Source organism: Brachionichthys hirsutus, chromosome 3, assembly GCF_040956055.1.
Source record: "Brachionichthys hirsutus isolate HB-005 chromosome 3, CSIRO-AGI_Bhir_v1, whole genome shotgun sequence".
Lineage (NCBI taxonomy): Eukaryota > Metazoa > Chordata > Actinopteri > Lophiiformes > Brachionichthyidae > Brachionichthys > Brachionichthys hirsutus.
The window spans coordinates 2,008,905-2,149,801 of record NC_090899.1 but is presented as its reverse complement, the minus strand read 5'-3'; the positions used below and the strand labels follow the sequence as shown (position 1 = coordinate 2,149,801).

At 47.2% G+C, this 140,897-nt stretch overlaps 10 protein-coding genes across 11 annotated transcripts in view; 1 reads left to right on the top strand and 9 right to left on the bottom strand.

Annotated features, from left to right (window-relative positions):
- The window catches only part of rpz (rapunzel), a 5,833-nt gene extending 5,351 nt beyond the window's left edge, over positions 1-482 (bottom strand). The window contains exon 1 of the mRNA XM_068759492.1: positions 56-482. The gene's annotated coding sequence lies outside the window, so the exon portion shown is untranslated. The remainder of the gene's footprint in view (positions 1-55) is intronic.
- A 577-nt stretch (positions 483-1,059) lies between these two features.
- On the bottom strand, positions 1,060-2,751 carry LOC137917817 (uncharacterized). The gene is made up of 3 exons (XM_068760552.1): positions 2,633-2,751; positions 2,137-2,227; positions 1,060-1,949 (listed from the first exon to the last, which is right to left on the bottom strand). The coding sequence occupies exons 1-3, from the start codon at positions 2,736-2,738 to the stop codon at positions 1,544-1,546; spliced, it is 603 nt and encodes a 200-aa protein (XP_068616653.1). The 5' UTR covers positions 2,739-2,751; the 3' UTR covers positions 1,060-1,543.
- Positions 2,752-5,040: 2,289 nt separating this feature from the next.
- LOC137917747 (interleukin-21 receptor-like) lies at positions 5,041-10,408 on the bottom strand. The gene is made up of 8 exons (XM_068760473.1): positions 10,348-10,408; positions 10,088-10,196; positions 9,382-9,569; positions 9,094-9,227; positions 8,814-9,000; positions 8,636-8,720; positions 7,483-7,570; positions 5,041-6,617 (listed from the first exon to the last, which is right to left on the bottom strand). Exons 1-8 carry the CDS (start codon positions 10,406-10,408, stop codon positions 5,895-5,897), a joined length of 1,575 nt encoding a protein of 524 aa, XP_068616574.1. The 3' UTR covers positions 5,041-5,894.
- Positions 10,409-34,326: 23,918 nt separating this feature from the next.
- nr2f5 (nuclear receptor subfamily 2, group F, member 5) lies at positions 34,327-47,816 on the bottom strand. The gene is made up of 4 exons (XM_068755829.1): positions 47,450-47,816; positions 38,465-38,745; positions 37,416-37,662; positions 34,327-34,745 (listed from the first exon to the last, which is right to left on the bottom strand). Exons 1-4 carry the CDS (start codon positions 47,814-47,816, stop codon positions 34,426-34,428), a joined length of 1,215 nt encoding a protein of 404 aa, XP_068611930.1. The 3' UTR covers positions 34,327-34,425.
- Positions 47,817-70,108: 22,292 nt separating this feature from the next.
- Positions 70,109-71,404, bottom strand: bola1 (bolA family member 1). The gene is made up of 2 exons (XM_068760380.1): positions 71,370-71,404; positions 70,109-70,735 (listed from the first exon to the last, which is right to left on the bottom strand). The coding sequence occupies exon 2, from the start codon at positions 70,718-70,720 to the stop codon at positions 70,268-70,270; it is 453 nt and encodes a 150-aa protein (XP_068616481.1). The 5' UTR covers positions 70,721-70,735; positions 71,370-71,404; the 3' UTR covers positions 70,109-70,267.
- A 3,413-nt stretch (positions 71,405-74,817) lies between these two features.
- sv2a (synaptic vesicle glycoprotein 2A) lies at positions 74,818-84,280 on the bottom strand. Its single transcript, XM_068756446.1, has 12 exons — positions 83,671-84,280; positions 79,937-80,117; positions 78,675-78,826; positions 78,283-78,416; positions 77,852-77,941; positions 77,202-77,309; positions 76,967-77,055; positions 76,716-76,880; positions 76,387-76,520; positions 76,001-76,207; positions 75,682-75,841; positions 74,818-75,001 (listed from the first exon to the last, which is right to left on the bottom strand). The coding sequence occupies exons 1-12, from the start codon at positions 84,278-84,280 to the stop codon at positions 74,818-74,820; spliced, it is 2,214 nt and encodes a 737-aa protein (XP_068612547.1).
- An 11,448-nt stretch (positions 84,281-95,728) lies between these two features.
- On the bottom strand, positions 95,729-112,392 carry mtmr11 (myotubularin related protein 11). Its single transcript, XM_068755709.1, has 17 exons — positions 112,336-112,392; positions 107,562-107,631; positions 104,622-104,758; positions 104,483-104,552; positions 104,247-104,386; positions 103,739-103,823; positions 102,345-102,492; positions 102,072-102,159; positions 101,512-101,600; positions 101,214-101,341; positions 100,332-100,410; positions 100,152-100,222; positions 99,222-99,394; positions 98,934-99,104; positions 98,642-98,860; positions 98,077-98,394; positions 95,729-97,544 (listed from the first exon to the last, which is right to left on the bottom strand). Exons 1-17 carry the CDS (start codon positions 112,390-112,392, stop codon positions 97,086-97,088), a joined length of 2,502 nt encoding a protein of 833 aa, XP_068611810.1. The 3' UTR covers positions 95,729-97,085.
- Positions 112,393-117,174: 4,782 nt separating this feature from the next.
- On the bottom strand, positions 117,175-130,639 carry otud7b (OTU deubiquitinase 7B). The gene is made up of 12 exons (XM_068755697.1): positions 130,507-130,639; positions 124,141-124,382; positions 123,413-123,583; positions 123,105-123,332; positions 122,911-123,012; positions 122,599-122,726; positions 122,019-122,125; positions 121,690-121,817; positions 121,028-121,177; positions 119,910-120,024; positions 119,223-119,301; positions 117,175-118,727 (listed from the first exon to the last, which is right to left on the bottom strand). Exons 2-12 carry the CDS (start codon positions 124,223-124,225, stop codon positions 117,267-117,269), a joined length of 2,754 nt encoding a protein of 917 aa, XP_068611798.1. The 5' UTR covers positions 124,226-124,382; positions 130,507-130,639; the 3' UTR covers positions 117,175-117,266.
- Positions 130,640-131,061: 422 nt separating this feature from the next.
- On the bottom strand, positions 131,062-133,225 carry rbm8a (RNA binding motif protein 8A). Of its 2 annotated transcripts, none has more exons than XM_068758981.1 (6): positions 133,138-133,225; positions 132,535-132,594; positions 132,378-132,455; positions 132,028-132,164; positions 131,523-131,659; positions 131,062-131,420 (listed from the first exon to the last, which is right to left on the bottom strand). In XM_068758981.1, the coding sequence occupies exons 1-6, from the start codon at positions 133,202-133,204 to the stop codon at positions 131,372-131,374; spliced, it is 528 nt and encodes a 175-aa protein (XP_068615082.1). In that variant the 5' UTR covers positions 133,205-133,225; the 3' UTR covers positions 131,062-131,371. The 2 variants fall into 2 exon arrangements, with proteins under 2 accessions (XP_068615082.1, XP_068615089.1); XM_068758988.1 differs by having other exon boundaries at positions 133,144-133,225.
- Positions 133,226-135,778: 2,553 nt separating this feature from the next.
- On the top strand, positions 135,779-136,751 carry afp4 (antifreeze protein type IV). The gene is made up of 3 exons (XM_068757439.1): positions 135,779-135,880; positions 135,995-136,145; positions 136,517-136,751. Exons 1-3 carry the CDS (start codon positions 135,838-135,840, stop codon positions 136,749-136,751), a joined length of 429 nt encoding a protein of 142 aa, XP_068613540.1. The 5' UTR covers positions 135,779-135,837.
- The last annotated feature ends 4,146 nt before the right edge of the window (positions 136,752-140,897 follow it).

Genomic DNA, 140,897 nt, shown 5'->3' with positions numbered 1-140,897 from the left:
ATTACAAAGAATTATTGTACGACAATCCGTTGAGACCAGTCAAATGGATTCTTACGCGGAGGGATTCCTACGATGGCGGTTGAATCTGTTTTCCCCAAAACAAGCCCCTAATATGCAAATGCGTTGGCAGCTGCTGGCAAAAAGCGCTGAAAGACAAGTCCTTGTTCTCTACAAATGCCTTCCCGTCCGATATTACACAAGCACGTCATGACAAATAGGCAGGGCGTTTGGTTTTCCTCTCTGCGTGTCTCCAGGCTTCAGTCTCCAGCTGCTTCTGGGAGCCCTCATCCCTTCTTGGAGACACCTGGCCTCGGGCAGCAGCAGCACAAAGGACGCCTGTGATGGAAGATCGTTAAAAATCGCCTTTTAAAAATGACAACGCCTCCGTTATCTGCTCAGAACCGACTGTCGGTATCAACGATTAGACCCCCCCACGGTGAGATCAGGCGCGCAGCCGGAGCTCCACCCGGACGCACCGCCTGTCCTCTTTGCACATTTGCCCGCAGCAGCTGTCGAGCGGATCACATTTCACATCGGAGTCTGAACACATGCAGTTCTATATGTTTCTGTAATAACCACAATTGAGCAAGCTCAGCTGTGACTGGCGGCGGCCACGTATACGCGGCGCGTAATATTCCGGCTTCGGGCCGGCTTGTGCAAGACGTTCTTGTTTTTAATTGTGGCTCAAGGGCATCCGGCGCTCTGTTGACGGTTTGAAACCCACAATCATCATGTCTGGAGGCAAAACAGGTCGCACAAGCCGCAGGGTACAAATGAGCCTTTCAAGTATGGATCTCTTTGCACTTTGTTTCCGCATTTATATTATTCCCAAAGTAAAGATCTTATATTTATTAAGAACACTGGCTTCATTGTGACACCTCCTCATGTGACACCGAACAATTCGTCGTGATATTTTTGCTTTTCTGATTTCATTTCAGTTTGTGAATATTTAAAAATAAATTGAAAGAAAAGGAAATCTTGTGTTTTTGTTTTTATTGTGCATCATTTCCAGAAGAAACCGAAGCGTTGTGGAGCAGAGTTTCATCTTTCAACGGTCGTTAGATTGAGTTTGTTTCCTGTTAAAAAACTCTTTCAAGCTTAAAACAAGATTTTTGGTGCAAGAAATTGAAAGGAGAGAGCAGAGTCTTCAATCATGATTTACACGAATGCATTCAATGTATCTGTTTATTTAAAATTCAACATGTTACACAACGTGAATTCTAAGAACCAACCAACAATCCGTCCATCCTTTTTGTTTGAAAGTTCGACCAACATTGGTTGTAGTTACAAATCCTAAGCTCCAGGGGCGCTGTTGCGAAGCTAGGAAAAAAAATAATTAAACCTGTGAGAAATGAAAAGCAAACTGATAAGGCCACAACGACGGAATAAACAAATGTCTGTTTCAAATTAAAGTTATTTTAGACAACAGACCTGGAACAAACCTGAATATGATAGAATACAAGCATTAATGGAGACTGAGGCTCAAACAGAATAACATCAGCTAATGGCTACGTAGCACAAACATCGACGGCGCGACTTCCTATCAGCTGCACATTATTCCTCCAGCGTTGTGGGATCCTCCGAGTTCTTCAGACGGCTCCGCCTTCTGCAGCAGGTGAGCGTACTGCGTGCCCTCGTTCTGGAGGCGAGAGGTCTTTCTAGCGTAGTACCGCCGGGACGCGGCTCGCCACGCCTCCCTCTGCATCAACTGAGACTCATCGGGCAAATCCGAGATCAGCAGCCTCCTCCTCCTCCTGTCCCCCGCAGAGTTGGGCCGCGAGCACTGGGGGTCTGCGGCGGGGGGGAAGGGAACCGAGTGCGAGGCGGCGCCTTGTTGGCGGGCTACTTTTCGGGCGTAGTATCGCCTGGAAGCCGCTCGCCAGGCCGCCCTCTTCAGCCTCTGGGTCTCCTCTGGCAGCTCGGACATCGGCACGTTCTTCTTCTTGTTCCTGAGAAGGGTGAGAAGGGACAGCGCAGATAAGAACAGAGTCGTTGATGCTCTCAATCGCAGATCAACGTTAAGGCGCACACTAAAGACTAAAACGAGTGAAACAGACTGTTCGCACCCGGCGCCAGCCTCAAACGGCAGCGAGTTACCTGGAGGCCAGCTGCACCTGCACCTACGAAGGAACCCACCTGAGCTGGTCTCCTTCAGACGCGCCGCAGCCCACAGGCTCGGCGTGGGAACTCTCCCCAAACTTCCTCCTCTCTCTGTCCTCCCGTCTTCCTGAAGGAGCGAAAGGGATGAATATTTTATTCGGCACACAAACACATGCTAGGACGCGTTTTGATGACAGCTTTTTAGCCGCACAGTTTATCTGGCGTTATTTTATACTAGTGACAAAAACAAAAAAGCATTTTTTGGCTTGAATCCTCCAAACCTGATCGACTTTAATCGTATACTGCGACAGCGATCAGTCGCCTCTACCAGCGCATGCAGAGCAGCCGTGATGAAAATCTGACTATCTGTGCAATGAAATGAACAAAAGTAGGTTTTAAAGTATTAATTAAAGTAAAAAAAAAAAAGATTCTGGTTCAGGATTAAGTCGTATTTGATGCCCCCAGCTTTACTTTTACAAGACATCACATTACTGCCCCCCCCCCCCATCCCGAGGTATACTTTGTGCATTACTTCTTTCACAGGGGGGCTCTCTGTTCTCAGACGGACTGCTCGTGCTCTCCGTCTGCTCCTTGAACCCCTCTTCACTCATTTCCCACTTGATGAAAAACGCCTCCATGTCACACGGCTCCTCTTTGACGACGAAGCTGCTGGGAGACGGAGGCAGATTCCTCGCCGCGTCCGACATGGACAGGGACTCCGGGGAGTGGGAGGTGCAGCTCTGCTCCGGGTCATCTCTGTTGGGCGATGACGGAAGAGCCGACTCGTGGCTTCGGCTGGAGACGTGCGACGGGGGCCCCGCAAAAAGTCCCACTGGAGAGAAAACGGGAGTCACGTTTGGGTCGGAGGTCACGGGTCACATTTTCCCTCATTTTGGTGCCCTTATAATTGTGTTCCATTTATTTAGATATGCTTGGAAACAGTAGAAATACATAAATGAAGATTAAATTGTGGAATCAATGCTTGATCGTAAAGAGAACAAACAGGTTTATGTCATTCCTCTGTTTCCAGCGTCTTTAAAACGCTGGCGTGGATTCGAACCGATGCTGACTCACAGGATAAACTCATCTCACACTCCTGCTGCGCTGCGGCCATCTCCGCGTCCGTGTAGCCCGGCCCGAAGTCGCTCTGCGGGTCACCGGCGGCCTGCGGTCCGGCGAGGCTGTGGGAGGGGGTCGCATTCTCAAACGCCCCGGACGAGCACCCGCGACCGCGCTGCACCTGCAGCTCGCGTTCGATCCCCTCCAGCCTGCTCTCCAGCCGCTGGATCTCTTTGTCCCTGTCGGCCACCATCCGCTGGAACTCGCGAGTCCTGGAACTGTTCACGCCGTACAGGACGTTAATTATCGAGTCTATCGCCAACCGGATGGCGTTTTCCACCACGAGGGCCTCGTCGTCCCGCAGGTGGGCGTGTAAAGTCCCGTTCTTCACCAAATTCATCGTTCAGATCGATCTGCTTATTAAACGATCGCTCCTTATGTTCGAGAACGCGATGCAGCTAGCTTCCAAGGGGGGGTAGGCTGAGACTCACTGAGGCATAATCCGGTCACAGGACGATACATTCATAATAAACAGACACATTTATCGCCGTACATGATTTATAACCATGTAAAACAGCGACGTTAGCCACTTAATACAGACTTTGATTCAGCTAGCAGCGGTAACGCAGGCTAAAGTCTGTTCACGTCCTTCCTCGTTTTCTTCTTCGGCTCTGATAAGTATGGTTTTGTTTCCGCAGCGCCGTCCAGTGGCGGACACAGGCATTACAACAACAACAACATGCATTACAACAGACATTACATTACTGTACTGTTTTGTTTTTTGTTTTTTAATTTTTTTTTTTTTGCACTTTTGTTTTTTTTGCTTTCTGTTGTTGCTGGTTGTTTTTACATTACAATGATTGAATGCACCATACTCAACTAAGGAAATGGGCATATAACTAATACAGATTTATTTTGTAAAGATTTATATAGGAATTATATATATTTTGTTTATTTTGTATGTTACTATGTAAGTTGGGTGTTTTCATTCAAGATGTAATAAGGGTTTGGCATAAATAAGTGTTTCACTTCCGCCAATACCTTTTCAGTCATTATGTTGATTTTCTTTTTTTTTTTTAATTCCTTGTTCTCATTTAAGATACTGACTGAAATAAAATTACTACTACTATTACTACTGTACTGTATAACCAAAACACACACAGTCTCGACAAGGGGTGTGAATTAATAAATTTTCTAAGAAAATAAAAGACTATTATATAGTGCTGAGGCTGACTTATCGAGGGTTCCCTCACAGGAAGTCAAGCCTTTCCGTTTTCCTCAACCTTTTGTGAATTGCTTTTTGAACAATAAAAAATGTAGATCTAAAGATTTCGGTTTCCTTTGCAGCAACTCGATGTGTGGTATTGTTATACTGATTTGTATTTTTTATTGTAGTGACGGGTTATGAAAGTTTATATTTATGCTATTATAGAGGCAAGATTCTCTTGTTCTTGTCAGATGATCTTGTAAAAGGGAAGTCGAGCTTAAATAGAATATAGCGACAATACAATGAGCTAGCATGAAGCAAGACTCAATGCAAACTTCCTTAACCTATTCCTTTAATCGGTTACGATGTGAGACGTTGAACCTCACACCTTCCAGGCTCAGGGTTCCCCGACAATGACTAAATGAGAATATTTGAATCATGACTCACACGCAAGAGCCGGAAATAACATTTCACAGCTGTCTTTACATCGAAAGTTGACATTATGTCAAAAGACCGGCAAACAAAGTGCAATCTTTCTCTTTGACTGAATGGAGCTGACGGACATCGGATTTTCTCACAGCTAGTTGGTGTTTGTTGCTTTGGACACAAAAAAATTATAAAATGCAAGATGTTAAACTACAAAAAAACAAAAACAAAGAAACATGATATTAATCCTGCTAAGGAGAGCTGCACCTCAGCGCTGTTTGTGTCTTTGTTTGATTTCGGTCTGATGCAGTCCAGGTAAATAACATCAACCATAACAAACAAGCTCCAAGGGAACAGAGACTTTAATAGAATCAAATTAAAGAAATGTTTCAGTCGTGTCAGAACATTGTGGGTTCAAGAAGCAGACGGCAAGATAATTAGTCATGAACCCTCGCCTGCACTGATGCTCGCCATGACGGATCCTTTGTGGCATCAAAAAGTAAAACCCATGTAAAAGAATTACTTTGCGTGTTTTCTCAGTCGAAAACGACACTTTCACAGTCGAGTATGGAAATACGACGGCAAACAGAACGCTGCATAGATCTCCACAGTGACTTCTGAATCAGGCCGCACGGATCGACGCTTGCAGTGGTTTACGAACAAAAATCCTTGCGCAAGTAAAAAAAAAAAATCAACATTATCAGACATCTTGATAAGGAACACGCTTGCTGGTGCTACAGGACGAGCTAGCAAAGGACATAACATGAAGCTGTGGACAATGACAAGCATGCAGCAAATGAATAACTGTCCTCCTGCGCTGTGTGTGGCCCAAACTGTCCCACCGGGGCAGTGGGGTAGCGCTAGAGCGTCCTGGTGTCAAATCCACCGGAGGACCGGGATGTTCTGCCTGCGTCTGTGTGGCGTCCCCTCATTGTTCTAAAACACGCACGCCACATGTCTTTGGTGACTTTAAACTGTCTGTGCATGTGAATCTGTGTCTCGCTCTCCGCGTGTTGGCCTTTGGAAGAACCGCCGACCTGTCCACGGTTTGGCCCCGCCTCTCACCCAACGATCAACTGGGATGGCCTCCAGCGTCAGATCACTAATCAGCCTGTTTGTTGGAGTTCTCGGAGTCGCCGGCGGCTTCCTGGTCAACGCTACACGCCATCCACTGCTTGACGTAGTTCGAGTTTGAGTTGCTGTATTCAACCATGCTTGAGACGCCGGGGCTGCTGCACTCTCCGAACCCGCTGTCGATGGTGTCCAAGTCCACGTGGGGGTAGCCGTCCTCTGACTGCTCGTTGGACTCAAATGACTCAAGCGACACCATCTCGGGTTCGACGAGCTGGACATGCAACTGAAAGTTTATATTTTCCTCTGCTGAGTCATCAGATATCTGGTTGTCATGACGTGGCGATGCTCCACTTTGTCTCTCCGGCCTGGACGGCTGAGGTTCGCACTCGGCTCGTCCTCCGTCGTCGTCTCCTGAAGACCCAAAGCTTTGTCCATCTTGGTAACTTCTGAAGGTGTTATCAGAGCTCTGCAACTCAACCTCCGCCTCAAACTCTTCTTCCCCAGACAGCGTCACAGTTTGGATGGAGATGTGGCCGCTGGAGTGACCGGTGCCCGACGAGCCGCCGCCGCCGTCCTGGAAGAACAGCAGCGAGTTGCTGTGAGGCTGCGGCATACGCTGATGATGAGCGCAGGGATTCAACTCGTGCTCCCTGTAGCTCTGCTTCTCGATGCTCCACTGGGGGACGTCGTACTGCTCCACACTTTTCACCTGGAGGTAGTCGTCCTCGTTGAATGCGGACTTCACCCACTCCTGCAGCGGAGGAAGCACAAAGCATGGTCTGAGTTGTTTTTAAGAGCTGTGATTTATTTCCCGAGGAGTAAAAGAAAAAAAGCCCAATGGCATCTGGCATGATAACAAAAGTTTAAAAAAAGGTCTGCACCCCTTGAAGGACAAAGTATTCAGGATGTAATCTAATTATAACAATTAATATTTCGCATTTAGTCCAGTTCAGATTATTTAATATCATGAAGGGAAGTGAGAAAATTCACATACTGAAAATAGCGCCCTCTGGTGACTAGTGTTTGTAACTTCGCAGAAAGAAAGGGTTTGATTGATTTTCGCGCAGGTTTAATTTATCTCCTGAAGCAATTTATATTTATCCTTAAATCACGACGTCACAGCATAAAAAATGTGTTATATTGTGAAACATCATCCAAGCCAGCAGCTCCCAAAGCTTTATTCTTTTTTTATGGCTATGGTTATTAATCATTTTTTTTAAATAGTATATTAGCAGAAAAATAGAAAAGGTGATTGAAAATAAATACAATGAAAATAATGAAAATGTTTTTCATTTGTGGTGAGAACAAATGAAAAACGTGTGCAAATACGTATTTATCACATGCTGTATGTGTCAGGGGTATTTTCCAGTTTGGTGGGAGAGATGGGGCTGTTATATACAAATATCTACCCACAGCATGTGCAGGCAGATCAAAGACAAAAGCCTCTTGAAGCCCCTGCACCTTCACCGTCATTCATACCGAAAAGCCCTCACATGTGACGTAAGGGGACTGCCCCACCGAACGCCCCAGATGCGCTGAACAATCCCTTCCGGGACGACACCTGTTGGCTCAACTCGAAAACTACACCCAAAACCCAATGAGCCGTTTTCGCTTACCTTGACGTTCCCTCCGGGCATGTAGAAGAACGCATCTGGTTTGGGGATGTACGTCATCAGCTGGATCTTCTTCTGCACACACCTGAAACTAATATAAAGTTTCTCTCAGAGAATGAAAGGAAATATAGACAATACGATGTTTGTTACCTCCGCGGCGTTGGTTTCTCTGTCTTGATGAAAATTTCAGGAAATGTTGGGAATGTTACCAGAAACAGATTATAAAATTTTTGGTGATCCAGAAAAGATCCTGGATTCTGGATCACATTTTGTTAACATTGCAGTCAATGGAGCTTCAACATTTGTTCCTCAAACTCTTGATTATTGATTATTGACCGATATTTATGGTATTTGACACGGTCATGTAGGGTGGGGATTTCTAACCTACCACCGAATTTCATCTGGATCAGATACAGATTGAGGCCAGGATTTTCTTTCCTCCCCCCCCCCCCCCAATTTTAACATTAAAAACTCCATTTATGGATTCAAAAATCAGCTAAAAAATATACATCTACTCTGCGTCTCTTTTATTTTTATTGGTTGGTGTATAAAGATACCAAGAACAATTTAGAACCCACAGGAAATCATGCTAAAAGTGGTCTAAACCTGCGTTGATGTGAATGGAGGAGATTTTAGAGTCGGTATAAAATGCCCTATTATTGAATCGTTACAGCTCGCTCAGACGCCACCGATAAACAGTGGAAGCGGCGACTTCATTTTCTGTTTTGAATGTAGCTTGTTTCTTGTAAGCGTGCGTCCTGAATACGAGCGTTGTTCTCATGATGCTCAGCGTGACTTCTTATATCCGTCAGCCATTTCAGGGCGTCGCTGCGCATCGGGCACAGCAGTGGTTTCTCCATACGTGGGAGGCGATACCAGGAAGGAGCAGTGAGAACCTTGACTCATCATCATTTACTGGAAGACAGTGTTGCTGACCTTTTGACTGCATCTTCATTCACTTTGTCAGTTTTTTTTAAATACATTTTATTTTTGATTTATTTTTTATTATATTGTGAGGTAATGGAACCTGCAGGTTCAGTCCAAGCGTATTAGTTTCTGCAATAATTCTAGCGGTAATTCTTATGGGTTTAGAATTTCCAGTTTAAATACGGATACACTTTTAAGAACGAGGTTGAATCCTCATTGCTGTACTTACGGTTTTCGTAAACAGCGTAGGAGCACCAGGAAACCGACGACAGAGAGGACGGACGTGGAGACGTACAACAAACGCCAATTGTTTTCTGTGAAAGAGATTCAGCTTTCAAAAGATGCACAAAAACACCAAAATAGCACCGATGACTTGCCAATAAAAAGTTCATCACAACCTCTTTTACCTTTAATGCCAGCTTTTCCTTCGCTCGTCCATTCTGCCGCGGCGCTCCACTCGCTCCACGGACCCTCATAGAGACCCCCGGGACAGAATCTGGCCCTAACCGCCACAGTATAGTTGATATTTGGTTGCAGTTTCTTCTTGTCCAACAGAAATCGCTTTTGCTCCAATGAAAGGGAGTAAACCGGCTCCTGTCAGGAGGGAAGACCAGGGAGTCGTCAGCGTAGAGGTCAGTTTACAGCAACAGCCTCGCAGACCCGTGTCACTGTTGTAGCTCCCTTTACCTCGGATGAGCCTTTGCTGCGTCTTATGAGCACCGTGTACGTGAGGCAGCTCTTCTGTTCCTCGTGGTTCCAGGTGACGTTGTAGAAACCCTCGCTGTTTCTCACTTTAACATCGAAGGGAGGCACAACTTTCACTGTGGAAATCCCAAAGGAAGCAGGTTATATTATGCGAAACGTGTTCACGCCACAAGCGGCAGTTGAGCAATTCTTTTGAGCTTTCGTCTTCATCCCGAGAGGGTGAACAGATGCCGAGACATCAAATTGCACATTGTTGTCAGTTGAACTTACCCACATTGCTCAGGGCCCATTCGGACGCCTCGCCGCTAACCCTCGTTCGCTTGTCACCTCTTCGGCCGGATGTCGCGGTACAGCTGGTTCCAATTGATGCAACGTCGAAAAACATTTCTGGAGTCATCTGGCACCAAGATTGAGGCGGTTCGATTTCACATTCGCCGAGAACATCAAGTTCTCCATCACTAGAAGATAAAAAACAAGTTGATTGATTTCGAGGAAAAGTCAAGAAAATGTAACCACATTGATAAAAAAAAAAAAGAGGACACAAAAGCGTGACCTAGTGTATACTATTTGACTATCAGCTAATTAAATTAAAAACTAGAAAAGCACTCGGAGAGCACAGACCTCCACCAAGCAGCTCATTCCCCTCATAATTGGATTTAGACCATCCACATGGTAATTATTTTCCCCTGACCTCATTCTGGATCAGATCTGGATGAATTTCGGTGGTGAGATAGAGGTCTCCACCCTACATGATTGTGTCAAATTCCATAAACATCAGCCAATAATCAACCGAGAGATTGAGGAACAAATGTTGAAGTTCCATGGACTGCAATTTTAAAGAAAATTTAAAACTGATCCAAAATCCAGGATCTCTTCTGGATCATCGCCAAAATTAAATGAAGTTTGATGCCGGTGATGACATAAGCCCCGCCTCGGCGGAGGTAATTACTGTTTTCACAATGCACACAAGCCTTACCTGCAGTTAACTTGAAGGAAGACAGGATATTTGGGTGCAGAGTCCGAACAGGAACAGTTCAGAGATTCCTCATAATCGGTAGAGCAGATAACGTCGCATGAAAACGTGACTGCGAAAGAAAAGTGCAACAAATGCTGAATTCAACACTGATGCTCCGCAGAATTCTAACCGTCTGCAAAAGAAATGGCTGAAAAAGATAATCAATCACGATTCACTCCTTATCCATACCAGAAGAAGACGATCGGAAAAAGCCGACTCACCTCCAGGGAGAAAGAAAGCGAGATCCAACAGCAGCAATAAGTACACAGGCGGAAGAGCCATGAGGACAACCCGCCCGCATCCAGCAGCTGAAACGACAGACACGGACCAGATTCGTTTATTTGGTGACAAAAGAGAAAAAAACACGCTTTCATTTAGCAGCTGAGGGTAAATCCCACATTGGCTTAAACACCTACATTTATCAAATTTACATTTACTTTATGAGTCAGAATAAATAAAATGATGGAATTAATAACAATTCATCTCTCGTACCGACTTCAAAAGGAAACCTTAAAGCAGCGGCTTCTGTTCTCATTTTCAATATGATTGTGAAATCGATAATTTAATGTAATTTCTTTTTTACCTTTTTAAGATTTCAATTCGGCCACTGGATCGGGCAGAAAGCTGTCATCGAAGGCGCTGGTGTCTTTATGAGAAGTGGAACAACGTTCTGGCGAGTCATAGCGAAGACGCCGTCATCATCGCAGGAGTGATGAAGAGGATGTGGTTTCAGGGCCCACTGAGCGGCGTCTGAGAGGTGCCTTCCACACAGCCGAGTATGAATATGCAACAGTCGACCGGATGACAACACATCAACAGGAAACTGCAATTATCTTCACAATGCTTTGGTCATATTTACGGTAGGCGAACATAAAGTGGAATAGAAACCCTAACAATAAGATCTGTGCAGATTTTCAACCGTGGCATTGAAAGAAACTTTTCATTACCACTAGATGTCGCTGTAAACGAGGTTTAACTTGGACTTCCCGCACTGTGTAATTATTTATTATTTCAAAGCACTTTTGTTAACACCATCACGGAGTAGACTGCGTCTGAACTTACCTTTATAGTAACATGCATTAATTCCTCTTGATTCTGTGTTGAAAATTAAGGTTGCTTTGTCTTTTTGCTGTTTTGAGGAGCTTTTGATGCAGCTTTATACTCATTATATAGATATTTAATATATTGGAGTTTTCTTTAGCCCTAATTATAATGTTACTAACATTCCACATTAGACCACATCTTACTTCTCTTTGTTGTCCCTTGGTAAAAGTGGCACATTTTGTGCAAGTTTGCAAATGCAGAATGAAATCGTTGTGATAAGCGAGATGACGCGCTACTACGACTAAACATTTAGCTGTGTGGTAGATTTCGTACCTGCTGCTGTGGGATTCTGCAATCGTCTTTTCAATGAAGACAGTCTCAACAGCTCTTTCACCACAGGGCTGATGACATCGCTGGTCTACAAGTCCTTACAGTGTTTCTAAGAGCTGAGAGTGATGAACGCTAAAAAGGACTTTAAAAAAGAAGCTGAAATACATCAAGTTATCTCTGAAAGCATCTATATCTGAGCTGTATCGCTCAACACACGGCTGCCCTGTTTAACATTTAACTCATTTGTTTTGAGTGTCAGTATGACCAGTTCTGTGACTGGCATTTAAAATAGTTAAATCTAGATGAACACAGGGGGAACACTGTAGAACACTATTCATGCACAGGGGAACTCCGCATCCTCGCCATTGTTTCATTTTCACCTTGTGATCAGACCGTATAAATAAATTGTGACTTGGTTTCTACGTTTCTCTCTCCTGTCAACGAGCCACAGGAGGCCAAAAAAAGTTCATTTTACTCCAATTTTAAATCCTCTTGTCCAGCGCGTAATTTACACTATCCAGTGATCTTAATGAAGTTTATCTTCGTCAACACGATTCATGATACTTTTAATGACGTTTATACTTTTACAGAATAACTTTACATTTGTAACCTAAACATTATGGAATTTCTGTAATTTCCGATCCGTCATGTTTTCTAACATTATAGCTTAAATTAACAATTTTAAAACCACTTTTGCACGTCATACGAGAGCATTAATACAGGGTTTACAGTTTGAGATAAATAATGTGAGCTAACGTTCTAAATACCGCTAACTGGGCAATGCAAATGACATCTAAGGAGATGCTTGCACCCTGACCAACATGTCAGTTTTTGAATCGGTTTCTCTGCAACACTTGAAAGTGAAAGGCTCCTCAGCCTTCCTGCTGACATTCATTGCTTTTGACAATGACTCCTTTAAGTAAAAATGTTTTTTTTTGCAGACACCGTAAGCCAAAAAACACCAACATGTAGTACAATACAATCACGCTAATGCAACAATTTTTCAAGCCCGTCATACTTTAAGAGAGGAGATGTAAAACAATAATTCTGAGGCTACATTAGACATGCTGTGAAATTTGACACAGGAAACTCATAAAATATAATTTCTCCACAGTATCATATCATATATTATATGTAGTACCAGTAGTCAGGCCTCTTAAATCATGAGAGTACTTACAGTTTGGAGCCGCACACACAGGAAGCAGCGTTCTTCTGTCTGAAGCTTTTTGTTGCTCAGACTGGGAAGCTGATGGAGGAACTGATCCTGTACGGAGGGTGTAGTTACGAGTTCATCTTTTTTCTGTTTAACACCGAATATTTGTGTAAAGAAACTCGTCCTAAAGGCACTTTTACTCTTATTTCTGCATCATCTCAGCTCTGTGACCTGTGGCACATTTCCTCCCTCCAAATAAATATTTTAATCTCCGGGATCTGGATTATGATCCAGATCGAGATCCAATTACGCGCAGTAGAGGAACATCATAAGTCCTCAATGCCTGACTATTTTTACCTCCACAAAGGAGGCTAGATTTTTTGCTGATGTTCATTTCTCTTCCAGCAGAGCAAAAACTTCCATTTCCATTAAAAAAAACCAAAAAAACCCCCAATAAAACATGGGCGATGACGAGTTCTTTGTATAGCGCTGCTACCGTCTGACCTTTAAGAAGACTTCTGCATGCATGTAGCTGCAGGCGGATGCACAGCCCTCCTCCAATTGAAGTGACATATCGTCAGTGTTATGTTGTGTGTCTCTACCTACAGTTGGTAAAAAGAAATTTAATGAAACAAATCTCTGTCAGCTATATAAAGGATTGAGTGATGTTAAATAACAACGAGTATCTTTCCTCTTTGACCTAGGAATCTGAACGTCTTTATTTGTTTTTGAAAGCTTTCAGGGTTTTTTTGGATTTCTTCAAGAATGACCAGAAAATCTGAATCTTGAGCTCCTTCAAACTCCTAGATTTCAGGATGTTTTATGTAAATAGTGTAATAGTGCAAACATGCTCAAAGAATGAAATGATCCTGCTTCTGTTCATGAGAGGCTGCACTGAAGCAGATTATCCCCCACTCACCGCTAGAGGGCAGTATAGATGGTTTATTTTATTTTTTTAAAGCAGTCGTCGGCCTGGTGTGTGTTGTGTTATTTAGTTTTGTGTATTTATGAGCCCGACATGAAACTTCCTTTACTTCAAGTCACACGTATTATCGTTTATTTATCTAAACTTAAGCCAGGATTATTCTTTCACTTTGGTACCTTCATAATAAAATATACAGAATGTGTTAAAATTAAAAGATGAACAAAACCAAATAAAAAGCAAGGACTACTTTTTAAAATGACTTCACTCTATATAATTCTATAAATGTAGTGGGATATTATTCTAGTGGATTTCTACAGCATTCAGCTCCTCCTACTTGTACTACTTGGACAGAATAAGACGCACAGACAGCAACACATGCGTTTGTGACCCTTTGTCATTTTTTGCCATCTCTCAGAGGGCATTCTTGGGTGGGGGGGGTTGTTCTATAGTAGAGGTGTCTGAAACAGCTCTCCTTGGGTTGAGAAGAGGGTTATCCCTCTCAGACTCTCGTCGAGTTGCTCCGTCAAGTGACCCGCACGCTGAAGAAAAGTGGTTGAGGTGTCTTAACTGTGAGGTTGGCGAGGGCGGAGGTGTGGTCACATGCTCAGAGGCGGTGTGTGTGTGTGTGTGCGTGCTGCAGCCTTGCAGCTGTGCGTGTGCTTGTCCATGTCTGAGTGAATAAGAGGAGGAAGGGGCAGCGAGGGGAGAGGGGCGATTCAGGTTCAGAAGTGTTGAAGCATAAAATTTCTCTCTCTCTTTCTCTGTCTGTGTCCCCCCCCCCTTCGTTTGCCAGGCCAGACGCAAAGCAACAGCAATTTGTGCGATTTCACAGCTCGCCGGATCCCTAAAACTCTTGACAGCCTTGTGCTGAGGTTGGGAGGGGTGGAAAAGGATGGGAGGGAGAGATGGAATGAGGATGAATGTAGACAGACGGATCGGAGGATGTAAGAGAGACGGGAAGCTGACGGCCGATGAGGTGGAGGAGATGTTTCAGAGACCAGAAAGGGTCTCAAAGCAGACAGGAATCCACCTCATCTTTATTTGGATGACTACTAAAAAGAAAAACGTGTAGGAATGATTGATCTCTACGTTTTAATAAAGGATTAGAGCATTTAGAGCAATGGTAGGGAAACAGCCCAATTTATATATTCATTCAAATGTTAAAATCAAACTTTGGGGATTTTAGAGACATGTTAAACATTAAATCACGTCGATAAATGAGCCTCTGGTGTTTTCAGCTTGATGAAAGACGAAGACAAATGAGCTGGTGAAAAGGCGATCCCTGAGAAACAGACCGGGGAAACTGGAAGCCCGGATAATTTGACTAAATTGCCGGTTTGCTTTTACTTACCGTAATTGTCGTTGCTATCCAAATAACTCGTCTCCTTGAGGAAACACGAGGCTTTAGCCCACCAAAGGAGGCACTGATACAAAAAATAATTACCCAAACATCTAATCTCACTTTTGGATTATTCTCTGATCTGTGTGGGTCTTTGCTGATTGAAAGTAATCTTGGATTTTGCCCCCTAGAGTGATTTAATCCACTCATTGTTCATCGTGCTCTTCTAATCCTTAAGTAGAACCCAAATTGGGTGGTCATTACGTTGACCAAGACTTTTTCTATAACCCCAACCTCAATGGACAACCACAAACCTCAGAGGGCCTCTTATCAATCGCTGCATAAAGTGTTTGTTTCCTGTTTTTATTGAGACGTGAGATTTAAAATCGCTGGATCAGCATCTTTACCGGTGCCATCTTGACCTTAGTTTCCTTTTTGAAAACACACCAGAACCAAACGGCACCGGACTATTGAGAGTGACGGGCTCATTTCCATGCTAAGGGCATTCAGAAATCAGCCCATGCCTCGTGTCAAAGGGCCGATGCCATGAGTTAGCCCCCACAGGACCAGAGACAAGACAGAGGGATGAAGAAGAAGAAGAAGAAAGAAAGCTAGATGCACTGCAGAGAAGATGAGATACCACAGACACCAATTCAAAGAGCGGCTGAGTGATAAGGAATGTCACCTGAGTGCTTTGTTTTGGTTGTGGGGTCAAGAGAGAGTTCGGGGAGGGGGGGTATTTGAGTGTGAGTGGAGGTGTTTGGTGGGTGTGTGAAGGGGGATCAGGACATCTGCGCAGGCTTTGAAGAGGTCAGCCACGGGACAGGAACCATTCTTAATCCCCCCAGCTGGGTCTGCAAGATAGGATTTGGACCTCTGCTGGTCCTCTACTACCCCCCCCCCCCCCCCCCCACCCACAACAGTAGCTAATCGAGCTCCAGTTCTCTGATCGCGGCACTTCCATGTGAAGCCCCGCGCGCTTTCACAAAGTCTTTAGTCTGAACGGGAAATCCCTTTACTGTCTGCCGAACTAGCATGAAAGATACCCGTTTGGGGATTACCAAAAGGGCTAACACATGTAGCATGTAGCACGAGATAGATCAGACCGTGTCTGTTTGGCTAATGTTGCGTTCCAACGTCAGATCAGTCCATTTCTACAGAGGGTTTAGCGGCTAGCATGTCATAGCTAGCTTTTCTTCAAGAGCCGATTCACCCAGTATATCCTAAACTGGGTGAATCGCCATTAATCTGGGACCCTCCCCCTATTAAATGGCATCACCCTACAGACCTGAGGGGGGGGGGGGGGGGGGGGGTCAAGTGAAGGTTCTCGCCCCGATCAGCCAACTGGAAAACTCACCGTTTCAGAGGTCACAGTTAAGCCGCACTATTGGGCGACTGGTCAGACAAATCAAATTAGCATTCCGTTGGCGATCCCCTCCTGAACCGCCACCCATGAAGACTCAGAGGTGGCTGCACGTTTAATCGCAGGCAGATTAGGTTCATCAGTGAGTCTGAATTGTCTGTCTCTGTCACCAGGACACTCCCCGTCCACGCCAGACAGAAATGTCCCCCGTTGTTCAGATCTGCCTGCCTTCTGTGACTGTTGCGCTAAATAAAACTAATTGTCGACCCGAAGCTGGGGCTCCGAGGTTGTTACTGAACGGACCAATATATTGTTTTGTTTGTTATCTTCCTGCTTACTAGAGACACAGTCTCAAATGTCTATTCAAATTGCACGTAAGCACCAGTTCATCGGCCATTGGTGATATCCCTTTTATCCCCTTGCATTGCGTTGACCTTGCATACTTGCAGCATTTGGTATAAGCAATGATTTATCTACCAAATAAATGTGTTGGCCCCATTGGAATGTGTTTAAGCTGAGGGTCACTTACTGGGTCAAAAGTGGCAGCTCATAAATTGAAACCAAGCATGACTAGAAAGGACGAGCAAAGAAGCAGTGATTTTGAGGGAAAGGGCTTCAAGATGAAAAATTAGATGTGTTAAAAAAAAAAAAAGTATAAACAATCTAGAGAAGAATATGGTGCAATTTTGAAATGCATAAAACCAAGACACATAAGGCGGCATCATTGGACACCTTACCTTGAGTGTGATCCAGCGGGAAGATGGCGCATCAGTCATTTTGACAGCGTAAGGTTAGAGGGCTCATTTAGGAAGTGAAGGCCGGCGTCCCTCTCGCTGAAGTGAGATCATGAAGCTTTACTTGCAGCTCACCTGCCTGGAAAATCTCCTCACCTGTCTCACAAGTATTGCTGAGGCTAGTATGTGTGACATTAGGTGTCACTCAGTTGAATAATAAGTGGCTGTCATCTCTGAGCAAACGATGCAAAGTAGTGTTTGTGGAACTTTGTTCGAGGCTCAAATCCCTTATTTCAAAACCGGTTTCTGAATCAAACATGAAGAGCAACGGTCCAGTGTTTCATCCTTTCATCCAGTTGGGGATTGCGTAGGAGGAGGCCAGGCTACGGCTAACATTTGTGTTAAATGCAGTCTGAATGGGGTTGAGTTTCATCTGAATGTTGCATAAAATCTGGCCCAGGTCCGAATATCTCCATCTTCAAAGGTTTACTAAATACTTTGCTTTGTTGTACACAAAACACAAAACCACGCCTTAGTTGTAACAATCGGTTAAAATAAGGAGTGCAACTCGAACAATTAAAAAGGTCAGTGGGATCAATACAAGACGCGGCGTTTCTTTAAGTTTGCATTTTTAATTTTGCATGCGTTGCACATGACAATTTCTTCTGCACGCGTCCCTCCATCCACCAATGAGCCAGTTTTCCAAGGTAAGCACAAAAGTGCACGAGGTATGATGACTATAGGCCGACAAGAATGTTTTTGTACCTCTTTGTGTGTACTTCTCGTCAAATATACTGCATGTCCATTTAATCTCTTTGTATTTTACAGGGATGACTCATCAACTACTGGACTGACTCACTTTTAATGATGCCATGTTTATGCTTCAACCTGTTATCATAATGAGCTTGTTATCATGGTGACATTTTCAAAGAGCGCTCTTTGCCTGACTTGAAACAAAATGCGTCACCCAGACCCTCATAGAGAGACACACGAGTCAATCGCTCCAACTGCAACTTTATCAAGTGGCAAAAGGACAAGCTGAAAAGGGCAGCGCAATAACGGCCACGTCTGCACAGCGAAACCTCGACTACCAAACAAGTCGTAAACAAAACAAAAAACTACCCGCCTCAGACAAGCTATTAAAGGATTTGTAAGTTATCAACAGCCAGACCAGTTGATGCACCTTTTAAAACACGAATGATACAGCGTGTCCACATTCTGAAATGCTTGTTTCCCGACTCGGCAGCGGCAGTAAAGCCGCTTGAACCTCTAATGGCATGAAAGATGAAGCATTTACAATGCGCGACGCCTGTCGGCAAGAGCTCGGAGCCGCGCTGCCTGCAATCAGTCCTTTGGTGTAATTTGCCACCTGCAGCCAGGCCACGACTCAGGTGGTTCGCACCGGTGCCGGGGTCTGTTCACACCAGCTTACCGTGGGAGAAGATGTGAAGCGGCCAGTCCACACAGCAGATGTTGGGCGCCTGACTTTAACGATGCCTAATCGCTAATTAGGGCAGGATTCTGATGAGGCCCTAACAAGAACAGTGAAGCTCCGAGCTGGGCCGCAGAACGGCTGTAATCATGCAGAGCTATAAAGGGAATTCATGGGTGCAGTTGTGCATAAATACGTGCACGCATACATTATTGCCTGATGTTAAATCTAACAAAGCAATACACACTGAGGCTCTAGTAGATGGGAGGAAGGCGAAGGAAAGGAAAGAAAACAAAGCTAATGCGCTCCGTTGTTGTCTTTGGGTCGAGTCGTGGGTGCAGTGGCTGCTGGGGATTTGAACTGTACACAACCCGAGGGTCAATCTCAGTGTTTGTTTGTGTTGGAATATGACTGGCTTGGTCTGATGATGCATTTGCCCTGTGGACCATTCGCAATGAGGAAATCAAAAGTGGGGGAGAGCGGGAGAGAGAGGGCCAGATGGGAGACTGAGATGGATTGGGCGGGCTAACAGGCAGATGTTTATGGGCCATTATTTACAAGCTCTTTAATCTGGGCTATTTCCTCGCCCTTGGCAATGGATAGGTCTGTAGGTCATGCTGCCTGAACCCCTCCACCAGTGGTCATCCATCTCCTGCTCTAAACGACACGGAGTGTGAGAAAGAGGCTGGGAGAATGAGCCGTTGGGAACATTTAATGGATTGCTTTTTTTTTTTTTCCTCTATTGAATCATCGGATGTTTTTAACTTCATATTATGAACTGGAACATTGTGAAAATAGGGAACGCATATTTATTCCTAAATTATATTCGGTCGTGGGTACCCTAAGTCTAAAGTTATTGTTTAATTCTCGTCGCTCATGAAAGGAATAAAAACTAGAAGAAGGTTCCAGCATCCATTCAGTCAGAGGCGTCTGAGTGATGCTATGACCATTAGGCCAATGGCGTAGCTCCGCTTTCTCCCGCTGGCAGACTTGAGCCTAATTTTCCCATCTGCTCAATGAATATTAGCCCAATTGCTGTCTATATCGATTTGTGCTAAGGTTAAAAGCTTGCAAGACCTTGGTTTGAATATGCGTTGCCTGGCAACTGCTCCATTCGACCCCTTAAACCCCACCCTGCTCCAGCGTACATGGACAGCTTCATGTGGGGGCGTGGGATGATGGGGGGGGGGGGGGGGGGGTTTGGCTGGTGTCCGGCCCAGCCAGAGGGCAGAACGACGGACGTTGATTTCCAGCCCCATCACTGATTATGCGCTCCCTCCTCCACCTGACATTGTGACCTTAACCCCCGGACCGCCGCGCTCTAGGGTCACTTAACCTTGAACCCAATTACAAGATAAGGTTACTTAAGTGTGACCCTCACTTTGCTCCTCACTCCCTTAATAGGAATAGAGAAAAGGCCGGCGTAGCCGATACGACTCTAGGTTAATTCACTGGGTTGACAAAGGTCGCAGGCAGCAGCCATAAAGAACAGGATTGCAATTCGATTTTTCATGCAAAGTGAGACTCAGCAATACGATATCACGGCGGCAGCCAAAGCAGCGCCGGCGTCCTGATGAAACGGTCTCATCGGCAGGTGCCATCGCGGAACCCACAGATCGGGCCAAGCGTGCAAAGAAGCAGCTTCTGCATGGAAGCTTATTTACCTGTGGGTAAGCTGCTTGAGTGTGCCGTTTAGAAATTATACAAGTCCATTTTTAATTGATATAACATGAAATGAATTCATCATTTAATCTTCTCACAGTCCCTGAACCTTTACTGTTGACCCCCGATGTACTAAAGGTGCCTTTTTGAGTCAAATCAACCATTAATCACCTGGTTTTCAATGATGAATGTGATTAAATGTACTTCACATTCACTTTTGTACTATGTAAAGGTATTGTTCATGGACGACATCATCATTTGAACTCACAGTAAGGCGTCTAGGAATGTGCATCACCCGTTTATATGACCAGCTAGTCAGACGGTGCGACGTACACAGCAACACATCTCGCATTAACTAAGCCAATAATGCAGGAGTAGTTTGTTTTGTCTTGTGTCACATCCTGGATATATCATGTGGTAAACTCCTACGCCGCTTCCAACCACTCCAATCTGGCTTTATCCCTCTTGGATGAAAGCCAATGGGCCGGCTTAGCGAGCCGGGCCACATCAGAGCCGGACCGGGAGGCGAGGGGGTTGAGGTTTGAGCACAGAAGCTAAAAGCATTGTACTCTATACCATGAAAGCGGTCACTGTTACTATTTCATTTAACGTTTCTCTCTTACTTTGTCTCCAGCCGCAAATTTGGTCATAAAAGACGCGTGAAATTAATCGTCTCTATAAACGCTACGAATTCCAAAATAATTGATTTAAATCCAAATCGAGCGCGTCGACCATGTTTACGTATTTTAATAAAATAAAATCCTCTTGTTCACTATGTAATTTCATCGTGATCGTTTCGTTCTCAGCGAGGGTTCGGCGGAAATGTCAAGTCAGACAGGAAACAGCTGCAGAGGAATAATGAAGCCGGTCTTTGTGCAAAAAGCAGACGTGGCGCGGATGAACTGAGATCTGATCCGAGATCTGATCTGAGCCTGCATTTAAGGAATGACTCAATATTTGATCAATGGATGAGGGAAACCCTCCACCGGGGTGTGATTTTTATGACTACTGCTAATGATTCGGATGGAATCAGAGTCGTAGACGCTCAACTCATAGATTGTAATGCTTTCCAGAATTCGAATGTGATTTGCGGTATTTAGTTTTAATCTCGTCAGTCAGGTCAGGTCGGCCACCTTCCGCTAATAAAGCTCTCAAATCGAGTCCCAACACCGTTGGCACCACTTTGTTTGAGGTCAGCTGCTGAAATAGGTCATCGTTTTCCTGTAATGGGAGACAAAGGGCTTTCTGATTAAATTTTGCAGCCGTAACGGTCATCAGCCTGATGGCACGCGCTAGTCAAGCAGAAAAGGGCTGTACGTCCTCATCAAAATTCCAATCGTAAAACCAAAACAAAAGCTTTCGGGTTCATTTATATGATGTGGATAAATGACGAATGATTAAAGTTTGGTCAATTCAAGCCAACAAATCAAAGCTTCTGGCTTTCAGTGATGAGCTGTTTGCCTTTTGCACTGAAAAAGGGCAAATCCGAAGAGAGCCGATACACCTAGAGTCGGCTCAACCAACCCGAAAGACAGCGAAGGACACACACCTGCTGCGTCCTGCAGGGACAGATGTAACAAATCTGCTTGAACCTTAAAAATACGACTGTTTTTAAAATCACTAAATAAAGTGTTTATATATTCCATAAACTGTAATCAGTCCGACACAGATCTAGATTATTAGCTGCATTTGAATCACACTCTACTCAAAAAGGAAAGAAATGCTGCAATTAAATCTGGAAGGTTGTAAGAATATATAACTCCTCTTCCCAAGCTTTGATCCAGATCATCACTGAAAGTTAACGGGGATTTATTTCCTGCATAAAATTATGTTTAAATCTTTCCTGGAGTTTCTGTTTAAATCAAACAAATTGAAGATTTCCCGGCTACCTGGGTCAAACATAAGCAGAGAGAGCAAGAGAGAGAGAGAGAGAGAGATGCTGTTCTAACAGCGGCCCGCTGACCGGCGGATGAACTTCTCTCTGAACTGAAGATGAACCTTAAACTTGAGTGTCTTTGGTCACGGGTCGCCCGATGGGAAGCTTTCCTATAGAACGATGCTGACACACAAACACACAACACAAAACACGCACCCACCACACATAAATCACACTCAGATCAGTCCATCATCATCATCATCATCACTACAAAAGCCCACTCAAAACAACTGCCCTGGTGTGAAACCTGCACAGACACACACATTGATCCTCTTCACGGTGACCTTGCCCTTCGCCTCGCGTGTGTCTTCCGTCGGCACACGCTAATCCACGGATCTTTGCAGTCACGTAAGGAAGTGAAAGGTGTGTACGAACCGAACATCACGCTGTTAACCTTTAGACGCGTCAGAGGCCGTGGTGACGTAGTCCCCAAGCGTGGAACGCCCGGGAGGACACAGGAGAAAGCACCGCGGGGTCACGGAACGGTCATCACAGCACATAATGATCCCGCTCCTGTTATGGGCCCAGCTGACAGACAGGCAGAGAGGGCGGCCATGACGGCCGAGGTTAGAGCAGAAATAAAAGCACATCACCCCCCCCCCCCCCTTCAAAATGCTCGTTTAAGATCACATTAGACGAAAATAGCCCCCCCGAGGATTTCTGACAAAACTCTGCCGTGGTGCTCTCGGGTCATTCCTACCTGTCAGGTCGAGTTTAGAATGTCAGCAAAGCGGCGACTCGAACCAGAGTCACGCCGCTCTGTGCTTAAACACAACTTTATTAACAAATCAGGAGAGCGCAGACCTCCGCCAAGCAGCTCATTCCCCTCGTAACTGGATTCACACCGTCCACATGGTGATCTGGATCATCACCAAAAGGTTCTAGATTGTTCTTGGTATCTTTATACACCAACCATGAACAGTCAAAGTGAATCAGACAGCTGATGAAGACAGAAAAGAGGATCCCTTGTTTCATAAATCTGTGTTCCCACTGTTCTGTAAGGTCACACACAGAGATCACAGAGGTGTGTGTGTGTGTGTGCGTCACACATGGGCCGAATGCTGGTGTCCTAGCCTGGAGGGCGTCGCAGAGTTCTGCCAGAACAAGTCACGCTTGCTTTTGCTACCACACACATTATATGTGAAAAGGTCACGGCGCTGTCCCTGGAGGACTGGACGTGTTCACAGACTGACACGGTGACCCAGTTCCATAATATTCCCTAAAATATATACATTACTTCATTCTGTATGAAGCCTGATTAAAACGTAGCCGTGTCTGCTTGTAAAGACAGGCAGGTACTCACAAATTGGTGCGGGAGGTCAGGAGGAGTCTAAACACAAGAGGAGGCCGGGAAAAGGAGACACAGGTGATAGCGGTTAGGTTGGGGACAGGAAGTCTGAAACGAGAGAGGAAACAGAATGCAGAGCCTTTCAAAATAAAAACATGACTTAGTTCACAGTCTCTTTAATGGACTTTAATGTGAAAATAATTTCAGACTTAAAAGCTTACCTTTTTCTTTTGCTTTGTACGTTCAGTTTATTCTTTGACTGGTCTGTTGTCCCGCGATCCTTCGGGCACATTTCAGTTATCTTTGCCCGAGTTTGCAGCGTCCCGATTTGCCACGCTAAGACATTAAGCCGCCCCATTGTGCATGACGGTATTTCCACATATGCAACAACACCTTCCAATTAATGATGATTAACTGAAATTTGAAGATCAAATAATCTGCTTTAATGAACTCGCTGCAGTTTTCCGCGACCTTTTTTTGTGACCCATCTTTGACCGTGTGAGGTAATAATAATTATCAGGTGAATTTATCTTTCATGCTGGAAGAAAAAAAAGAAAACGTTCCGGGTCTTTTCACCCTTTTACAACAAAAGATATGTTCCTTTTCTCTCTGCCTATTAGATTACCCTTTATTTGACAAAAGCACAGCAAATTAAACTGTAATCTCACAGAGCCGTGCTTTACAGGTATTTAATATGATGTACATATTTCTGCACAGATGGAAGTATCTTTCCTCGGGACATGACGTGAAAAGCTCGACCGTTGAGAGTTATTTTTATTATATTTACCTCATTCATGCATCCCCAAACCGCTGCTGCATTGCTTCAGCTTTACATTCACCGAGTCGTGTTCTGCCAGGCGATATCACCACCATAATACGATTGAATTTCTCTTTGCTCCTTCACACGGAATCTCGGCCTCTTGTCGGTGGCAGTGACCTGAGCCTGAACTTAGTTGATAGCTCAAAGTAAATTGTTCCAGACTTGAGTCAAATCCTTGTCAATATCCTTTGTAATGTCCAGGCCTGTAATGTAAAGAGGATTATCTTGTGTCTGGGAATCATGTCTCTGTGTCTCGATGGAGCGTTTCAGACCAGTCGAGCTGAAACCGCTAGAATATCAGTGTGAAATGTTAAACGTCTAAACCCTCTCAGGCGCCATGCTCCTTCACCACAAGTGTCTGTTATTACATTAATGAGGAAAAGAGAACCGGAAATAAAATACGTTCATGTCTGAGTTCGCACAGAGTCGCGACAGGTGGCGGCGCCCCGGGGCCGAGACGGGAGCAACAACTGCCACAGAGACTGAATGGTGGACTCCCGGGCCAGGTGTGGACTGACAGGTGGTCGGTTGGGGGGGGGGCAGGCATCAGCCCCACCGACCAGACCACGACCTGGGATGGGGTTACAACTCTGAGGTGACTCACAGGTCGCTTTCCAGGTCAAAGAAGTTTCCATATTAATATGTGTCATTTGTTTTTAAACTTAAATCAGCCGCATTGGCTATTAAGAGTGTTTTCAAAAATTACTTTTAAAATAATTTTCAGTATTGTAATACTGTTTATGCTTATTTCAATCTTAGAAAATGATTCCCCAATGGCGTCTTTTTTCAGGATTTTGCTCAGAAACTTATAAACATATTTCAAATTTGACACCAAAGTGAATCAAAGCTACAATTTGATCTTGGAGCTGTTTTTTTTTTTTTAAATGTTCTGTCATAATAGTGAAATCTTAGATCCAGATGTTGATCGCCATCAAAACCTAATGTTCTTGCCTTGCGGCCTATCCTGTCATGAAAGTTCATTAAAATCCATTCAGAACTTTTTGACTAATCCTGCTAACAGACAGACAAACAAACCTTTAGCCAGCAACAACAATTCCTCCTCTGCAGAGGTAAGACACACAAACACTGGCCTGTAGCAAGAATCCACACACAACTTGTTTAAAAAAAAATAATAATCAGAGATTGCACTGTATGCACACACACACACACACACACACACACACACACACAAGCCAACACACACATCTGCTTCGCCCAGCAACAATTACTACAGCTGTGACCTCACATGTCTGGGTCAACGATTCCCACAAAATGGACAAAAAGAAACATGTCCTGGAATCTCTGCTCCCAATTATTCCGCTTTGAGCTCTCTGGGCCAACAATGCTGCAGGTGAGACGTCGGGCAGGCTTCTATCGCAGCACAATCGAGCCCTGCGGCATCGAGCCCTGCGGCATCAACTGCAGGCGTGAACGCCACAACCAGAACTGTTTAAATGGTACAAATATGAAAAAACTTGATCCTCTATTTGGTCTCTGTGCTGTGTTAGCATTTAATAGTCACAGTGAGCTTCGTGGCTAGTTTTCAAGATTAACTCATCCAGTGCCAGCGCTGAACAGAGCTGGAAAGAAGCGAGGGATGAGCAGCAAAGCTGCAGGGGCGGCGTCTTTAGGAAACACAGCGCTGGTGTGTTTGTCAGGGAACAAGCGAGGTCAACAACAGAGCCCTGCATTGATTCCACTTATGTGCTAAGGTCAAAACCTATCATGGGACCTTTGCCCCTGGGCAGTTTCCAATCAGCTTCCTCCTACACTCTGGAAACTTCTCTGCTTTTCACAGTTTAATGGCGGCTCACTTTCTGCAGCGGTTATAACGCCCTGACATTTCAATGCAACTGTAATGCGCCTTCGTTTCTACCATTTCTTTAAGCGTAATAGACGATTGCACTCACTTTATATGATTAGACTCAAAATTAGACAAATTCAATGCGGTGATTAATGTGCCTTTTATACTCAGATGGCTCCCTGAGGAACAACATCATATTTTAACAGTGTGAATAACGTATCGATTTGCGAACGGGAGCAACAAGAAAAGCTTTTCTGATCGTAGCACAGAGAAACAACCCCCTCGTGGTGCAAGAATAAATTCATTTTAATGCTAAAACAGCCGATTCATGGCCTGATGTGATCCGTGACTGCGTTAACAGTGAGTCGGCAACCAATTACGATGGCCTCCTTCTGCACGCAACACTCAACTGATAGACCCCGGGGGCCACGTGAAGATGACTTAGTGGGTCAAATGCAGCCTGCAGCTACGGCAGATAGCGAGATGCAGTAACACACACACACACACACACACACACGCACGCATGGAGCATACGCAAACTAGAAACAGACGGCTCTAAAAATAAACCGTCTGAAATATTTAACTTACTGACCCAGAAAACAGCCTCGGTGTAATGTTTGCGCAGCAGAGGACACGACGACGACCAGCACCATGATATCATGAGGTTCTCGACATGAAACCCGAGCGCCATACGCTTCAGTCTGCCTCGCATTAATTAATGCGAGAGAATTGCATTCCAATTAGGCGTGTGTCATTGCTGTTTAATCAGTTATATAAGGCTCATTAAATTGTGCAGAAAATAATATTTGGTTACTTTACATTACCCTGAACAATCAGCTGCAGAAAAAAACCACTCGTCCACAAGCTAATGGGGATGAAGGCCAGAGGAATCTTTTGCACCGCCGGATGATGAACCCACACGATGCCGAGCTATCGGACCATCGGCGACTTGGTCAGAAGAATAAGAATTAAATAAAGTGGAGCTAAAGTTCCTCAGTGACCCTCAGACATGCCCTTTCGAAGTTGGCAAGATTGACAAAGTGGACATGCTGATTACCGAGGCCCCCCCCCCCCTGTCCTGCGTTGAGCTAAACAGCCATGTCCATATTCAGTGCTGATATTGGCCTCTAACCCCCCCGGTCCAGATGCCATTAGCATTTTGGAGTCGCACCGAGCGTCCCGGCCGGTGCACAACACTATCAATATTAATGTTCTGTGACTGAGGCGGCTTTGGAAGAACGTTCTCCCACATCAATATTGATGGTGTTGCTATACATTGGAGTTGGGGCCCTCTTTAAGGATTTATAAGAGGCGCGCTTGTGGGGTGGGGGGGGGGGGGGTTCTTATGCGAAGGAGGCAATGCCATTTTTTTTGGTCGGCACCTCAATGATGTGCATTTTCCTGCTGTAGAGCAATTTCCGTGGGAGACGGGGTCACTCCAACACACGCTTGATGAGATCTGAGTGGAGAAGGCTTGCGCAGGGACAGATCCAATTCCCCCCGCAATGCTTTGCTGGAAATGACAGTTATGGAAAAATGAGCATTTCATTTCAGGGGGATCTGGGAATGCGAAATGGGGGGGGGGGGGGTGTTGATTCTGGAAATGTTGGTATTGCTTTTGGGACATCTTTGCAAACAGCCCAATGTGGGGGCCACACAGAGAGACACAGATCCGCCCCATTACAATATTAGCTTTGGAGATGCATTGGCTCCATATATCAAGTGTCAAGAGGGCGTGCTCGCTAAAGAGCTTCAGGTCCTTTGTCATGCATTCAGATATAAATCATAGAGAGAGAGCGAAGCCCCAACGAGGATATTAATGACACGCGGAGTGAACTTTGGCTTTTTCTTGTTTTCGTAAGACGTTTTGAAAAGCCTCCACTGGTAGTTGAGATTTTCAGCTTCATTCGTCACGCTGCATAAAATATCATTATAGATGCTTTTGACAGGTGAAGAGGGATTCCGTTGGTTTAGCAAAGCAGTGACAGCAGAAAACAATGAAGACTCCGAAAACAGAAGCACCTACGACCTGCATTTCTGTTCAATGGTCAGCAGGAGGCGACACCACCGGTTTCACAAGGAAAGCAGGTTGTTTATATGCTTATGAAAACCCTGCTGTAATTCTCATTTGATTTATGATGTCAGAAAACAGAGTCCGGTTTGGTTTATGGCCTTAGGATGTTTAGTTTGTAAATGAAAGTCTCCTTCAGAGTCGAGGCGACGCTTCAGCTCTTTACCTCGGCTAACTATTGGCAGGTTGCTACCACAGCCAGCGCGTTAGATCCAGTCAATAGATCCACCCTCCTTTCCAAATAAGGTTTTTACTGCCTCAAAATAAATAAGATATACTGGCCATAATGCAAAAGTACTTGTTGGAGTACTGGAAAATCACAACTCGAAAAATCATGTAAAATATGCCAACGGTCCCGCCTCCTCTCCTCCGCCCGGCCACCTGCCGCCATATTCTCTCTGGCAGATGTGTTTTAATTGGGATGAGCGGCGGCGCTCCATATTCAGTCTGTTTAACATTTAGATAGAAAAACAGCCTCATCACATCTCATCGGGTTATTGATCGTGCGTACAGCAGACGGTCAGTGTCGTGACTACCTACACCATCTCTCAGGACAGCTGAGAATAAACATGTCGCAGAACAGAAAGCGCCGCTACGGCGACAAGACAAGGTCACCGACGCATCTGTCCGGCCTCCTCCCCAAATACACCCTCCAATTCACTTAAAACCCCGCTACGTTTTGAAAGCGGGACCTCTTTGGCGAGACAAAGAGTGACCTCAATTCAATCTGACATCGCGGCTATCGATCCGAGCCTCCGAACCCCCCCCCCCCCCCAGGAGATGGACGGACAAGCAGCTTGTGCCGCTGCACGTTCGCATTTGACATCAAGACAAAACATCCCTTTTTATGAAACAAAAAATCCCTCCGCATGCACCTACCTCTCGCTACCTGAGTCAAAATGACGCTCATGGCGACCTGCTGTCAGAGCCCCCCCCCTCATGTAAGTCATTGTTCATCTTCGGTGGAGCCCTTGGGCTAAATGGAAAGTGCTTCATAACGAATGGAGGAGGCGTCTGGCTTAAACGCATGTGACTGCCGACGTCGCCGTCCCTGTCAAAGGGGCAGCCATTGTGTTTTTAACACGGGGACGGCGACACGGACCCTGGACAATTACTGTCCTACGGGTGATGCATCTGCTGGCTTATTGCGTTTGTCATGCCGACCTCATGTCTGGGACCTGAGAGGTGTGGCCGCCTATCCACGGGCGGCTCACGTGGATGCAGCGTAGCTTTATGCAGCAACCCAACCGACTCTCCTCTGGCTTGGTGATCACCTCTTGTGTCAGGCGGTGAAGCGTGGACGCCAAAATGATTCGCCCATTTAGGGAACTGCATGCGGACGCTTGCAGGACAATCAGCAGCATTTATTTGACGTATAATAGAGATTTAAACTGCCGTGTTTTCTGGTGCGGTGTCGCTCATCGTGTTTTAGAGCGTAGCGCATCGGACTCCCATTAAATAAGATCAAAAGCCGGCACATGAGTCATTGCGGTTTCGCTGCAAATGATACCCTGATAAAACCATTTCCCCAAAGCGTGCACGTCTTATTTTTCCAATGCTTCGCCATTCTTCAGGATTCAAAGATAAACACAAGTTGTTCCAACATAGCGATAAAGCCGTACTAACCCCCCCCCCCCACACACACACACACATGTTAGCCTGCAATAATAACCACATGATTGCAATATGCAAAGTAATTTACCCGCAAAGAAATGCCGTCTAATTGCTGCACCTGGTTCTGATATTTACGGCTCAGATCTGCACCTCCAGGCAGCGTATATTGCGTTTTACGGTTTGTGCCGAGCCAAGCGTTCGCCATAAATGGCAGGTGTGCAAAATTGAAGTGCAAAAGTAATTCAGCTCCTGCCATTCAAAGGAGCAATGTCAGTTTGATTTACTTCTACACATAAACACGGTCAGCCACACACACACACACACCTTTGGGCCACATGTGTTTTTTACATTCAAATGGTAGAGCAAAGGGGGGGGGGGGGGGGAGGGGGAATGCGCCTCCAAAATGGAGGTTGTGGGGTCATGGTTTTTGGCCAGGAGTGACAGCTCTGAAATGAAGGCATAAGTCAATTGGCTACTCTTCGTAAAGACTCACACACACACACACACACACACACACACACACACCCCTACACACGCACACACACACACACTCGTTGGTTAGAGCAGGAGGCGGGGTGGCGGTGGGCGGTCAGGACAGGAGGTCGGGATTGAGGGATTGGGGGAGGTAGTTAGAGGAGGGGAGTTTGAGTCTAAGGGGTAGAAGGTTACTCTCTCTCTCTCTCTCTCTCTCTCTCTCTCTGTGTGTGTGTGTGTGTGTTCTGAGTGGGAGGGAACGTGACATCCTGACTCGATCATGTTTTAGAGCGTTAATCTGCAAACTCGTTCTTGTCCGCAGCGTTTCTGTCCTCGGGTCGATGTCCGACTGGTAACGCCGAGGGGTACCAGCGGTTATATTTAACCAACACACAACCTCGTGACACGCTTTGAGTCCAAGGTTCAAAGAGCATGTGTGTTCTCTCTCTGTTTCCCAACACACACACACACACACACACACACACAAGGTCACGGTGTTTGTTTACTTTGCCACACACCACGCAGGCCTGCATCGACATTTAGGCTGCATCCCAGCATGAAGGTGGGGAAACCGCCACTTGGTTTCAAACCATTGATCGACTCACATTATTGATTGACAGATACTTTTTTCCAAAGTACTGGGATTGTTTTATCCTTCATGATCTGTGGTGGAAGCGCTTCTTGTTGCTGCGAGTGGAATAAACTATAAAATGACCTGCTTCTACGGACAGATTGATTGAATATTTAGTGCAGATTTAAACCCAATCAGCCAGAGGAAGAATACCAGCTGCTTCTGGACCGGGTTCAGCGGCCTGAACGTGCTTGCAGGCATCGAGCTGCAGCTGCCTCCATTGTTTGCAGTGCAAACAGAGCGGGATTGGAGCAGAGGCGAGGAGGCGTGTCTCCTGACGTGGGTATTCCCCCACTCTATTCAAAGTTAATGAAGATCAAACTTATCCAACTTACAGCTCGTCACTTATTCTGCTGCAAGCACGGACGCCGCAGCCGGGGAAATGAGACGAGAACTCATCTTGAAGGGTTTCCCTGAAGTCAAGAGAGGCAAGCCGGACAAATGTTCGCGGCCCCAGAATGAGATTGGCAAAGAGGAGACCCCCAGAATGCCATTCCTATTGGCAGATTCTGCCATGACAACTATATATAGCCGCCCCCCACCCTCTCAAACCTCCCATGAAGAGGCCATACAATGCCCCGCCAACACGCCATAGCTACCTGGCCAACAGCGGGGTGCTGTCGGTTTGGACACCTGCACAAATGGAATGTCAGTCACACAATGATATTCAGTCAATTCAAGTGTTCATCCGAAACAAATGAATGGGAGGGATAGCTTGGATAGTAAAAATGAGGAGCTTGTTTTAAGGTGTGATAAATGTTCCATTTATTTTCCCATCGACAATATTATTTTAGTCCCTGTTGGAGAATTTCCAGTTTCAGAGCGCATGAAAAGCTCCTCATCAGTATAAAATTTGAGCATCTGGCTTTAGAAACATTTGATTGAAGGTCAAAGGTCCATACGCAAAAGCACACACAATTATTGTAGTTCATACCATCTCTTGAGAATATCAGTCTATTTAGAGCCTGATTTCTCACAAAGAAAGATGAAGTTAATGAAACAGATGGCAATAACAGATTTACAGGAACGCAACGTGTCTGGGAGGCTTTCTTGTGCAACACTGATAAATGTTAATGCAAAACAGAAGACAAAGATGGCTTCTCCCATAAGCTGCTAAATTACACGTTTGCGATCCAGCACTTTAATAATGTTCTAGGAACCAAAATCCAATACATCTGGCCAGTATATATTTGAGTGCATAACACAAGGGGAACATTTTTAACTCTGTTGGAACAGATCTGGATTCAGGATTGATTTCCTGACTTTTTTTTACACAATACCGTTTTCTCTTAAACCGATTCTGTTATATGCTTTAACTACGTGACAGACAATGTAACTCGGTGAAGGAGTAGATGTCCGAATTACAAAACAATTTAAAAATAAAATAGGATTTGGGACCTGGAACGAGACATTTCTGAAAAAAATATGGATCCATTTCTTTTTCCACTTTCTTTACCATTGCTAGAACCCGAACGTCGGCCATTTATCTTCTATCTAGGCAAAATACACCCAGCAGAAAAGGGAATGCAGACTCTTCTAGAAGGATGGATCCAGGTTTTAGGTGTATGGCGTGATGAGAATGAGACTAACGCGGGACGAGGTCAATACGGAGGGAATCCTTGGCCTTGAAGGAGGTCTGTGGTCTCTGAACAGGCTGGCTCTTTCTGCAAGTGGTCAAAAAGAACGTGTAAAACTGCAAATATTAAAAATACCAAAGACAGTTTTGTAATAGAATCTGACTATGCAGACTGAAGTATAGCGAAGCAAAAAAAGAAACATTTGTGTAGTGCTCAAATACATTAGAAGACAATGGAAAAGCATTCTGTGAACAACAGAATTTTATTTCAATAATGGAGAATCCATAATTCAAACAAAAGTAGAGGGGATAAAATCAAACTCATCGAAACATTGTGTGAATTCCGTTATCAACAGGCAGCTTTCGACGGTACCGGATGACGTTTCAACAACCGGTACTCAATGTTGATGCCACAGCGCCACGCTGGAAATGTGAGACAGGCTGCCAAAACGACCTTAATTCCAACAAGGGGAAGAACCAAAAACAAAACAACTTAAAAGAGTCCTAAACTACGTCACAGTCGTAAGTCCAACTGGGATAATATCGTAACATAGACTGAGGTTTCATAGGTTAGTGATACTTTGTCTATGGTATCAGTACAATGAGCTCAAACGACACGAGTCCAGGGGGCGTGTCCCTACGTGACGGTATCAACAGGAAACTGGAAAAGAACTCGCAATAGTTAGAAAAATGTAATTGCAGATGATGAATCAGAAATGATTATTATCTATGGGTATTGTCTTCTTCTGCGTAAAAAAAGAAAATTCTCAGAATGTCAATCATTTTTAGCTACGCGAGTTCATTTCCCCTCCTGACAGGACATAATACCTGTTATAACAGGTAACGAGAGATTATGGCACAGTCATAAGATCAATGCTCAGTGACAAAATCTTTGTTCTAAGGCAAGTACAGCTATAGTTTCGTAAAATAACCCCAACCCGAGTCGAAAGGTCTGGTGTTAACAGCCGTGACAAGAAAACAAGGACGAGGGGGAAGTTGGATCCCTCCTGGGATAACGACATTTAAAATTCCCAATGGGTGACGCGTAAAAAAGATCAAATGGCATTAAAATAGCAAGAATATGCCAGTGCTGTGATTTCACAGGAGTGAGTAATACGTGAAGGTTCTTATGCCTGTACAATGCAAGTGCCTATGCTCTCAAAAAAATTCCTTTTTGTCCCCCTGAGACCCAAAAACAAGTACATAGTCAAATTATAGACAAACTAAACATTAAATTTTCATCACCAACACTGCCACAAAAAGTATCCGAGCAATATGCATTTTCAAACTTTGGCACAAGTCGCTGTAATAACTGTCAAACTTACTGGGCTCGCCTTTTTTGCTCTTGCGCTAATATCGGCGAGGCCCGCCTTTCTTCCCGCCCGTTGAACCTGAGCTTGTCCCGTTGAACCCTAGTATGCTATAGATGCCTATGAATCAACAATATACTGTACATATGGACACAATCGTGGGGGTTTTCGCCGCATATCAACAGTGCTAGTACAAACACACACATTAAAACGTATGATCTGCAAAGGTCCAAGACATTTTGGCATTTGTCTTTTGTTTTTGTTTTTTTAAATGGCTTGTGGTTTTCTTTTCGACAGTTGCTGAATCAACAATGGGCCTTGAGCTCTTGGTTGTAGAGTCCCATTGGCAAAGCCCTTGCTCGGTATTTGCTGTAGTAGGATGCCGTCTAAGATGTAGGCATAGCTCCAACAAGGAAGCAAACGCTTCGCCTTTTGCTGCCCCCCCTCTTTTTAATGGGGCTTCAGACAGCATCTGTCGTGAGTCCAACAGACCTGCTGGTGAACTGCGCAATACCTGTTCGGCCAACCCGTCTGTCTCGCGCCACATCTCAAATGTAGACTGGAACCATCAGCAACGGGCCCCCGAGTTTCTGAAGCGGCCGTGGTGAATGAGCCGGGGCGGCGGAGGATAGTTTTTGTCAGTAGGAATTTCAGGGAGGTGCTTCTGGAATAGCTGAGAAGTTGAACTCAGAGGACGAATGAAGGATAGGATGCTGGATGGTTGGATGAGCAGTCAGGTGGACGTTCAGCCCGATTCTCTTCTGCAGCTTTGCCTTCCGCTGCCCCCCCCCCATCAGGGCCCGTTCTCGTTGTAATGGAGGGAGATGGGACGCTCACGCTGCACCGTGGGCATGTAGGGCCAGTTGTAGCTGGAGCCTGACAGCAGCATGTCGCGAAGCAGCGTCTCGATGGGCGTCTTACCGACCAGGCGGACAAAGAAAAGCTGCTCGATGACTGGAGAGGAGACGATGCGCAGGGAGGGGAGGCGGAGGAGGAGACGGCCGAAGCGGTTTGGCTGGCTGGGGTACTGGTTCCTTACGTACTCCTCTAGGGCGCACTGGGACTTCTCTTGGATGCTCTCCACATGGGCGACATCCGACAGCCCCATAGCATCTAGGAGAGGAGACAGATTACATTTATCTCACCAAAGGTCAGACAACTATACTACTACTGTACAAAAAGGTGTTTTGTTAATCCCTTTAACAACTGGGCCCAAAAGCTGATTATCCTTTCTTTCAGGCCCTGTGCAGCATCATAAACTTTACATGTTTTTCAGACTAGACAAAAAAAAATCCCTCTCTGCTCCCATCAAACTGACATCTGGCTTTTGTCTTCAGAGTGAAATCGTTTCTGGGTCAAAAGGCTGCAGCAGTGAAAGAAACACGACGCCCAGGTGGACAATTTTTGCACCTTTTCTGGCGCGACGGCGCGTCCTGTACTAAAGCTCCAGACATCGGCACATAATTTTCATCCATCACTGTTCATGCGGCTCTTTAATATCATTCAAGTGGCCCCGAGTTTAAAAGAGTGAGGTAAAAGATCAAATAAAGCAACCGGCACGCTGCCGCTGGCCGCCATGCTGCGTCCAAATTGACAGATCAGAGAAAAGAATGCGCCAACATATTTTAAACAGGTTTACCCACATTTATTAAGCATGCAGGTTTGTGTTTATTGTGCTGTAAAAAAAAAAAGAAAAAGGAGGGCTGGGTGAGCTGGGAAAAGCGACAATCAGAGGATTAGACTGAGCAAGAATTCACTTCAGACAAAGACATAAAGTCGATTGAAATACGAAAACATAGACACCATATACTGAACAAATACGACAGTTTCCGCCTCTAAAATGACAGCGATTACAGGACTGTTCTCGCTTTGCCTGCAGCTGGAGGTCATCCTCTGCCTCCTCCTCTCTCCTCGCACCTCCCCTCCTGCCAGCCCCAGCCTCGGTGAGAGTCTCGCGCAAACCGGAGTGTGTGATGCTGTGCGAGATATTTTTCGCACCCAACGTGGAGGGGTGAGCACGGGGGGATTTAGCGAAGGTGGTCATGGATGTGTGAACTCAAAACAAAGACACATTTTACTGTGCTCCTCCACAAACTGTACGTTCTACGGCCGCGCTCAAACCTTCATTCGACTGATGCTTTTTTTCAAATCGGGGTAATATCTTGTCGAGCATGATCTTTGGGTCTAAAAGTGCCAGCTTGTACACTTTAGTCTTGTCATGTGGCACTTTGATCCGCCCCTGGTGTAAACCCCGCCCTGTTGGGCCTCAGAAGACCCCACTAGTGGCCACTAGTCTCCCAACGAGCCATTGCGCCTTCTTCCAACCGCGTTTCACTCCACCCGACGTGCTTTTTTGTGTCAGGCTGCCATTTTGGTCGTTGCGTGACAAGGCAGGCATTGCCTGTTAGGGATTAGCAAATCTGTCTACACGACTGAAACCGCTTTGCGTGCCTTTAGCGACAGCGCTGTGGGTTGCCCTTCCACGCCAAGCGCCGTGCTCTTTTGTCTGATCCTTGGGCACACACTGGGTCCGTGGGGGGGGGGGGGGGGGGGGGTATCTGGGTGGCAGGACTGAAATGCCCATTCTCTTGGCTTTGCATGGGGAGGAGACTCCGAGGGAGGTTGAGGGATGATGGGAGTTTGTCCGAGCGCGTTAGCTCGTCTACCGGATCGGAAGGAGTTGGTTTCAATAGCTGGTCTGTCTAGCGTGTGTGCTAACGTCTAAACATATCAGTAAACGTATCGTCTTTTGGCGTCACGTGCACTTTTCACGTGCACGCATGCGGGTACATCTGCCTGCACGTGGAGAAGTCACATGGGATGCTCAGGGCTACAGGGGTTATGTAGGTCACAATTTGGGGCTGTGGCGAATCGTCCGACTCACTGGATCCCACCATACATAATTCAGCTCCCTGGGTGGGGGCAGGGGTCTCGGAGCCTGGATGGGCTTGGAATTGGTTAGGAAAAATGTAAGGAGGAGGGGGGGGGGGGGGCTGGTTTCAATAATAAATGGGATCTGGAGGTGGATCTGCAGCCACCCATGAACATGGAGGAGAGACGCTGAAAACGCAGCGCAAAACGGGAAATACAATAAAATAAAAAAAGACGGACAAAAGACACGGCAGCGTCGCCTTCTAAGCTCGCCGTCTCCTCAAGGGTCAACAAGCATGATCTCTCTATGAAGCATCCCAGATGTGACAGTATTCCGGGGAACGCCGGAGCGCAGTGACGACTGGGATAACCCTCAACGGGGTTCGTATGGATGTTGTTGGGAAGACTGCAGCATCATTTACATCGGTGGGGGGGGGGGGGCAATGAGATAATACCTACTGCAGCATTTGGTCAGGAGTTTATGGCCGTGTTTCAAGGTGCACAGAACGACCTACCCAACAGCTAGTTTTAAGCTGTTTACATGCACTTTGACAGCCTGTGATTAAATGCCCTTGACATGAATAAACCAATTAACGAGATGTTCCCGAGCCAAAGGAAGTCGGCTCAGTGGCCCTCTAATTCCCCCCCCCCCCCCTTTCTGCCAGGACGGCTGGAAGGAGGGTAAGGTAATGTTTTTGTTTACAAGGATCTCCCCTTAATCCGCTTGGAGTTGTGCAGAAGGCAAAGAGGGAGTGGAATGAAAGTTTCTAATTGGAAACATTAACAGTCTTCTGTTCCATTACACAAGACACGGAACACCGGGTTCCCGCTATGACCACAAACTCGACACAAGCATCCTTTTGGGGGGGGGGTCAACCTTCTCCGCGACCAATGGCGTTCGCTGGAACTCACCAGAAGTGAAGAGCACGATAGACTTGAGGCAGGAATACTCGGCCGTGTCGACCTGCAGGGCCTTCAGCTTCTCCACCTGCTCCTGGAAAACCCGGATGTGGTCCATGAAGGCCACCACGCGCTCCGCCGACATGGGCGACGCGTGAAGGCCCGCCGCCGCCAACAGAGGGGCCACGTGAAGCGGCATGGAGCACTGGGCGGCGTTGAGGACAAAGAGCTCGCTCCATGACATGCGCAGCAGCGCCACCTAGGATTGCAGGCAGGCATTACGGCGGTCGAAAAGAAATTAGGTGCGTCTTAAATTAAATTGATCAACATACTTATATCTAACAGGAATTATGTCGAGGATGTTAGCGAACGCTGATCCAATAAGAATTAAAGTCATTGAATAACATATATGTTACATGACAGGAGCTTCTTTCATGCACAAATGTACTCTAAGAAGTTGTTCCTTCATGAACGAAGGACGAGGGAGCCGGCACAAAGTAGGCTAAAAGCTCACAGAGTGCCTTAAAAAAAACGATTTGTAGTTTGAAAAGGTCAATAAGATGAAACGAGGAGGTGACAAACTGTTTCATGAGATTGGATTTAAACTGATTTTAAACAGTCAACATCAAAACACGGAGAGAAGAGACAGATAACATGTTGATGTAACATTAATGACACGTCTGCACAAGGTGCTTGTGAATATTTATAGGTCAAACGATCAACTCCGTGCCAAGACTTTACAGCTGGCAACAACCTGCATGTGCAGGATTGATGTCAAGTCTCTTCGTATTGAGTGTCAGCAGCGCCTGTTTGCGCCTCGGGTGAAGGATAACGGCGCAGATTAACTCTCACCGAGTGATCATTAACGGAAAAGACAAGGAGAGAAACTGTGTCAACGGACGCCCGACGCCTCCCTCCACTGAATCCTAACAAATGTAGAGCTGAAGCAGCTGCAAGGTTGAAAAGAGCATATTTCCCTGAATGCTATTTATTTATTTTTTTACACTGGGTGTCAAAATGCATTGAAATTCATGTCAGTCGTAAAAATGTAATGGACTCACCTGATCCATGAGCTGCAGGTCAGGGAAGAAGGGGATGTTCTTGGCCCATTCCACAGCGCTGAAGAGCAGCCTGGCCGCCAGCTCGCAAATGTTCTCGATGCCCATCAGGTTGTTTCCCTGCATGCACTGCGCCCCGTAGCGGGATGTGGGGTAGGGCTCGGCGCGGAGCAGGAGGGAGATGAAGCCGGATAAGTAGGGCTGGCCGTTGTACGGGTCGGTGCCGTTGGTCAGGTACTGTCCCGGGCTGGTCTGGGAGTTGGACGTCCGCCCCCGTTGTACAGCTGACAGAAAAACAAAACGGACGAAGATGAGAATTCGCCTGCATAACTCTGAACTTTTATGGAGCTGTGATTGCCCATCGCTCGTCGTCTTCATCCCAGATGCATATCTGTCACCGGCTTGTAAATTCACTTTAATGATTGTAGAGGAGCCGCTTTAACAGGAGGCTGAAGCACCTAAATCTAGTCTCCAACAAGCGTCGAAGCGGCAGCCCACTCAGAGGGGAGACAAAAAACAGAAAAGAAAGCGTGAAATTAGGCATGTAATAATGAGCAGACGGGGGGGGGGGGGGGGGGGTCAAAGGCGATGAAAAGCGTGGAGACGGGAACATTTCTCCGACTCTTAAATACGTCGGCGCTCGTCCTTTGGGCGCAGCGGCGGAAAATGGTCAAGGCCGTCCTGCATTGCTGTTATGCATCAGTGAGTCATGACAAGCAGCAGCTGGTAAAGCCATTACACCTCTTCACACCTACATATGTTACACGCCCGCAAATGCACGCACGCACACACACACACACGCACACACACACACACCCCCCCCCTTTACTGGCAAATGGCTCAGCCTGAGGCAAAAAAGGGCACACAGAGGCCAAGCACACATATATGCCCCCCCTCCCTCACCCATGAAGCGATGATGATGATGATGCAGATTCCCATTTGGAAAACACCTGTTCAGTCATCCCCAATGTCTGACTAATGACTTCATCTACTGTTACAGAGGAGCGAGAGACGCAATGGAAACGAAGGGAGTGCAACCTGTGACGGGGAAAAGGAGGTAAAAGGGAGATACGGCAAATGAGGGGAGATCGGAGGTTAATTCGTTGCATATAGCCTGTAAGCTTCAGACAGGTGGAGGAAGGAGGTGGGAGACGGGTGAGAGAAAAGGGAGAGGGAGGGGTTTGGAAAATGCTTTTGAACTCTGCGTCACCTGTCGCATCGCACGCAGCGGCAGCTGTGTCAATTGAGCGCATCGTGAAAAACGAGAGGTCAAATCACTCAGGAGCGTTATGAGTTCTAGCCCAGCCTGCGAGCAGGAGAGAAAAATGAAAAGGTGCTGACCTCAAACTACCGGCGTTCCCCACAAACTTGTGTCAACGCGCGTTGCCGGAAAAGAATGCGATCTCCCTCGGCAAACAGCACAGTCTCGCTCGGCCGAGCCGAGCAGGGGTGTTGCGTGTTGCACAATGGGACATTCCTCGTCACTCACGCTAAAGCAACTCTTGCCTTGCCTCGCAAAGGATGGCTGTCAGATTACCAATGTGTGTGTGTGTTGAGGGGGGGGGGGGGGGCTGTGAAGGTAAAAGTATTCCCAGGTCTGGACATCACAATTCTGGCAATGATTACCTGTTCCAACATGTTTTTCAGGTCACTCTGAGGTGCTTTAAATAAATAAAAGAATCTCAGTCAGGTTTTGTGATGGTCTCCATTCCTCCTAATTAAAGGCTTTTAAGACTTAAATGGTTTTAACTCTCCCTTAGCATACCAGAAACAAACCTTACCGAGACAATGTTAGCTTCAAGGCCCAAATTACTTTTATAAGCAAATCTTAATTTCTTTATTTTATTCGCTGCAAAATAAATGACTAATATTTTTAGGATGTGTTTTGTCTTTTCGTTGAGCATTCAATGTTGTTAGAAATTAATTATTCCGCCTAATTCTAGTCTTTTTTTTTTATTATAATAGTCTATAACACTCCTGCTTATAAATGCAGGACATGAACATAGCCAATATACTAGACAGATGTGAGCCTTTATTAGCATTTAAAAGTATCGTAAAGAAGGAATATCGAGTCATCTGAACAATCGTCGCTCAGGAAAATCCGAAGGAGCTGTAAAACCAGACAGGGCTGATCAATTTCAAACGGATCAGATGTTTTCTGAAGCCATTATTTAGCTCTGAAAGGAGAAAAGGGACACATGGAGGACAGGGACAACGTCACACGACATCCTCTTTCGCTCTACAGTCATAATTCCTCCTCCTGCCACAGGCGTTTGATGCAAGCATGCGTCGTTTCGAGGGTCTTGCTGAAATGACTGATTCTCGGAAGACTGTCCCCGACTGTCCACGTCTCAGCCGGAGCCCTCGCACGACCTCAAACTGTCACCCTGCCCTGGCTTGTTCACGTGATTCATCTTTGTTAAAAATAAATACAAAAAATCAGCTCAACAGTGATGAAGAAATTCATTTTTGCTACTTAAACCCGTCATAAAAGACCTTCTTTGACTGGGAATTTAGCAAATTAATCAAAAATTCAACGCTGATTTTCAAGTCTCTTATATGAAAACAGCAAAAAACAAAATCCTGCCATCAATCAGCTCATCCCGAGGATAGGGGGCGATCTACTCAATGTTTTTGACTTTCCAAAAGCCTCATTGTTGGGGTCAGAGTACTCGAATGCTTCTGACGGAGACGCATCACCCCCTGGGTTTGATCGCCTGCAGCCGGCCGATGGGAAAGAAGGACAGAGTGCAGGGAGGGGGACATTATGGAAAGATCCAAAGACAGAGAGAAAGAAGATGGACTGTCCTGACATGGGGGAGGGCAGCGAGGGAGACGGAAAGGACAGAAAGAAACAGACGCCTGGGGATAAAATAAGGAAACTGGGATCGGGGGGGGGGGCAGGTTTGGGTATCTGCCATAAGCGGTTTCCTGCTTTTTAATTGACGCTCTGTGGATTAGGTTAATGTAATTGACTGAGCTTATCATCTGACAGTAGGAGGAAACGACAACAACAAAAAAAAGAGCTCGGAAAAGAGCCTGCAAATCCCTAAAACCAGCATCCGGTCTAGGTGGGGGGGCGTGAAATGAGGACACGAGAACGACGAAGGAGGGGAGGAAAGTGCATGCGAACCCGAGGTACCATGGGACGTTTCAGCTGTGACTTTCAAAATGCCACTTCAGCAAATGGCAGCTGGCAGGGAGCGCAGCAGCTCGCTGCCTGGCTGCCCTGGATTAGCCTCTGGGTCAGACCGTTAGCGGAATTACAGCCGCTAAATACAATTAAGGCCTATCAACATTTGGACTGCGAGGTCGCGGCGCAGGGGCAACACAGATGGGCCGAGGACTCGGATCCGTCCAGCAGTCGCATTTCATAAGGAGCTTTTCCATTTCGAAGCTTCCAGCAACGCATGAAATACAAACACGCTACCCTGAGTGACCCCCCCCCCCCCACGTCCACGTCATGTACTGCCACAGCTGAGCATGTGTGTGTGTGTGTATGTTTAGGCTGCCACACAGATGAAAAGCTGGAATCTCATCTGCCGGAATGCAAAAAGAGTCTTGAGTTTATACGCTGCGCCGTCTGTCGCTGTGTGAACGAACACGGGCGTGATCCAGATCAGACGCAGCCTACGCTGTGACACAATACCCACTCGGCTCTCGTGATGTTTTTCTTTTTGCCCTGCACTTTGACCCGCAGGTCAGAGAGAGAGAGAGACGAGTGGGGAGGTGAGGGGAGCTAATGTGTAAACCAGGAGTTAAAGATAAATAGGGAGAGACCATTGTTTGAATACCAGATTTAAAATAAATGAATGAGTAAATAAAGCCAGTGATGCTAAGATAAAGCTAATGCTGAAGTGCTGCTGTGTAATGAGTGAAACAAACCGCAGACGTCCCTCTTATCGTCTCATGTCTAATCCTATCCAACCTGGTCACCCCCAAGGAGAACCTCAGCATCTTCACCTCCGCCACTTCTAGCTCCGCCTCCTGTCTTTTCCGTCCATCATGGCCGACCTCACCACTGTCCTCCAGCACGCTCTTATAAATTACAACTGCTGTGGACTTCAAGTGACCCTCTGGTTAATATCTAAGGGTCGCTGTGTTCAGCGCTTCTCACACGTTTCACATCTATTCGACATTAAAGCTGCATTAATCAACGCTTTTACATTAACGGTGGCCCACGTGACCATCTTTCAGTCCATTGTTTTGTTTTTCCGGTGAACAACATGAACACGATTAGCAACACGCTAACATGCAATTAAAAGCAAGTGATTTTTTATTTTATTTGATGGATCTTTGGATGTAAAACTAAAGGAGGGTGAACGTGCCGTTAGAAAGTCAGACGATATTTATTCCCCATCTTCACATCTGATGAGAAATTATTGAGAGCAAGCCATCTGCAGGCCTGCGTCTGAAAGCGGACGGAGAATCGGAGGCCCCGCAGGGGGGGGGGGGGGGGGGGGCACGGTGACACAGACCGACAGAGACGTGAAGGCAGAGGAGCGTCGCGTGAGAACGTTCCTTTGCCTTGCTGCAGTCGCTCCAGCCTCTCAAACTATGAGGCATTTCTTGCATCAATTAGTAAACCTGATTCCCCTCAACCACGCTATCCTTATTTACACCCCACCCCCCCCCCCCCCAGCTCTCAGCTGCCCGATCTGACATTTGTCAGCTTGCGTTACGATCATCCCACAGTGAAAATGGGGCCGTGGATTTGAAGCTGATGGACCTTTTCTTGAGAGATTTTTACATTTTGCACAGCTGCTCCATCTGAGATTTACATCCCCACACGCATCTGTGGTGCCGTTAAGCCGCATGCTTTTAATTTCTGGGTTGAAAGTATCCGCCACCGTTATTCAGCACACCCAAGTGGATTTTAGTTTGAGGATACACGCATTAATATTTACTCCAAACGTGACTCAGCCATGCGTCCTGCTGTACCACAGTGGAAGATCTGAGCACATCAGAGCAATATGGGCATGGCAAATAAAAGGTCAAAGGTCAAAAAGACAAAGACGAAATGTTTTATGGGGAGGAATCTGATGGAATTACTTTCATACAACTGGTCAGAGGGAAATTATCACATTAGATAAAGACAGGATCCTAAAATGGCAAAATAAAACTTCCGATTCCAAACATTGCTCTTGTGACTGGTGGAATTTGTCCTTTTTTTAAAGCCACTGTTATCATAACTAATGCTACATCCACTCAGCGACCAAAGACAAACAGTGGTGTTAGCGAGTGGATGTGCGGCAGACAGAAAAAGGAGCCTTGCTCGGGGGTGGGGGGGGTAAAAAGCTCCTGACCAACTGAAATCCTCTGTGTGGTATTATTCTAAGTGACCCGAATGACACCAAAAACAGGTTGAGCTGCTTGAGTCACAAGCAAAGACAGCCCAGAGTCAGTCAGAGCGGTGGAAGGGGGGAACTGGGTCCACCTGAGAAGGTCACATTTTGTTTGCTTTTTTTTTTGGTGTGTCACGTTAGAGATACTGTGCGACACTTCCTCCTCACGCAGAATGGGTCATTGTGCGTCGGATTACGACACGAAGCGCCCTCTCGCCTTGATGTCTGAGGCATTGAGATGGTATCTTTCATCTTTTTATGCATTTTTTTTCTTTTAAAGCTACACTTTAGAGAGCTTTAATGGAGGCCGGCCATGAAGTGAGCGACGCGTCAACGGGAAGCGTTTCCCTCCCGAGTGCCGCCTGATAATGACTTCGCCTGCCAGCTCGCTGACAGGGGTTAAGTATTTGAATTTGTCAATAGCAGGAATTACCAGGAACAGAAAAAGGTTTTCAAAGCCAAATGAGGCCAGACCGGTGCCAAATTGTCCTCTGTGGAGTATGGATTAGTCAGTGCACGCTGTCTGTCGGACTCTAGAGCACCCTGGGGTGTCGACTCGCTGCAGCGTCCCCCCCGGTCGGTGCTCATATATACGGACTCGATCCCATGTCTGTTATTAATGCTTTAGGTTTGTTTGGCCTATATTTTCTGCAGCTGTTGGAGCTTCGTCAAGGGAACAAATATGGGTCAGAGGAAGCTGCAGCCTTCCTCCTGCGTGTGTTACATTCTGGCTCTCATGTGCTACAAATAGAAGTTTAGCCTTAAGATTTCTACTCTGCAAGATTTTTTGTTTTCTGCACTCCACAAGTCCTCAAGTCATCTTTTTGGCCGATTCTGTTCGCCTGTCCTCTTTCTACTCGGCACAGAGACGAGACATGGGACATGGACACCAACGCTGCCAAGGATTTTAGGCTCTTGCCTCCCTCCAAGGACAGAAATGTTTGCCATCTCGGTGGCGGACGGCACTCTGGATAAAAGTCTGTAACGAATGATATTATGTTCTTTATGCGGCGATCTGCGGAAGAAGGTCAAACATCCCCCCGTGGGGTAGAAAGAAACACCCGCTCAACGTTGGGAGTAAAGCAGGCCCAAAAAAGTCCCACTCGCTAAAAAAAGGGAAAACCGATTGCACGAATTAGGAGGAGATTCCCACTCAGGCTTGGAAAGCCAAAAACATAATCTTCACTAAGCCTGACAGGTTCATGCTAAACTTGTTCCACTCCACATTGGAGGTGACCTCTAGGCTCTAATAGAGTACATTTCATAGTAATACAAGCTTTCTAAATAATTCACATTGCGCCCGACGCTTTCAGTTCAGCGCCGTCGCATCGCTTCCGCTTATACATTCGACACAAACGTTTCTTCTAACTAGCTGGGAAACTGGGCAGGAAAGGCGGAGATATCAAAATACACATTTCACCGGATCATAACTGAAAAAAGCCCCCCCCCTTGACAGCCTCATGTGAACCTGCTGAATAATGCAGGTTAAAGCATGACTTATGTATGACCGCTGGGGGAGGACATCCTCTTCAAGAGTCACTGTCCCGATCACACCAGCAGTGTTTACGCGGCAGAGATTCATTTACCGGAGGTGTTAAATTATGCGCTCATGTTTGGACGAGTAAACATTTATCCATTTTAATTTATGGCCAAATAAAAATCAGAGTGAACTCTTGTTACATAACTTAAAGCAAAAGCATGAAAATGCGTGTTACAAAGTATTTTTCGAGGTTTTATATCGTGAATCGTTGCCGCTCCCCGTCTCACCCTGTCCTGTCCTGTAATGAATACGCCATATACCCTTTTCCGAATTGTTAGGAAGTTACCGGACAAAAACTTCCCAAAGTAGACAAATGATCAGATAAAGGAGAAGTCAGCCAACAAAGAGGATTTAAGGACACATTTAATCCCGTCGACCTCAAACGCACCAGCAGATGAGCTCAGCCCTGTAAGATGACCTGCTTCACATTTAAGCCTTTTGTGCAAAACCAGAAACCAACACTGCAAAAAACAAAAAAACAAAAAACCAGGCAATGAATTTAAAATCTTCAAAGATTTTCACACGATTTAACCTTCCTTCAAGGATGTCCTCCTTTCTGTTGACATTTTCTGCTCTCATTTAAACACATCAGGTTAAGTTTGAGACATTTTTAATTTTGAAATTTAAGTTTTAAGAATTCCAGTAATGGGGAGATTCAATTTACAAACTTTTTACAGCTAATCTTTTTCCAAGTTTATCTTGTGATTACGACACCAAAACGTTACCTAAAGTGACAGGACAGAATCCTTTACTCTGCCGCCTGCTATAAACGGCATGACCTCAGCGAGAATTTCAGGCAGTATACTTCATTTTATTCATAACAAAACAATTAGGAATCGTCGCGCTAATAACTTTTCAGAAATGCGGAGGAATGTTATGTTGCAAAATACGTTTGAGGATTGAATGTAAATTAATTCATTTCTAAAAATGTGAAGCTTTGCATAGAAATTATGGGAATAATCTCCCCAGAATTTAAATCGCGTGTAGAGATTAAAATAAACAAAAGGATTTAAATTTTACGGCTGAATCTCAAGTTTATTTTGTAAACTGAGACACGTTTAATGTTTATTTTGTTTTTACGCGTTTCGGAGGAATTGGCCGGTTTAAGGGAACCGGACCAGGGCCGGTGCGTCTCGCGTAAATCCGCACACTCTCACACACATGCGCGCGCGCGCGCGGGGTCCTTGAGGAATAAATTAATGAGGGAGGTCATCATCTCATCCCAGGCTCCATTGAGGATGTGTTTTCTGCACTTCTACATTTCTATGCGTTCTTTACAAGCACGTTCTCTCCTCTGATGATGAAACCAGGAGGTTTTATAAATGTGACCATAAACACATAAATCTAACGCTGCCAACACATTTTCTTATAAAGAAACAAACTGCCTCCGCCCGCTTCTGCGTCTTTGCGCGCCAGAGCGTCGGGACGTCCAGGCTGAAGGATAATTAAGGGAAGCGCGCCGCTTCTCCAACACGTCTCCTCTGCTCGTCTTTGACACGAACTGACCCGTTGTTAATCCAACACAATACAACAAATGCAGCGGCGTCCTCTCATGGCGGCTCCGGGTGTCGGTGAGCAAACGGCGTCATTAGAACGGAGGGACAATGGAAGGATTTCACAGAACGGAGCGCGCCAGGGAGCGCGGCTGAGGTTTCTAAATGAATGTGAAGTCAGCATTGTGGTGCAGCAGGTGGAGGCTGATTATTTACCCCGAACAACCCACGGCGGCTGATTATTTACCCCGAACAACCCACGGCGGCTGATTATTTACCCCGAACAACCCACGGCGGCTGATTATTCACCCCGAACAACCCACGGTGGCTGATTATTTACCCCGAACAACCCACGGGTGCGTGTTGGAGACGACAGAAGGGAAACAACAAAATAATCTCTTTGGCGCGTGAGATGACAAATTATAGAAACTTCTTCTGTCTGGAAATCTGGGGGGGGGGTCTCCATGCATTATACTTTAAATTTCCAGAAAGGCAAATAAATAAGAGCGCCAACATGAGCGCTCGGAGACTTGTCTGTTCCGTTTTACGCACAGAACGTTTGCGACCCGTTGTGACGTCCGCCACGGCGCGCAGCTGTCCGCGGCCTTACCTTCTCTCCTCATGCCGACTTTGAGACACTTCTTCAGCCGGCAGTACTGGCACTGGTTCCGGTGGTGCTGGTCGATGGGGCAGTCCCGGTTCCCCCGGCAGGTGTACGAGAGGTTCCGCCTCACCGAACGCTTAAAGAAGCTTTTGCATCCCTCGCAGGTGAACTGGCCGTAATGTTTCCCACTGGACTTGTCCCCGCACACCATGCAGTCCACGTTGGGGATCTTGTCCCCGGAAAGCGCGTCATTCCCCGGGGTGGAGCCGTTGGGAGTCCCTGGAGCCCCGCCGGGCTCCTGGCCGCAAATCTGGAGCTGAGACCCCGGATCGGCCGAAATGCTCTCTGACCATTGGCTTACTACCATTGCCATGCTATCCCAAACACTTTGGTCTTTGTTCAAATCGCAGAAGGAGAGTCCGACTCGGGGATACAGATCCGTCCTGCGCGCCGAGGCGGGGCGAGGAGGCGCGTCCCGCTTCCTCCAGAGGTCAATCTGAGCCGCTTCAGCGCGTTGTTGTTTAAACTGTGATTATTTATTGATGAAATTATCTATCAAAGTTCACAACAGCAGCAGCGAGGTATCAACATGACTGGCGCACACGCGCGTACAGCCTACAACTCCCGGTGTCCCTCGCTGCCAGCGGTCCATAAACGCGTTGTTCCTCGGGGCGCAGCCTCTTGGGAAAGTCGGTCCGAGTCAGCGCGGAGGCTGCAGAAATGAAATGCTGTCCCGCTTCGGTAATTTATCAGAAAGGACAAATGTCTGTCTGTCCAAAAGCTCCACGCGGCGTTTAATTCTGACCACGACGCGTGACCATCGATCGATGAATTGTTTAGTCCCTGAACGCGCGGCTCAGTCCCGAGGAATCGGCGATCCCCGTTCCTCTTGCCTTGCGCGCCGCGGTCGGGTTTGGGAACGCGAATCCAGTGCGCAGCGAAATGGATTTGTCCCCGACACCAACCCTGGACCTCCTCGGCGGTCGTCCACGCGGAGGATAAATAACACGCTGGTTACGCGCAGGGCGAGATCTGCCGCTGAAGTGCGTAAAGCTTCGCCCTCCGCCTCCTCTCTGTTCCACCTCCGACAGTCAAAGCTGCAATTTGGGGGAAAGTGTCACCAGCAAGGCGGTCTCGTACGGCCGCCTCCCCCCTTGCGTCGTTCCATATAAGGTCATGACTACCAAATAAGGTCATATTCCCTCCCCTCAGCGGGAGCGGTGAAAGAGAGGAGAAGGCCGCGATTGGCCCCGAAAGTGTGTTAAAATGTGAGGAGCATTCTGATTGGATAGGAGTGGATCGAGACAAGACGAGTCGTTTGATGCGTTAAAGTGGAATTCATCATGTCTCCCATTGAAAATAAAATGCTGCGCGTCCTCTGCGTTCACGCCAGGAACACAAACATTAAGAAACAACTTTAAAAAGTGTTCTGTTGAGCAGCGTAAATGAACTTTACATTTGTCAAAGGATCGATCAGTGACGAGGAGAGGAGTCCTTCACAGGGCGCATGTGTTTCTGGTTTGCGTGACTTCGTTTAGATGTTTGACCTTCGCTGTGATCGATGATGGAGGGGGGGGTTGTGCACCCCCCATCCGAAGTGTGAACAAACCATATGAAGATGATTTCTGCCCTCTGTGAACTGATTTGCCGGCGAGTCGTCACCCCGAGTGTTACCGGACTGTTGGATGAAGAGGAGGCTCCTTGTGTCCATCAGAGTGTGGCGTCAATCACCCGGTTACAAGAGCAAACTTCTGGAACGATCAATATAGTTGACTCTTTAAGCACTTATAACTATTAAAAACACATTATTTTAAAATGACTCAAAGATAAGTCCAGTTTAATTTCTGCTTCCTGATATATTATTTTGGCACTTTGGCAGGAACTTCAGACATCGTGATGTTTATCTGTTTGTTTGTTCTTCATCACGTGTTCTCTGCCGATGTTGTCCGACAGACTCACCAAGACCCTCCTCAACTACCTAAAACAAAAAAATCGTTAGAAATTATAAAACGGCATTTCAAAATGTCATTAAGGAGGTTAAGGTGAGGAACACGTGACTCAGCGGTGCAAAGTGAACAATAATAAAAAGGGTGGAACTTGGCACCTGGAAAAACAAACTAAAGTAAACGGTTTATTATCTATCTATCTATCTATCTATAGAGTATTTAAAAGTAACGTCACGTGTTTTTACTTTTAAAATCCCTCACTAATAATAATAATAATAATAATAATAATACATTGAGTTGTTCAAGAGGTCAGATTTCGGTACAACGGGGACTCGAAGGTTTCTTGAATAATGGGATCTATTTATTGACAATAAGAGAGACTGTAACCCTCGTTTCCAAAAAAAAAAAAAAAACCCAAAAAGACAAAAAAAAAAAAAAAGATCTCACTCGGGGTCCTGCAGCGTGGATCGCCAGAGGCCGTGAGTTTGGCCCTGCGCTCGCCTTAATTGCTGTCACATGTAACCTTACCTGCCTCCCAATTAGCCTTATGACTCGCTATTAGGAGATTCCACGAGCTGTGGGCCGGAGACCAAGCTCACCTCAGGGTTTGGGTCCTAATAATTAGAGTGTAATTCTACACGCACGAGGCTTATGATGAATTTGACTCGGATTTCACACACAAAAAAAAGGTTAATTAATTCAGGATCAACTTCAGGTTTAGTGATGAAGCTTATGTGCTGTACAGCCCACTAATCCAACTATTAACACCAGGTATGGAGTCACTCTTTGATTTAAGACATAACTTGTTTTGCATTGACAGAAAAAGTAAAAATCAATCCATCAAGCAGAAAGTTGGGAAGCCGAAATGCAAAATTCTTACAAATACTGTAGAATAATAATAATAAAAAAAAAATCCTCGTTGATTTAGGGGTTAAAATGTGATGTGATGTGAAAAAAGAATCAAAGCTTCACTTTCAAAATAGTAAAATTAGTTTTTAATAATTAGGAAAACAAAGAATTGCTCATAAGAAAGTAAGAACTGTATGAGTAATTAATTACTTCTAATGTAAGAATTAATTATCAAAAATGCAGCCAAAAGTAGGAAATTCAATATACTTCAATAAATACTGGCACTGGCATAAGCAAAATAAAAACAAAAAAACTACAACACCGACTCCAGTGGTTTAAATTGTGCTGCAAAGATGATGCGTCCTGTAAAAACGACCGCCAGACACACAATCCAGGAAGCCCCGATTATTACGACTATTTCTGGCCTGCTGCGATAGAATAAATGCTTCGATGTTTACGCATGGCAAGGTAAATATTAGAAAGCAACAAGAAAGGAGACTTTGGACTGTCCCACCATGATGCTACCAAAAAGAATATTGAAAGACACACAGAATAGTTTCCTATTTACATTTGATGCTCGGAGCCGGATGGCGGGACCAACCGGTGCGAGAGGCTCTGACACACTTGGGAGGGCAAGGGGTGGTAAACACGACCGCACCGATGGCCTCGGCCATGCAGAGGCCATCGGTTTTCTTGTTCATTTATGGGACGGCCTGACACCGTAGCCTGCGATGCGACACCCTCGCTCGATTGAAGAAAGGAGCCTTCAGGTGGCCAGGTATGTAACCGGAGTGTGCCACTGAAATAGAAATTCAACGCTAAGAAGGACACGTCTGTTAGGGGGTCTCACGTCTGCAGGCTGTCTTGCATAACCCCCCCCCTGGACAGATACTATCTGGTCTCACTTCTGCACACCGGTGGTTAAACACTGATGGAGCGCTCCAGAAAGGCTCGCTGACGGATGGACACAGAACTTAAGAGCAGTTTATTTCCACATGTGTAAATGATGTAACATGCGAGTGTGAGCAGCTAAAAAAGGACTTGTGAATCGCTAAACTGTGTTTTTCCTCCGGATCGTATAAGGGTTGTTGTTACGGACGAACAACTTCAGGGAGCCTCTTTTTAAGCAAACACGCCGTAACTTAACCCTCATCTTGCAGGAGTGAACCGCTCCACACAGCCGAGCGTGCACGGCTCTGATTTCTGCTGTACTCATGTGTGAGGATGTTTTCTCACTGCAAAGACGCGCAGCTGATGCTTTTGGAAAGTCAGCGGCGCTTCCTTCGGCGGATTGGGGTTGATTAAGAGGTTAAACTGCAGAGAGGCATTGGCGTCTTTAAGGGAGATTTATCTGTTCCTGCTCTGACCCCTCGGGGTAGCTTCCCTCACCCCCTGTATCCCCAGGATTTATTTAGTTATTTGTTTATCTGTTGGAAGGGGTCACCCTTTTCTCTGCACAACATCCCAGCCCTGTTTATGCATCCCAGAACCCATTTTTCATCATGTTTCTTGGGGGGGAGGGGGGGGGGGGGTCGCGGCGCTGCTTCCATTTGCTGACTAAGGGAAGAGGACACGAGCAAAGGCCCCGCTCAGTCTCGTGACCTTTGACATTTGGCAGTGACACACTCCTAAAATTGGTTATTTTCATTTAACACGTATTTTGCTATCTGTCCAACTTTGGCCCCGTTCGGAGGAATTATGGTGTCTTCCTAATTGCCTCCTGACAGTTTTAATTCAGCTGCGGTTTAATTTATGGGCTTTTATTTCCTATTTTTGTGTTATTCCATCGACGTGCGTGTGCATGCTACACAAGGCAGCGAGCCGCAGCGGACAGAAGAGGATTCAGTTCGGCCTTTTACACAGAGAAATGAATAACCTTCCCAGATAAAAAAAAAACACATCATCAATTCACATCACTGATTTATTATTGCTCGTCAGCATCTCGTGTTTATTTATTTTTGCTATCTCAATTCATCAGTATCCAAACATCTAAATCTATTTCCCAGAAGTGACATTTATTTATGTTCAGACTGGTTTTACTGTAAGAAATCCATCAAGCGGCACATAAAAAAAATTGAAGGCAGCCCTTTTATTAAATATCAGCTGTCCCACCGCCGCGTTATCTTTAATGCAGTTTAAATCCCACTCGTGTAGAAAACTTGACATTTCCACAAAAAAAAGCACTTCCAGCAACATAAAATCCTCAAGTGATCGCCAGAACTCACCATACCTCCAAATGTCACACACGCGCTTACACCGGCGTACTTACTCTCACACCTCTTGTGTAGTTTGTCACCGCTAAAAGGCAGCGGGCCTTTAGCTGGGGCAAAGGGGCGTCGGGGTGGGGCGGGGTGGGCTATACAGGGAATGCTATGTGGCTTGCATGACCTGACACGTCTCTGAAGCTGGAGGGGGTCTCGACCTTTGACCCGTGGCTCCGAAACTAGGAAGATGAAAAAAAAGGGGGATCGGGTGGGAGGGCATCGCCTCTAAACACGGGCTTCTGTTTTGACCACTCCAGGAATGTCACTTCCATAAAAAGATGCCTACGGAGAGAAAGAAAGAAGAGAGAGAGGTACAAAGAGCGAGCGATAGATCTCTCTCTCTATCTATCTATCTATCTATCGCTAGCTCGCTACCTGGTTAGCAACCTAGCTATTTAATTCAATCATGACTCATTTCCTGTTCCCACAGGAACCCTCATAAACTGTCAGAAGTTCAGACTGTGACCGATGTACTTATCCAAAGGGCCTTCCTGGCGGGCACGCTCTGATCCCCCCCTTCATGATGCTACATTTACTGCCATTTTTTACTCCAAACTGCCGTCATGCGATCAGGCAATAAATTAACCCCGAGACCCCGGCTGAAGGCCGAGCCCCCGGTGCCTCGCCCGGTGGATGCGAGCGACAGCAGAACAGCGTTGACGCCCCGCCGCAGGGGTCGAGTCAGGAGATAACCTTGTTTTTCCCACAACGTCTTCCTGGTCCACGGAACGAAAGCCCAACACGACCCTGGGAAAAGCCTGGAACCTGCCCCCCCCCCCGCAGAGCGAGGCTCGACACCGAGAGAACGCGCGTCGTCACACGGACGCCACCTTTGTGTGTAATCTGGTCGTGATCAAAATGAGATGGTGCAATAATTCAGTGCAGAGATTGAACTCATCGTCGGGTCCTGAGTGATTTGCATTCATCCCTCGACACAGTGAACCGGCAACCTTTTTTGTCTCTGGGACCGTCGGCCCAACGGCACATTTCTGCCGTCGGCTCCCCTCGTCTAATTTTCACAGCACAAGTCCGGCAGTCGCCTGAAGTTACAGGTGGGGTTGACAAATGGCCGCCAAGCATCTTCATGGCGATTTTGATGAAAGGTCAGAGGAGCTAACTTGTTCTTACAGTTTCTATTTGCGGATCATAAATCCCCACTGACTGTGCCAGCGACTAATCAGAGGCTCATATGGGGTTTTCAGACTTGTCTCGGACCAATCGTGGCCACTGATTGGATCGGCACTAATCTTCCAGCATGACGTCTCTCTGGTGGAATTTCCACACGCCTACCATCCCAGCAGTAATTACCCGACCCGTGAGATCCTCAATAGCCTGAATAAGCAACGCACCTGACGCGAGGATATATTCTCTGTGCTGATACTCAACTTTGTCCGTCCAGTTGCTGTGCAGCACCCGGTCAACACGCAGTATACAATCCCTAAAAACGTGCACCGAGCGGCAGCTGAAATGACCCCGGCAGGGCCCTGAGCCACACTTCACCGAACAGATCTGGTCACCCGGGTCGGCTCGGAGCTCGGATTCTAACCGGCAAACGTGTGCCGGCGTGGAAAAAGGCTAAATTCCGCTTCCTGCAGTTAAAATCTCAGACGGTGGTCTTTAAAACATTCTTCCTCTCCCTCCCTCCTTCTCTTCCAATAAAAACTTCTGACCAACAGTTGACCTTTTACGCGCCCCCTTCTCTTTGCCCCCCCCCCCCCCTCTCTTCTTTCCTTCGCTCTCCTTCTTTCCATCCATTCCATCTTTTCCTCTGCCACAGAGGCCCTCGGCGGACCAGTGGGAATCAGCAGCTGCAAGGAGAGAAGGATGAGCGGGATTGGGGGGGGGGGGTGGGGGGGTGGAGAGGGGGTGTCCGGGTCAAAGCGGGTCACGGTACTGGTAAAGTCATCGCAGGGGCTCTGCTTCGGGGGCATCGCTTCCCTCTTCAAAGCCCGCAGGATGACGTCCATGCACGCCTTCTCTCACTCCCTCGCGGCCCCCTTTGGTCCTGCTGTTCTTTGGCTCTCAGGGGTCAAGACAGCCGAGGGTTAATAAAGTGATACCAGGTGTCCCCCCCACCCCCACCCTCCTTCCACACTTCTTCTCTCTTAACTCCAACCAGCAGCAAACTGTGGGGCCCCCATTTCACACTGCCAAATCCTGCTGGGACACCGAGCCTGAAAAGCGAGCCCGTTGGAACAGCGAGCGGGATGCACCCTCTGTGCGACCGTGTGCATGCGTGTCACCCGTTTCCTCAATGTGTGTGTCTGTTTGCACATATATGTGTCGCACAATGCTGCCACACAAGCAGGGGGGGGGGGGGTACTAGCAGGCGGAGTTCCATCCAAGCTCCAAGCGGCCTCAGGGACAATACGGGGTTAACCGACCTAACAAAGTGACCGATTATGTCTCAGTGGAGGAAACTTGGACGCAAAAATGATCCCAAATCCTACCTCTGTCTTTCCCTTGGATGGATGAACACAAACACACACATGGGCAGGGGTGTGGGGGGTACGTGGTTAGCTTCAGAGCTGTGCAAAGAGTTGGGGCGGAATGTTTTTCCTTTCTTGAACGCAACTCTGAAAAGATCAAACCCAGTGGAACGGAGCTGCGGCGAGAGCGACTGGCCTCCGACGACGACCAATGAACAAACAGAAGTCCCTAACAAGAGCGTCAGCCCCCAACAAGGCGTCGAAATCACCGACAAAGCGCTTTGGCTCCGGTGTGAAAACACGTGAATGAGAATCTCACCATGCGTGCAAAAACATGGGTCGGGATATTTGTAAAAGCACCAGCCTCCAGCCCGCTAAACGAAGGGGGCCCCAATTAACGCTAATTAACATCAACGACAAGTTGGGGCCATTAGTCCAGCTAATCCCCCGTTTACATTTCCCCCTCTCCCTGGAACCCTGCTGGACAATTCTTAGCCGGTAGCAGAAAGGACGCTTTGTTAACGCGCTCGCCATCAAAGATACGAGCTGCCCCAAAAAAGAGTTTCCTCCATTATGACCCGAGAGCCGGTCCTGATCCGAAACACTCAGCTTAAACAGCCTGAGAAGCAGAAGACGGGAGAGGACGAGGAGGTCAAGCCCCGCGTTTAGACCGCTCTGTGCGATCCGTCAATGACTCGTTTGGACTCTTTCAAGATGTCCAGCCATTAAAAACGACCTGGAGGAACTTCCTGAAGTCCGAATACACATCCCTGATCGTGTATCTTGAATTAGGCAGAATGAAAATATTTTTACGGCATTCAACAGGTGGGAAAACTCTAAAGAAAAAAAGCATGATTGCACAAGTACCAATCAATTTTGATTTTTTTTTTTTAATAGCTTCATTATTCAATGAAACAGAAATCTTTAAAATGCATCATTTAAAACACCTCAAGGATCCCTGTGGAAGCTTCGGAGCGGCCATTTTGCCCGCCGACTGGGTTGTTAAGGTGATCCCCATAACTTAAATACTTTATTTGCACACAGTATCAGTCCTGTGGGGTTTTAACCGACCCTTTGACCTCCGGTGTCCCAACTGAAACACAGCGAACAGGACAAAGACAGAAACCCCTTGTTCTGGATGGACGACACTTCCTCAGGCCGCCGCAACACCGCAAAAAAAAGAAACGCAAAGTGCCCGAGGCGTAATTCCACAATCCATATATTGTAAAGCAGGCTACAATCCACAGCAAGTGTCATCGCGGCTGTCGCGATATAGAGCAGACATTCTAGTTAAAACGATAGCGACCCGATCGAATGGAAAAGACGACGACGCGTCTTTACGAAAATGTGTCGGATTTCTTAAGGCCTTTCTCGTGTGAGGAAGGAATCAATGATGAATCAAAACGTCCTCGTCTAAAGTGTCTTCAGTCGACTGCCTCACTCAATTTACACCCTCGCTTCGGTTCTTGTGTAACATTATCATCCTGAAAGGTTTTCCATCCATCATAAATCAATCCTTGTTTTCCAGCTAATAAATAAATAAAAAAATAAAGCTGCCCTCGTTATTCTCCTTAATGTGCCGGACCGCCGCAAGCCTGTTTTCAACCTCCACGTCTTTTTTACGCTTTGAAAAGCAAATACAATAAATTCCAGCACGTAGCCCGAGCCGGGGTGTTGTGTTATTTTTCGGCACCGCGGGTAAGCACAATAGAAACACAGCTGTGATGATCAGTCCGGGCTCCCTGGGAGCCACCGGAGGGCCCCCGGAGCACATGTTCGTTAATGATCAGTTACAAAGGCCACAATAGGAGCTTGTAGTCGCTGATGTCTGGATTCCTTTGCATCTCAAACGCTTTGAATGACTGCGCCTTCTGCTGAACGTTTAAACCCAAAATGTGTCTCCCTGGATTGATTGCGTTTGAGTCAACAGTTTAAACTCTGACCGAGTGTGTTAAAGGGCTTTTGGTGGCTCCAAAGAGACGGTTAAGTTCTTGGAGAATGCAGCTTTTGGTTCAATTATAATGCATAAATGGCTGTAACAAGTGTTGAAACACAATTAATCCATCATCTTTAGGTATTCTGGACTGGCCAATGTCTGAAGTTTAATCCCCGGATTGCATTACAGCTCTATACAATAGTTTATAATCTTAGCAAACAAGGTGGGTCAGCATAAAAAGAATAACCCATGACTTAAAAAATAAAAGTCTAAAAATGCAGACTCGCTATTATTTAGTCGGGGGAGGGGGGGGGGGGGGGGGGTGACTTGGATTTCCACACATTGTGGCAGATTTCAAACCTCCGGACTGACAAACGACCCAAAATGGATCTGAAGCATTTTTGGAATAGATGTCTTTCAGCTGCGGACAACATGACACGGAGGTCAGGGAGTTAAGGTGTTGCCTTATGATGGGCGAGCCTCCTCCGAACGACTCCCACCGAGCCGTGGACATCAAGAGGAAGCCCCAAATGCTCCGAGCATTAAAGCTGCAGCGAGTGAGAATAAAGGGCTGCTCCAACAAGCGCGCACACAAAACACGCAGAACTAGCGCATGCACATACGTGCATATATGCGCTCGCACACATACACAGGCACCTATCCCTGTAGGGCGATGCTCAACCCTCCCCCCTCCCCCCCCCACCCTTGAAACACGATCTGTCGGCATGCAGCACGGAATTCTCCAATCGCCCTGACTTTTGACCTCTGGCCTTTTTGGCAGTGCACACAAGAGAAGATGAAGTGCCCGAGCCTCTCTCTTCCCCAACACAAAAAATCCCCTGTTCCAGCAGCCCTCCCACACATGAACGGGTACACACACACTCACACACACACACACACACCGATTCCCATTTGGGACGCCGCGAGGCACAACACTCTCCGGTACCCCCGAGGCACATGATCCGGCTGATTCTTAATATGTAGGTAGCAAATATGTAAGTGTGTGTGAGAGAGACAGAGAGAGAGAGAGGCTTTAATTTCATCATCATCATTGCTTCATCCTCTGTTCTTGATCGATCAATCCATCAACGGTCTTGATTTCGCTTTCAGAATCACCTTTATTAACTTTGCAACGGCAGCAAAACAACATCGCCGTCCATCCCGGACAATCCCACGCCTTCTTCCGCTTTGTGCTGCGGGTGAAAGGTCACGAGGAGGCAAGAATCTCCTCCTGAGTTCATCATTCCTGTTAGTCTCACTCACAGACAGGCATATTTCATCTCTCTCAATCTCTCCATATCACAAAGTTCTTTATGTCCCTCTCAAGCGTTCCCATACGTCTGATCCCGTATCCCAAAATGCGCCTTTAAAATCCCTCTCTCACCTCTCTCCTCCTCCATCTGACCGTTGCCATTTGTGCATTGTGTGTGTCCGGCATGACTGCTCTCGTCATCCCCCCCCCCCCCCTTTGATTGGCCTTCGCACAATGTGATCAGTGTTGCAGCTGTCTGAAAAGGCCTCTTGTGCAGCATCTGAGCAATGCCGATCAGCCCGATGCGTCCACAACTTTGCTTTTAGTCCCATTCAGGCTCTGTGACAAACGGCAAACTGTCTGGTGAGCATGTGTCAAGCCACTTGATTTACTTCTTTGTTTGACTCCATTGGACCTTTCCTGAATGTCGCCTTCGTCTTGTATAGTCTCACTGTATTGGTAAAAATTGACATGGCCGTAAGCTTGAAATTCTAATGTATAGACAGACTGGAAGAATTGTCCCACTGTATGCGTGAGTCATTTAGAAGTTCCTCCGAGGCACAAAAGAGGAATTATTCCTTCATTTTCTGCTTCTTCTTTTTTTCTTTTTTGAACATGGATTATAGATTTACTGATAAAAAGTAATGGAAATCATCTTTGATTGTCGTCCCGCAAATTCAGTTGCGTCTCAATTTCAAATGAAAAGCAATATAACACATATATATATTTTTTAAAGTTGTTCATAAATTATTCAAAAATCCCCCGTGTGTGATTTCAGGTAAAACAAAGACAAACATAAAACCGGACAATATAACGACGATTTGTGCTTCAGGATTTTCACTAAGCCTGACAGACAGACACATATTTAACCTAACAGCGTGTCTGATGCTGAAGTTGGACATTTACAAGCAAACTGTTCCATCAGGGGGGCTACATGCAATTAGTTGAATGTAAATTCAATTTAAAGTGCTGATTAAATGGAATTGAACAGCAGCCTCTCCTGTAATCGCACTGACCTTTGTGGTTGTTGCCGTCCCGCCTGCCTGGTTCTGCTGCTGCTCCTCCCTGAGACGCTCCTCCTCCTCCTCCTCCTCCTCCTGTGGAGGAACACGTGGGATAAGTTATCGTCTTCCTCCCTTCTTCCCTCTGAGGAGCAGGAAGTCCTGATGAACAGCTACAGATGGAACAAACCAATCTATAGAATAAAAAAAGCTTCTTTTATTCAGCACATACCTGAGTCTCAGGTGAGACGTGCGGTTTGAGTCAGGCAGTTAGGGAGTCGACGGGCTCCAAACCGAGGGGACGTGCCGGACCCCCGGACTGGAGCCAATCCATTAAGACGGAGCTCTCTTGATCCCTTTCTTCAACTCCGTCACCACGGCGGACTAAATGGAGCCGATTTTCACGCCTGTGTTTCGGAGGCTCCTCACAGCTTGCTGTCACTCCGACATCCTGAGGAGGGAGGAGAAGACGAGCGGCGCCGCCGAGAGCCGACCGCCGAACGCCAGGGGGGTTTCGGGTCCCGACCTGGCTTCTGTCACCTGCTCGTCGACTAAAAGACGATCAAGTTGCACCTGCTAAATATTATCCCTGTCATCGCTAGCAGGTTAGCATTGAGCGCAATCTAAGAAATCCGTGGTTCCGAAATGGAGCTGGGAGAAGAGAAATGCTTTTCTTATCATCTATAGATCATTCCTAAAATGCATTGATCTCTCTCACCCCCTCAGTCTGTGCTTCATACGATGTCTTCAAAGACACGTAACCTAATTACAGTCAAATCCAATTCCTTTTTTTGAGAATGGTCCACACAAAGCATTACTTATGCATCACTTGACTCCCAATATGTGACCCTTTGGACAACAAACTGCCCCTCCCGTCTCCCTCACCCGCCTCCCTTCTCCAGGAGGGTGTTAAGCACTGTCCTTGCTCTCCCTTGGGAATGCTGGGAAAAGAAGGCCTCCACATCTGTCCAGAGCCTTTGGAAGAAAGATGGGGAGATAAACATTCCTTTATACACAAGAAAGACAAGAAAGAAATAAAGAAAGAAAGAACAAGGCGAATTAAAGAATAAAGAAGTCCGGGCGAGATGAGGGAGACGGACAGAAATGGAAAGCCATTTAAGGAGGGAGGGATTTTGGGAATGAGAGATGGATCTCGTCTCCTTATGAAGCCATCCATCACTCCCTCAATAGCCCAGAGAGCGGAGGGAGGGAAGCTGGCTCCCCGGGCCCTCCTTCAAAAGGCTGGGAGCGGAGGAGGGAGGAGGAGAGGACGGCTGATGTGTGCTGGTGGAGCTGTGATCTCTGCCTCCGTTCCTCCTGTGAAGTCAGCAGGGAAAGTGATTAGGCCTGCCCCCTCCTCCCCCTCCTCCTCCTCCTCCTCGCCTCCCTCTAATGCAGGTTGGAACACTTTTGGGCCTCTCATTGAGACATGCTGTTAATATCAACGCCTCCCTAATGTACTGCTGCTCAATCAATACACAACCGTGTCACAACGCCTGCTTCTCCCCCGGCGTGCGTTTCATTGCTTGCATGAATTAAAACCGGTTCCAAATTACAATTTAAAAAATGTATAGAAAACATTACTGGTATTCTCATACCTTCACCGAGTCCCAACATTGGAATGGCTGCCCTGAGGGCTCCCACTAATACACAGTGTGACTCTAGACTCACCTCTTGATCTGGATCTACTCCAAAATTTGATTGTAATTCTTTTGGTACACCGGTTCACCCAGTTTCATGATAATTCCTCAAGTAGTAACTGATAAAAGCATTAAAAAAGAGAGCTCTAATTTGACTCTGCTTCAATTCCAACAGTAGTGATGCAGAAATGAGATGTAAACACACTTTCGCACCAGGGTGTGACAAGTGTGAGATGCTGTTGACCCCTGGCTGCCCCCCCTGGTTCTGGTGAGGTTCCTTCACGTTAAGGTCGCAACCTAGCAGCTTTATTGGGCCTCTAAACTCATCAGTGAATTGGGATTGGATGAAAGAGTCTAATGGAGTCAGTAATTGGTCCAGTTGATCAGTTTATTAGGTGCTGTGGGAACAGCTTTCACATATTAAGTAAAATATACATGATTAGCAAAAAAAAAAAAAAGCTCTGGTCCAAACAGGAAAACCATGAATGCAAAAAAAAAAAAAAAAGGTTTTAGAAAATGATACTGAAACTAACATAAAAAGAAATCCTTTGTCTCAATTTGAGCTTTTGACAAAATACACAAAAACGTTTTTGTTAATTTGACAGCCACGTTCCCGTGAACGTTTTTGTTGCCGTTCCGCATTCTGGAAAGGAACTGGTTGCAAATGAAACCACTGACTTAAGCTGTCATCCAGATGTATTGTGTCCTATTTGTTGTCTGGTCCTCAGAGGACTGACAGGACGTCAAAGGCTCCGTCCACGACCTCCAGTAAAGAGGAAAGCTTTGGTCTTTGGTCTTTTCTGTCCCGTTCCCCATTATCTGTGTGACCTGTCCCCTTAAAACACTTCGGAGGAGTGAAAGGTCCTGACTCGGTGCTGAGCTTTGGCATAGATGTCATCTTTTCAACCAGCACATTCATGCATGTCCGCTGCAAGATGAAGAAGTGCACGTGTGCAAGAAAATACTCGCATGACTCCTTTGCACATGCTCACAAACACCTGATGAATCCGACCACAGGAACCTGTTCTGGATGAGGCGTCGACAAAGAAGTGGGGGAAATAACTGTCTAAAAGCTCCCTCCCCCATCTACTCACCCACGGACTCCTTTTTCCCACTGACCACTGTTCAGATTTGCCCCCTCACCCCTGTGACCACTCCCCATAGGACCCTTTCACTCGACTACAATGGCCGCCGGGGCTGTGTTATTTGAGGCACTAAAGAGCCATCCCGCCTGCCCGCCCCCAGGACAATGGCCACCCCCACTGAGAGCTTTCTTCCCCTCACCTCCCTAATGACAGGTTTCATCCTCTCTACCCCGACCCCCAGGAGGGGCTGCGGCTCCCGACTCGGCCCACTGCCTTTCTGCCTGCTGACCTGCTCCGCTAACAGACCCGCCTCCTGCTAACTAATACACACAAATTCACTTTCACTCTCTCAAAACGGACCAGACTCACGTAGGAAACAGACGGAAGCTAACCGGTTGATTGCATATTTAATTCTGGCAACGTTTTACACCGGTTGCTGTTCCTGCCGCAACCCTCTGCCTTTATCCGGGCTTGGGACCAGCTCCAGGGAGACACTGGCTGTGCTACGCTAGCTCCTGCTAACCATGCTGGTCTATGAGGCTGCATTTGCTGCATATGGGGCTGCATTGCGGAAGCTAACTGGTACATTAATGATTTATGCTGTGCATGGATAATCTCAAAATGATCTCCTCTCTATTGAACAAAATGTTGAGGTTAAACGTATGAAATGTTCAGAGCCCACACATAGTTGGCAGAAGTGCTGACTTTTAGTTCCGGAGGCGAGGCCGACATGTCATTTCACAAGTATTTGTCACAAGAACAAACTTTCACTGTCCGGGAGGAGAAGCCAGCGTCGGTGGATTTGTCTTTTAAGTTTGAAAAGGGACGCTGGTCATTCATTATCGGCTCCAGAGGCAGCCCGACACGACTCTTAGGTGTAAAGTCTCTCTTCACGATAAAGATGCATCGCATCAAAGACTCCGGTGTGTATCGGCTAGTTTAGCAGATGAACACTCAGAAGTCTGAGAAAACCGCTCAAAATCATTCAGTGGATTTCAGGAGGAGACGTAAAGTGGAAATCTCTTCCTCGCCTTCCCAGGCCTGGACTAAACGTCCTGATTCATGTCGGTCCCATGACTTTAAATCATGAAGCCGCTAATCGTGAGTAATAATGTCCTTTGTTGAGGATTACAGTACCCCCCCCCCCCCACTGTGACATCATTGTGAGACTTTCCAAATCCAGCAGGGAGACCTTGTGGGTCGCAAACTGGAGAAGGCAAACCTCTGTCAACGCCGGGCAGACCTTCAAGTCCTGCCCAAAATTAAAACTCAGAGTTCTCTAACCTTAATTATTGATTAAGGATATCATATTGGTAAGAACCAAAACATTTTCTGCTCATATTACAGGTGAGAATTTCATTTTTAATGCCCAGAACAGAAAGCGTCACCCTATATGTATCCCATTCAAGACACTACAAACGACACTTACACTACAAATACTATTCCACACACTGCTTAAATGGACCAGCACGCACACACCCACACACACACACCTGTATAGAGCTTGATTCCTGCTGCACATAAATGCCTCTCTGTCTCAACATGCGGTCACTGATTGTTTTCCTCGCAGAAACATCCGACGTCTCCTTTTGCAGCCACCTGCCGACGAGAAATGCAGATGCTGACGGCACTTTAACCTGCGAGCACTCAAACCGCCGCTGCTTGGACACGGCAAACGTTCCTCGGGCTGACAGAAGTTCACCGAAACCGTTCCTTGCTACGTTTGAGCCGGAGGCCGGAGGGCATGCTTTTTTATCGAGGTGGAAGTTTGCGTGTTCAAACACGGAACAGCTTCCAAACACTGATTAAAAAGATATTCTGCATGTTACACATGCAGAGCTCAGGTAGCTAACCTGTACTGTGATGAAACTCAATGTTCGATCTGACGGGGGGGTGGGTGGGTGGGGGGGGGGGGTAAAAGTGTGTTTAAGGTACCGACACTTCATCTGCTGCAGCTGCAGCATCATCAGCTGCACATCGATGCCACATTGTACACACAAACACACACGCAATGCCTCACTGCGTGTGCAGAGCTCCTCCCGGGGGGGTCAGAATGCAAGGTGGTGGTGTGGGGGGGGGGGGATTTCATGCTTGACCTTCCCCTCACAGCTTTGTGATCCCCTTCACTCCCGCCTTGATTCTCTTGACCTACTTGGTCATCCTGGAGCAAGCCACTTATAATACCTACATCTCAGCCCCCCCCCCCCAACACACACACACATCTGTTGGTCGGTTTCTCCCTCTTTAGCCGTGGCCTCTCACAGAGGCTGATGCAGAAGTTCAGAGATAATCTCTTTGTACCAAATATTGTTTTTGGCCTCTGACTGAATTCGCGGCACCGTCCTGCCTCTCCAATCCCTTTGTTTACGTTTTAATCCAAATCTCTCCGGATACGTCGTAATGTTCTCGTGCAGAGGACTGCAGCATTTTCCATCTGCCTGAATTTCCCGTAAGAATTTTTCCCAGTTCATCCGGGACAGTTTGCACTTTGCCAGTGATGCGTGGTGTGGCGACTCCTCTTCCTCTTCATCAACCCTCCACACCCCCCCCCCCCCCCCAGAGGAGCACTCAGCACCATCCGGTGCCCCCCCGTCTCCATCCCTGAGGAGCCCCACTTAAGGCCCAACGTCTCACACTGCAGCTCCAGCTGGAGTTGGGAACCATTTTCTACTCAGATGAACGCAAACAAAGGCATGCAAGTGCAGGAGCGAAGGAAGAGGGAGGCAGAAAGAGGAGGAGGAGGAGGAGGAGGTCGCCGGTGTGTTTGGTAAACAGTGTGAAAGACACCGGGAACAGGGAAGTGGAGGAGGTGGAACATGAGAAGGGGGGCAGAAGGGATTCGTAGTCAGACGCCGGTAAAAAATAGCAGCGTGAAGGAAATTGCAGGGGCTTCCGTGTCACAATCCACAGACGGGCTGATCACAGAGGAAGTGTGTGGGGGGGGGGGGGGGGGGCACACCTGGTGCTAAACAAACACACCTGGATCTGTACGTAGTACTTTATGTGGAATGCATGCATCCTCCGGTACACGATGTAAACCATCAGACAGCAGAAAGCATTCATGAAGGCGTCGCTCCTGAGCGAGTCTCTGGAAGCGCTGCCTTGCTCAGAGGCTATCAGGGCAGAAAGCAAAGACGACAAAGTCTTCATATCCAAGCCGTTTGACCCGGCTCTTTCCCCCCGACCCTGTTATTTTATTTGAACCCTAATAGCTCTCCTAATTAAAGCCCCTTCCTCTTGTTTTGTCCCCCCCCCCCCATCCACTCGCCTGTTAAAGTCCCGGGTTTCAAAGCGCTAATAAAATAAACTGGAGGGAGTCATTTTCTTTATTTGTGTGTGTGTGTGTGTGTGTGTGAAGAGTGTGTGGGAGAAGAAGACAGCGAAAGGAAGGGCAAGTTGGGAGGACGGAGGTTTTAGGTTCAGAAGAGGGTAAAAGAAACAGAGGTCAATGCAAACAAAGGAGCGCAGGCCCCCCGGGGGGGTCACGCTGCCTGGTGTCCAGTCACCGGGCCGGGGGTACGTTCTGTCCACGAGTGTAGGACAGAATATATCACCACGCTGCTGACAGACCAACAATAGATCACGCTCTGTGGAAGTCCGAGTGGAGCCTCCTCAGCTCTTTTGAGTCGGCCGGTACATCTGGAAGAACCAGAGATTAACCCCGAGTTTACTGGCCCTGCACGCGGCCGACCCCTCTGACCCCCCCCCCCCCCCCCCCAACGATATCGCTTATGGCTTAATAAGCGATATCCTTTAGCACCACCTCTCTCAGCGACTTGGACTCAAGTTTTAGGTCATCACGGTACCACAGAAAGATCTGCTAATTAGCAATTAGCGAGTACGCCTGAGGCCTGATGTCATCGGTTTTGAACATTTGAATATTGGACGCATTGAATTTATTCAAATCAGATGACAAGCCGATCAAATCCATCGAACATTTATCAAAGCAAAACATTTTGGCAGGAGATCACGAATGTCAGATATTAACGTGGCGCACGCTGCGACGTTAGAGCCAAGCATTCCTAAAAACCTTTTGTGTCTTTAAAACTGGGGACCAGCAGGTGCAACCATTACCCCCCCCCCCCCCCCAGGGGAAACCACTGCGCCAATCAAATTTATTTATTTATTTATTTTACGATATCTGAATCTCAGCTATAAATGTGTTCAATCTCTGTTAACTCTGCCTTTGGCTTTACGATGATATACATGTCACACGGAGGTTTATCGGTACGGCTGGATCTGGACTATAAAAGCAGCCACGTGAACATCATACGCCTCGTGTGTCCGCTTTGTGTTACTGCGCTCGCCGCCGTTCAGATCCCACAACGTATTCTCCAGACTGACGTCTGAATAACCGAGAACCTCAGCGCCTGGCGATCCCCGAGGGGACAAGCAATAACATAATATAGCAAGATGATAATAGCTGCAGGCCGTGAATAAGATCCTTCTGGAGACAGTGATGTAGGGAAAGTCAGAAGTCAAGGTTCAGCCGTGGGAGCTCTGGAGAGGCCGGGAGATTTGGAGGAACCATTACACCGGGAGAGCACAAGAGAAGCCCTTAAATGAAACTGGGTAAGAGGGGGACTCCCATGATCTTGTGATCGACTGATCTGCATGTGGGAGAACAACAATAAACAACATTTTCCGTACCGAACAGCTGCTTTTCCTTCAAGGAAGGTGAAGTAAGAATCACATCCGCCCGCCTCGCTCCGTAAAACGGCCCATTTCGGCAGCTTTTGGATTTCACACATTACAGGGCTGCCATTTCCAAAGCTACCGGTCCCTAAGAGTAAAATAACTTGTCACCAGTTAAAAATGACGGCTTCACTTAACTTCTCCAGAGCGGAATTAACCTCTTGACTCTCCATCAGGAGGATAAAAGCTCTCTCTGTGCCCGTCGCTTTACAGAGTGATCAGTTTAAAGTGATAATAAATATGGTAGAAAATAAATCAGGGCCAATCTGAAGCAGATGATCAAAGAGTTCTCCCGTCTGTCTGCTTCAAATGGAGCTTTCTGCTAACTGTGTATTTAAATGTTAACAGGTAGCTTTGGGGTTAAGAAATAAGAACGGTGCGTAAGCCGACTCCAATGATTTATCGACAAAAAAAAAAAGTCTAGTTTTCCTTTAAATCAGGAAAATGAATCGCTTAAAACGCAAATTAACAGATGTTGGATTGTTACTTTACAAATCAAATGTAAATAAATATAATAAGTATTTTTTTTTTCTTAAATCAATGTAAAAATAATAATTAACAAACAATAAATACAACAAGAGCAGCACAGCACTTTGACTTAATTTCCTCCAGTACACTGAACCTAAAAAGGAGACGCTGTCCTTCAGTGTCCACAGCCAAAGTCCGTCCGAGTTGCTTTGCATCGGAGACGTCGGACCTTCCGTACATTCAACTCACCTGGGAGATTTACCATAACGAAGACCTGATGTGGAGGACTAGTTAATTCCGCCTATAAAGTAAATCCCTTCCTTCTTCCTGTGGGCCCCGGCTGTTGTTTATCAAACGAGGTAACGTCCTGTCATGTGACCCCCCCCCCCTCACCATCCCACCTGTGTGGACTTTTTTCTTAATCCCCCCCTCCCTCCTTTTCTTTCTTTTCTGCTGAGCGCTTTGAATACTTAGACTACTGAGTGTAACTAATTCTCCCACACCAGGATATTGTCTTGTCCCTATCTCTGCTTTTGTCTGTCCCCTTTCAACAGGCCATTCACTGGTTTCATTAGTTGGTGGTGTGGTGTGAGAGAGTTGGCAAAAGGAGGGGGGGGGGGGGGGCTTTCCAATTAAGAGACCTTAATAGCCCATTACCCTCACCTTAAGTTCCAGTCTGATTTTAACAACATGCAACCAGTTAGAGATTTATCACCGGAGCAGCATGGGAGCTTCTGGGAGCCCGTCTGTGGTGCGTAAACCGATGATGCTGCGCTGCCCTCTCTGGGGGCTTCCTGGGACAAACGTGCAGCACGGGACCCTGAATCTCAACCTGGGGGTTGGAATGAATCCTGCTGACCTGCACACATCTGACCGGGGGGGTCCAGAGGTCCAAGCAAGTCCCCCGGGACGACCGAACCACCCTCTCGGAGATACCCATTTGTCGTCCACCTTCTCCCTCCCGACGGATGACCCCACAACCACCATGGGGTCAACTGCGCAGAAGGAGCCCCCCCCACACACACACACACACGTGCACCCCAACCCCGAGTCTGGAGCCACGGCGTAAATCAGCGAGCGGTCATTGCGGGAACTCTGTCCCATCTGAGGTCTCAGCCCAGCCCGGCACCATCTGTCCCGGAGCTCTGACGCACAAGCAGCACCGCTAAGGTGGGTTCCCACTGACCCCCCCCCAGCCCCAGCCCCAGATCACATGGGCCAGACCTGGAGACAGATCCATCATGCCGGGGTCTGGGCGTGAGAGAAGAGGCTCGGTCTCCAGCTGCTGGGATTGAGCCATTCAAACATATAATCATAAAACGTGACAGAAAAAAAGCTCTGCTGAAAGTTTTACCTGAAAACTTCATTTGCCAATAATCAAATAATGACTTTATAGAAAGCTGATCTGTTCAATAGGAACACTTCTATACATTCAGTGCTATTTCACCTCCAGCCAAATGAAGCTGCGATCTCTTCGGGTGACCCTGGCCGATCCTGTAATTTGGGTTTAACTGCCACGGAACAAAAAGGTGACGCACCACCAACGTGTAAAACAGCCCCACCCTTCAAGTCCCTGCTCTCCACCTCACCAGCCTCGGTGTCTCCTTCCTTTCAATCACAACGGCACCTGGAATTACGGGACGTAAATCTCACCTGCAGAGACGGTCTGCTGGTCCGCGGGCGCAGACGGGCGAGCGAGGGTCACAAAGTGGTCGTGTTGCTGTTTTCCTTTTTCCAAACCAGTGACACCAGTTGTTCAGCCTCCTCTCCGGGGCCTTTTGTGAGGCCTGACAGGCTGTCAGTTACAAGCGGAGGATGATTGCAGGAGACCCCGAGGTGACACCACATTCCACCAAAGGCCTGCCTTTGTGAGCTAACGATATCTTGAATAGCTTCGCATTCAGCCATTGAGTTGTTGTTTTTTTGCGGTGGCTGCGATGCGTTTGAGGGGGGGGGGGGGGGGTCATCTCATTCTCGCGTTGAATCAAATGTCGCACCCTGCTCATGAATGACAATCTGGGTCAATGATGGGTTGTTTGTTGAGACTCATACGGACATTTCTTTGGAGTCCATTTGGCATCTCGCAGCTGTTACGGACTCGAGGAGTGATTTTAGGACGTCATCGGGGCTGAGGGAAGGACAGGGAGACGTCCAGTGACGCATTCAGCCCCGTGACGGAAACAGACGCCCCGTCGACAGACACAACGCAGTAAAGAGTGCGTCATTCTGAGAAGCACAAACTGCTGAGCATTTTGCCCTTTGTTGTATTTATTTTTAAATGAAGGAAATAAGATAACTTCAAAACGTTGTCGTTTTTGTTCCCTGTAAAATTATAATGAGATTGAATATATATATATATATATATATATATATATATATATATATATATTCACTCAATTGAAGTTTACATTTTTTATTTTATGAATTTTATGAAGTTTTTGGGATCAAATGTGCGTTTGTGTAAAACGGACTGGAAAATATATCAGCCAATTGTCCAGATTAAACTCGATATCTGTGCATATACTGCCCTCTTTTGGTCAACAGTGGTACTGACGTCACCCTACTCTCATTCGGTCCTTCTCAAATGTGAACAAAATAGGTTGAAGCATAATTCTAACTCATTTTTTGCTTCGGCATTGTGTGGTTATATGCTCCAAAATGAGGGTTGGGTTGCACTTTAAATTATATTAACAATAAAGGCACTCAAGCAAGACAGAAAAGAATGATTCAAACGACAAACTTGATCTCTCTTCAGACGATTACACGGGTCCTCACTTAACGACGGCGTCAGTCGCTAAACTATTTCATCATTAAACGGAACCCTCGTTGACCGACATTCATTGTGGTTAATAAGAAATAGTTTGCATACGTAAAAGCCATTTATACTGTACACGTTTACGTACTCACTCCGCAGCCAGCACACTCCGCTTGTCGTAAACACACACTTTTAAACTTCCATAAGCCCGTCGTAACTCCGAGTCCTTGTTAAGTGATGACCACCTGAAAAGGCAGTAAATAAAAACCATTATGGCACCATTTAGGGGTTGCTTACATCAACATTATTATTATAATTCAGAAAATCCTCCCAGCGTTTCTTCTGTATTGTATTTATTGTTCAACAGCGTGGCACCAGCCAAAGTACGCAACGTTTGATTTAACGTTTAGACAATTGTTTAATTGTGAAACTCAATTCTGGCGGCCATTAAACCGCGTCTTCGTTCAGTTCCGAAGCGGAACAACAGCTCCACAGTTTATCTCTCTACTCTCGCATGGTCTTCAGCTTCTCCTCCATCGTGTGATCTCCCTTCGAGCCTCCCATGCAAGGTGGACTTTTAGCCAGAGTGGGGTTGCCCCCCCACTGCTCAGGAGTCTTGGTTTGGATAGCCAGTGCATGAACGCGAGAGGCCAACTCCTCCTTCAAGGCATCGTTGATCAGGCGGTGGCACTTTATCAGCGGCAGCCCCTCGAACTGAGAGCTGACGACCAAGACACGGAAATGGGATTCGGATCCAGGAGGAACGGCGTGCGCGTGGCTCTCATTGTGGACCTCTAAATAGTCCGGCTTCAGTGTCTCGGCCAGTTTGGTTCTGATAGCGCTCTCAACGGGCCGGCTCGGGTCCGGGTCCATGTGTGGTCTGAAATGAGCCAGAGGGCGGCGCAAGGCTAGAATGGTGGTGATGGGGCGAGTAGAGTGAAGGACGCTGGGCAGCATCAGGCCAGAGACCACCTAGAAAAAACCAGATGGGTATAAATACGGATAATGTGCTACTTCAACGCAGAATCTGGAATCGTTTTATATTCTTAACATCTTAAAAACCAGGCTATGAACCAATGCAATCATTTAAATTAGACTGTGACAAATGGATAGCCGAGCCACACACACTACTGAGATGTTTCATACGCTGCCATACTGATAACAAGCTTATAACACTCAAAAGCAACGTTCGGTCTCTGGCCAATCGGATCCCCTATCGAGGAGTCCTTCAGTCACATTGAAAATGCTAATACCACTCTCTATAATTGACAATATCAAGATTAGCAGAAAGCTAGTTTTGTGATTTCCATTGATGATTAGGTAAATACTGTAAAAGAAAAGAAGAGACCATAATCTACAGAATAATAATGGTTCCAATGCCAATAAAATATTACAGTACTCGAAAACAACAAGTAAGCTAACCGAGCTAGCCAGAGGAAACTCTGTATTAAAATGAATGTCATTGCAATACTGACGTTAAATGAGATATTAAATCCTTTTTCCGACAGCAGTGCGTATTTATTTATCTTACTTTGGTGTATGCGTTTAATAACATTCAATATATATAACTATAGTTACGCTAAAGTGTACTTCACTAAATACTCACCGTACAAATAAACTCAGTCTTTTCACAGCTAGCAGTGTTTTTCCGGAAGGGGCCAACAAGGGACCCGCCTTTCTCTTCTTCTGATTGGCTTGCCTTGATGTTGATGGGTGAGATTAACCAATCAGTGCTCATGCCGTAACCCACGAGGAAGAGTGGGGCGGGTCATGAAGTTCTCGTCCTATGAAAAATGCTTCCTTTTACGAAAAACGCACCGGAAATGCTTTGAGCACGCAGGGTATTGTAGTTTTTGCTTTATAAACAATTTCTCGTATGTACGTATGTCACAAAGAAATGACAAAAGTTAACTTTTGATAATATTTCCACTTGTTTATTCTTCATGGTTCTTCGTTATCCATTATGATTACAAAAGGTCAGTTGCACTGCAAACGCAATGAGAATAAAATAAAATAAATAAAAAAGTCACACACACTTTTAAACAGAACTCATTTAGTCACATTTAGGCTAACTATGATTCATATTTAACATTGATGTATTTACTTATAGTTCATTTTCATTTACAAAATACACAAAATCAAAGACAACATACATCATTGTTCATTTACACACCTTTATATATATATATATTATTTTTTTGATTCATGATTCCACAAACCGTTTCTATACTTACAAACAACTACAGTTTCAACAGCACAGTACAATGACAAAGGTGATCAGTTCTTTGTTACATTTAATTAATGGCAATTAAAAAGACTCAGGGTTGTTTTAGAGAGTGCACGCAAACGCTAGACGTTAAATCCCGTGTCTTTAAAACGCCAACACTCTACATGTCGGTAGACAGCATATCGTAATATGTCAATAGCTTCAAAGTAGAGCATAGTAGAGCATAGTAGGCAAAGGCCCAAACACTTATTGCTTTATTAATTTTTTTTGCACTAATGATTGACTGTTAATTATAGAAAGAAAGAAAAAACCCCTGTAACACAAGATATGTATCTACGAGAGACAATTTTGACTCGGACATGGCCTGAACTGAGTCGTAGAGACAGGTTAGCGCTTAAACTTCGTTCCATGTTGAACAGAGACAACAGGTACCGGTACCTTGACGTTGTCGTTAACGTAATGGATGATACAGGAAAACAAAGCGGGAATAAGACTGCTGATGCTCGGTTTTTATATTTGTACAGTTAATGTGCATTTATGTACTTGTGCCGCTGTACTTTCAAGAAGGGATCTGGGATAATTCGGCGCCTGACTTGCTGGACAGTGTAGCTCATGAATCCACAATTTCTTAGGATCCTTAAAAAACATACAAGTCTTAGAAATAAATCCAGCCGTTTTTATTAAACACGACCGATGGTTTAAAAACCTACAAAGGCTGGCTGTAAATTTCTGGGGGGGGGGGCAAGGTTTCTGATTATTACATTATAAGTACTTTTATTTACATATATTCATATGTATAGCGGAGAACTGATGGTGTAATGTGTAAACTCAGGCCATACAAAATATTTGGCAATAATTAATGCGAGATGGCACGATCATAAAGGATTAGAATTTGCTTCAGATCAGTGTGGGGTGGAGGGGCAGGTCTTCTACGCTCCAAGCACCGCTGTGCACAATCGAGACGGGTTTTTTTGTCGGATTTGGTCTTGTGCTCTAAACACACCTTGAACTTCACTGGATCTCCAGCAAGGCTGCATCAGAATGCACGTTGAAGAACGCAAGGCATTCACAATTGTGCATGTACACCGGTGTACATTCAGTGCAATGGGTTGTCTTTATTCAACGGTCTTTAAGTCTACGTATGGCTGCTATCCTAAAACAAATGGCAGTTTGAATTAAGTTTTTTTTGTTGTTAGCCTGACATGCTATTGATTGTTTTTTGAATTTCTCTATGCACTTGTGAACATATCACCCTTGATTTCCTAGATCAAGGGGAATGCGGCAGACACTTTTGCCGACACTTTGTGCTGTTACCAGTGTAGGATGCATGATGATCAGCCCTTGGCATTGAGTTTTGCGGTGACGAGTAAGTTATATGTATAGCTACTTATTTGTGTAATAAAGGTCCCAGTGCTTTCCTTCCTCATGCTCCCCATTAGCAAATGAATCCTTCTTAACTGTAATTCATCATCAGTGTTCAACAAGATTTGTTCGCCGAGGTCATGCTCATCCCAAATGAGGAAAACTCAAAGCAGAATAACTTTTCCGTCCCTGCTGATTTGACTTTGGGAGCAGTATTTTCTTTTTCTTTTTTTTTTATTAATACTTAACTCCTTTGGACTCTTGATCCAAGAACAAGAAATATAAAAGATTAAGCATATCCGCACCGTGTTCAGTTATTAATATAAGACCAGTTGCCCCACAACCTTTCAGAAAATAGTGTTTGCTAAATGTAACATGGTAGAAGACAATAAAAAAAGAAAATCTCAATATTGCACTAAGAAGCACGCTCACATTAATAGAAACATTCACTGCACACAACTGGAATATAATTTATCCGCCGTCCCTTGAACACACACACAACACGATTTGTGGCTGCACTGTAACCAAAACTAAAAGTGGAGGCTCGTTTGTCCCTTTTGATTACCTGCTTTTATTCCACCTGTATTCGAGGTTCATGAAGGAGCCTGTCGAGGAGCTCAGGTCCGGTTCATGATATCACTGCTACCAACAGTAGAATAGAAGTGCAAGAAATGTTCAAACATTATAGGAAATGTAAGCCGGGGGGGGGGCAAAACAATATTTTGACTGTTCGTGGTAAGAAAAAAGGATTTAAAGGGACTTGAGTGATCTTGTCACATTCTAACAATGACAAAAACAAACCTGGAATGTTCTCTCATCCATATGGTGGCAGTTAGTCTGTGCACGACACGAGAGCTCAGGAGACAAACCAGGACAGGTTGTTTGTGTTGATGATGAGAAAACGCCCCAAAGTCAAAAATGCTTCAGATCCAGGTGAGAAATGTCGCATTTTTGCTCACGTCCAATAAGGATAAAGCACTCGGGACTTGACAGGTGGAGGTGACGACAGAGAACTCGATGGCCAGTGGTGTGGAGTGTGTTTGCATGGCTCATTAGCAAGAGCCCCCCCTGCCCCAACCTCCAACCCCAGGTGGATGCGTTTACACTGTAAATCTAATATATGATTCTATTCTAAAGGGAATGAAATGTGACGCACAATAATCTTATTTTCAGCATCGAGTCGGAGACATGAACAAGTCGTCTCAGCTCGAGCTTCATCCGGGTGTTATGATTATGATTATGCTTCCCTGTTCATGAAATAATCACCAATCTCAAATATGTACAGTAAATTTGTCCTGCTCTCCGGTATCGTCTGGGCAACCTGTGCCCAACCCTAACTATCATTATGTTGGAGGGGTTAGAGGGCGGGAGTCAGGAGGCTCTTGAGCTGTTCATTCACGGTGTGGGGAAAACTCTTCTACTCTTCTGCCCCCCCCCGAAAGAGGAATAAACGCTGGCTCCCACACTACTGCAGCACCTGACCCCGCGTCTCTGGAAGCTTGAGGGCCAGATAACTGCCCGTCGCCAGCGCCACGGAGGCAAAGAGGATGGGCACAGCCTTGGTGATACCGACAAATGACGTAAAGATGCTTATTCCTAAAACGGCTGCTAATTTACAGAGGGCGTTGAGGAAGCCGAATGCCGTGGTTCTGAGGGGACAGAAGAAGTGTGGAGGTCAGAGTCATTTCACCAAAGAAAGGCTGCAGACACCATAAAAGGCCAGAAGGTGGCACTGCTTTTTTTTTTTTTTTTTACTTAAAGTCATTCATTCATCTTCTACTGCTTTTCCGCTTTGCGGGTCACGGGAGTTGCTGGAGCCGATCCCAGCTTGCTATGGGCGAGAGGCGGGGGTTACACCCCGGATGCATCGCCAGCTTGCATTCCAGTGAATGATAGACTTTTTTAAAAAGCATAAAAACTATACACAATAACAATATTTCACTAATGTTGGTCTACAGAATGTTCAGATACATCAGGTATGACCTCGAACTGAATCAGCCCACTTTCTCCTACAATTTGATCTTCATTCAAGGCTCCATAATTATTTCTAATCTCAAGGTTGAGTATTCTCTGTGTAAAACCTTCAATTGTCTGGCTCTTTAGCACAGTCTCAGATCCGATGGGGATCCAGATCACCAAGAAAGTCAAAGGGATTGTTCCTTTGGGTCATACCCTACCCTTAAAATCTGCTCAGAACATTTTCAGTAATCCTACAAATAAACAAAAACCAAATTAAAGTAGGATTTATAGTTTGGATCGCGCAAAATGCCACGTGCATCACTCTAGCCACTAGGTGGCGCCAACACAGGTTAAACTTTTAACTGCCTACCTCTTGTCAGAAGGGTAAAGTTCAACGGTCAGCACGTCCAGGGAGTTCCAGGAAGCGATGCTGATCCCCCCGAAGAGACAGAGAAGCGCAATCATGGCTGACTCGCTGTTACCGAAGGACAGGAAGAAGCAACTGATGCAGGAGATCAAACTGGAGCCCGCTGAAAAAGGAAAGAGGCAGAATAAAAGTGACACCAGTGGAGGAGGCGTGAGCAGCAAATTGGGTTCAGTATTGTAACGCCGTTCCCCTTCCCGGGCGACCCCGAAATGACACACGAACTTAACGGCTTTCGCCCATGCAGCGTTGCAATTCCTAATACCTAGCATCCTCAGCCGTCCGATTTTGTCCATCAGCAGCGCCGAGACGATGTTGCCTGGTAACACGGCCAAGGTGCCGAGGAAACTGACAAAGTAGACCATGTAGGCGTTGTTCTCGTCGCTGACGTCGCTGAGGAGGCAGCCCTCTTTGTTGTGCAGGAAGGTGCTGTTGATGAGCCTGCAGTTGACCAACCTGTACTTGAAGAGGTCTGGGGGCCAAATCAGGGCAAGAGGGGAGTCGTAGAGAGGGGGGGGGGCAAGGAAGGGGTGAATTAATACAGATGAGCCTCATGTGAGGAGGCTGATGCTTGCAGTTAAAGAAACTTCCTCGACTGCAGCTGCCGTTTCTTTCAGGTTCGATGAGCTGTCTGGCGTTATCAGGGCGTACCTGTGTTGTAGAAGAGGGTGGCGATAAAGGTGCAGTTCTTGAAGAAGGTGTTGCTGGAGGTGATGTCCTCGAAGTAACACTCCTCAAACAGCGAGTCCTCAAACACCATCGACCTCATCCTCAGGTTCATAAACCTGCAGGCGAACAGGCGGAGGCGATGGGATCAAGCGTTATCGGTTGGGCTGTTGTTATCCAGCACAAAAGCAAAAAAAAAAAAAGCAAAGCAAATGCAAACATGCCTACATCCTGGGAATAACGGACACACTTCTCTTATAACATTCAAAATGTGTTTGCCCTCCGTCAGCAGGCCGGCGATGCGCGCGACTCACTTGTCATTGAAGTACTCTCCCTGGCGGTGGACCTGGTTTTCAAGGGTGAAGTTAAAGGTGACGTGTTCCACTTTCTCCTTGACGAAGACCTTGGTGCGCGAGGCGTACTCCTGCTTCTGGAGGTACTTGATCATGTCGGGGAACCACACCGTCAGCCCGTAGTAGCTGGACGAGGCATCACAGGCGCAAACTCACATCGCATTTTTACTTTTAGTTCTTCCTGTGTTGCCATTTTATCGATTTAATCTTACCTGAAGGACATGGAGAACCACACGGCCATCATCATGTAGGTGGTGCGGCGGAACTGGGGGGAGAAAACGGTCTGAAAGTTCCTCCACACCTGGGAGACGTAAAAAATATAGCTGTTAGATAAAAAGGAAAACGTAAGGCAACGATCTCTGGAAACAGTGTTGCCTTGATTCAATGCATAATTCAGATTCCCACACTGGACAAAGTGAAACAAGGCGAACTGAAGGGCGTTTTCACCTGATGGAAAAGCGTGGTGAGTTTTATCCTCCACTTCTCGTGCCAGGCGGCGCCGTCGCCCAGGTTCACCAAGTCCTCCATCTGCTTCACCGTTTTGATGGTGGTCACCTGGAGACGGCACCAAAGCACTTTGAAAACTCGTTTATACGCATCAGAATCTGCCAAATTATGCACACGGGGAATAAAAAAATAACCCACATGAGGCTTTTATGTGCAAAAGAACAGAATTAATGCACTTCAATAAAACCAACTTTGAATTAATTTCACCGTTTTTCAGCACAACTTGATTTGCGAAGATTTGCTCGACGCTCAGGAGAAATCGTGCTACTTTCTATTTGATTATTCTCTCAATTAACATCAGGAATTTAAAGAGATAAATGAGCACCGAGACATTGACATACAAAACTCCACCTAATAATGATATATAGGAAGAATTAACACGATGAAGTATAAAATATGGCCAGTTGTGATTATTATTTTAGCTCACGAATGTAATAAATAAATGATTGTGTCCAATATTAATTAATTAGCCGGAAGCATTCAGAGACAGCAGTTCTAACTCTGATATGCAAATGTGTGCAGCATGGAGCCGAAAACCTTCTGCGCTGCATTGGCCTACAGACAGACACACGTTCTCCGGAGGGACCTACAGAGAAGACCCTCTCGGGGTAGCCTTTGGCCCTCATGTTGGTGTCGTGGACCTGCTTCAGAATCATCCACGCCTCGTCGTGCTTCCCGTTCTGGGAGAGGAAAGCAAACAAAATGATTTCAGTTCAGTTCAGTTCAGAGAGACTGCCGACACGATGAGTTAGGTAGAGCTGCGCTTAGAATTATTCTAATATAATTCTGAGCCAGACAGACGTCTGTCTTAAAAATGAAGGCTCACAGTCATTTTCTGTTGATCCTGCTGCGTATGTAAATGTGCATACATTATTTATCTATCCAACGCATTCTGGAGGAGTGTGAGCAGCACTTTTTTTGCAGCGCAGCACCTTCCACGGTGCGTTCAAGGCCGCTCATGCATTCAGGACATCGGCCCGCTTTCACATATACGAGGTGCGTTAAGAGCTGACAGGCTGACCTCCAGGAAGAAACGGGGGCTCTCTGGCATGGTGGTGAGGGCAGAGATGGCCGCCACAGAGGGGAAGGCGCACACCAACACGAAGACACGCCAGCTGTGGAACTGGTAGGCCGAGCCCATCTGGAAACTCCAGCCTACAGGAGACGAGGGAGGCGAGTGGAATCTTTCATATTTAATCAGTCACCATGATTAGAACATATAATATTCCTACAGGCACAATGGTTTCATTGGGTGGAGGCTGCATGTTTTAAAATGCTTTATATGATCTGTAAACAAGTAAATATGTGATTCAAATAAATCTACCAAAAGACAATGTGGCTATTTCTATATAAAATGAAAAGTAAAAATGTGTGGCACGTGTGTCTGTTTGTTTGTTTGTTTGTTTTCCTCACCATAGTGTGGGATGATGGCCCAGGCCATAGCAGAGGCGTAGATCCCACCAATCATCCAGAACATGCAGAGCCAGCTCAGATGCTCTCCTCGCTTCTCCTGGGCCAGGAATTCAGAGTAATAGGAAAAAACGATGGGGATGGAGCCGCCAATACTGAGGAGTAAAGAGAAAGAGGGAGGAAGGAATGGACGTTATAACAATCAGACCAAGAAAGGGGAGCAGGGGAGACCAAAAGCGAGGGTGACGACAATGGAGAGGCAAAAAGAAGAAGAACCACAGGAGAAACGGGGGCCAGGGGGGGGGGGGGGGGAGCTAAGGAAGAAACAGCAGAGTGAAAAGGAATATCATTGAAATAAAAAGCAGCAGAAAGAATGCGAGATACGAGAGGAGGCATTGTAGCTGGGGTGAAACCTGACCAGCAGCCATGAGGGTAATTTAAACCCTCTTTATTGCCCCTGCACCTGTTCCGCCGCAACAATTCTCAATCAGACGGGAGCCGCTGCTGGAAATCCGTTCAGACCCAGAGGTCTGCAGTCAAACAGGAGCTGTTAACATAATAGAACCCGGGTCGAACAGTTTAAAGTTCACTGCAGCGCAAGCAGGAGCAATATCCGTAGTAAGTAGGCCGCTCGGCAAATTAGGCCGGAATAAAAGAGACGGTTTGATAGTCTGCAGATATTTCACTGCAAAAGGGAGGGGAGTCTGGTTCCTCAAATCGGAGTGATACAATTCATCTTAACTGTAAAAGAGTAGTTCTTACAGACGTACTCACAACGCAGGCACATTTAAGACGTCCAGATTTTACGTTCACTGTAAGAACAATTCCAGATACGTGACTTAAACGTAAAGACTTGATACTGGAAGTAAATGCAGCAGCGCTCGAGCTAAATGGCGACGCTACAGCACGCTCTTTGATCCCAGAGCATGCTGTCGTGCACCAGGAATGTTTGCGCATCACTGGAGAGTCGAAAACTCAACCTGCTGGTGATGCAATAAGTAGAAATATTCCTCCTGCGCCTGACGTAAAACATCTACAACCTACTGAGGGTCATGTGTGAAAGACAGACCCCGATTATCAGATCCAGCATAAAAAGACTCAAGAAACACAACGAAGCTGCAAATGAAGCTCTTTCATAAAAGGTTTTAATCAAAAGGAACCAGCCCAGGGTTTCTGGGGGGGGGGTCGTCAACTTAAATGAAATTACCGCCTTAAATTCAAGCTAATAAAACAGTTTCTTCATGTCAATGAATCCGTCTCCTTACCCGACACCGGAGGCCAGGCGGCAGAAGAGGAAGGAGACGTAACCCTGGACGAAGGACGAGAAGAAGGCGAACACGCTGTTGATGGAGAGGGAGATGAGGAGGGTCTGCCGCCGGCCGATCCGGTCGGCCAGGCCGCCCCACACGAAGGCCCCAACCATCATCCCCAGGTAGACGATCAGACCTGGGGGGGAGGAAGAGGAGGGTGATAACAATTCACTGAAAACACAAGGATTAAAGTTGTTGGAAAGAAGTCGGATGTCAAAGTCCATAAACCTCGGACAATGAACATTTATTTTAGGATCCATCTGTATCTTTTTGAGTTATCTTCCTAACAGACAGACAAACGCCGGCAAAAAAACATAACCTCCTGTCAAACAGTCCACATTGGAGTATTGATCCTGACATCTTTGAGGCTATTGTCTCTTATTAAAGCAGCTCCAGATGGTTCTGGACACAGAATGGACTGAATGTGACGGATAAAGTTGCTGCCAGGGAGCAGACAGGTCGACGACCGAAGCGAACGTCACAACCGTCAGCCCGGACGCATGATTGGAGGTGTTAACACGACGCATGACATCATCCTGCGTTCTCATCCGAGCCCCTCTCTCTCTCTCTCTCTCTCTGTCTCTCTGCAGGGACGCTCCCACTCAAACACTCGCTGCTGTCTCGCTGCCTCGATCCAATCGACGGGCTTCACGCTGCCCGAGCACGAGATCCCGGCGAGATCGCGCCGGATAAATTAGGAGGGAGGGGCTGCTGAGGGAAGAGCGTCTCTAGTTCATATTCAGAAAGAGGATATAAACAAAACAAAAAAATTATAATAAAATGTAACAAAAAAATGTGAACTAAAATCCAAACTTAAAATGTAAAGTGTTTTCCCGCTTGTGGCCAAAAATTAAGGAACAAAATAATAAATGACAAAAATGAAATCACTAGAAAACAGAGAGAGAGTGTGTGCGTGTGTGTGTGTAAGTGTGTGTGTGTGCGTGTGTGCGTGTGTGTGTGTGTGTGCGTGTGTGCGTGTGTGCGTGTGTGTGTGTGTGTGTGTGTGTGCGTGTGCAGAGGAACAGCTGTGAGCCACTTTTCCTGACAGCTCACAGCACGAAGAATGAACAAGTGACGATGACTCGGTTCAGTTGCCGCCGCAATGCAGCAGCAAGGAGGTGGCCGACAGACAGACAGACAGACAGACAGGCAGGCAGGCAGACAGACAGGCAGGCAGACAGACAGACAGACAGGCAGACAAGGACCGTCCAAGCTATATGAACGTCTTTCAAAAGGCAACTTCCTCGCCGACCTGTCGACCTCTTCAAGGCTTTTCCGCTACCCCCCCCCCCCCGTCTCTATCTCCCGCTGTCATCACTCTCAGCTCGGGTCGATCTTTCTGTGACTGGGAGCGGATAAGAAGCCATTTTCAGCTCAAGCTCCGATTCATCTCGTTCATCAGAGAGGAAGAATGTCGATTAGCCGTCTTCATCTTGAATTCGCAGTTTGACCACCCAAAGAGAGGCGATGAGGGCGATTCCGGACGGATTCATTCATGGACCATTTGCCTGATTCAGAGTCTCCCAACAATGACTCTGCAAAGTGCTGAATATCCGCTCATGTTATATTTACTTGACACAAACAGGCTCACATTTAGATCGGTTGACTTCAGGAGGAGCTGCTGTTCTAATTCAAATGTAAATTTAAATCCCTGACTTGTGTTGAACCGCTGAGCCGAACAGCGACTCTGAAGAGGATGGGAGGATGGTGGCCGAGCTCCCCGAGGCTTCTGGGTAGAGAGCGTGGCTTGTGTGTGTGTGCGTGTGGATGAGCATTGCCAGAAGAATCGTGTTGCGCTGTGCATGGGTGGGGGAGGGGGGGGGGGGGGTGTCACTATAAATAGCTGACTTTCCCGTTATGCCGCGGCGCAGGGCTTTTTCAAATGAGCTGGGGGAAAAATAACCGACATCATGTTTCTGCAGTAAAGGATGGGAGGAATAAATTTATCGTGTTACGCCTGACTCTTATATAAAAAGGAGAAAACAAACTGAAAACGTCTTGCTGTGGGACACAAACGTTTTCAGAGCTTCTCGCCCTCCGAGCGGTTTTTCTATCACGTTATCTGTCTGCACAAGGAACACTCAGAGCGCGGCAGCGTGGCATGCTGGGAGTCTGTTGTTTGCAGAGAGGTTCCAGGATTCAGAATCCCTCACTGGGGACACATTGTGTGGTCTGTGGTTCGAAACCTAATGCAGAAACTCTAAGAGAGATTTTGGTAGAAACATCCAAATGATATGCATGTACATTATAAATAATACATATTAAGCCTAGTTTATGGCTGAACAGGAAGTAATAAGCTTTAAGGCTTTTATTTTGAAATATTGTAGAAAGAGGAAGCGGCTTAATCAAATATATTTTAAAAATGCAATTCATAGATTTTTCTGTCTCTTGCAAAACAGGCAGAAAAAAGCTTTACTTACTTCCTTATTTTCTTTTCTTAATATTCCTTTGCTTTTCTGTCCATTACATATTTTAGCTTTCCTTTCCTTGTGATCAATCAATAAAAGGTTTTGGACACACCATCTGTGGGCATGACCCACAGGCTCATGCAAATATAGATTTTTCCCTCAAACACAATGCTGATTGATTTACATGTTGACACTGCAAATCTTTACCTTGTCCTTTGAACAGACGACTGGGAAAATCACACATCCCGGCAACCAACACATGGACGCTTGCCAAACGAGCCGAGAAGAACATTCCGCATTTAATTTAAAATAAAATATAAAGTTCTTGTACTATAGGTAGGTAAAACTATTATATATATATTTTAAATAAACAGGCAGGGGTTGCAGATAAAGGGGATCGAATGATCTCCACTCCTAGCCAGCATTAACGGTGTCAGGGCTTTATCGCAGGGTAATGTTTGCACATGCTGTGCCATTAATGAGTTTTTACCGCGCCGTCTGGTTTGAGGTTGCGGCTCCCTTAATCACACAAGAAAAATAGTTCTCACAAGGGCCAATAAAGTCCTTCCAGGCAAAACAGGCACTGAACGCCTCATTTTTAGGAATCAGGAATCCTAAAAGAAGGCCAAATATCAACAACATGGCAGCAGCATGGAGCAGCAGCTAAATTAAATCGTGCACTCACACATCTGAGGCCGAGTCGAGATGTTAGCACTTGGATTTTCTGTTCTTATTCAATGTTGGCTGCATTTAAGTTTGGCTGAATTAATTCATCCATCTTTTTACATCCCACTACAAACACAGGGGAGCGCGAGCAAACTCCATACGAAAAAAGATTGAAACCCACAACCTTCTTGCTCCGAGGCGACGGTGCCGAAGAAATCTAGGCCAAAGAGTTTGGATTAGGCGGCTGTTGGTTCTACTTTGATCTCTTTTACTTCTTGTTCCAATAGTGTCAGTTATCCCGCCAAAGGATGGGCATGAACTTTACACGTTTGTCTTGCAGCCAACGGCAGACAGCGATGCAGGCTTGTGCTCTCATTGGTCATTGGTCATACAGAAACAGTCTCAGGGAGTTTGCTTTAAAGTCTCCGGCTGCCCGAGAGGCTGCACAGACAGCTGAACCTCGAAAGGCTGCAGTTCCTCGACTTAAGAGGCCGTAGAAAATAAAATGACTGAAGGACATGCTGCAGAGATAAGACGGAGATAAAGCGTGAAGTGAAGCCTCTGAAAGAGGCGCTGAGATGAAAGGGAACAGAAAAACACAGTTTAAACTCTTACCCAGCATGCCCTTGTTGGGCTCGGACAGACACATGTCCTTTTCGGCACTCGGGAGCACGAAGCCGACGACGAAGATCTCCACGCCGTCCGCCATCAGCGCCAGCCCCAGGACGAAGTAGAGCGTCCACTGGAACTTGCCGTGGCCGCACTCCTGCAGAATGCTCTCGTACTGCTGGGCGAGCTCCTCCTGGTCTTTCCTCCGCTCCCCCTCGTAGGCCGTCAGGTCTCTGAACTGCTGCGCCTGGGCGGCCGCCGCCCCGTCCATGGCGCCGGCCTTGCCCGAGTCGGCCCTGGGGATTCCCTGGTACTCCCCCTCGTAGATCTCGTCGTCCTCGTCGTGCCCCTCGGTGGAGTCGCTGTGGCCTTCGTCGTCATTGGCCCTGCTGTCGTTGCGGTAGTATCCGCCATCGTTGCTCGCCATGCCGCCATATTCGTCATCGTCGTCTTCCTCCTCGAAGCGCTTGTAGGAGCGCCTGGTGTACTCGTCGGTCATTTTGTCCATTCCGCGCCCCACCTTCTTGCCGACCTGTTTCTTGGCCACTTTGGCGATGTCCTTGGCGCCGCGGATGAAATCTGAGCGGCCGTCTCTGTAGCGCCCGTCGTCGTCCATCTTGGATGCGGCGGCGGCGGTCCCTTACTGACAGGAATGGGAGGTATCAGGAGCGACCCAAGCACATGAGTGTGCGACGGGGATGTGAATAATCAGATGAACTCGGCACCACGGAAGGCTCTACAGAGACACACAAGGAACATTTGCAGACGTATAAATAACTCATATCCGGTTTTAAATTAAAAACAGAATTGGACACTTTTAAGTGGCCATCAGGCCCGTGTTGACCAATCAGCAGTTCTCTCGTGTGTCCCTCGTACCGCGGCGTAGCATTTACAGAGATAACATGATGCATGATGGATGCACAGGCCATTTCAGGAAGCTGGGACCTTTTTAAAGTATCTTATCAGACACGTTTTCTATTTTTGCTCTCATCCTATCAGCATCATGTTCCCACCTTCCACTTCTGCACCTCATTAGTTTTCCTTCTCATTAATCTCCACCCAGGGGTGAAGATGGAGCAATGCAGGCTAACACGTTGTGGTTCAACCCTGCAACTATTAGTCAGCCTCCATCATTTTGAATGGCGAAGAAGCAACCAGTTCACCATCAGGTTTGACATTTACCCAGCATGCACTGCTCCCATTAAAGACAAATGAGGATGGAAGGGGGGGGTTGCGCCAAATAATTACAAGGGTGGAGAGCCTGAAAAAAAATCGTTATTAGAAAATATAGAGAAGCCTGGAAATGTTCATAATGAATGTTAGCTTAGCTTTAGCTTCACTCAGCTTTTCACTTCAATGTTTTTATTCTCAATTATTCTCGGTGTTGCAACATACAATGTTTGTTTTTGTTTTTTTTAACCGATTGAACGCCTCCTGTGAACATAATGAAGCTCTGACTAAAGAGGAGCTGATGGAGACCAAACTCCATTCATCTTGAATTAATGATACCACACACGGGTAAATGGGTGAGCCGTGTCTCTCAAAAGCGGCGCTTTGGACATATTTCTCCATTTTTAGCTTTCACCATCTCTCATAATATGATTACACGTCACTGAAATTTAATCACAGATAGAAAAGACAGCAGGAATGAGCCAACGCTGCCTCGATTAATGCACTTACCTCTCTGTTGGGTATTTTATGTTGTGAGTTTCATTGATCTAAATAAGACTCCGCTGTAAAGAAGCGTTTCGGGACTATTCCGCTTCATTGGTAAATAATTTGCCCACATTTTATTCTATTTAACTTCCAGAGGAACACTCGAGGTTTCCACTGAAGCGGTCGTAACCACATTAACCGAGACACCGGCGGGCAATAACCTCTGTTCACAACTCCCACTCAGAGCTGTGAGCGTTTAACAACAAGGCCTTGCTGCAACGTTAAAACGTTAAGTGCAGCTCTGCGGCTCAAACTATAGATTTGTATTCCTTTTTAACATCAAGCGTTTGTGCAGAAGCACCTTCATGGCCTGGCCTGACTTTAACTTGTTGATGACTCGCTGGGCCCTGAGATGACGGAGGAGGAAGAAATCCCATCAGAAAGTGATTCAAATTCCACATCAGTACCTGCATCCGCCTCAAAAAAACGTCCCCGGCTCATCCACCCCGACGCAGAACCGCATCAAAATCCATTTGAAGCCTTTTGAGATATCTGAGGCTGACCCAGCAGAAGATCCCCGACAGAGATAAAACAAAAAAAAATGCACATCAGCATCTTCAGTCTGGTTCCCTTCCTGAACGCTGACCTCACTGTGGCAGGTGGAGACGGCTGTGCAGCGTGTAGCTGCACATTAAGACCAGGTTCTGTTCATAAATGAATGAGCGTCCCATCTTTAGGGGATGCGCAGGTACGACTCCAAAGTGTTCTTCATTTGTGTATCTCATTAAAGTACGCCTGGAGGGTTTGTTTTCCGATGCCATGCTTTCCTCCAGCTGCGAATCCCGGCAGCACCAGATGGACTCGGAAGCAAATCAAACGCAAATACAAACGTGCAAAGATGTATATTCTTCATGCTTTAGAAGCCAAAGCAGAATCCAAACGGTCCCTGCTGTGGGGATGATATGGTGGAAGCACACAAAAGCACAATGAAATGCTTTTTGGCATTCCTCGCAGCAAACATTAGAGAGAGAAAAAATGAAATAAAGAAGACAGAAGAGCCACGCCTCTCCTGATTGGCTGCTTTCGTATCCGCTTCCATCTCTTCTTCTCGTCCGTTTGCTCGAACCAAACCTCGGATCGGTGTGCAGCACGAGTCAATCGAGTGTCATCTGAAACGTCTTAAATGCAGAAAGTCTTCCCGACCCCTTTGTCAGGAATCTCGGGGTTCATTCTGAAAGGTTTCTCCGCCTCTCTGCGTCAGGCAGATCCCCCCCCCCCATTTCAATTCCTTGCCTTCGTCAAGAGTTGCATCCAATTAGCAGCCCTTCATTCTCTGCCAGGATGAGTCACTCCTGCCTCCAAATATAACCTAAGCCTTCCATCCTCGTGCAGACGAACACCTTTCCATGTTCTCACCTTCCATTAGTCCTGCCCCCCCCCCCATTATCCACTTTGGTGTTAAAGCCAACAGATATCCTGTTTATTTATACGCTTTGAAAAAGAGATCGCTCTATTAGTCTCGTCATTACTTCCACTCTCTTCTTCCTCTTCGACGTACGGCGAGGCGAGTCTGTGTGGCTGAAGATGAGGCTTTCCTGCGAGGCTTCGGGCCCATCAAGGGAGGCAGAACAGCAGCAACCAGGGAGGCGGGTGCGATTGGCTGCAAGGCTTACTGGGTCATGGAGACTCCATGGCTGCAAAACTCCCCTTTGGGAGAATCTGCCCCCCCCCCTCCCCCCTTGCTTGGGCTCTTAGCATGCATCGTCACCCGGGTGGCACCGAGGCCGCTAGCAACATGTCAAACACGGTGACGTCAGCGCACTGCATCCATTTTGGCTTTTGCTCACTGCAAAATGGACTGAAGAGGAATCGGGCTGAGGGCAGCTGAGAGGTGCGGCTCTACGGCGCCGCAACCCGCCTGGTCAGCGATGTGGACGGTGTGAACGTCCTCCACAAACTCAGCATCAACTCCAGGAGCATCGAGGAGACGCCGTCCCACAGGATGACGTCATCAGGAGGCTTTCCAGTCCAGGAGGAGGAGGATTAACGGCGTCATCAATAAACAGCCTTTAAAAATCAGCGACGGTTTAAATGTATTCTCCATTTAAAGGCGTTAAACATTTGGTCTTGTTTTTGGTACCGATTGAAATGATGCTTTTGCTGTTTTCATACACAGAATACTCAAGAAAGTCTCCACAGAAACAACCGGGGGGGCACTTTCTAAATCCCCGACGTGTATAAATAGAATTTTCACCCAAAAACGGGCGCAGAAAATGATTTAAATCAGAAATACAAAGAAAAGGACGTTCAATCGGAACCAAAGGAAACGTGTGACCACTTTAATGAGATGTTACACCAAACGTCGGGACAAGGATGCTCTTGTTGCCGCCTGTTACAGGCTAATTTACAGGCTGGAGATCTGTCAGCTTCTAATCACATCCCATAAATCAGAGAGGATGCCATCCGGAGCCCTTCAGGTTTGGCTGCTGCCCCCCCCCCCCCCCCCCCTCTACTGCCCCCCATCATGTAGGTTGGGAGCTGAGCTGCAGTCATGGCTGCCACAGGAACAAGACGTCAGACTCACACATTTCTGAACCGCATCACCCAGAATCAATCACGAATCCATCTTCTTCCCACCTCCAAAGGACACTCGGGATTTCTCCATCCATCACTGTTTCTCCATCACGTTCTCCCCACTGGGATTCTACAAGGTCATTTTGACGCACGACGCACGACGCGCCGCGCCGCTAGACTCGCCCTCATCGGCTTGCTTTAATATGGCGTTCATTAAACACACAATAACCGGAACAACTTTAACAATTACAGGAGAAAGTGCCATGAAGGAGGAAAACTAAAGCATTTTACCGACGACAAAGGAGGAGAGGAGAGGAGGAGAGAGGAGGAGAGCAGCAAGGGCATCGGCGCAAAAACCCTCCGACGATTGCGCTCAGCGCGCATGAAGACCTCCCGGAGCGGGAGCATCCTTCCCCAAAACCCGCAACTAGAATATGAAATAAAACCTCGTATTCCTGTATTTCCTTCCGGTTATGGGCTGGGGGGGGGGGGGGGAGGGGGGGGGGTAGGGTCATCGCGTTGCGCATGGGCCTGCGAACTTGTTCTAATAGACGAATAAACGTCCAGCGGCGCCGATCCACATCAATCTCCCCCTAATTTGTGCACCTGGACGCGCCGTCGACGCGCCGGACAGCAGCAGCCGAGCCAATCAGCGCGTGAGAAGGAAGGCGCAGCGGGAACGTTTTCTTACCTTTCTCCGGGAAGGTCGACGCGTTTTAGGGTGACCGGATCACCCCCCAAGCACCTGAAACCGAAGGCGTCCTGCGCGTCCCTGTGATGCGCGCTGACGTAGCAGCGCAGCGCTGTGCCCTCCTCCCTCCTCCACAACATCCCTCTCGGATGGAGACACCGCCCCCCTCCTCCCCCTCCTCCCCCTCCTCCCCCTCCTCCCCCTCCGCCTCCATCCCTCCCAGGCAGAGGAAAGCGTGCTTTGCTGCTTCACATTGACCCTGAAACAATGAAGGTCATTTATTTTTAGAACGTTCGCTGATCCACACAGTCAGAGTCTTTACGCTGGACGCGCGCAAACGTGCGTAAAAAGCGCTCTCAGCGTCACTTTTGCTCCATATGCGCCAAACGCTTGGTGCAATGAGCTGAACGAGACGAGCCTCCTGCTGCGCGCGCCGCGGCTCGTGCCCATAAATACTGCGTGAAGAAAACAGGAACTATACAAGGACGCCCCCTGGTGGAAAACAGCTGAAATAAAAAGGATGTTAAACTAACAGCATGTCTGCAGCGGCCTGAGAGAAATAACAGGTGAGCCGGGAAGCCGGGAAATCAATTCATGTGAACAGAAATAACGTGGGCTCAATTTACTGATCGATCAAAAGTGATTAAGTCTCAATTAGGGCGGTAAAACAACATTTACAAACCAATTAAGAGTAAATGTTTCTGTAATTAAATACATAAAAATAATGTGTAACACTCTTTCTTTGAGATTAAAGATATATTCTTTAGTTCTGGATCAATATAATACAGAATGTTGAAAAGTGTTCCCATCCAGTAATGTAGGGAAATCTGGATCCGTCCCATAAAGCCTTCCCCGGATTCCTTGTAATCTTTCCGACGGGTTTCCAAACATTCCAAACAGACTCCCCATCTAAGGGATGTAACAAACAGCAAAGTCTGACCCGTTGACACACGATTTGATCTCCGAACAACATTTCCCCGATGCAATCAGAACAAAATGTAACAACGAGCTGCTGTAAATACCTTTAATTATATTATTATAATACCGGTAATAAATATTATTGATGGAACTCTATTCAATCTTTTTATTCTCTGGATCTAGACTAAAATAAATAAACAGGCTGAGATGAAACTCAATTTCTGTCGTCAGGCTATTTCAGGCTCGTGCTCCACTTTCATTGGTTGATTCCATCTGATTGACGCAAACCTCAGCTGCGCCGCTCTGCGCTGCTGCTGTGGAGGAAGAGGAGGAGGAGGAGGAGGAGGAAGAGGGCGGAACAAACCATATAGAAACAGACCGAGACGCGCTCGGACGGAGGCGCCGAACGACCGCGGTTGTTTACCTCCCGTCGCATGCCTGCAGATGATGATGACGATGATGATCGCGACAAACCTCCCGAGGTCAACCCAGCCAAACGCCACATCGCCCACCACCGAACCCCCCCAGCAGCAAGACGGAGACGGAGCGGCGCAAGCTTTCTCCCTGTTTTCACTTCCGGCACTTCGCGCCGAGGGACGCAGCCACCGCGCGACGGCGCGTCACGGAATTCCCCCGGCGCAGATACGTCACGGTGACGGAAGGGGCTTCCCCCGCCGCCCTGGTAACACAGACAGGGTCACATCGAGCAGAGGCCTCGGAAATGCGGATTATTCCCCCGGAGTTTTTCGCCGCGAAGCAACGCCTGAGAGCACCAGCTGCACTCCCACCCCCCAGCTGCACTCCCCCCCCAGGTATCGGTCGGCCACTCCCTTTGTTTACGATCGATACCGCCACCCCAGCGCCCCCCTCCTGCCCAACGGCCCCACCCTACCCCATTCACCGGCGGACAATATCCCCCCATCGATACCCCCTCCTCCCCCCAGCGTCCCCCCAGAGACAGTGAATGACAAAGGCTTCTACTCCACGGAAGATATGAATAACATTTTCTCGGGGAGAGGTCTTCACATTATTCATCTCAACGTGAACAGCTTGACATGCAAATCCAAGATGTCCGAGTTAACATCGATGTTTGGCAACGGTAAGGTTGGAATTCTCTCCTTTTCGGAAACCAAACTGGATGATTCTTGTAAAGACACTGAGATTGAGATTAAGGGATACACTGTTATCAGGAAGGACAGGGACCGTCATGGGGGCGGGGTCTGCATCTACGTTAGATCAGACCTCAACTTCACCGTTCTACCAGAACTAGGAACAGACACAGAGTCTGTCTGGGTAAAAATCATTTATCCCAGAGCTAAACCTCTGGTCATTGGCGCAGTATACAGACCCCCAGACCAAAATTCATTCTATGATTTATTGGAGAAGCATGTGATCGGCTTGGGGAGCTCGGAGGTCATTCTGATAGGAGATTGTAACACCAATGTCCTTCGGAAAGACACCCCGACTTTCAAATCCTTCAGCAGCTTCTGTAATCTGCATAACTTTACCCAGCTGATCCAGCAATTTACAAGGGTAAGCACCACTTCTAGATCCATCATAGACCTAATCCTGACATCGGACAAATCTAGAATCAAAAACAGTGGGGTCATCGAGTGCAGTCTAAGTGATCACAACATGATCTTCTGCACTCGAAAAATTCATAGACCTGCAGCCCATTGCCATACCACAATAAACTGCAGAACCATGAAGCATTACTCCCCAGAAGCTCTAACAACAGCGCTGGAGGAAACTGATTGGTCTGAAACTTTAAACTCCGCCTCTGTCGAGGGGACCTGGTCTTCCTTTAAATCTGCATTTCTGTCCGTAATCGATAAGATAGCACCCATAACTGCTGTTCGGGTCAGAGCCCGTACAGAACCTTGGATGAAGGGGGAAATATTGAATGCCATCAAGCTCAGAAACAAATGTTACTCTGAGTACAGAAAAACCAACAACGAGGAACTACTTGAAAAAAGCAGAAAACTACGCAATGAGGTTAACAAAATGATAAAAAATGCCAAAAAGAATTTCTTAAATGAGAACATTGAGGCAAACAAAAGCAACCCACAAAAACTGTGGGAGGCCCTAAAACAATTAGGCTGCAGCAACAGACTCCAAACAAAAACCAGTAATATCTGCATTAACTCAAGTGGTTCGCTCCAGACCGACAGGTTGGTGGTAGCAAATTGTTTTAACAGCTTTTTCACCACTATTGCCACCCTGTTGGTCAGCAAACTACCCCCGCATTCAGGTCTGTACGGTTCTGACCACATCCAAACTCACTATGAGAAGCTAGGTGCTAAAAAGGACACTTTCTCTTTCACACCTGTAAATACCGTTGATGTGCTAAAACAACTAATTGCCCTTCAACCTAACAAGGCCACAGGCCTCGACAACATACCCACCCGGTTCCTCAGAGACGCAGCTGTCTCTATCGCCCCCGTGGTAACCCATCTGATAAATTTATCCATCAATCAGTGCCACGTCCCACAGGAATTCAAGACGGCGCGGGTTATCCCTCTGTATAAAAAAGGAAACAAATTAGAACCTGGCAACTACCGCCCTGTTTCCATCCTTTGTTCCATCTCAAAGGTTATGGAGAGAATAATCCAGGAGCAAATCAACCGCTACCTCGCCGAGCATAGCCTGCTCTTTGAATTCCAATCAGGCTTCAGAACATCCCACTCCACTGACACGTGCCTCATATATCTGACCGACTACATTAAGCGTGAAGTAGACGCGGGCAAGTACTGCGGCATGGTCATGCTGGACCTCCAGAAGGCCTTTGACACGGTCAACCATTCAATCCTATTGAACAAACTAGGGGCGATTGGTTTTGATAGCACATCAACAAACTGGATGAAATCGTACCTTGAGGGACGAGAACAAATGGTAGACATAAACGGAACCTTGTCCTCGTCCCTCCCGGTAAGCTGCGGGGTTCCTCAAGGCAGCATTCTGGGGCCGTTACTGTTCCTCCTATACATTAACGACATGAATGCTGCCTGTAACTGCAAATTGTTCCTGTTTGCTGATGACTCAGCACTCCTGATTTCGGGAGAGGACAAAGTGCAGGTTGAGGAGGCTCTCAGCTCTGAGCTCACCAGAATCCGTACTTGGCTTACCGATAACAAACTGTCACTACATCTTGGTAAAACCGAATCGATTCTTTTTGGGTCTAAACACTCTCTGCGTGAGATAAATGTTAATGATTTCAAGGTCACAGTCGATAATACAGTCATCTCCAGCAAAGAAGAGATTACCTATTTGGGCTGTGTTCTTGACAAATACCTGTCTGGCGATAGTATGGCAACTAAGGTGATCAAAAAAGTCAATCAGAGAACAAGATTTTTGGGCAGAATGTCTGCTTTTGTCAACAAAAGTGCTCTCCGGACGCTTGCTGCAGCCCTCGTTCAGCCCCTCTTTGACTATGCTAGCACCTCCTGGTATTCAAACATCAAAATGTCCCTGAAAACCAGGCTCCAAACCTCCCAAAATAAACTGATTCGGCTACTCCTCAATCTGGGGCCCATGACCCACCTTCTTCCTGGACATTTTGCTAGCCTAAAATGGCTCAGGGTAGAAGACAGGGTTAAACAACTCAAAATGGGATTGGCATTTAAAATAGTCAATGCAGCTCTGCCCTCAGTCCCCTCAATCCCTGCATACCTGACGGAACACCTCCACAGATTTAGTGACACCCACAGCCACAACACTAGAGGGAGCTCAAACAACAACCTGATTACCCCCTCCTATAGGACTAACATGGGTAAATCATCTTTCTACAATACGGCCACCCAAGGGTGGAACGGATTGACTCCCGCCCTCAAAACATGCACCTCTTTGGCCTCCTTCAAAAAGGCCCTAAAAATACACCTTTCAGGGGGACAGAAACGGAGATAGCCATCACGACTCTCTCCAGGTCAAACCCCCCCTCCTTTTTTTTTGTCCACCTATGTTGCACGTATTAATTGCTTTAGTAATTTATTGTAATTTATGTAAGTTATTTATTGTCATCTCGCATCAGTGGTGTAATTTATTTTAGATTAATTGTTAGTTTGCACTGGCGGTGTAATAACATTTTATTTTTGTCTTTCTAATGTTACGTTGCATCAATTGCGTAATTTAATATTGGATTTATTTTTATTTGTATTGTTATTTGTATTGTTTTTTGTGGATGATTTATGTACGAAGGACTTTCAACGGAAACAAGCCCGCAAGGGCTTTTTTGAAATGCTCCTCTTAGACAGGATGTTTGACGTTATTTGTACTGTAATACATGCTACTGTTTGACTGTACTTGTACTGTAATACATGCTACTGTGTGACTGTACTAGTACTGTAATACATGCTACTGTGTGACTGTACTTGTACTCTAACATTCTATCTAATAAATATATTCATCATCATCATCATGTCGCACCTTTCTCATCAGCCATGAGAGGATCCGGCATGGATCTGCTGTGGAGGATCCTCGCAGCGCTCAGCTTCGACTGCTTCAAGGATTCATCGTCGTCCAGGTGAGCAGCGATCGATCAACCTGCAGCCGATCGATCAACCTGCAGCAGATCGATCGCCTTGCAGCAGATCGATCACCGTGCAGCAGATCGATTCCCTTCCAGAACGCGAGCTCTCGTTTAATGTTAACTTTAAAACGTTTCAGTCCAAACGACGCAGAAACAAATGATTCTTCCTTTTCGGATAGGAGGAAACGTCACCCTTTCTTCAGTTGTTATGACAACAGGCTTTCCTGCTGTCGCTATTCGCGCTCGCTGTTTAGCAGCTCGTCTCCTCCTGAAGGCCACGTGGTGTAAAACACAAAACAATGTTAACCTGTCAAATGAAGCACCTGCAAAGTCCGCAGATTCACCCTTTGTGACTATTTTCACAAGTTTGGAGGTTAAATAAAGGCATTCAGGAACGACATGTTTGATCCAGGTGCTGCTTAACATGCACGCGCAACAGACGGTCTCCAGCTGATTATTGAGCAATCAGTCGGCCCCGCCCTCCCTGATCAGGTCCCGTTGTACCGGTTATTTATGCTGCTGGAAAATAATTACTATAATAATATTACTATAGTAATAATTAGTGCACAGAGGCCGATCCCTGCTGCTTTCAATGCGTCTCCAGTGCAACGACCGCATCAGTTAAATTCTTATTTCTATAGCGCCAGATCACAACAGGAAGTCGTCTCAAGGCTTTACAGGAGGAGCAGGGAAAGACAGAACCCAACTGGACCCACGAGGGCAAGAACTTTGGCAATGGAGGCAAGGAAAAACTTCCCTTTAACAGGCAGAAACCTTGGACAGAACCTAAGGCTCATAGTGGGCGGGTCTGTCTGGACCGGCTGGGTTGAGAGAAAGAGAGCGAGAGAGAGAGAAAGACAGGTAGGAGAGTGATAAAGTGATAGAGAGACAGAGCAGAAGGAGACAAAAACAAAATGTATAAAACAGAAGTGTTCTGCAGATTAGAAGCTCAGTGTGTGTGTGCCCCCCATGCCCCCCCTCCCCAGGTCCCCCACCAAGCAGGGCTCCAGCCAGGCCGGCAGCCTGGAGAGCAGCTCCCTGACGGGCTCCCTGTCTCTGGGCCCCGACCTGCCGCACTGCCAGGGCTGCATCTCCTACGAGGCCCGGCTGAAGCGCCTCTCCTGCGGCCACCTCTACTGCGACCCCTGCTGCGACCAGATCGTCAACCTGGCCTTCGAGGACATCGAGGGCCTGTCCGACTACCCCTGCCCAATCTGCAAGTCCATCCGCCAGCTGGGAGGCCCAGGCCCCGGCCCCGGGTTCTTCTGCAGCTCCCACAGCGAGCCCCAGCAGCAGCATATCACCGGGTAGGGGGGGGGGTTCTGATGATGGGACTTCTCGCTGCGGTTAACTCTAATTACACCTGGCGACACGTCCTCGACCTAAAGGACACCTTCCTCTTCGTTTCCTGGTCTGTGGTTCTCAGGTGTAACATGAGAATGCATGAAACTAACGCACTTTGTCTAAATTATCTTCATCAATGATTGAATCTCGACCCCCCCCCCCCCCCCCACTTCCTTTCCTCTGAAGGATGGAGAGACCGAACTGGATCGGTGAACACCTTTTTCTAGTTGCATTTCCTGTCGGACGACTTTGCACTTTGTACGTTTCCTGTGAAACACTGAAGCATTTTGCAAAAGTGTTTTATTCTCACTCCAGCAGTCGGACATTTTCATTCTACCGTCCGGTGCCATGCTGCTTTGTGTTACGGATCACATGTAAATATTTAGTTTGTTAAAAATAAAGTTTGTGAGGATGCAGATGATTTTATGAATTTCTTTTTTTTTTTATTTACCAGGATCCAAACATGCTGATACAAAAAAAAAAAAAAAAAAATGTACATCTGGCAAATCGACACGTTTGTACCAAAAACATGAAATGACAGAACAGGCGAAGCAGATCAAATGTGTAACACCCGAAAGGACAGAGACGAGCTCGCGCGTGTTTGTCTGGGGGTGACAAGCGAACGCGTCGCACCTTTAAATCTGTGAGCTGGTAATCAACGCTGATGCCTTAAATATTTACAATTTCATAATTCATAGTGCGATCAAGTGAGGTACCTTTTGGCATGAAGCGAGAAGCTTGTTCAAATACATAATGGTGCCATTTCATTGGTCCGCGGGAGCGACGCCCGCTTCACGGGAAGCGGATTTAAAGGTGCACGTCTTTGTGCTTCGAATGGAAAGCAGTCACTTCCCGAGTCCTTGACCTGAATGCCGGCTGCATGCGAACACCGATGTGCAAGGAGGAGGAAGAAGTAAGTTTCCCTTTGCTTCCGACGCCGATTTAAAAAAGGCAGAATGATGGAGGAAGTCTGCAATACTATGATCGCGTTTATCTACACGGACCGATAAGTCAAAGACGCCAGAAACATGATTATCAAGTCATTTCTACTCCTGAAGCCCTGAAACCATGTCGGTCAGGCAGAAACTTTATCCGATGTAATACTACGGCCATGACTACGAAGAATACTGTGGCCTGTCGCTGCGCCGTAGCACGCCTGAAGAGCAGAGATAGCTCTTGTTCCTTAATTCCACATTGAAGTCGGCGCTTTCAGCAACTCCAGTTCAAAAAAAAGTTTTAAATGAAAATGATTTAAACAATATTCTAATTGTCTGAAGTTCAAATACAAAAACCCAGGAATGTGTCTTTTACACATTAGGGTGATGTAATAAACACTTAAAGGGCTAGTTGCAACAGCATGACGTGCAGCCTGGACACACGGGGTCAAAGGTCAGAGCCGCAGCGTGTCCTCCCACCCAGTCGTAACCTCTTTAGACGAGCTCCCTTCCCTTCCTGCAGGCCGACGATAACCGTTTACAGCGTCGAGGTTATTGCGAGTTTCTCGGCGTGTTTAGCGACTTCAGCCCTTTGCGTTTGTCAGTGAAATATTGAGCACGAACATTTCCTTTACGGCGATACGAAACCGGGGTCACATCTTTTAGACACAGTACTGACGATGAGGAGCAGAGGGCGGAGCGACGCCACACGGGCAGGTTTGGTAATTCCCCTTCCTGGATCGGAGCGGTCCGGGTCCCATCTGAGAGCGCCGGGGCCTCAGGAAGCTATCGAGGGGCCGTTGCTCTTCGGTAGCTTGGCGTTGCTGGGCGCTGGATAGTAGCGCTGGTCAGGACGGGCCTCCGTTACCGAGGAACGGCCAAACAGGAAGGTGTGCTTGTTGCCGCCGCCGCCGCCGCCATTGCCTTTGTAAACGGGCCTGGAGGGTGGAGCCGATGCAGGCGGGGGCCCCCTGGAGGTCTGGCGGTTGGTGGAGGTAGGAGGAGGGGCCGCCCTTGGCGCCGCCGGGCCCTGAGGCCTCTGAGCCAGGAAGAGAAAGGTTCCGTTGTTGGTGTTCTGATTCAGGTTGGTGTCGGTCCAACGGGGCTCCGCCGTCTTGGTGGACACGATGGGATCCGCGTGGGACTCTCGGGCTAGCTTGTCTTTGAGTTGCTGCACCTCACGGGCTAGCCGCTCCACCGGGTGGGGGTGGTTTGCAGAGACGGGGTGGGAGAACGCCTGAGGGCGGACACAAACAGCGGCGGTTAATCCTCAACCCACTTCCTGTCGTTTAAATGGTTCGACGGATTAACTGCACGCGCCCACGCAGCCCTCGACTGTTCTTTATATCGCCATGGTGACGCTGGCAGACGAGGCTGATGAGCAGACATCGGTGTGTCTGTACACGTCCATATTTGGTGGTGGCGTCCCACCTGATTTTCATTTAATGATGGACCGGAGGCTTCCGGAAGTGTCGCGGGACAAATTCGATAAAAGCTTCGGAGGACGTCGTCCACTCGATCACACAATGACCGGTGCCATCAGGTCCACGGTTCTGCTCCAGATGCACGTTTTTTGTAAACATTTTGCTTTGCATGGAAAATTAACATATTTTGACGAAGTTAAACGTAAGTTTGCTTCACCTTCCACGTGGAAGTGGAAACTGTATTTTAATTTTCTGGATATTTCATCACACACAGCGATGATTTAAATCTAAAATCTCTTTACATTATAGTATAAAACGTCTTTCATGGGGACACCGCTACCGTACCTGTGCATGAAGCGCCCCCCGGAGGTAGCACTCCCTCCACAGCCCGACGCAGGGCCCCATGAGGAGGGGCAGCAAAGGCTCGTAGGGGTCGAGTGGCCCCTGAGGTCCAGCGGAGGACGCGAGGCCTTGGGGAACCTCGGTCAGGGCCCACGCTTTCAGCAGCCTCTCCAGGCCCGGCACGCTCTCGGAGGACGCCGCTCTCCTGTGGCTCTTCTTGTAAACGCCTGAACTGCTGCTTCGCCAGGGAACCAGGTTAGCGGGACAGGAGAAGGAGCCTCGCGAGAAGAGGAAGACCGATCCGGGGACGGCGTCCGTCACCTGGTGGGCAGACGTGTGAAGGAAAACACAAAGATTTCATATCAGATGCATGTCTCATGACTACCACTAGAGGGAGCAACAGCCTCATGCTAATCCTGAAGGAACTGAAACATGGAGGGGACGGGATCATGTCCCACTTAGAAAACGTCTCTAATAATACTTTACAATATCCTTTAAACTTTAAACTAAAGACACGAAACGCTCTCAACACGGTCGGAGGGCATCACGACGAAGTCGGCGGCCTCACCCTGTGCGTCTCCGGGTTGGTGTTGAGGTTGCCATTGAGCAGCGGCTGGAGCGCCGTTACCGGGGCGACGGGTTGGGTGAAACGGTCACGTCTGCGTCTGCTGTACTGCAGCGCCCAGTCCCAGACCGCAGGAAGAGGAGGGTCAGACGGATCGGAGGAGAAATCTGGATGTGGCGTTTCTCTCCAGCCGTTGACGGGCGTGTAGGACTGCCCGAGGCTCTGGGGGGGGGGGGGGGGGGGGAGTCATTTTAACCCTCATTACAATACGCCTTCAGGTGACGTCTGCTGCTACCTGTGAGCGTTTGCATCTCTCCCGCTGGCAGTTGGCCAGGAAGCTGGAGAAGAGCGGCAGGTGGACGCTGTCGTGCAACGCCAGCAGGAAGTCGCCCGTCAGCTGGAAGCCAGACGGATATTGGGACAGCAGCTGCCAAACGCAGTCCAGGAAGAGCAGGAAGACTGGAGCCTGCAGGCGCAGACGGAGGAGAGTCACTTCCGCTCCGCGTCGCGTAAACAGGAATATCGCTGCATACACTCTGCAGTTGCATAGCAACCGTGCACGTCAGCCGCGGCGACTTCGGACCTCCTCCTTGTCGCTGTCGCGCTGGTAGTTGACGCGGCTGTGGAAGCGGTGGCCGGCCATCACCCACTCCTTCTGCACCAGGCTCTGGAAGCCGTGCTGCGTCCGACAGTGGGGGTCGCACATCACCTGCGCCAGGCTGGACACCACGCAGCTCACGTCCCGGTCATCGGCCTCTGTTTCACGGGGAAGCAGGACGCCACAGCTGAAAGGCCTTCGCGTGGTGCACACATTATCAGCTACGTGGCTAGGCGGCCCTACCGCCGCTACGTTAGCGCTAATTACCGCCGGAGAGGAGAGGCGGGGGGGGGGGGGGGGGGTATGCAATCGCCGGCGTGCGTCTGTCCAGCTTTTAGCAAGATAACTCAAAAAGGTCACGACGGATCTGGATGACATTTTCGGGAACTTTTGGGGATGTTATCAGGAACAGATGATTCCATTTTGGTGACGATCCAGAAGAGATCCTGAATTCCGGATCACTTTGAAATGTTTGTTTGTTGACATTGCAGTCAATGGAGCTTCATTATTGACCGATGTTTATAGAATTTGACGCAGTCTTGTAGGGTGGGGGGGGGGGGTCTCTATCTCACCGCCGAATGTCATCCGGATCGGATCCGGGTCAGGTCAGGAAAAGACATTAGATTTTAACATTGAAAACCCCATTTATGGATTCAAAAATCAGTTAAAAATACAACTCTGATTCACTTTTATGTTTCCTGGTTGGCGTATAAAGATACCAAGAACAATCCAGGACCCTTTGGTGACGATCCAGATCACCATGTGGACGGCGTAAATGAGCTGATTAAAGTATTTGTATTGCTGTTGTCGGTCTATAGCGGGGCGATCCCTGCTGGGGGATTAATGAGAGGAAGGGGGCCATGAATAATGAATGGATAGAATAATATGAGCCAAGGTCCGGGTCACGTGACTCACCTTGCAGTGCCACAGTGAGGTGACCCCCACGAAGGAGGCAGGCGACCTCTGAGGCCTTCTTCAAACAGGACCTGGAGAAGGACAGGAAGGAAGCCCAAGTCCAGTTACGTCTCCTCTACTGGCCCAGATAGAAAGATATCTAGTACTTTACGTAATATCTACTCAGTTGTATACGGTTACCTGGTGTAGTCGAGCCAGCGAGTGCTTTCCAGGGTAGACAACCATTTGTCATCAGGCACCGACACAGATGTGGAAATATCTGCATAAAAAAAACCGCACGATCAGGCATTTTGTATGACGACAAAGAAAACACAAAGGCATTTATAAAAGAGCACATCATCAGCATGCATTCTGAAAGTACACAAGCGTGTTCTCTCGTATTTAATGCACGTTAGTACCCGCGTCGTGCCTGAACAGAGCTGAATGCTCACTTTAATCTTCGTTATCGAACAAGGTTGTCGTCGCTGACAGAGCGCTATTCCCGATTTAAAAAACACAACATGAGACGTTTCCATTTTCCATGTGGTTGTTTTGAAGGTTGGCTGTAAGACAGTCAGACACATCAGAGCGCCTGTTTCTGCAGGAACGTCCTCGGAGACAAAACACAGAACCGACACGTGTGATAATCAGAAACACTAACGCACAGTGTGTGAAGAAAAGTGTGAGTGTGAGAAGGGTCAGCGCTTCAGAGGGCCACGAGCTTTATCATCTCTTTGTTTACCCAACCCAGGAATGTGCTGTGTGTGCCAACGCGACAAAAGACACACACCAAAGACCATCGAACAAAGCCTGATTCGTGAAAGGCAAAAACCTTCCGGGGAAGTAATTCTACTTTCTGAAACGCACTTTGAATGAAAAACAAAAACAAAAATCAGGCTTTATATTTTATTTTAAATCAGAAAGCCTTGGTGATTTGAGTGATGCATTTAAAAAGACATTTGGGACACCATTTGGATCAGAGTTTATATGCTTTAGCTTTGGTGCTTGTGTGAACATGCGTGTTTGCTCCGGTGTGGCGTGTGGATGCGTGTGGATTCGTGTGGATCCGTGTGGTCTCCTCACCCCCCAGGCAGAGGGCCCGCAGGCGGCTGTGTGCCAGCTGGATGTCCGCGGGCGAGGGCAACTCCTCGCCCAGCTCCACCACCACACACAGAGAGGACTGGCACCCGAACAGGATGGTCTCCAGGTTCCTACAGACAGCACGGCCCGATGTTAGCGCGGGGATGATGTTTGCGTTGCTACAACAACAGTGACTAGACAATCTGTGGAAGGTCTACAGGACAGTGGGGGGGGGGGGGGGCAGCCGTGATGGACGGCTTAGACACGAGAGCCCGCGACACCGGAACCCTTTGAGACACACCTGACGTCATCTTTCTCGTGGTAGATGTTGTTCTGGAAGCTGGCCATTCGCAGAAGATCACAGCCCCGGGGGTGTCGCCAGCACCAGCGCTTCAACACAAATCACAACGTCTCCTCGCTTTAATAGCACGTTCCAGCCGGATCATACTCCCCCCCCGAGGCGCTGCACCGGTGTTCATCTCGTAATTTGTGTCTCAGGATTGTTAATAAGAAGAGAAGCTGTGCTGCAGTGGGAATAATTTTATATTATAAAGCTTGACGGACAGGTTCTCGTTTTAAAACTGTTTGTTTGCCTCGTTCTTTTTTGCACAAAAATCCAAATCCAGACTTTGCATCGACGGGTCCAGTTGAGAAGCTCGAGCCTTTTGGACCTTTGGCGTGTTTGTTTAGCAGCTTAACCGTTTAAATACTCAGATGTGGTTTATTCCATAGCGACAGAGTCGCTAAATTTTTTATACTGATGCACACAAACTGTGAGACCTTTCATACAAAAGCTGAAAAGAAAATCCTGAAACGCTTCACAATCATGAAAAAGTGCGTCTCGGCACCGAGTTCACTCACAGGGATGCGTCCTTCGTTGAAGTGGGCAAAGCTTTTCTTCAGCTCGGTGTCTAAAACCTTCTGCGGAACCACGATGAAGCGAGGCAGGCTGAGGAGAAGCACAAAGGCGGCTCGGCTTCAGACGCTTTAATCAGGGGATCAACCGGAGCTTTGCTCGACGTGCTCAGTTTGAATACAGCGGTTCTGAGACTCATTTAGTTCCAGGAGACAATCAGAGAGGATATCTGGGACGTCAACTGTCCACAAAGACGCTCCTGTCCTGCAGGAATCTACCTGGTGGACATCTCAAAGCGGTCGTTGACTGAGCTGACTCGCCAGCCCGTGGCCCCGCATCTCTCCAGCTCTTGCTCCCAGTCTGAGGAAGACTCATACCAGTTCATGTGGGCGTCTCGGCGACGGTTGCTTAGAAACTGCTTCATTTCTGGAGGAAGAAAGAGATCACTTTTTTTTTTCTTTAAAAAATCATCAAAATACAACGCCGGTTTCCAGCAGGCAGGATGAATCCATGGGCTCTGCTACCCGAGTTTTTAAGGTTACAGTCGTGGTTAACAAGGCACATCACCATGGCAACATTCTGCACACTTCATCTAGAGCAAGTTGTTTGAAATAGCAGATAAAAGCACCGCCTCCTGAAGATGTTGTGGAGCTCGGTGCACAGAACCAGAGAGCCGTAGGTTTCGTGTCATTTTGTCGGGATTCACAAAAGGCATCTAAACGGTACCTTACGGATCCGATTACGCACGGTCATGACACGATCACCGGCACGGCGCGCGTGTCTCGACTGGATTGACTGATAACTAACAATAGCAAGGTAACAAATACACTGAGTGTTTTAAGATCAGAGCAGACCCCCCCCCCCGTCCTGAACCCAAATGAAAAACAACCGATAGTGAACGAAGATGAACTGTTGGTGTCCATTCTGCAGAGATAAAGCAGAGCACTGTCCACACACTGGACACACTTGACCCCTGGGCCAGAGTCGGATCGTGGGTTATCTAGAGACTCGTTTCAGAGGGGGGGGGGGGGGGGGGGGGGGTCGCTTGCATTATTTATCAGACAGCTGACATGCCATCCCTCGTCGGGTCGGCCTAGCGTAGCTTCAACATAGCATAATGCACCCTATAGAACAAAGGACTCCTTTTATTCTATGTGACGGAGGAGAACAGCTAAGCGTTTAATAAGTGCTACGTTCTCTAACAGAGTTCTTCCGCTTTAAGAACCCAGATTAGGTTTATTTACTGTGGCGTAATATTTCACTCTGTGCTTTTTTTAATCACTGACCCGATCAGCCGTTGATAACTCCGGTGAGCCTCCCCGTGAATCCGCAGAAGGGCTCTCCTTACACCTGGCCACGCTTTGCGGGTTTTTCAAGGCTTCGAGTGTTGCTGACCTCGGAGTGCGTGAGCGCCATACGAGCTACTGTCGTCCTCACGAAACCCTGCTTCCTGTTCGATAGTCTCTCGAGTGTTAAACGACGCAAGCACGCCATCACGAAGGTAAGAGGGTTCCGTGGACGCGCTTGTTCCTGGTGCCGCGCGGTGAAAATCGGTGAGAACAGATCCGAGGACGAGACGCCAGCAGCCGAGTCTGGGAGTCGGTACGTGATTGAGGTTTCAGAATTCACACGGGCCGTTGCGTCTCACTTTCGCATGCATCCATTTACTCACCTACGCTTCCGAGGGCTGCGTTTTGGAACGATAACACGGACCCTGGTTTGGGAGGCTGGTAGGTCTTGGCGATGGTGTAAGTTATCTGAGGAGGGAAGCCACAGATCAGCAATGCCCTGCAGAGTCAGATCAAAGGGCTGCGGTGCAGATCGGCTCCTCCACCCAGAGGTCTTAAGGCTCAGAAATGATTGAAGAACTCTGTGACGGCAACAGGAGCCGCCGCTCCAGGACATGTCAGAGACACCTTCAGCAAGAATTCCAATTATACAAAGTGGACCGAGCACAACTCTGATTGAAAACAGCAAAAGAGATTCAAATTAAATCTGTAAAAAAAAAAAAAAAGCTTTACTGTCGTTACTCCCCAAGAGTCACGCTTTAATTAAATGGTCATCTGCATTTTCCTGTTAGTAAACCGTGCATAAACAAGTTCAGGATCTGTGCATGTTGGATATTTAATCCGGAGCCGGAACAAGTGAAGCACGGGAAGCGATCGGTGGAGGACACGCACCTCCAGGACTTGTGTGTCCGGAGTGAGGCGGTCGAACAGGAAGCAGACGACTCTCAGGTCCCGGCAGTAAAGCACCAGCTCCTCAGGAGTGAACTTCAGCGACGAGTTTGAGGTCACCAGCTTGGTTCTGTTCGGACCCACTGCGACACGGGGGGGGGGGGGGGATTAAACATTTCAGCGCAAAATAACTCGAGCGCTGCACTAAATAAAAAACTGTGGCTTTCGGTTTTACTCACCAACCACCACCTTCTCGATGGAAGCCAAAGCCACGTCATGATCTCCTAGAAGCACCGGCTCCGCGTTGTCCTAGCATCATGTTAAATGGGCTTATCATTCCTGTCTTTTTTTGTATGTTTACTTCTCAGAGAGACTCACATCCGGTTTGGGGCCGTCCTGGGGCACGAAGGCCACTCTGAAGTGGGTGCAGAAGAGGGTCCCGGAGAGCCAACCTCTTCCTTCGCTCGCCGTCAGCTTCTTTCTGACCATAACGGCTCTCTGAAGCACGCACTCGCCTGCCACAAAAGGAACGTCGCCGTGATTCATGGAGGTCAGGTGAGGGGGTTCTAGTCTCGTACCTGCGTGTCTGACGGAATCGCATGGCTGTGTGTGAGTGCACGGGCGGGGGCTTCTAGTGAGCATACATAACAGGAAGTGAACAGAGACGAGGGAGACGACATGAAGGAAGTTCAAGGAGGGGCTCCTTGAAATGAATCGTCAAATGAAATATGGCATCGACAGATTAAAATAAAAAACAATCCTTTAATTGGTAAGGCAGGAAGACATTCCAGGACAAATCTTACAAAAAATAAACTTTCCCCCACAAAAAAACATCCGACACGCAAACATCGACGTGCACAAAGCGCCACGGAGGCAAAACCAAATGAGAGAATAGTGTCACCGAAACACGGCAGTGAGACGGCACAGTTATAACATTCTCCCACAGGAATACAAAGGCTACGCCAACGAGTCTGTGGGTTCCCATAGAAACAGCACAGGGAAAGGGTAACCGCCAAGAAAGTGGCCTGTTTGTCCAAAGAGAAGAGGCCGGACGCAGAGCAGTGCAAATGTTTTCACTCTCCACTCAGACGGCCATGAAAAAGGCGAGAAAAGACTCGAGAACTGAAAAAACAGTCGGGGGGGGGGTCGCTGCACATGTGGCAACGAACCGACGCGGAACTCAAACCAACAGTCAGATCTCAGTCTCTGTGGAACGCTACCGCCGGCTCGCAGCTTAATGGGTGGCTTCTGGGATACCGAGGCTCAAAACAGGAAGTAGCCGTACCGACACATCAAACACTTGTTTATGCTTCCAGAACCATCATTTGCGATCGCACGGGAGGAGTCTGAATCCCCGGGTGTGCTTGCGTGATTACGTTTAAGCCCTCCTCGGCCGCCATTAAAAACTGTGGACTGGGTTATCAATTAAAGCAGCGATTTCAGACCCTTAACGGGCAGCGAGGGACCCCTTTGTTTACCACTCGTCTCTTTAAAAACGAACATTCTGTGGCTTCGCATCCCTTGTTTACACGTCTCCCCCCCCCCGGGGCGCAGCAGAGCCGAAAGCATTCCCGTAGCCTGAAGACTGTAAGACAGAGGGAGAGAAGAATACGGGGAACCAGAGGCTCGTCTTCGGTGAGATTTAAGAGGACTGCGACAGGAAGCAGAAAGCGTTTACGAGACAGTCGTCCTTTAATCGACTGCAATCTTTATTCCCCCTGCAGGGCCCCCGACAACAGTTTAACGACGCAGCTGCACTGCTGCTTAAAGTCAAATTAACCCCCCCCAAATCAACAATAAACAGCCGTCTGCTGTCTGTGAGCCGATGCGAGTGGGATGCATTTGACAGAGTTAGCTACGGAGAACGCGAGAGGAAGACGGGACCAAAATAAAACGCTGCGCTGAACCAGCGGGAGAAGCTGCACGGCGGCGCTTCATTAGCCGGAACCCCCAGCAGCCCCCATTTATCACCCGTGTTTGCAGAGTCGAGTCCCGCACGGGAGGAGTCCCCCCCCCCCCCCCCCAAGTTTGAGCGTGACTTTTCCCTTCACGGTTTCTGTTGACGTTGCGGTCGCTGGCTCGGACATGAAGATCGAGCGGCCTGAAGCGTGCCTGAGAAAATGCAGCCGAGCGAGATCCGAGCCGCATGCAGCCTCCGCTTCTTTTGTCTCCGTCCACATTCGCTCCTCGGTGCCAACCGGGATGCGGATCGAGAGCTTCCTGACGTCCTCGTCCCATTGTGAGGAGAAAATAGAGATCAGACAAGTCGCCTGTCAGCTTTTAATCCAACAGTAACATAAGAGGGGGGGGGGGGGGGTCCTGGCCTCTTGGCTTTGTGAGTAAATGGGCAGTTTAAGCCTCCCTCATTCAAAGCATTGAAGGGGGACATGATCCACCTGCGGCTGACCCGAGCCGGCCGCCCCCCTGCAGTCCGGCTCGGGTTCTGCAGCCTCCGTGTCACATGAGAACAGCGAACGCAGGCGGGACCGACGGGACGACTTCTGCAAACGCGGCTGTAGTTTCAGAATTCCAAGGTTGTCGTCAATTTACGAGCGGATCCATTCAAAGGCAACATACAACGTCCCAACGCCGGCATCGGGAGTGTTCGTAATCCGGTTTTCAGGAGGCCGGGTGACCAGCGGCCCGTCCTTTCGCCGTGCATTTGGGTAGACAGAAAGGGAGAAAGAGAGGCTGCAGGTGCGACTTGAGCCTTTTCACGCCGACTCGCGACTCCGTTGTGTCCAAAAGTGAACTTGTTCTCACAAATCGCTTAAAACACTTTCTCGACCGCACGCAGAGACGAGGGATAGATTGCCACTCCTGAAATTTAAAAAGAAATATCCGAAACATAACAGGATGCTAAGCTAAGCAGGCTAACAGGAAGTATTTAAAGTTCATAGAACAGTTGAGGTGGGTCATAATGGAAAACAGGAGGAGGACAATCTTGCCGATACGCTTTTATCCTGCCTGGCTTTAATCTAAGTTATGGAAAACCTGTGATTCTGGAATGTGGAGAAAGAAACAAAAAAGGACAGTTTTGGAGAATTAAATAAAATGGGAAGAGTAAAAAAATTGTTGGCATTTCACAGCGAACCGCTAACGGCTAATAGGATCGCTGGGAGTAACTTCAAGGACCGGGAAGGAATCTGAAGCATCTGATGAAAAACTAATTAGACGAGTTCTTTCCCTGCGATCACAGAATTTGTCCGCAGATTCGAGCTCGCCGTTTTGTAATAAACCTTCCTGTCCCACTACGAGGGACCCGGTTTCCCCCCATTGTGAGCATTTCAGAGTTTTTTTTGATTGTTTTTATCTTACCCGGGAGGCAGCGGAGGCCGAACACATCTCGACTCCTGGAGTTCACCCCGCTCTGGCTCAGCATCCTCTCCTGTTGGCGACACAGACGGATGCCTTGTGATTATTAGAGCCTTTGCTATTCTGACGACTCGTTTTTCTTACCATGATTCAGATGAGAATCATGGTTTTTATTTCCGACTCGTGTCCACAGACTTGAGCCCGTTTAGTCAAACGGGCCCCACAGAACCCACTGGACACACGGACCGGACCGAACGCCGCCTCTGTTCTTGCTGATTGCATTTAAAGTACGGCCCTGCCTGCTTCTCTCATCTGGCTCGTCTCAATGGACTCATTTTCAAAAGACAAAGAAACAAAGCCAAACCACACAATGCTCCGTGTTTCCCAAGATTCCCAAGTTTCCATGCGAATGTTTGTGCCTTCTCTTCCCATAATAGTCACGAGGTCTCGTATACTTAGAGACGCTTCTACAAGCACAATCCGACCAGCAGAGGTTTCTAGAACCAGACTGAGCTCACTTGCACATATGCTTCCACTTTACTCCGCTTCTAACCCCCCCCCCCCCCCCCCCCCTCTGTGAAGACCATTTACATTTCTTGGCTTGAAATCCCATAATACACAAAGACCTGCAATGTGAGAGGAGGATATGATTATACAGGTGGTGGACGAGCCTTACAGTGGGACAGAGTTCTGCTTGCAGCTCTGCTCATTGCGAGCGTTCAAAAGACACACAAGGAACGTTTAACATTTGCTTTGTACAGGATTTTGGAGGATGCAGATGCAGACACAACAGAAACCTGGAGATCTGGCTCTCTTCTAGATGTTCACCAGGTTTTTACGGTGGCCTATAAAGGACAAACCAAACACTGGCTCTTTTGCATATTTAGCTCTGTCTAAATCCCACAGACTAGACCTTAAACTAGTTCAATATTGCACACAAAGAAAGAAACGTAGACTCCTCTACTATTAAAGTCTGCTTGGGCCGAGTGAGCCGTGACGGCGGCTATAAAAACACAGAATGGCTTTGATAAATCTGAATTAAATGAGCTACGCCTCTGATATCTGGAATAAACAACAACAAAAATTCTCCAAGAGCATGGACAGTTCTCTCCGACCTATATTTGTGTGTTCGGAAAACAAGATACGGTTCCAAAATATTAAGGGCCAAATTAAAAGGTTGAAAAAGCTCCGTGTTGACACAAAAATAATAAAAAGGGTTTCTTGATTATGAGGCAGGACAATATTTTTGTTTTTACGAGACCGACTTTCTGCTTGCCGGAGCTTTGTGCATTTTATTTTCCATCTGGCTTAGGATTTTTCTCACAACACCCACAGAGACGCCACAGCGAAATTCCTTAAGCCGATTTAAGAACTTCAGAGGCTGTTCAGCTCATCATGTTGTCCATTTCAGTCTTTTATCTTTGAACATTATCGAGATAAAAAAAAAAAACACCCAACAACAACGGGGCCGGTGGGTTGTGGAAGGTCAGGAAATCCAGTTAATGATATTGCGATGCAGAAGGTGAAGAACTTCCCGGCCTGGATTCGTGCTGCAAAACGTGATAAGAGTGATATCAGGAATTTAACGTGACAGAAATTCATTCGAGTCCAGAATAAATGTTCTACAGGAAATTCAGCAGACTTGACTTTTGATTTAGTTCCATCTTTCAATCCCTTTCTCCTCTGTGCTGCCTCTGTTGAATCCTTGCACCCGCCCTCCATCCTCAGGGCCAGCGTCCAGAGGCTTATTGCAGTTTCCATTGCTCGTGGCTTCCCCTCGCTGCCGTGGCCAGACGTCTGCAGCGAGCGCGTTTGTTACCGGGACTGGAATATAACTCTGGGATGACACAGCGACGTTTTTGAATAAAGTTTCTGCCCCAATAATCTGAAGCTGGAAAGAACAGATTATTCTATTCCATCCCAAACCACCCGGCGGACCTTTAGCATCCATTGTTAAAGCGAACAATGCCGAGTCTCTTTTGAAAGCTGTGCCTACTGAGATGGGGTCTGAATAAAACGGCCAGACAAGTCCATTGGCTTCACGCTGCGATTCATTCCCTCACATGAATAGGGACAGTCATGCGGCTTTGTGAGCTGGACTGGAAGGAAAACAAGGACATGAGGTCGTTTCGCTAAATGAGGCCCAGTTTGGAGTTTGTCACAACATTCAGAATGCAGCCGGATTTCTTTTTTTTTTTTTTTTTTTACATTGGGCAGGGAGTTTTCACCGCCTGTCAGAGGATTCGGATTCTTCTTTCATAACGTCGGGAGGGCTGCCGGGGGCTCAGGCAGACCACTCTGCCACTAAAATGTGTGTCCATCGACAGCAATATGTCCTCCACTTGGTCTCTGAAGCACAGATGTGTCTCTCAACCCCCTCATATTCTCATTAAAACTAAATCAGTGCAGGGTGTCGGCTTGAATTCTTTCAGCTCCACTCTGACAGCTGAAGCCCCACGAGTCCGAAGACCCGGACCTTTTGCAAGTGAATAGAGCTACTGGTTAATTATCGCCCAGTGCCAGATGGATCCACACCCCCCAAAGGGACCATAAATCTGCCCCGGCTTGAAGAAGAGGCTCATTGTTGGGCTGTTCCAGCGGTGGAAGCTCCGGGCCTGACTGATAGCATGCCGCCTGGGTCCGATGGGAACGGGTGTGGGAGAATGCGCTCCTTTTATCTTCCTTTAATCTTCCTTTAATCTTCAGCTTCTGTGAATAAAGCTCAGATGATCCCTCCCCTCTGACATTCTGGCTTCTGTTGAGCTTTGTGCTGCGTGGCTGCTTCAAAGCAGGCTGGGAGACGCAGATAGAGCAAACCCAGGAGGAGAGGCTCAGGCTCTGAGCATCACTACGAAGCATCGCTAGTCATCGGTCAAGAAAACGCCGAAACGTCTCCATGTCAGTCGTTAATTACGTTGGTTTTTTTTGATTAGTTGAACCTGGGGGAACATTGATGAGCAGCCACGTAGCTGTTAGCTACCAGAGCTAACACGGTAGAGTGAAGTTTACTATACGCTAACTCATCCACTGCCTGAGGTCAGGCGGGTCATCGTGTAGAAGCCTACTGGTTTGCATGGCCGCTAACGGCCTAGTAAATGTTAAACGCATCATTTTCTGGTGTTGGTGCTAGCGCTAGCGCTGTTGGCTAAACCCAATTTGGAAGTGAGAAAGAAAACACAAAACAAATCGCCGCGTGGATGAGGGAATTTAATGCCAAGCGCCACCATCAGGCCAGCCTAAAGTTTAACAGCATCAATGGAATGCTGGTTCCACAAATCAAAACTCGGGTCATACGAATCTGCCTCCCGACTCAAGAACCGAGGACTCCACAGTACATGCAAACCGTAAAGCCACCCGGTACAGATTCGGCCCGGGACTGGATCCAGTTTTCAGAAAGGAGACTGAATTCGAGCTCATGGAAGAGAGAGAGAAACCCACAGAAGCGTGTGTGGGTGGCCCGAGCCTTCAAACCGCCAGCCTGCTACGCTACGCTAACGACCACATCACGGGCACAGCCACATCCCGCCACGTTTGGACAAAAAGGGTTCCACTGGGTGGGGGGGGGGGAGGGGTTGCCATTATTGCTATGCATCGAACTCGTGATTAAATTCAAAGCTACCCCCCCCCCCCCCCTCCAAACCCCTGTCTCCATGGCGACAGCCAGATGTGCAGAGGAAATATAATCCCCATCTACATGCGTCCCGAGGGCGCAGTGAAGACACACGCGTTCCCGTTTCACCCTGGGGCTGCTGAAAATACCGAAAGGACGCACTTGTATGCGCGTCTTTATTTTGTGGACACATTGTGTTGCGTCCCCCATCCAGTTTAAGAGTCGTTCTCTCAGGTGCAATTCTTTTTATCATCAGGAAACCGTTCAGAGCTTTGTCCATAAACGTGGCTGAAGATTTACTGGCCTTTTAGCGGCATTATGAGCTCTTCACGGTAATTATACCTCTCCCTGCTTTCAGAGGAGGAAACAGCAGCCCGGCGCAGCTTTGTCTCCGTCTCCTGTACCGAGTCAAGACCAAAAACAACACAGAGACGGTCCACATTTAACTCTCAGGGACTTCAGGTCTCGAATTCTGAACTCCCTTGAATGCATTTATAGCTCTGCAAGGATGAATGCTGGTTGGTGTTTCCTGCATCATGGCGAAAAAGCTAAACTAGCAAAAACTTTATGCTGGCTGACGTGCAAATCACAATCCATCCCTCCATCCATCCATCCATCCATCCATCCCTTTCCTATTACCGCTCGTCCTTGATAGAGTTGCAGGGATGATGGAACCAGCTGATAGGACAGGATTTAATCACAGAGAAGGAAAACACACAACTACCTCTGGTACACCATGTTCTGGATACAAAACCCAGGAGGAGGACCGGGCAGATTCCAAACAGAAAGGTCTGGACTCGAGCCCAGAGTCGACAGTTCGAATCCCCCCCCCCCCCCCAACACTGGACAGACCTCGACAGTCATTGCGTGTGAAAGTTACACAACCCAGAAACTCTCTCCTCAAACGGAAGCTTTCAGGAGCCCCTTCCGTGGCCAGAAAAGGTTAACATTTAAAATTTAAATTTAAACAGAAATGCATCAAAATGCTTCAAGGAAAATACATAAAATTGTGTCTGTATGGAAGGAGAGGGAAAAATATAGTCGCAATTAGTATTTTACTCAGGCGTGGTTTCTAAATACCCAAATTGTAGTTCTATTCTGCGGTCACGCGACAATATAAACAACTTATTAATGCTAGGCTAACCCGCTAGCCAAACGTTACCTTACCTTGATATCTGGGAGCATTTGTCTCACTTTGAACGTCGTTTTAGATCCCGTCAACATTTTTGGACGACCCGACTTGATTTGGAAAACAAAGGAGTGGATTAAACAAACATTAAAAAAAAGATGCGGAGGGCAGCGGTGGCTGGGTTAGCGTCCTCCTCTCCTCAAAAGCCCGTCAGAAAGCGAGGAGCTGTCCCGGGTCCGGTTAGCCTGTGTCACCGGCGGCTCCTCCGAATGAGGCGCAGCTCTATTCATCGCGGACAGCGTCCATGTACCGACCGCAGAGCTGACGACAGCCGCCACTCGTTAAAGCGCCGTTATTAACGGAGAGACGTGTGTGTTCGCGCTTACCGCTACTTTCCTATCCATCGCTCTGTTTGTTTATTCCTTCGCCATAGCGAAACAAACCTTGGTGGGGGGAAAAAAGAAAAAAATATGTAGCGGTGGAGCTTCTTAAAGGGCCAGTACACCCGCTGGGCGTTCACTTACGCGCGTTGTTGGTAATCCCCCCCCCCCCCTTCAGTTAACACTTGAACGCACCACGATTCAGCGCGGAGCCCGCAGTTGTGAATGTTTATTACATTAATACAGAAAATAAAAAGTATAACATAATAAATTATTCAATGTAAATAGTTCGGTAGTACACGAGCGATTGGTACTTTATTCAGAATACTTTTGTATTTTATAAACATTTGTCAATATCGTTTTGCCCAACAATCCTTATGTTTTGTTCCTCATTCTCACACTTTGATGTTGCTTTTCACATGTTTGTAGTGAATCTCAATGTTCGCCGCAACATGACCTGTTTGGCCTAATGTGACTTTTGGAAAGAATTGCCATGGAGCGAACTGTTCGTAAAAGTAAATGCCATTGCTGATAATTGATCAAAATAGCCTCTTTTTAGTCAGCTTTACCTTTTTTCTCCTGATCCTTTGGCGGGTCTGCACAAGGTCTGGCCTCTTCTCTCACACCAGTAAAAATAAATAAACCAACAGCTTTATTTGAGCGGTCAAATTCAAAAGAAATTCCTTTAGAGCAAGAGCAGGGAAAGGCTGAATATCCAGAGCAGAACCCCCGTCCTGTTGAGCAGGTGGGGAGACGCTGTCCTTGTGAACTATAATAGAGAGGTCTGGATTTTTACAGCATGGGAAACTGTTCAATAATATATAAGGGTCTCCAATTTCGTTGATACATAAAACAGCCCCACTGGGCCTGGCATCGTCTGAGCAGCAGTTCTTCAATGATATATGATGCAAAAGGTTCAAGGTAATGCAGAATATGAATGTTTTCATTAAACTATGTTTAAGCTCTGTGCTTTTCCTTCACATTTTGGAGACATGCAACAGTAAACCTGCAGAGGGACAGATTTTCAAACGAGTCTGAAGGCAGTTTCGGGTTTAAGACAGTGAAATAAAGGTTTACGTTTTTTTCAAACTAGTCTATAATTGATGCAAGTAATGCATCACCTGTGAAATGGTCTTTGATTGAATTCCATTATATTCCTGAGACTTCGTGTGGACTTAATGTGAAATGTGTGAAAACATTTTTAGAATATTACGAGAAAATAATGATTACATTTTTACAAAATTAATTCCCCATAAACAAATACGTGATGTTGCTTTAGAATACAGTAACATGTACATAAATGTATTTGTGTCAAACACAGAAAACAATGGAAGCATGATATGTTTGAAATACAATGAGAATTTATTCAAACGGTGCAAAAAAATCGTTAAAATAAAAACCTAACATAAAATCTGATGTTCTTTCTATCCAGATTGCACTGTCACACAGCCTTCAGGCGCTCATCTCAAAACTGAAAGAAAGCAAAACATTGAAATTATATATAAAAAAAAAAACAGATCAAATTACCAGGACAAATGAAATTAAATGTAAGAGTGTGGTAAAATGGATCGTCATTTACATGCAACAGTTCCAGTCCCATGCAACTTCAAATATCCCATGTTAATGTCTCCGATGATGAATATTCCTTCCACACAGAAATTACAGTGTTGTACAAGATATAAAAATAAATCAGGTCAGCTGCGTTTCAAACTAATTGTGAGCCACTTCTTTTCTGGTTTGGAGGAAAGAATCTGGGACAATGAGAACATGTTATTGTTGTACTTTAGCGTAGCACGGGTCGCTGGCACTAGACAAAATTAAACAGAAACAAGACTGCCGGGCAATTAGTGAGAATGAACATCCTAAAATGTTGTAACTAAACATTCCACGAGGAAACCTACAGGTAGTTTAAAAAAAAAAAAACTCACTAAAAATATATATTCTCAATGGTTTCTTTTTAGATCATTAAGGAAATATTTTTTAACTAATAGAGCCTCGAGTATCACGAGCACCGTCTGGGAGTCTCCTTTGAGAGCCAAAATGTCACTTTCTGCTAAACATCAATTTTATGTCCACAATCCAGACTCTTACAAGCTCGCTCTTCATCAATACCTGTTTCATTATCCCACAATATACATTCTTAAAAACACTGTAAAACTTTGGGCTTATAAAAATAACCTGAAACATATTTATAATAACTCTCAATGTCTACTTGAATACAAAAAAATATTTGTAGCCTGTTAAATATTTAACGTTTTGCATGTTTCTTAGTCGTCCGCCTCGAAAACTGCTTTCGTTCACGTACAGATCCTCTTCATGGAATTAAATGCTCGTGCATGGACACATGTCAACACACACAAACACAGCAAATGCAAAGGTTTTTTTTTTTGGGGGGGGGGGAAGAAATAAAATTGAAAAATACAATTCAAATCTGGGGCTATTTTAAATGTACAGCAAAAAAGACCTTTTTGTTTTTCATCAGCCTTTGAAACATAAATAATATCACGACTTTGTGTTAAATAAGCATCATTTAAACGTACGCCCAGATATTTTGGTTATCTTTGTAGTGTGGATCAGGAGGCTCAGCTCCAAACAGTAACGTAAAGCAACAGCGCCCCCAACTGGGCAAGGCAGTGACACGCATACTAAATTGTGCTTTTCTGGACTTCAAGCCAAGAGAAAGTTCAAACGAGTAGAGCAACTCAAGTCACACAAACTCAAGAAATAAAAAAAGTCCACACCATGGCTTTTCAAAGGGGGATACAAAACAAATTTGGAATAGTAATAATAATAAAATTTAAGTAGTCATTGCAACATTAGTACAACTAGAAACAGCCTTGAATTTAACATTATAGGGACAGAATGAGTTCATCGCCTCCATCTAACCGAAAAGAAACGTTGTAAGAGCTTCAACGGAACTTCCAAAAGCTACTTTACATTTTAGGGCAGTAGTGGCAGCGGAACCTGCATGCAGCAGATTCCAGACGTTGGTCTTGCGCAATGAACAAATAGGATTGTGATGCCAGGAGGACAAATGTTGGACAAGGCAACGAGGAAACTGAGAAAGACGGTGACGAGCACCAAAGACCACTGCAGCTCCACAGCGGCGGAATCCTTCAGTGAAACCCCTTCTGAACCTGTTGCCCCAAATGCCCCGTAGGAGAACGGGAGGACCAGTCAGACCGCTTCAAAAACCGTAAAGAGACTCGTGACAACGGGCGTCAGGAAAGTGCTTGAATCTGTGCAAAAAGGAAACTGAATTTGGTAAGACAAAGGCGAGAAATCGTGAAACCTCCCTTCAGCAGAACGCCAGATTTCACTGAGGGAGACCAAACAAACGAACAAAGCAAGGACGCCACAAACGCAACGACGTGCGAAGATAACCGTTAGCGTGATCGTGAGATGCGTGTCTACTACTGGGACGGGGGGGCGGGGTCGTCATGTCAAAACAGGACGTTTCAGGTCGCTGGCGTCAGTAGATGTGAATGCTTCTCGGTTTATTCACCCATTCATTGTTAATTCACGGGAGGATTTTGACTATAGTATAGCATCTAGTTTTTATTGCATGCCTGGGTTAACCGAAAATAACCAATGACTCAATGCCAACCATTGTTACCGCGAGAGGAAGACAGAACGAAGAATGAGAAACGAGTACAAACCAGAACATTCAGTACTTTGGATCGGGCTTTGGGAGCGGCATCGTACAAAATGCTACGTCACTCTGTCATCTTTGTTCCACGATGCTCGGCCGGTGTTACAAACATCAAAAGGATGACATCTTCTCTTTCAACTTTATCGATACACAATTTGGACAAAACGCCTTTTGTTTTTTGTTTTTTTTGGTGAGCTTTTTGTTTTGCTAAAAAGATACCAGTACCAGTGCGGTGTGAAACGCGCGGACATTTCTGTGCTTGCTTTGTGTAACGTTAGCACCACGGCGGCCCACAGAATGCATAATCGTTAGCATTGCTCTGTCGTTTCAATTTGCATATTCCAAATGCTGCATCCCGAGGTAACTGACGCGACCGTCCACCAACAGCAGCGTAAGGTCCATCGAACACTCAAACACGCTCCAGCGAACCAATCCCAACATGATCGCAAAGGAGGCAGAGACTCGCACCTTTCCTGCATTCACCCGACCGAAGCCCTCGTGCGTGTGGCCGTGAATGCGTTGATGACTTTTGTTCGCTGCCTGCGATATACATTCTCTCCACCAGGTGGAGACAGTAGCAACGCGTTAAACTCTGATAAAGGAGGAGAGCCTGCAACTCACACGCAAAACACAACTCGTACGTAACAGCCACAGCAAAATGTAACGGAAGTGCAGTTAGTCAATTCTATGGTCTAACACGTGACCCCCCCCCCCCCCCCCCGCCCCCGCCCCCCAGCAGTCAGAAACCACCCTGTTTATTATGCAGTCTCGAATGACTTTCACTTTCTGACGTCGTCTAACCCAACAGGAAACGACAGCGTTAAAACTAAACAGAAGGACCTGGTTGCGCCTTTCTCCCGCCCACGGAGAGGCTGCTCCACCCCTTTTTAACCAAAACAAGGCCACGCATTAAATTAAAACTCTGAGCGAGGTCCGATCAGAACCTGTGGATGGCCGAGTCGGGCTCCCTCTTCTTCAGCTCTTCCCGGTAGCAGTAGGAGCAGTAGTTGCCCGTTTCGGGGTGTCCGTAGTAGGTGCAGCTCGGTGTCCGACAGCGGCTGGACTGCGGGCCGGCCAGGCCGCCGGCGCTGCCCAACGAGCAGTGTTTGATGGGGGGTGGCCCGCCCCGAGAGTCTGCGCTGGCGTGTATATCCTGGAATCCATTGGTGTAGCTCCCACCAGCGGTTTCAGAGGCAGGATAGTCCGGCGGGTCAAAGTCGGGTCGATGCGAGGGCACAAGGCGAGAGGGACTCAGGGAGGCAGGCCCCTGGGGGCTAACGTACCGGGGGTGGAAGTGAGCCTGCGTCGTGGGGCAGTGCCGGGGAAGGGTGGCATAAGAAGGGACGCCAGAGTACGAGCTCGCCGGGGCCCCCCCAGCTAGCTGGCGCCGAGTGTCCGCGTAGCCGTGCATATGAAGGTGCTGCGTGAGGGGGGCAGCGGCGGGAGGCGGGCTTATTAAGGACGGCCGGGGGATGGGCACAACAGCGGAGTACATGGCGGGGCTCAAAGGGGCGGGCTTGAGCGGGTTGAGGGAAGGCGATGGATTCTCCGGCGGCTCGTCCGTCGCCTCGTACGGCCGGAGGGCCGTCTCTGCGCCGCCGGCGAGCTCCTTCGGCAGCTGGGCGCCGTTGGCGACGCTCTTCCTCTCGGCGTCACGACGCTGTTGTTCTTGCTCGGCCCGGAAGCGCTCCCCGGCATCGGTGAGGTACTGATGGATCATCTCCTCCTGGAAGGGCTGCAGGCTGCTGGTGGTGAGGAGGCCGGCGAAGATGAACTTCCGCTCGCCTTGCATGGCGGCCCGCAGGATGCCGAGGCTGGCTTTGACGTCGGCGCCGTACTTGTAGGCGTCGCTCTCGGTGCTGCTCCCGCCGCTGCTCATGCTGCTCCCCGTTCCGTTGAGACGCTCGCTGCCAGAGGAGGGGGAGCCTTTCCCAGAATCCTCGGAGGTATGTGCTGAAGGCGAGCCATCCTTGCTGCCCTTCCTCCCCCTGAAGGAGCCCTTCTTCTTCTCCGCTCCCTCCTGCTTGACTCCTCCGGCGTTCTTTCCCGTCATCAGTCCACCCACATTTTTCTTCAGCTTGCTGCCCAGACTCTTTCCGAAGCTGCCCAGCTTGTTGGCGACAGAGTCCGCCCTCTTCTTGTCTTTATCCTTCTTGCTTTTTTCCTTCCCCGCCGCCCCTGTTCCGACTCCCGCTGATCCGTTGCTGGAGGAACTCGAAGAGGAGCCGTTCTTGGCCGAGGGCCCGCTTCCATTTACCGCCGAACCAGCGGCCGCGTCTCCGTTGCCGTTGGAGCTGCTGCTGACCGACTCCTTGTCCGATTCTCCCGAGTCTGGAGGTGTCCGGGGCTCCTCCCCCGCCGAAGCTGTGGGAGACTCGGGCTGGGCCAGAGGGGCTTGCTGGAGAAACAAACAGAAAATGTAATATTCACATGAAATCGGTTTTATGGCAGCAGGGTTTGTTTTTTTCAGTCTAATTAAAGAGAACAGGAAGCAGTTGCAGAGTGTCCCACTTGAACCAGTAACGGCTCCACTGGTAGCGCCGCTACACAGAAGAGCCCCGTTAAATCCTAACTGGACCTCCGCCACGGCTTTTGCGGCGCGCGACTTTATTCCCGAGTAGCTCAGTGTCGTTTGTTTCCAGGTAGACTTTAGTACAGCAGCAACGGCTGGTCCGATCATTAAAAAGAAAACTAAATACATCGTGTAGAATTATTTCACTCACCTTGGTGGTCATTACAAACACGACCAGCGAGTCCATTAAAACTCCAGGATTCTGAACTTTATTGGAGGTCAAATCAATAAATGTTTATTTTCATGGATTGATTCATTTATGCAGTCGTTGGCTCCCCGTCAGGGTCCAATCACATCCTCATGCCTGAACTTCTCCATTACCTCGCAGGGCAGGTGCAACCAGGTGACCGTCATGTAGCTGTGCAACATCTGGAGCTTGGCCTCCAGAGAGAGAGCCACACTTGGAGGGGGGGGGGGGGGAGAGAAATAATGTTACATTTCATTGTGCAAGAGTTTTATTTATGGATTTGCTGCTGCTTGTTGATCATGAGCGCTAATCTAAACTGAAGCAAATGCTCAACTTCAAGAAAAGACTGAACACGAACCAGATTCAAGGAATCAATGTCATTTCTGTGAATAAGGTCATAAAGTTGATCCTCTTCTTACATGCAGAATGAAGATTAAGTGCTACTTCCATTCGTGCCCATTTGGCTCTGAACAATTAAAAGCAATGAAATCAACACACTTCACACACATAATCGACACTTTCTTCAACTGACAGGGTTTTATTTATTCATGTTTAAGCAGAGCTGTTATTTCAGGGCCACTTTTCCTGGTCCAGTCATAGAAGGCATTTACAGATAATCTTGCTGTCACTAGCGCCGTCGCTAATCTGGGAGTCAAGAGGTCAATCCCTCCACACACTGACACTCGACCCTAAAGGGGAAGCCGTCTGTACGGACATAAACATGGAGAGCAGGACGCACGTACGAGCTGAAATCCATCTGACCAATCACCTCGTACGAGACACAATATGCATGCGTGTGATCAAACAAACGCGGCGTGTACCTCGCCAGCATCACGTTGTCCGTGTCGTCCTTGCCCCACTCCCAATCTTTCCCAGGGTCCACGGCAAAGTGCAGCGGCAGCATTTTGTGCTCCGAGTCGGTGAGAGGGATCACAACTGCAGGGGGGAGGGGGGGGGGGGGGGGAACAAAGATCCATCACTCGAGAGCACTCCGACAACACTTGAGTGCAGTCCATTCCTTCGCTTCCTGTTTCGCCGGACCGAGCTGATTTTTTTTATAGATCGTGTTTAAGTTGTCAGTGCGACGTCTTCAGTTTCAGAGGCGTTCGGTATTCTTTGCAAAATTCCATAATAATTTCGGAGAACAAGTGATAAGGAGGTAAGTTAATGAACAAACAGATTCTGTGACGGCTGTTATCTCCAATGAGCTTATTCCATGTCAGACTTCCTCTCTCTTGCTTTCCATCACAGCGTTTTGGTTTTGCAGCTGCACTTAAATATAAATTCAAATCTCCTGCAATTCTCTGGACTGACGGACCTTCCCCGACTGGCTCTCGCTCCAACGTGGGCTGCTAGACTACGGCTTGGTGAACAGCGCTGGTGCGCCTCCGACATTGGCTCTGGTGCAGCTCGAACCCTTTCCCTTTCGTTTGCTCTTCAGCGAGACTCTGTGAAAGGAACCCGTGACACTTCTCCTGTGTTGAATTCAGTCACTGGCATGTGTGATTTCAATCTGGGGTTGGGCCAAGTGTAGAACATTTTCAAAATGTTTTTATGACTAGATGCGACACTGACTCAGCACGGAGTCCATAAACGGGAGTGCCGCAGCACTGTCATTTGTCCGGACATGCCACCGACTCAGCCGAGACCGACCCGGCTCCGGTTGACCCAGCCCCGTGCTGCAAACTCTCGCCACCCGCACCAGCCGGTTCAGTCCGCTGTAGTGAAATTCAACGGGTTTAAGCCAACCGGCCTGAATCAGAAAAGAAACCCAGAAACCCGCTTAACCCTATCGTTAGCCATTCAAACGTAGATCCCAGAATGCCTTGGGGTTGGGTCCCGATTTCCGTGTTGTGATGTGCGCCTTTAAAAGTTCAGCCGCCTGAAAGAATCAATCGCCGGTCAGATGATAATGAAGACGGATGACGCGGAACATTACCTTGCTCTTTGGAGCCGTCTTTTTGCGCCATGGAAACCAGGGCAGAAAAGTGCGCCTGGTCGTACGCCAGGACCAGCGGGGAGCGGTGGCACTTGGCAGCGGGCACTTCCAGCGGTTGGTAGATGCCTCCAAATGGGATGGGGGCAAACGCTAAGAAAAGCAACAAGGACATTTCAAATATGGAAAGCGACGACCTCAGCGCTATTTTCCACGTTCACTGGGAGGATTTGAGGAATGACCTTTCACTTCTATGAATAAATAAAACCCATCATAACACCTCATCTATTTATCATCTCGAGGATTGGGAAATCAATACTGAAATATCTCGAGGGTGGAAAGCAAATAATCAGCTGCTTCTTTTATGAAACGGTGACAGTTGCTGCTGCACTGATTTGCTTAAAGTGTGTGCATGAGCATTCATTCCATGCAACAGGAGTGGGCGACAGTGCTGGCTGTGCTTCCTGTTTGTGTGTTTAAACCTGCTGGTGTTTACTTCAGGAAGAAGTCCTGAAAAAAAAAAAAAATGTTCTGCCGAGTCTCCTGCAGAATTCCATACATGGTAAAACCGCTCCGTGTCGGATTCAAAGGCCGCGACGGATTAAAACCCATCGTGACACGTAACGCACGATCCATCAGCACCGTGGCGCTCCGGGCGTACTCACCCTCTCCTCCGGAGTCCCTCAGCATGGTGTCGGCCACCACCACGATGGGCCGCTTGAGGACATGAGCCAAGACGAAGACGTGGAACTCCTCTAGACTCTCGTACACCGGTTCATCCGAGGACTCCGCCCTGAAGAGGGCAACGCCGCCGCCCGCGGCTTTGATTACCAGAAGCACTCCGTGATATCAATGCTTTTTTTTTTACATTTGGGTGCTGCGCTAAAACTCTCACTAAATAGAAGGCAGATTAAAACACTTGGCGGTCTGCTTGTGAACGTGGGCGTGGCTAAGCGCGAGCTGGCCGGACGGTCCAGACAGCGCAGCAACATACCCGGTGGTGCCGTTGGTGCTGTAGTGTATTCTGGGTTCGCTGGAAGCGAGCTTCAGCAGCTCATTCCACTCTTTCTGCCACTCCTCCTCGGTGTACACCAGGCCAGACTGAGGAGGAAGGACACACACACACACACACACACTTCCCATTTAGAGGAGGAGTGTCAAATGTCACAAAAGCGTGCTCTGGCGTTACGGCATCTAAACACAAGCTAACACATTGCTAATTAAGAAAAGAAACTTGTCGTTACAAATCTCTCCCCGATTGTTTAGCTTCCATATAAGAACAGAAATAAACCCCTTTTAACGTTTTTATTGTGTGAGCTGCCTCACGCAGATCCATTTTGGGTGAAGTGATTTGCTTAATGTCTGAAGGACGAGCGAACTTTGTGCTTCAGAAAACAACGTGGACCTCCGACAACGGATTTAGCGTGGCAATAACGTCTAAAGCGTTCCGATAACACGCTTCGGGGCACCGATTGGAAAAGTGTGCAGGAAATAAAGATCCCCTTTGTGTTGCCGTTGAATGTGACGAATGTGTAATGAGGCGCAACCGGCGCAGAGACAGCACAGAGACGGACCTCTTTGTTCTGCTGGGTCTGCTGCCACCGCCACCGGCGCTTCAGCGCCTCCCTCTCCGTCCCTTGATCCATCTGGGTGTGCAGAGATTTACGTAGCATCAGGTCACGGTCGTGAAAACCCCACGTACCTGCGTTAAGATGACAAAACGGCGTAGATTTTTCACTTTGCATTGTTAAACTCCGTGAATTTGTACTGCAATGTTATGAAATGCAATGAGAGCTTAAGCTAGCAATGGAGCTCTTCAGATGAACGCCAATGGGGCGGAGACTTCACGGCGCCGGGGTCGCGTTTAAATGGCGTCCGATACTCACCGAGCGACGCCGCGTGCAACAGGCAATTCCCGTCTCCGCTCGTCGTCAGGGGCAACAGGTTCTGACAGTTTGGAACCACTTTCGTCCACCAGTTGAGCCGCCCTGCAGGCGAGGAAAACACTCGAGTCGCCCGTTTGAAATACAAAGAAACATCAGCGCGGCGTGAGGGCGTGGCGGCGTTCCCTCCTCCTCACCGGCGTGCTCCAAGGCCACCATCATCGACTGCTCGATGAGGTCCCTCTCGATGAAGCCGCGGAACTCGTCCCGGTACACGGTGAGGTCTGGTAGTTGAAAGGTGCACAGGGGCGTGTCCAGAAGGGTTTCGCTGCTGGCGCCTCCGGAGCTCGAGATGTGAGAACGCGCCAAGGACACGATGGTTGAACTGGCGTGCGAAATTCCCCTGGAGAGACGCTTTTCCGTAGCTGCGAAAAGGATGAAGGACGGCGTCTGCACGTTGTAAGCTAGCTCCTCGGAGGCATGAAGCCCATTTGGGAGGCCTCACCTTGCACCACCTCGTCTTGGCGGTGGAGTATGGGCCGGCCCGCCCGGGCCACGTCCTTCTCGGGAGGCAGGTGCGCCCTGTCTTGTGCTAACGGATACATCAGGCTCCCAGCATGCACCTGTCGCAGCTGCTCAAAGTCACTGAGGGCAGCAGTGAAGTCCCAGTTCTTGCCTACAGACAGACAGAGACGGACGAGGACATCCGATTGAGCGAGCGGAATCCAGTTTCTCATGCCGGGCGAAGGACGCGTCCTGAATTCGTTTAAGCATTCACCACGAGCCGACGCAACGCCGAGGGTCTCGTCTTATGCGAAGGCCGGACGGCACATTCCTCTACCCGGGTAAAGATCTGGATTGGGAGCACGTCTCGGCTCACTGGCTTTCTGCTGTTCACTGCACTACATTTTTAATCCATACTCTTAGCTGCTGCTAGGCAACAGGAGCCCCTGTTGATTCCAGCTATACATTTTCCTCTGTCGCTGCACGCTATCCTAACCGCTACAAGCCTGGAAGCACCGACTAGGACGGCCGTCAGACTGGCTGCAGCTCGTAACATCGCCGGATTTTTATTCTTTTGAGATCGGAACAAAGACGAGAGAAAAGAATGGCTGAATAAAAATGAGCTTAAATTAAGCATCATCGAGTTCTTGTTGATGCGTTGTGTTCGGTTACATCAAAAAAACGACGCCGCAAGGACGGAGGTGACGTAATAACACGCACACAGCTCACCCTCTAGCAGGTCTCTGGCCAATCCCGGTTCGGCTCCAGTGGAACGGACAAAGTCGGACAGGACTGCGTCCATATCCACGGTCATGTGATCATGGATTCACCAGAGTGCAGGCAGCGACCAGACAGAGGGGAAAAAGCAAATACGGCGACTCTGCCCGCCCTGGATGGACAGCAAGGGAAGGGGGTGAGGAGGGTGGCGGGGGGGCCCGCTCCTCTACCGCGTGCTACTCCGCCAGCCACACCTGGAAGAAGAGCAATAAATGAAGCCAGAAGGCATAAACACATGAGTAGCTTTCATATCGTCGTAGGAACAATTTGAGATCAAGATAACGGCATTGGACACGATAGATCTCAAGTGCAAGTCGAGTCCTTTGACTGTTACGACGCAGCGAACGGGTCAGGAGGACCCACGTTAAAATCAATTAGACGACTACGGCTCTTCAAGATTTCACAGATGGATCCGAAAGCCTGGAATCAGTCGGGGCCGCTGAGATCAATACGGAGGACACTAACGAGGCCGAGTAGAGGGAGAAGCGAGTCTGCTTTCAAGGGCTGTCGGCACAAAGGAGCGCAATCGATGCATGGCCAGACCAAAAAAAAAAAAAAAAAGCGACAAAGATGTGCTGCAGCTAAAGCTAAAAGCTTTTTAATTCAGCGGGAGTGTGAATACGATGCGTCAGCGGCAGACAGCTGAAGCCTCCGTAACACCCGGACTGTACTCGTGTCGCGCACAGGTGAGGCGCCACCTCGTTCATCAGGAGGGACAGCCGTGCAGGTCAAAAACAAATCTTACACGGCATTATGAAACGAAAATATCTTTATCGCTTTTAAGCCGATCAGGATATTTCTACGGTCCCTTTTTTAGGCCAGCGAGGTCGATGCAGCATCAATCCCTGCATAAACTATGATTTTTATTTTACTACGACGCTGCGCATCATCGTAAATCTATCCGGCCATTGTGATGCCATGAAGTACAAAAGCTGCTTAATCCAGTTCTGCCTTCTTTTTTTTTCCCATCGAGTCATCTCTTCCCATCCAGCCCGCGGCGGCTCATTCGCCACTCGCTGTTCCTGCCTCATCTCTGACTCAGCGAAGACTTTTCCACTGCGCCCGATGACTCGTGACTTATCTCTCCTTGCACCCTCTCCATTATTCTCTCGCTTCACACTCTCGTCCTGCCTCCCTCGGTTTCTCCACCATTGTTACGGTAAACGCTGCAGAGCCACGCAGGGGAGGAACAGATTTCAGCACAATGTTCCTCTCTGGAACATCAGGTGATCGGGTGGGGGGGGGGGGGGGTCTCCTCCTGTTATTGCACTTTAGCAATTCTACGATTATGTATGCAACAACTTAAATTATCCTTAAATTATGCATCTGCAAAAACTGAGAAAAGCCGCTTTTGTTTGTGTGTTTTTCTTTCAGTGATTATTATATGAGAAAAAAAACTATAAACCAGGAAAACATGCAGTAAAACATCAACACTAACAGTGAAAAACAGAACTGTCAGAGGGAAAACTCACCACAAGTAAATAGTCTCCCCCCCCCCTTAGGGGTTCAGGTTTATGATTGATTACTTCTGTATCGTGACACATAAATGGATAGCAATAGATAAAAAAATAGATTAACTTGAGCGACAACGGACACGCCAGTGCAAGAATCACGACGGTGATAAGCGCTTACGACGCTGAACGAAGGTGAAGGTGTGGGACCGCCGCGTGTCGTCAATAAACTGAAACCGTAAGAGAAAGTTTCATATCTCAGTTTCGTGATCAACTATGACGGGGCGGAGATGATCCCTGAAGCTCTGCTCACAACTGAATGACGATTCGCCGTTTGGCGTGAATGAAGGGTTTAGTTCGTTGGAGAACGACGACGTGATTGGTGGAGAAACGAACGGGCGCTTTTAAGTGGGGTGAAACTCATCGTTCGTGGTCGGCCCTCGCGTCACGGCCGGCAACACGCACGGATGTCAAACAGGAAGACGAGTTCCATGTTTAGCTCTTGAACTTTTTTGTTTTATTTAGTGGGACAGAATTAACCATTCAGCCATCGTCAGACAATTCCGGTGGAGAGACCCCCCCCCCCCCCCTGCGAGGATTAGCGGCCAACATGAACATGAACACGGGGCCCCGTCAGTGATTTGTGGCCGCGGCGGCTGAGCTTTTGTCTGGCAGGAGGGGCTTACGTAACGGAAGCTGCTGACAACACGTGGGCGCCGGAGCTGAGGGCTGTGTGCGTGGGGGACGGGGGGGACGGGGGGACGGGGGGGTCACCCAGGCCCGCTGTGACTGAGTGGGAAGGGTCGACTCGCCGCTGAGATTAGAAGCAGGAGTTTAAATCTGGTCTTCTCGTCATCGTCTCTGCCGTTTAGTTTATTCTGGATGTGGGGACGCCGCCTCGATGCGGCGTTATCAGCCGGCAGCCAGGCCGCACCTGCTGGCCCCAGCAAACCGAGATAAGGACCGAAAAGGACAGAAACACAAAAGGGAAAGACGGAACGACGAGGCCTTTAGCGTGCCGCGCGTGGGATCGCTAGTGCCCTGAAGGCGACGGCGTGCTTCATTGTGCACGCTGCTCGTGTAAGCCAAAGCAATATGGCATGACCTAAATCATCAAAGCACCAGGATGTGAAGCGGACCTGTGGCGACCTCACAGTTATTAACGCGAGCCAATGACCTGGACCCTCGCGTAAACATTTCCTAATTGAACGACCTACAATATAACCAGTTAAACTGGGACGTCAGGTTCTCATGCATTATTAAACGTAACGTGCAATAATCGTTTTTCACGGCTGCTGTTTGAGATAATCGCCACCGGCCGAGGCCGATAAACGAGAAATGCCTCCCAGAAGCTGCCTTTTTGCTTTCCTGCTCGACCCAAACGACAACCTGATCTAAACCTGAAAAAGGAACCGCAGATTACGGCTCGCCAGCCATATTGTGCGTCTACGCTGGGCGATTCGCCACCTCACGCCGGACTCGCCGAGGCGACACAGCACTTCCTGTGACCTCAGGAGAGGAAACACGCCCTCGTAGTGTTGCGTAACAAAGAGCAACAAAGAGAAAGAAAGGGCAATCATTAAGCAAGGAGAGCGGGAAGAGAGGCTGCTGGGAGCGGAGGAACACGCGGCCTCGTTCGCACGTCTGGCGACGCCGCCGCTCTGTGCAAACATTTAACAAACAATGAACGCCAAATGACATTCGACAGTAACGCTGCTGATCAGGGCGATCAGGAGAACTGAATGCTTCTGGGAAAATGAATCCGCCCCAATCGTGAGGCATTACGCTATAAAAACATCCGTCATGATATTTCCAAGCCGGGCCTCGTGACGTCTGTTTATGTGCGCAATGTTTATACAACAGCCGTTTCTCTATTTTACACCAAACTACACTTTCTTGCTCGGTTTTTTAGTCGAATAACGAGCTGTGGGCGATCAATCACGATGAACTCCTCGTCGCCGACGGTAACCAGAGGAAGGAAAACAAAGGTGTGGCGGGACGGCCGTCCTTTAGCGGTGTTTATCAGCGCAGGGCTGCAGTCTGGTGACTGACTGAGTCCAGTCAGCCTGGTGGAGGAGCGGAGCAGCCGGGGAGGAGTTCCGTCAAAGTTTTCTCCCAGTGAACGGAGCAGGGGGGGGGGGGGAAAGAAGCTCCGCTGGAGGACGCATTAAAAGCATTGACCATTTCCCAAGATGTACTAGTAAGCTTTTTTTATTGGGTGGGTGGGAAATCAATAAAACTCACCGCTCTGCAGGAACACAGAGCACCTAGAGAGCAGAACCGGTTTATACCGAACGGTTTCAGGTCCATTAGCTGATAAAACGCTTCTCCTTGTGACTCGAGGAGAAGTTCTGCGTTTAACGGCGCTAAAGATCATCTCCACGTTACAAGGATGCCAAAAGCGGGGCTCTAATGGGTCGCATTCGTACAGTGGAAACATGCGCATTCCAACCCTGATGGATGCTGGACCACCAGCTGCGTGTGTGTGTGTGTGTGTGTGTGTGTGCACGCTGAGTAAGACAACACCGGCCTGCATGCACACACAGCCCCCTCAGAGGCCGTGCCACTGGAGCCGGTCTCGTCTGAAACCCGTCCAGTCATCGTGCAAAAATCTGCCAAGTCTCCTGCCATCTTGTGCCCCCCCCGCCACCGATCACACTTGCCAGATCAGAGACATCCAATCCTGATACATGCAAATCCTTTCTCCACGAGCGCTCGAGGCAAATTAAGGGGACAGATCATTACGGAGTCCGGAGTGTCGAGCTCTGCTCCAGCTGACGTCATGGCGCAGCAGAGGATGCACCAGAGATCGTCCCTAAAATGATGTGCAGGGCTAATGCGTGCACATTTAGGAGTCACAGCTAATTTTAGAACAGAACGGACGTCTCACAAAACGTATTTGACTCAGGCTTACGGTCCAAACTTAATAGATTTGTCCTGCGTCTGTCTTTAGGGACATTTTTAGAAATCACAGTGGAGCTACTTCTCACATTGTGATTTTTTATCAGAGTAATCTCTCAAGATTTATAGAAATGAGAGGCACTTTCTTCCTTTCTGCCCGTCTTTAGCGGTAGTTTATTGGGCGGTCTATAAAAGCCAGCCTCGGTGGTTCCAGACCAGCCCCCGGGGGCACGTCACTCCAGCCAGGCGCAGTAATTACCAGTCAAGGAGTGCTAATTAACAACCACATGAATCAGGCTACTGTTGGGGGGGCTGCAGGGACCCGTAAGCGGCATTCCTACATTCCACTTAGGCCACATTGTGCAGTGAACGCCTGAAACGCCATAAACTGTAATGAGGATATCTAATCTTCAAAGAGAGGGAAACGGAAGCTAATCTGTGGTCGATGCGCACATCAGATGAGATTAGAGACGTGCATCCGGGTCAAAGTGCCGTCTCTGGAGGCAGGTGGGTGAAGTGATTCACCCGGTGGGCTTTAGGAGCCACCACGCCAACGCTACAGGAAGTCCATTTGCGTCCGGCACAAGAAAACTACGCATCCTATATTCCTTGAGGAGAATTTGAGTGAAAAGGGTATGCATGGAGGTTCACGGAACTGGAAGTGGAAGAAATTAATCATCTACAGGGATGTGAAACGCGTAAACACGTGGGTGACAGCCTTCCAACGGAGGCCGCGAGAACAGACAAAAATAACTGTCAAAATGAGCAACGTTCAGCAGGTGTGCTGCTTATCTTCCAAGTCCTCCGGGATCTGGAGGACTTGGGTGCTGCTTGTCTTGCACTTCAAACACGTCTTTGAACAGCTAGAAAGAATGCGTACAAGTGGAAGGACTGGGAGGATTTATTCTAGTATACTGAACCAAGAGTCTCCAGGCAGGACGTCACGTCTGTGCCAAGTCTAATACTTTTCACTGTGACTGTCTTGCTGGCGTCTCTGCAAGCACAAAAAAAAGGGGGACAACAAACGCTACAACTTAAATAATTTAAAAGCAAAGTGTAATGCAATCCCCTCCTCATCGTGTCCATGTAGGAAAAGACGGGGAAGAAGCACGACAAAGCCTGCTCGAAGACCCAAAGACGGGAATGCCGCACCGCTCCGCATATCAAAATAGGTAAATGTTGCATGAGATCATTGTTCCGCCTTTAATCCGGAACACTGAGCCCGATCTCCAGCTATCTCTGACTCCAAGTGAGCAAGGTGTGAGCAGGAATAACCACAAGTTAACCACAAGTTAACCACAAGTTAACTAGTTTCGCTTCGATGGGGTGAGAGAGTCCAACGCGCACTGAACTAATTAAACGTTACGTCACACACGCACCTTGCGAAAGCGGTGTGTGTGTGTGTGCGTGCGCGCTGGATCGTGACCGCCGACTAAGAAATCTATTGGGGCGAAAATGTAACTCTTTGTCAACGTTGAGGCGCGACTCTGTAGAGAAATGCTGGAAACGCGCAGCCGTCGCGGCTCGAAGGCTAACGCGAAGCTAACGCGAAGCTAACGCGAAGCTAACGCGAAGCTCCAGCAGCCAACCGGCTCGCTGCGACATGAACACGCTGTCGAATAATACCGATTACGGTTCGTGCGAAAGGAACGACTATAAAGCAGCCGTTGTGGACACGACTATTCCTTGGAATGAAACGCATATGGGCAAAACACATTCTTACATACACGCATGGGCATCACGCGCCGTTTGCGTTCGGCAACTTTATTGCCGTTTAAACACTATTTTATAACCACGTTGAGAAACTGCCGTACGTGCTTATTAAATGAAGTGTGCTTATTTCTTAAAAAATACAGACCGGGCCGTTATTATTTGACTAGCAAGTGGCTACTCCGAGCCCGGCTAATCAGCAGCTAACGCTGGCTAACGCTAACGCCAGAAGCAAGAGTGTCCCTTTGCCGCTTACCTTGAGCGGCCTCGCAGATGTTTTGTCATCGTCCCATTTAGTTTTCCGGCACAAACCGACACCTGAACGCCGCATTCACGCCCACAATCAACGGCTGCTAACTTTTTAGCATCTTCACAGAGCGAAATTAGCTTAAAATCCCGACCGGGACCACAAGCGACAAAGTAATTTCTCCACCACGTACAACAACATCGTCAATAAAGAATTAGCCCCGCCTCCAAGCACAGCTAGCCAATCAAATGGGAGTGTACAGTTAGATGACGTGTGTGAGAACCAATGACCGATGCTTCCAAATAGAGTGAACGAAGAATGAGAACGTCAGAGAACAGAAACATTTGTTTGCCAATTGGCTCCGGAAAAAAATGAAGGGCAACTGGTTTTAACCGAAGTAGCCTCCGAGCGTGGAACCGAGTCCAGATTGACAGGTGCCTCGTCATTGACAAATTTGCCGGGGGGGGGGGGGGGGGCGTCATCGCTTGGGTGAGGTCATCTCAGATGACGTAAAGGCTACGTCATTAAACAGCGCGACATTAAACACAGCACGTCACAAACTCGTCTTTTAAATTTGTTTTTATTATCCCCAAGTTACATTTATATATAAAAAAAAAAACACTCCAGCACAATATAATGAACCGACACTAAGCCAATCATCAGAAACACTAACAGCGATGTTAAAAGGAAAACGTTTCATTGAGAACTGAATCTTTCTGTTGCATCGTCAGGCAGTACAAGAAATTAAAATGCTGCCGTTGCCTAATTTACTCTTTAGCTAGAATTCAAACACTGAAATTAGCTTCTTATGCGAGAAAGAGAGGATTCTAAAGTCTTTGATTGACAGACAACTCCAGCCAACCAGTTGGTCATTTCAACGCCGCCTCCTATCTGGACTCCTGCTGCGTCTCCGTCCGCCAGACCTGTGAAAAACCATGTTATATACCGTACATTAGGACAATACATTTAAACTATTTAACACATGATATGAACAATTAACATCACATTTTACACAAAACACTGACCTCCTTTTGTTCTTGGGGGGACCTCTGACAAATCCCCAGTCAACGCTGACAGGCTGTCCCATCATGTCCTGACCATTGAGTCCTTCCATGGCAGCCTGGGCTTCTTTGTATGTCTCATACTCCACCAATGCATATCCCTAAGGACAGTTATCAGCTCATCATGCATATACTGCAACATATTTTATTAATACACACAGAGCAGAAAACAGCGATACTCGTTACTCAAACCACGATGGGATCACTGGGCAACATATGCTGAACCTAACCTAAAGGTTTGACCTCACAGCTAAAACTCTACTGCCACCTGGTGGTTCACTGTAGAATATATGCAATATTAGATTATGAATCTTGTTATTTTAGTCTCGAGTGTTATTCATAGAAACTAGAGCAGATGATCCATTTCAACATTTGTCAGATTAATTCAGACCAAACTAAAATAAATTGTATTCTGGTTGTAAACTTGACATTCATAGCATTCTAGTGAGTGATAAGGCCATCGCCTCACTTTGAGGTATCCTGTTCTGCGGTCGAGGTTAAGATGGAGATTTTTGATCTCCCCAAACTCTGAGAACTTGTCATGGATGTCTTCCTCGGTGGCTTCTTCGTGTACACCCGTCACAAACAGGATCCACCCCTCCACAGCTGCAACGAGGCGAACACAAGGACAGTCATCAGAGCTCCTACAATAATAATAAGAGCTGCCCTTTCAACAATGGAAATAAATATTTGAACAAGAGTACTAAAGATCATAGATTTACATTGTTCCAAGTCCATATGAGTAAACCACAAAGCTAAACTAACATTATTCCAAGTCAGAGATTTAAAGTAGATCTTAAATACAACTTAAAAACGTACATCTCTGAGGGCCTGGCTCATCCCCGTCCTGCTCCACTGTATCATAGTCCTCTTTCACTCTGGATCTGGCTCCTTCCTCTGGATGCAACAAACACAAATGTTTAGCACTGCTAACAAACGACAGTATAAAGCTTCCATCAAAAACGCGGAAACTCACCTGAACCAAAACCACGCCCCTTCCTTTTCTTGGCCTTCTCCTTTAACTTATGGATGCTCTCTGAGGAGGGAGATAAGTCTTAGCATGCAAACGTAACTTTACGTATGACAGAAAAATTAATACGTTTAACAACTAGGTTAGCAAAAGTAATTTGAACTCCAGCTGTTTATGTACTCAATACTAAATAGAAAAAAAGATGTAGCGATATATATATCTTTAAATACGTGACGTTAAGTGCGGCGTAGTTAGATGCGATTAGCATGCTAACAAGTGGCGGCTAACAACAACGCTAAATGTAATTAATGTTAAATCTTACAATTTAACGTAAAGACAATTTAAAGAAGACTCTTGATCGTTTGTAGTGGTAGTTAGCTTTGGATCCAGCAACAACCGTGCCACGGTTAATCTACAAATTGCGCTTGAGTGCGCCACCAGCGCGTTGTTAGCTGAACATTAGCTTGTTAGCATTTCTGAGGCCTGCTAACCACGCAGTAGCGCTTTCATCCACGCCTATTTTGATGTAGACGTCTCAATATTTTCAAGTCGTCCGAGACTCAATGCCCGGGAACATCTGCGACAATTATTTCCGAGTACTGCTGCTACCATCACCATCTTCATCCATGGGAAAGTCCTCGCCTCCCGCCTCATGAAGGTCCAACACGTCCGCCATGATGTCTGCCTGCTGGTGACTGCGAGCTGCTGGGCGGCGCAATACGTACGCAGAGGCGAAAGGTTTGCGCACGTTGCCATGTCGCGGAAAAGTACGCAACCAGGTCACAAATATCAGTAATAGGACCATCACGTTATGCCATGCGTTATTTTCTTCCAAACAAAGCCGTCAACACTTCAATATTTTAATATTTATTGTGTTCTGCGACCAGAAAAAGTTTAAGCGTGTTTTCTTTCGAAATACGAAATGGGGGAGGTATTTGTGGGACCAATAAGAAGGTTAAGGTTTAATAAGGTTTTTCTTTTATATATTAAAAAAAAAAGGACAATAAAAATGAAAACATTATATTTGGTGGACAAAAGACCGGATAATTGTTCCTGAAGGTCAAGTCAATGGAAACAACAGGATGACCGGTCACAGAATTTCACAAAGAATTCATCTGACCGACAGGTGGCGCTGACGTATGCATGTCGGCTGTGCTCTCCCTCACTGGGGCCTGAATGCTCCTCCAGAGAGCAGGACTGTCATTTAATCAGTGTTATAGTGAGCTGAACTCATTGACAAGACACTGACAGAAAGGCCTGATAAATAATAGTAAGAGTTTTTACCTCTGCAGAGGCGAGGCGGGGGTTCTGTCTGTCTGTCCGTCCGTCTGTTAGCAGGATAACTCAAAAGGCTCTGGATGGATCTTGATGAAATTTTATAGGAAATGTTGGGAACAGTTGATTCAACTTTGTTGATGACCCAGAAGAGATCCTGGATTCTGGATTTCTTTGAAAATGTAATTAACATCGCAGTCAATGGAGCTTCGAAATGTGTTCATCAATATCTCGGTTGATTATTGACCTATTTTTATGGAATTTGACACACTCGTGTAGGGTGGGGGCCTCTATCTCACCATCAAAGTTCATCCTGATTGGATCCGGAATGGAGTCAGTAAAAAAAAAATGTAATTGTAAAATTGAAAACCCCATTTACTGATTCAAACATCACTTAAAAGTACACATCAACTCGGATTCACTTTAACCTTTCATGGTTGGTATATAAAGATACCAAGAACAACATAGAGCCTTTAGGCGATGATCCAGATCACCATGTGGACGGTGTAAATCTAATTAGGAGGGGAATGAGCGGCTGAGCGGAGGACCCACGTCTGTGTTAGGGAGGTTCGGTAAAGAATGCCTGAAATGACAGATTTAATCAGACGATATTCAGGGGATCCTGTCATTTATTGACAGAGTCCTGTTTAAATAATCAAAGCCAAGCTTCTTATCTTGTTGGCGCATTTTACACAAACATTTTCTTTACATTTGTGCATGTGCTTTGCCAGCTTTTATTCCTTTAGCACCAGGGCTGGCTTGACATGCGTGCGATGTCTGCTAAGGGAGAGATCAAAGCGGATCTGAATGTAATCCTGTTGATATTGAACCGACACATGCTATCGATTTAATAACGCCGTGCCTCTGGATCAATACGCAGCCATGAGATCGATAGTGAATCAATGCTCATACCCTCTTCATCCAGTTTGAAGTCATCATCTCTCCTTCAGAGTTTGCCGTCAACACAGAGTGAACCAAACTGGCTCTCGACATTAGAATCTCTTTATTGCCTGTGAACGGTTTGAAAGACATCCGAGATCGAGCAGCGAGGTCGACGTCAGCAGCCTTTTCCATCTTCTGTCCCATGGCTCCTGGAGGAGTTCATCAGGAACCGGTCTCAGCCTGCTGTAGGCCGCCTCATATAGAGCGAAGCAGCTGCTGATAGGGCTGAGAGGAAGATTGGTGTCAAAGGTCGGCAGAGCTGAGGCGCTCTGGCTCATCGGCTGACCCTCTGTTAAGAAGACAATGTAGGAATTAACCCCCCCCCCCCACAGGGCAAAAGAAAAGACAAAACCAAAATTTAACCCATGAACGTCTGCAGTGGTTCGGTGGAAACTGACGTCTCCATCTCAGGAAACGGGGATTCGTGAAAGTTGAACTATATCCAGATTCATCTCTCGCCTCACACTGGAATCACGTTTTAGTTTACCTTTAAAACTCACGGCACAGAGAGACGGCTGCGTGTTGGCACGGTTTGTAGAGCTGCGGTACGGCAACACCACTGGGACAATCCCACTCAACCTGCAGCACACTAAAGACGAACACCGGCGTGAATCAAATGCATTTAGTTGAGCTTAACTGATTATCTTTATTTGTGCATAATTTGGTGCACAATTCATTCAATTTTATATCAATACATGAGAGTTGGGGTCAAATGCTTTAATTTCTGACAATAACACACACACACACACACACACACACACACACACACAGACACACACACACAGACACACACACACAGTGGACTTTGTGTCTTCTTGTGACGCCTATCAAACATCAAGGTTCAACCACTGTTCCCCTTCGGTTCATTTCTTTCTGCTGGAGGTGATTCAATCATGATTAGCTGCCCTCCGCTCATCCTCCGGGTTTATAAAAGCCTCACGCTCCCTGAACCGAAGACGCCATTGAAGAACCCCAGCAGCTACAGGTACGTCTTTTAACTGTAGACAAATCAACATGTTCCTCTTCATATATTTGAGGAAAACCCGCTGACTCTCGGATCCTTCTCCAGGTTGTCCTTGCTCCTCTGCAGCCATGAAAGTCTCCCTCGTCTTCCTCCTGCTGGCCGTCGCTTACGGTAGGAAGCAATATGAAAACAACGTTTGCTGTCCACATTGCATTCTTAAGTTCACTCATGGGACGAGAAATAGCGGCGCATAAAATGTTAACATTGCCCTCTCGGTGTCCACAGGCGCCGACGCCATGTCCGTGGAGAAGCGAGACATCCAGGACGGCGTGGACCGGATCACTAAGCTGGTCCGAGAGATGTCTGCTAGTCTCACCGACACCACCAAGGACGTGGTGGAGAAGATGAAGGCTTCGGAGGTGGCCAGCACTGCTCAGTAAGTCAGAGCCAACGCCAACAGAGAGCTGCTATAAAGGCCAATTACAAAATGTTCATTTCCTTTGTTAAGCTTTGACTTTAAACAATGACAGGTTCAAGATCCACAGATTTCCCCTCCAGTTTGACATCATATTTTGCGCTTCATTTGATAAACCATTCACTAAAACTTCGCGGCACGAGTTTAATTATTGGAATTTTAATGAAGACGTGAGAGCAAATTACAAATCTGAGGACAGAAACCGTATTCATGGTGGCTGAAGGTAATAAATGAGAGCTCAAACTGCCTGAGCGTGGGTGAACCTTTTCAGACTCGCAAAATGCACGCCACAATTAGCAGCAGGGATTAACAGGTGATGGTCATTTCTACAGGAATTACATGGAGGGCAGCAAGGCCAGGATGCAGCCTCTGGTTGAGAAGGTCCAGGCCGGGGCTGCACAGCTGCACGAGCAGCTCAGGCCCTTCATCGCCAACATTGAAGATGAGCTCAAGCCCCTGACCCAAAACGTCAGCGCTCACGTCAAACCTCTGACCGACATGATGGAGACCTTCTTCCAGCAGATGGTGAAGCACACCAAAGCCATGCTGCCCCCCGCCCCCCAGTAAAGTGTCTTCCACCAGCGCTGAGATTCCTCTGTCAGTACTTATTTGAGATGCGATGTTCGATTGTTATAAATAAAGCAGTTTTCTTTTTTAGTCTCGCTTTTAGTAGACTTGGTCTTTATTTTGGATTACGTGACTCTAGAAATGTTTAATTTATTCGATTAATTTATGAAAAGCCAAAGTTTTTCATAAGTAATTACATTAAAATAAAATATGACTTTGAAGAATCTGATGAAGCTGCAGCAGGAGTCAATAAAACCTCTAACCTTTGGGTCATCTTTGTTTTCCATCATTTATGGTTCAATATTTTGATGGCGGCTGCCAAACGGGATGGAGTCCGGCTTGCAGCACGGATAACATCAGGATGATGAAATGGACCTTAATTAAACCCCCGACCAATTCATTTATTATTTGTTTTATCAGCGGCCGTTCAGCTTGGGAGGAAAGAAAAAACACAAAAATAACTTCCAAGAGGACGTAAAAAAAAAAAAAACAGAGTCGTGATAATGATAAATTAAAACATTTATTATTTGAATACAGCTTGAGACACGTCAGTCGGCATCAGAGAAATACATCAAATACACTTGTTGGGAATAATTAAATTGGTTGATTGTTATTTTTTTAATGTATGAATCGTGTGAGGTTTTAAATGACAACACATTTGTGTTTCTTACCGGTCTGATTCCATCTGTTCTCCTGTTCTCATCCAGACAGGAGGAGACACAAAAAACCCCACAGAGTATTCTGGGTTTTAATAGTTCAAATGTACTGTTTAAATCTATACTATTTAATGCAGGCTTTTGGGATCGCGGCCCAGTTTATTCTGCAGCCCACAATGAGGAGAAACCGGCGTGTAATTACTACTCATCGCTCTTTGAAGGCGACCGCAGCACTTTTAATACACGAGCGCCCAAAGGGAAATGAAATGGTTGGCGTGAGTTCAAGCTGCTCGTGTCTCAGAGCAGTAAGGGAGACAATGACTTGTTGTCAGTTTCACCACAAAACAACAAAATCACTAGTCTTCCACGCCGCTGTGGACTCCCTCATCCAAACCTGGGAGATGAACAATTTTCTTTTCAAATAAAAGCAGCATTTAAAATAAAATAAAAATCCCTGTTTCTGCAGATTAAATTCTCTCTTTTCTAACAACAGTTCATCTCCTGCTGCGTTCCCATACCTGCCGGCCCAGGAGACACACTTAAGGTGGCCTACTTGAGCTCCGCAAAATAAGGGAGGGCTGAAGGAACCTTTTTTTTTTTTTTTACTTATTTATTTATTTATTTATTTCTGGTTTATTTGAATATGGACAAAGACAAAACATAGACACATGTAGCACAAGTATCTGATGCTTGCATTATAGCGCTTATAGCTGAAGCTAATTTGCAGCACCTGTCCATAGATGGGCTTCCAACACAGATATTCATAAAAACATGGAAAGGAAGGAAAATTGTTTTAAAAAGTCATCTATGCATGTTTTTATCACAGAACTAAAACAATTAAGAATAAAACAAGACAGTAATAAAAAAGAAATGTTAGAGATAAAACTATGTACACATTTAAACATGGGTACAGTGCTGCTGCTTGCCCATCCAAGATTTCGTTTCTTTTTTGAAGGAGACCAATTGTCTCCATCCTTCGAACCAAACTTTTCTCAGCTCTCCAACCTCTCAGCCGAAGGCCGGAGCCTGATTGTCACATTCGAACTGGCAGTCCTGAGCGGCCTTCTCCTTGTGCTTGTGGAGATTAAATGAATCAATTGGCAGCCTGTCAAGAATCCATCTGCAAAAGTGCTGCAAGTCTAAAAGCGACACGTCTGGAGAACAGATTCTCCTCCACAGTGTAGTGTTTAAATAACCACAATTATCTCTGTGACGGCATCGTCCTTCAAAGACGTCTTTTATTCGTTATCCGGCGTCTTTTATTTAACGGTTGCTGAAGAGCTCTTCCTCTTTGCCACCGTTAATAAACATGAAGCTTTTCTCTACCTTGAAACAGTTTCTGAGATCCTGATGTTCTAGAGGAAGGACGAGGCAGAGGGATGGACGAAGGTAAAGAGGCTGAGAAGCAGGGCCAGAGAGGGGGGGTGGGGTAGGGGTCGGTATCAGGGTTGTCCGTCAGGACAAACTGTGTGGTCCAGCCGGTGGCACGCTGGAACAGAGAGAAAACACCAGCCGACAAGCTGCGGTTCAGTCACTGTGGTGTGTGAGTGTGTGTGTGTGTGTGTGTGTGTGTGTGTGTGTGAGTGTGTGTGTGTGTCATGAGTTCAGTGTCAGGTTGATTCAGCTGCTGTAAAATGCTGCAGCGACATTCATGCATTCATTCCTCGCTTACGTGCATGTTAAATGAAGTGTTTGAAAATGTTTGACAGAACATTAAAGGAATCTGTTTCGTGAATAATTACATTTTCCATTTCGGTCGTGCCTCTTTTTTTTTGGGGGGGGGGGGGGGGGGGGGATCTTTTGCTGTGATTTTGATTTTTCTCGCTGTTTTCTTTCACTGATTAATTGGGGTGTGAAAATGATCCACAGAGGGCTCCATGCGGGAGATCACTGCCAGGTGACGCCCCGGCTAAAAGGAGTCGGCAAAGCGGCCTCTGGGAACAGAGGAATATGTGATTCTAAATCTCAAAACTGGCAATCAGTTGTTTTCTTTTCATTTTCCACGCGATTCGATCGATCGCTTATCGGGAGAATCTACCAAAGGTTGCAACCCTGATCCTTTTGCACCCCCCCCCCCTCATTAACATGACTGCACACTCAAGTCCACTGGTTCCATTTGAGGGTCCTTTCGTCGCCAATAATGATCGATAAAGCCCTTTTGAATGTCTGAATGTCTGAAGCATTTGTTTCTCACTGGCAATTTGCCATTTTGTTAATGCCTCAGCTGGACAGATCTAACAGATGGACGCTTAAACCAGGCAACAATCTATTCTGACGCACTGGCTGCTCGATTTGTAGGAGGAATCCCCATTAAATTTCAAGTTTGACATTTGAATTTTGACACACTGATATCATGATGTCGTACGCAACACAATAAATAAGAGTGAGACATTTTCCATTCTCGTTTAAATTATTTGTATCTTTTTTTTTTTGCAACACAATGATAAAACACGAAATCCATCCTTGATTCTTTTCAGCCACCGCCTGAAGGAAGTGTGTCCAATTATCGCCGCCTCCGCGCCTCGCACCTCGTCCTGCACGCGGACGCAGAGGATGATGTGAGTATTTGCTGAAACTTGATATCATGTCGGCCAACAGCGCTGCCATCTCACCGGACTCTCCGCTCAGACAGCCCTGTGTGTGTGTGAGTGTGTGTTTGATTGAAACCTGTGTGTGTGTGTTGGTAGATCACTTTAAATGTTTAACATGAGACCAGATTCCTCAGGATGTGTGTGTCTCAATGTTAAGTCAAAGGACCTGCAAACAGAACGGACCAGTCACACAACTGGAAATCAATAAGAGACAGACGACGGCACGGCGGTCCAGAGATATGGATCGGATTCATCTCTTTGGATTGGGAGAAGACGACAAAAACAAAGACAGTAAAAATACTGAAAAGGACCACGTATTCCCAAAATAACAAAATAAGGAGAAATACACTCATGTGCGTGACGGCAAAATTGTTGGCACTTACCATTTCTGAATTCGGCGCCTGGGGGTCATCCACCGGGGCGTTGATTGCCGGCGCGCTACAAAGAGCAATTTTCATCGCACGCAAAGAAAGTGGAGCCTTTGTGTAAGAAAAAAAAAACAAAATTACACTCACTTCAATAAAAAAAAAAAGGATGTTTAAAAAAGAGAGACGCTTTAAAAAAAACTGATTAGGAGTCGGAGGGGTCTAGCACCTGACGGCGAGTGTTACAGGCAACGAGTCGCTGCCGGCCTCGGAGGAAACGAGAACAGCGTCCGTCTCCGGGGGCCGGCGGAGAACACTGATAGATAGGTTTTTGCTGGCATGGTTATGTTTTTACTCAGAACTGACAGACAGACAGCCCCCATGCACACAGGTGCTATTCAAGGAAACGGTGTAAAAGTGACGTCACTGGGGGAAAGCGAGCCCACAAGCCTTTTCAGCACACAAGCCCCTCCACTACATGTTGCTCTTTTCATATTCTTCTTCCATTTTCTGCTTTTTTCTCTCTATCCCTAC

Excerpts from the sequence above, each read along its gene's own strand:
- otud7b (XM_068755697.1), bottom strand. The coding sequence starts at position 124,225 with ATGACCGTGGATATGGACGCAGTCCTGTCCGACTTTGTCCGTTCCACT. Across the intron at positions 122,727-122,910 it reads GTTGCACGCGGCGTCGCTCG|GTACGTGGGGTTTTCACGAC; the intron begins GTGAGTATCGGA and ends ATCTTAACGCAG. Across the intron at positions 118,728-119,222 it reads GGTTGCACCTGCCCTGCGAG|CAAGCCCCTCTGGCCCAGCC; the intron begins GTAATGGAGAAG and ends TTGTTTCTCCAG.
- bola1 (XM_068760380.1), bottom strand. The coding sequence starts at position 70,720 with ATGCTGCCCAGCGTCCTTCACTCTACTCGCCCCATCACCACCATTCTA.
- mtmr11 (XM_068755709.1), bottom strand. The coding sequence starts at position 112,392 with ATGTTGACGGGATCTAAAACGACGTTCAAAGTGAGACAAATGCTCCCA. Across the intron at positions 101,342-101,511 it reads CACGAGAAAGATGACGTCAG|GAACCTGGAGACCATCCTGT; the intron begins GTGTGTCTCAAA and ends TGCTGTCTGTAG. Across the intron at positions 98,861-98,933 it reads AGAGATGCAAACGCTCACAG|AGCCTCGGGCAGTCCTACAC; the intron begins GTAGCAGCAGAC and ends CCCCCCCCCCAG.
- LOC137917747 (XM_068760473.1), bottom strand. The coding sequence starts at position 10,408 with ATGGCTCTTCCGCCTGTGTACTTATTGCTGCTGTTGGATCTCGCTTTC. Across the intron at positions 9,570-10,087 it reads TTCCTTCAAGTTAACTGCAG|TGATGGAGAACTTGATGTTC; the intron begins GTAAGGCTTGTG and ends TTTATCTTCTAG. Across the intron at positions 7,571-8,635 it reads CTACGCTGTTTACGAAAACC|TTTCAGGTGTGTGCAGAAGA; the intron begins GTAAGTACAGCA and ends ACTTTATATTAG.
- rbm8a (XM_068758981.1), bottom strand. The coding sequence starts at position 133,204 with ATGGCGGACGTGTTGGACCTTCATGAGGCGGGAGGCGAGGACTTTCCC. Across the intron at positions 132,595-133,137 it reads CATGGATGAAGATGGTGATG|AGAGCATCCATAAGTTAAAG; the intron begins GTAGCAGCAGTA and ends CTCCCTCCTCAG. Across the intron at positions 131,660-132,027 it reads GCAGAACAGGATACCTCAAA|GGATATGCATTGGTGGAGTA; the intron begins GTGAGGCGATGG and ends AACTGTCCTTAG.
- LOC137917817 (XM_068760552.1), bottom strand. The coding sequence starts at position 2,738 with ATGGAGGCGTTTTTCATCAAGTGGGAAATGAGTGAAGAGGGGTTCAAG. Across the intron at positions 2,228-2,632 it reads AGAGCCCCCCTGTGAAAGAA|GAAGACGGGAGGACAGAGAG; the intron begins GTAATGCACAAA and ends TCGCTCCTTCAG. Across the intron at positions 1,950-2,136 it reads TCTGAAGGAGACCAGCTCAG|GAACAAGAAGAAGAACGTGC; the intron begins GTGGGTTCCTTC and ends CACCCTTCTCAG.
- sv2a (XM_068756446.1), bottom strand. The coding sequence starts at position 84,280 with ATGGACGACGACGGGCGCTACAGAGACGGCCGCTCAGATTTCATCCGC. Across the intron at positions 77,310-77,851 it reads ACCCCGAGAGGGTCTTCTCT|GTGACCACCATCAAAACGGT; the intron begins GTAGGTCCCTCC and ends TGCCGTCTCCAG. Across the intron at positions 75,002-75,681 it reads CTTTACCCTTCTGACAAGAG|AACCACGGCATTCGGCTTCC; the intron begins GTAGGCAGTTAA and ends CTGTCCCCTCAG.
- afp4 (XM_068757439.1), top strand. The coding sequence starts at position 135,838 with ATGAAAGTCTCCCTCGTCTTCCTCCTGCTGGCCGTCGCTTACG. Across the intron at positions 135,881-135,994 it reads CCTGCTGGCCGTCGCTTACG|GCGCCGACGCCATGTCCGTG; the intron begins GTAGGAAGCAAT and ends CGGTGTCCACAG. Across the intron at positions 136,146-136,516 it reads GAGGTGGCCAGCACTGCTCA|GAATTACATGGAGGGCAGCA; the intron begins GTAAGTCAGAGC and ends TCATTTCTACAG.
- nr2f5 (XM_068755829.1), bottom strand. The coding sequence starts at position 47,816 with ATGGCAATGGTAGTAAGCCAATGGTCAGAGAGCATTTCGGCCGATCCG. Across the intron at positions 38,746-47,449 it reads AGTCGGCATGAGGAGAGAAG|CTGTACAACGGGGGCGGACG; the intron begins GTAAGGCCGCGG and ends TTTTTCTGTCAG. Across the intron at positions 37,663-38,464 it reads ACCTGCAGCTCATGGATCAG|GTGGCGCTGCTGCGCATGTC; the intron begins GTGAGTCCATTA and ends CTGCAATCCTAG.